Source organism: Antechinus flavipes, chromosome 6, assembly GCF_016432865.1.
Source record: "Antechinus flavipes isolate AdamAnt ecotype Samford, QLD, Australia chromosome 6, AdamAnt_v2, whole genome shotgun sequence".
NCBI lineage: Eukaryota > Metazoa > Chordata > Mammalia > Dasyuromorphia > Dasyuridae > Antechinus > Antechinus flavipes.
Window position 1 is genome coordinate 34,942,494 of NC_067403.1, and position 121,896 is coordinate 35,064,389.

Below are 121,896 nucleotides of genomic sequence, written 5' to 3' on the forward strand. Positions count from 1 at the left end.
ACGGAACACAACTAAGCCACAAAGGAAGAGAATCCAGCCCAATGGCCTTTCATGTTCCCAATATAAATCCATTATAAAATAAATTATCAATCATAAAATCTCAGAGTGCAAATTTTACTTCTCTGCAACCTACCTGGAAAGTGATTATCTCTCCAGTGGTTTCTGACCTCAATAGATGCCTTGTCTCCTTAGTGGAGTACTATCATACACACTATATATTATTTAAGTTCATAGCTAATCCCAATTTATGACATTATTTATAAAATTTGCCTTTTATTTAATCCAAGGGCTAAAATATCTCTGTCCTTTAAAGCCCTTCAAATATCTGACTCAATTATATCTTCATTTTTTAGACTTTTAAATTTTGGAAAATTTGAAAGTAAAATCCAAATATTTTACAGTGAGTACAATGCATGATTCAAAACTATATGCAAACAAATATGGAAAGAAAATACAGACAGAGAAATAATTTACATGTCTATTGTGTCTTCCTCCTAATCCCCCTCCTCTTCTTCTTCTTTTTCTTCTTCATCTTCTTTCTGTCTATATCTCTCTGTGTTTATCTCTCTCTCTCTCTCTCTCTCTCTCTCTCTATATATATATATATATATATACACATATACACACAGATATGGTTTTGTGTATATATATATATATATATATATATATATATATATTACACACACATACACACATATATATTCAAGATATATATTTGTTAATCAGTTATATATATATATATATATATATATATGTATATGATTAACAAATCTACACACATGTCCCTATGAGGCAAGGGAGTCAGGAATGATAATTAATAAAATATAGTCAGTTTAGAGCAATGTCCCGTGACTTTGATTTAACTGAATAAATAGTTTTGCATAATTATAATGCTTTCTTTTTGTTATACAAGACTTTATAGAAAAAGAGAAACAAATCAATAAGACTATAAAAGAAAACTTGGAAGCTTTGTTTTTTTTTAAAGTCTTGAAAAATGTTAGCTGCTTTTGTGACCGTCTATGTCCACTTTCCTACCATAGGGTAAGTATTTAATACATATCTGATGAAGTGAGTAGAATAATTCATTGAGAAGCCAAGTCTCCAGCAGACTACCCCCTAAAATCTCCCTAACTAATCTTCTCCTTTTTCCCATGTGCTAACTAATTCATTGATGTATCATGCTTAAGAAATATTCACTTGATCTGGCCATCCCCTCTAGCTAGCTTCTTATATCTTGCCTCTCTTTTCACAGTAAATTCCATGAGAAGTCCTATAATCAATGATTCCACTTTTTTAACTTTTTTCATAAGTGTATTATGGCATCTGATCTTATCATTCAATTGCAACTTCACTCGCGGAGTTACCATTGACCCTCTAATTACCAAACCTAATTGTCTTTTCTCAATCATTACTCATTTTTCTGCAATATCTGAGACTGTCAATCACCATCTCTTACTTGACTCTCTCTTCTGTCTAAGTTTTCATGACATATTTCATGCATGTATGCTTATAATATGATAAAAGCACTATCAGCAGCATGTGTTTGATAACAGGAGTGAATTATTTTCCTCCTGTAATATTACTCTATCTTGCTGCCGGATCCAGATGGCTCTGGGAGGAAAGTGAGGCAGGTGATCTTGCCAGCCCTCCCTCACTGAAATCCAATTCACTTGCATGTCATGGCATCTCTTCCCTGATGTCATGGTCTTCTTTGAGAACAAAGGACAAACAACTACAATAATGATTTAAAAGTAGTTAGAGAAAAACTATTGTATAATAAGCTAATGCTGCTAAAAAGAAATGGATTCATTTGTTATTTCATGTTGCTTTGTCACATTAACTCTTTGGCACTTAATAAATTAATCTAGAAACTATTACCTTTAGTTTTAAATTGGCAATGAGCAATACTATCTTTCTAAATAATATATCTCTATTACAGTCAAAATAGCTTTATAACTGTATTCATATAACTTCTGTGTATACCTTGGTAGATAGACTATATTATAGATAGACAAATACATTCTGTTGGCAGATAAAATGCATTCTGCCATTTCAAAAGGAATTTTTTCTATCTTTCTGCTGATTACTGCTGGTATCATATAGAAATGGTTAGAATTTATGTTATATCTTGCAATTTTCTGAAGTTGTTTTGATTTCTTGATTGATTCTCTTGTATTCTCTAAATAAGCCATTAAATCTACAAAAAAAATTTTATTTCTACTTTGACTATGCTTGTATCCTTTCTTATCTTATTTTCCTAACTAGAATTTCTTTGAAATAAGCAAATTGTCATTGTAAAGAAAGCATATATAAATAAAAGCCATTTTCTGAATGCTGACATAGGTTACATCTAAGACAATGACTAAAAATGACATCCTTCAAATAAAGGCTTTATTTATTGAAATTCTAGGAGTTTTATCTTATTAATGAAATCAGATATTAACAGAAAATCTGTATTGAATTGAAGATGTCATTTTTTAATACTAGATCTCAAAATGGGTAAGAAACTATAGATTTCTCGGCCTCTCTGGGCAATGCCAGTATTTAGACCTGATTTTCCAGACAATGTTTGAATCATTGAGTTAATGCTGACTCCAAAGGTCATTTCTTATTCTGCGCATGGCTTACTTCTGAAATGGCCAGGAGGTATTCTCCGTGCAGTCTGTCTTTATCAAAATGAAAGGCAAGAGTTTGTTTTTTTCTAGTTTGCTTTTTCTACCCAAGGAGATATTAGACCTGATCTTACTTGAGTGTGAAGAGTAGATTGTCTTCCTTGTGGAGATGCATTAAATCTCATAAAGCCATTGGGTATCAAGTGAATATGAGCAGTTACTTCTTGAGGAAATACATTCAGCTTCCCAACCTGGCCATTTTGATACAAATGGCAGAGCCAGGATTCTTGGCTTTGGAGAGCTTGCCATTCCATCCGGAGACTTGTTTTTATCTAATTTCTATTATTCTCCTCCTCTGAACTGTTTAAGGAGTCTTAGGAGCTTTTCCAATCATATACTTACCATTAGCAACCACAACAAAAGTATTAAATGAGCACATTTGTGTGTCCTCAATATAGAAATCAAGGCAAGGCACATGACTCAAAAAAGGAGAAGTTATACAAGAGAAATTTAGGTAGGGAAGACAGGAAAAGCCAAACAAGGTGTCAGAATTCTGTAGGAACTTATGTCTTCTCTTTGATTGTGCTTCTGTTACGGAAATGTCCCAATTTGTTTAGCTTTCCGCTGATTAATGCACAGAGGGGGCATCTTGACAATTACATTATTGTATTAGTGGTTTAATCAATTGTGACACAGATTAGCATCCATCATAAGGCTGATGGAGCCCTTTCAAGAATCTGCTTGTGACAAGGTGGCTATTGAATGTGACCTTGAAGAGAGATATGGATGTATATCTATGTAGGTATATGTACCAACATGTATGTGTGTAAATATTAATAGAATCCAAATCAATGGAAAAATCATGATGTCATTTTCCATGTGCCAGATGAAAATGAGTGAGTTAGTATTGTGTGAAATTGACAGGAAGACCCCCATTCCAGCCTTATCTTTGCCACATCCTCACAGCAAGACCCTAAGCAAGAAGTTCCTTGTGTCCTCACGTTGCCAATCATCCCTCAAGTAACATAAATTACAAAGAAGGTACTGCTCTTCTTTAATAGAGGAAGCTTCTTCTTGGCAGTTCTTCTATTGCTGAAATCACAGGACTGATCCAAAATAACTACATAAAGTGCTTAAGAACAGTTAGTGGAGAAATTTATTGACATCAGTAAACTACAATGGATGGTTATAGTCACAATTTGATATGGCCTTTCTTATCAGACAAGTTTCTTTTCAGAATGTGCAGATATTCATGATACAGAAAAATTAAATGTTAAATAAGTAGCCCCACAAGATCACAGCTTATTAAACCACTTCAAAATCTGTTAACATAAGCATTTTCTTCATTCCAATCAGTGGAAAATTCATTATATGTCATTTCTCCCATAAAGGTGCTCAAACAACAGAGGCAATGTGGTATAGTAGTGAGAGCTCTGAATTTGGAATCAGAGGGACTGGGTTCAAATACATCCTCTCCTTTGATATATTTTGAGCAAATGTACTTATCTTTCTGAGTCTAAAATTTAAAACGAGGGATTGAAATAAACATTCCTTTTAGCTCTGAATTGCATGAAGCTAAACAAGTTTAAGTTTCTAAAATAACCAGATTTTTGAATCTATTTCTCTTTCTCTTTGATACTTCTGTATGTGTATGCATGTATGTATATGAGTGAATTCATGAACAGGATGTTATTTTAACTGTAAGAGTTTTCTTCATTGCTATATTAGGTCAGAGTCTACAGTGAAGGGACTGGAGAGGAAGTTTCTGGTAGATTTTCTATTTAAGGAGAATTAGACAGCTGTAATAAGCAGACTCATAAAATCTTAGAATTAAAAGACCTCAGAGATCATTTCATCCACTCCTCACCCAAAAGTTTGACCAATGGCCTTCAAATATGGTCACTCAGTCTCCTTGGCTTCTGATCATTCTAATAATACAGTTTTCCTTTCTGATGACTAATTTGGGAAAAATTTGTGATAAATAAAAAAACTATTACTTTGTAATGGTCATCCCGTGGTCCAAGATCTGCCCTCTACAATCAGTGAGATGTCACTGAGGTTGCTGATGGTTTGAAAAAACAAACTTCAATGCTTTGTTCATTACAGAGTGGAACAGGCTTTACATTTTTAAAGATTGAAAAGAATAATATGGATTTTTAAGGTCAAAGCATAAAGCTATACTTCATCAAGCAATTTCATATGGTGTGAAATAGATTTAGTCAAATAATGCTCCATATACAATAGCATGAAGAATAAGCATCATCTCATACATTATAAAATTGTGCTACTAAAAATGTGTGCTTATTTTCTAAAAGGAGAAAATTATAGTCAGTTTTCTGTGGTCACTATTCTACTCAGGTATGAGTTCTTTAGAGAAAAAGGTCATATTTTAATCACTTCATATGCCAACGGAAAAGTTAGCTGTTTTAGCCACCAGAGATAAATATACATTTAAGATGTTTTATTTTATGTTTCTAAATGTAACAGAAAACTCCCCTACTGTCACAGGTCACAGTGTGCTTCGTCTCTTCAAAGAAATAATGGTTGAATTTCTAGATTGGCTATTAAATATGCTTCTTTTCCACTTTTCACCCTCTTTTTGTTATCAGAGCTTTCAGAAGGGCATTTTCATCTTCAGTTATAGCAATTCAGTTTTACTTTGAATCTCTACGCTCATCCCAGTCTTATTTCCTTGGATTTTGGTTGTCAAATTAGAAAATATAAGACAAACTTGATAGATGCTATCTGATTCTGATACTAAGTGACCCAAATCTCACTCTATAAGACCTCAGATCTAGTGGACCTTTGGCTCTAATTGGCCATATGTTCTTAACTTCCAATTTGGGACACACACATCTACCAGTGGCCATTCATTCTTTTAATAGGCCAACCTGGACAAACATAAGATTTGAGGCTGCAGAGAACTTGGAGGGAGTTGGATATAAATAAAAGCTGAGATTAATGATGACAAGGATGGAGTTTCAACAGTGAAATCAATGTCTGGTGGAAGAAAGATTAAATCTATTTTACTTGACTCCAAAGGGCAGAAGTGAGAATAATGGGTGGAAAGTAGAGAAGTGGATTTTAAGTGAACATAAAGAAACATTTTCTAATAATTACATATGACTAAAATTGAATGAACTATTTTAGAGTACTAATTTCTCTGTCATTGAAGGCCTGCAAGCGGAGATTGAATGACCACTTCTCTGGGATATTATTTTTCAAATTAAAATCCTTTTACTATGCACTCCTCCATGCAACATGCCAGGGTACAGAAATGCTTAATTATTTTGTGGCAATACTGAACTCCCTATAGAGTTCCAGATACCAATGTACTTATGTTTTAAACATCACACCCAAAGGACATACCTCTCATCTAAAGTGAACAAAAACAATGAAGCACAGGCTGTACCAAATGCATCTCTGCCTCAAAAATACATTATTCATTTTGACTTTGATGATGAGAAGATTAATAACATAACAAAAGCTTTTCAAGTTTGTGATTTACAAAGAAGAATGGAAGATTAATCTGAGGGGTGTTGAAGTTCATTTTAATTCCACAAATTAGGAAACACTTTGCATTTCATGCAGGTGAAGGTAAGCATTCTGAATTCCTGGAATGTTCACGCTGAATAATATGTCAAAAACTATCCTTATTACAGATAGATCAATGGGGCCTTTAACTTCTTTATTGGACCTACTGAACTTCAATGAGATGTTTACCAATCACATCCTATTTTCATGCTTCCTCGTAGTGAGGTGATTATCCCAGGTGCTTAAAAACTCTCTCAGTAAAAATCAAGTGCTGGAATATTTCTGCCATCTTAGCACTGACCCATCTAAGTTCCCAGGAATTCATGACCAGAGGGTTGTTCCTTAGGTTAACTTGAAAACAATTAAGACTAGCTATTACATTATGGAAGGGTTACAATCTGCATCAGTGAAAGAATTATTCCTCCAATAAAATAGTCTTTTGAAGATGAAAACAAATAATTAAATGTCATGAGTTCTATGGATGACTCATATGCTAGGATTTGAATCATATCTATGGTGAAACCCACCTGAAGTAGGTTTCCAAGATCATCAAATTCTCATAAAAATAGCCATAGAGCGTTACTCCCAAATGGAGAAGTTTGAAACAAAGTACAAAAACCAATGTTACTCAAATATATGCATTTATATGTGCCCCAGTTGCTTCTGAAAAAAAAAGTATTTTATGAATGTGTATGTGTGTATATATGTGTATACATACACACACTCATATATATGTACATATATATTTATATAGCACGTATATGTGTGTATTTAAATGTAGTCATGCTATTTGCCACCTGTGCTCCATTTAGTCTACTGTGCTCCGTGTACTTCTCCATCTCAATACTAGCACATGGCAATAGAAATCCCATATAAATTTCTAAAGGTAGTTTAGAACCTCAAAGTCATAGAATAATAGAGTTGTGCAGTTGAAAAGAACATTGTGAAATCCAGTCCTCAACATGATATAAAAATGTCCTCTACAACATTTTCAATGACATACGTAGTCATCTAATTCATACTGGAATATCTCCAGTGTTAGGAAACTCAAAATCATATAGGATATGATCTTCCATTTGACAGCTCTAATCATTAAAATCTCCAATGCTCTAGGGATTTACAGTTAGTCAAATTCTGTCTAGTAAGATCAGGTAAATCCAGTCAGACCTTTTTTGTTTGTTTGTTTTCCTTATGATTATTGTTCATAAGCTCAAATGTTTCTTATTTAACTTGATTTGGAGTATTCTTAACCTACTCTCATCCCCTCACCTTAAACTTGTTAATATCCTTTATTTTTTCATCATAACCATTATTTTCATCCTTTTCCATTTCAACATTATCCATTTTGAGCTGGGAAGAACTTGGAGAAATATTTACTACAATTCTCTCAGTAAACAAATGAATAAATAGAGGTCCTAGGAAGTTAAGTGAGTTTTCTCAGGATTCACCAGGTACTTTTAAATACGGTAACCGAAGCTGAACAGAATACATCAGATTGATCTAAATGGAGCAAAGTAGACTGATTTGGACACTAGAACTTCCATCATTGATTGCTACCTAAGGTTTTGTGGCTACTGGATTATAATGTACCTATGATCCATTAATCCCTAAAATTTATGGAAGAACAGCCAAAGTAAATTTTTTGACTAATGGATTTTACTGAGAAGAAATGATCTGTAAAGAATGGCTAAAATACAAAGGAAAATGATTTTTAAAAGAAAAAAGCTTACGGAATATTATTGTTCTATAAGAAATGACAAGCAGGATGAATATAGAGAGGACTGGCGAGACTTACATGAACTGATGCTGAGTGAAATGAGCAGGACCAGGAGATCATTATATATCTCAACAACAATACTGCATGAGGATGTATTCTGATGGAAGTGGATCTCTTCGAGAAAGAAAGATCTAACTCAGTTTCAATTGATCAAGGATGGACAGAAGCAGCTACACCCAAAGAAAGAACACTGGGAAATGAATGTAAACTGCATTTTTGTTTTTCTTCCCAGGTTATTTCTACCTTCTGAATCCAATTCTCCCTGTGCAACAAAAGAACTGTTCACTTCTACACACATATATTGTATCTAGGATATACAGTGACATATTTAACCTGTATAGGATGCTTGTCATCTGGGGGAGGGGGTGGAGGGAGGGAGGGGAAAAATCGGAACAGAAGCGAGTGCAAGGGATAATGTAAAAAATTACCCAGATATGGGTTCTGTCAATAAAAAATTATTTAAAAAAAAAAAAAAGAAAAAAGCTTAAGAGAAAAATAATATTAAGATAGTCATTCCATCTCTTTATATCTATAAAGTTAGAGTTAGAAAAGACCTTGAAAGCACCAAGTCCCCTCCATTCATTTTACAGATGAAGAAATAGACATAGAGAAGTTAAATGATGTGACCAAAGCCTCTCACCCAATAAATGATGGAAGCAGCATTTTAATCCAGATCTTTCTGATTCTACCTCTAGCCCCCTAGCTGTAACACTAAATTATCTCACAAGCTAATATGATGTTTTGTTTATGTACATTTTCCCTAAACATTTGCTATGTGTCTTTTTTTACAAGCAAAAAAAGTTTATCTACACTTTGGGGGCTTCCTTCCAATATGCTTTCTTGCTTATACCATCTATTAGATGCAAATAAGTGACAGCAAATGTCCTTCACTGAAAATTAGAAATACTGCATTAAGTATAATCTAGAGAATTACAAGCTGTTTATGAATGCAGAGTTGACTGTATTGTATAATTTATTAATCCTGACTTTCCCCTTAATCAAGAATGACCATGTCAGCAGTGTTATGAGCAATGGCAAAAAATTTGAAAAAAAGAACCACATAATGGATTCCTTCCAGTCAGGGAATATATTTCAAGGGGAGGAAACTTGAATTTATGAATGGATTCCTTTTACATAATTTTATTTCTCCATTTTGAAATTCAGATTCTAATGTTACAACTTCCTTTTCACCTGTCACTTCTATCAAAAATGTATACATTTTTGTTCTCAATTTGCCTTTCTCTCAAGGACTTCAGGGTCCTCATTCAGCTGTAACTAGAATAATCAGTGATGAACAGAGTCATGAAAAGTATGTGCATATGTATTCATCACTGAGCTGTCCTTATTATTATATTTCAATCTATTCTAGTTTCCTGAATGGCTGATTATTATTGAAACTTCAGCTTTAAATTTTTTTCCTTATAATTAAAGGTATTTGCCCTCATTAGAATGCTAATAAATTGAAGGACATGAGAATATAAATAGGAGACAAAAGAAATCTACAAATGAGAGAAAAAGAAGGAAAGGTGCTTTTAAGGAAATAATGAAAGGAAAAAGCTGCAGAGATTGGGCAGAGAGGAAGAATGTAGAAATGGTAAATCCTAGGAGAATAAGGTAAAAAAAATAAATGAGCTTCCTTCCTTCCTAACCATATTCACCCTCTGCTCTGGTTTTTCATCTTTGCTATCTGTGTGACCTGGAGTAAGACATTTAACTTCCCCAAACCTCAGTGTCCTCATCAGTAAAATAGTCTTTACATTTTCTGCTTTATTGGTTTGTTGTAAGGAAAGTGCTTTGTAAACCTTAAAATGCTAATGAAAAGTCAGTTATCACCAACCTCCAGAAGACTGTTGTGATAATCAAATTAAAGAAAGTATAGGGAGGTTTTTTTTTTTTTCAATTATAAAAGATTGTTGAATGTTTAGTGATATCATCAAGGAGATAGCTAGAAAATGAAATGGATCACTCACCAAGAATCAGAATCTGTTTAAATCAACTCTTATAGCAGCACTCTCAAGAAATAAAATAATTAAGAGAAGACCTCCAGTACACTTGATAGATCTGTTATGGAGAATTTTCATTAAAAGACAGATAAGAATGAGCAACAACAAAAAGAGTCACATAGGACCAGGGAAAAAATGGAGGGTTTATCCATGATGATGAAATTACAGCTAGTTTAATGTAGCAAGGTAGCCCCCCTAATCACTGAAATGTCACATTCAGGAATAATTATGATTTATATAAAACCTTAAGATTTATAAACAGAACTTTCTATATGTTGTGTCATCTGATTCCCAACAAGAATACAGTAAGAAAGTTGATCTTATTCTGTCAGGCAGGGAAACTGAGGCATAAAAAGATGTAAGTGCTAGCATGGGGCATTATGACACAATGGAAAGTCAGTTGTCCGTAAACTGGCATTTATTAAGAGCCTGCTCTGTGCCAGGCGCTGTTGCTGGGTTTGGGGTTATTGACAGATTCCATCTTTATTACTAACTTCTCATTTGACCTTTGGAAAATCCCTTAACACTTCTTTATTGGTTTCCCTTTCAAAGATACCTCTTAGCTCTAAATTTATGATTTTATGATCCTAAATGTCACAAGCAGAATGTGATCCCAAGGTCTGACTGACTCTAACATTAGATTACCGTGTCTGACTACAAGTATGTGCCTGCATCAGATGCACTCAGAACCCTGACCCACTAACAGATTTTGGAAAAAGCTTTGCCTAGAGTTTTAAGGCAAAATTTTCATTACATGCCTATTCAATTTAAACTCCACCTGATTTTTAATGGCTCCTTAGTTCATTCCAGCCTAATAGAAATTAGTTCTTTCTAATTATTGCCTATATTTTCTTTGTGGTTCTTTCCCTCTTCTTTTCTATCATTTTCTCTCTTTATAGCTTTTCTGCTTCTAGAGGATGGCTAGAAAAAGAGTCTTTGAAGATATTCTTCCCCTTGTTAATGAAAGCTAGAGGGAAAAGATTTGTTGCTACTTAATTGGAAAAGCAAAATGGAAAGCTCTCATTTTATGGATGAAAAAAAAAAAAAAAAAAAACTAATGGCCAAAGAAGTGATGGCTCAAAATCACAAAGCTATTAAGTGGCAAAATGGAACTAGAAACTGTTTTATGATTCTTAGTCTGGGTGTTTTTTGCTATTTTCATGGAGGGGGGCGGGTAATACAGTGCAAAAAATGCACTTGGCCACTGGGGGAGAACACATGATGATAAAGACAAGCCAGTCAGAACTTTGGCGAGCCTTGTTAACTTTGAAAGCTGCTGATGGCAACGTCCTCTTGACTAATGGAAAAGACTTTGTAAATCCTCTTTCAGCCCTATTTCTCAAATAAGATGAACATCTCAACTTTTCATTACTTTATATATCTTATGTTACACAGTCTTAACGAGAATATTATTTTATTCATTTGTAAAATGAGGATTTTGATACCTACAGAAAAATGAAGAGGATCAAATGAAATATGGTGTAGGAAATATTTTGATAACTTTAAACACTATAAAATGCAGAGGTTTAATCATTACTTCATTAGTGGGCAAATTTATGGTATCAAATTATAACACGATAGAAACAAAGACAACTTTTTAGATGACTTTTCCTCTAACATCCTCCCTTAAAAGATTAGGAAACTAAGCCTAAGTGACTTGGTAAATGACTAAATCAACTACTTGATCGACTAATCCTAAATTAACCATTTGGGTCAAGATTAGAACTCCACACTGATTCTAAATCCAGCACTCTCCCCAAAGTACCATCCTGATGACTAAGTAGGTAACATAGAGAATAGAATGCTAAATGAGGGCACTTGAGGACCTGAGTTCATGTCCAGCCTTAGACACACCTGTGTGATCCTGAGCAAATCATTTAATTTCTATTTGCCTCAGATTACCATAAATTGGAATAATAGTGCTTACCTCTGGAATCTTGGACAATTGAGTCCACAGGATTCAACATTCTACTTCTCTACCACCTAATGGATTCTGGAGAATTAGAACTTCATGCCCATCTCTGTGGAATACAACTTCCCTCACCTCTCTAACTGCTTTATTCCTTCATTAATAAAAAATAGATATAATAATATATTCAATGTCTACTTAATAAGGTTGCAAGGAGGGTAAAGTGAAATAGTATCATGCAAAGCACCTTATAAATTTCCAAGAATTACATAAATGTCAGCTATATTAGTAGCAGAGCTGGAACTAAATCTCCTATCTGTTGACTCCTAGTCATTCTGATTATAATCCAAAATTAATAATAACTCCCAATTGTGTATATACAACGTATAAGTACATTTTTGAGGGGGGTGGACAGAGAAGACATCTATAATCATAATTGCATTGGATAAGTATAGGAAATTCCCATTGTGGAAAAGCTTATCACCAATAAGAAAAACAAGGTCTTTGGAATTTATATTCTCAGAGCATTTTCTGGGACAATATAAAATGACTTCCATAGCTTTGTAGTTAGTACATATCAAAAGCAGGATACATGTGTCAGAGACTCAGAAATTTAAATCCCAGTTCACCCTATACAATATAGTGTGCCACCTCTTCATAGGTTTGTTAAATTTGAATTCTTCACCTCCCTCCACAATGGTCCCATAAAGATTTCTTAATGATCTTAATAGTCTTATTCCAATCCATGTATGATCTTTGATTTGGTTATGTTAAAACAAGAATTATGGTTTTGTACAGGATACAATATGAGTTCAATTGGATCCATTTATATCAATTCTGGCTTTTTGGGTAACCTAAAATCTGCCCAAGATTATAAGTGAGAGATAGGGAAAAATGGTGAGATGACATCATAAGAAGAAGGGCTTGAAAGTAAACAAAGAGAATCCATTCTTTACTAAAAAGTTAATAACTCCTATTTTTATATCACTTCAAGGTTTGCAAAACACTGTCTTAACAATAGCCTCAAAAGCTTGTTAGGTACATCAAGGGGTATTGTCCCTGTTTTACTCCATCGATTTTTCCACTGTATTATGTTGGGTCTTTCCTTATTTTTTTCATAATTAAATCCCCAAAAGTTATCTCTTTGCAACTATGAAGTTAAGCATTTTTTCACCACCAGAAATATCTCATATTTGTTCATTTATTTTGCTGAGGCAAACAGAATTTGAGTGACTAGCTCACAGTCACACAGCCAGTAAGTGTCTGAAGCTAGATTTGAACTCAAGTTTTCAAATCTCCAGATCCAGGAGTTTTGTCCCTTTATAAAAAGATGAACAATATGATAATTCAAGAAGATAATATTTGAGTATTTATTATATGTTCTTGCGGATGCTGAGAGAGAAACCTGTAGATTATTCACATTTCTCTAGTTGAATATATGTGTTGTGTAGGTATACATATGTATATATTTGTATAGCTATATATGATGTAGAAAAATGCTCTGGAATATATTCATTTTGATAACATCAAAAAGTAGAAGTTCCATATATGTCCTTTTCAGTAATGGCCAATATCAAGATCTTCTTGAAGCACAAGTGATAAGACTGACAATGCAATAGCAGTTTTATGCCAAGAAATTATCCATCTCATTTTTGTGGAGGATCCTATGAGCAGAACGTTCCTAAATACTGTGAGGAAAACTCTGCTCCTATGCCTGTGAGTGATTTTTTAGGAGAGAACAGGAGAGAAGTGAAAACATACCAAGGCAGACATAGATGCTCTGAGCCCCATGACTGTATAGAAGACATTCAATTAAATTGTCAAGGCTACCTTCTGGAAAAGAAAAAAAGATTTCCCTGCTAAAAAGTCTTTAAACTTCCTAAATATGTAAATTAAACCCTGCCCATGCCTTTGAATTGTTATTTCACCCACATTCCTTTGAAATTATTTTAAATTCAAAGACTTCATCAAAATTATCTAATCTCTCCAATAATACAGCCTTTTGCCAACCCACATAGTGAAATAGACCCAAGAGAAGACCATGAAACGGGTGACTCGAACCTATTTCAGCCATTTCTTTCTATTCGCTCACTCCTCATAAAATTCAGTCACCTTTTATAAGGCCTTGGGTGCAAAGAAAAATTAGTTGACTGAGTCCATGTCTGATTTGTCAAGGGCCAGAGTGTCCAGATTTGACATTCAGTATCATTGCTGAATATGGTAAATTTATACCAACAGTGCAACCCAGGGCGAGCTGTCTTTCCATGTTTTGCTATTTTTAGGTTCCAACTACAACAGCTATTCATATATTTGTACATCTTACCACCTATATAAGTGCACACTCTAAAATCAGTCTATCTTCTAGAAAGAGTCAGTGTGGTATAGTCAATGGAACCCTTGGAATCAGGAAACTCAGGATATAAGTTCTGTTTCTGACATATCCTAGCTGTGTGACCCTAGGAAAGTCAAGTCCGTTCTCTGTTTGCTTCTCTCTATGAAACTATATTAGACCTACTTGGAGATCTACACTGGTGGAAAGAATTTCCATCCTGGCACTTGTCCACGCTGATTGAAAAGAGATAGACTTGATCGCTTCCTGAGAATTCAACACTGGGGAAACCAGATGCTCAAGTCTTGCCGTAGTTAGGACATTCACTTCATTTGATAAATTCAAGTATTTCTCTGCTCAGAAAGCAATTCTTCACACTAATTGTCATAAGATGGTGATAGGGCAATACATTCATTGCCTGGATGAGTTTAAAGGTGTGCTCTTTTCAGAAGAAATACTTTTCCTGACAAATGTGCTGTATTTTTATTCATGGCAGGTATGAAGGGGCTGAGATCTACCTCAGTGGAGGGAATACCCACATCAGTGAGATCACAGATTCACTGGAGCACCAAAGAATTTCCTAGCTGATGCAATCACATCTTGGTTGCTCCAATGAGGAGTAAACGTGTTGTTTTTCCCCCATGTGCACTGGTGCATCAGGGAATTTTTTTTTCAGCTAGTCACTATATATGTTTATGTTTTTCCCTACATTGGTCTAACAGGAGAAATCCTTTTCTCACAGGCACTAAGAAGTTTCTGAAAGGTCACTGCATGTGATTTCACATATACGCATCTGGTTAAGGGGAATCCCACCAGAAACACTATGAATATTTCTAAAACGCCAATACCCATTTTCAGATTTCAGTGAATGACAGCCCGGTGCCCCTTGTCGAAACTTCCCAAGGGGGCTTTTGAACAATTAAGCTTTGATTTTCTTCTAAATTTAACATACGTTTCTTCTATATTGCCATTTGGGAAAGGGGAAGAAATCATTTTCTTTTCACTGAGGAGTTAATTCTCTCAGTAATTGGCATATATATATATGATGTATGCATAAATATATTACACGTATAGCATTAAAGAACATATACAAAGCTTTCATTTCAAGAGAAAGGAATGGTTTTGCTTTTTTAAAAAAGTTTAAAAGGTACCCTGCACTAAGTGCATTATTGTTAAGGAAACTACTACATAGCAGCAAAAAAAGAAAACAAAAACACTACATTAGACTTTCAGATTTCTTCATAGGGTCCTTAGATAAGTAGACCACCCAATAGACCATGTTGAATGCTCCAAATGTGACAGGGAAGAGAATACGGGCGTATTTGTCTATTTTACTCGTGCCAGAGCCTGAAGGTGGTGGAGCCGGGGAAGGTGTGACAGCCGGCGGTTTTGCAGAAGATCCAAAAGTATTGACCTTGGTTTGGACCTGTTTCAGTCTTGATCCAAATGCGGGACGCTTAGCTGGAGAGACGGTGGAGACCAGCTGGGACACATACCCAGTTAACGTGGGAGTGGATGGAGGAGCTGGAGGAGGAGCTCGAGCAGCAGAGATCGTCTCAGCTGCATTCACCCGACTGAATGGGTTGGGACTGGAAGCCAGATAGGATTGTGATGTGGTGCCAGAAGGCCCCTGAGCTTCTGCAGAAGTTCCCGTTGACACGCTTCCAGTCTCCGCTCTGTTGCCAACATCAGCATCAGATGGAGCTGGTACATTGGTTCTTTTTCTCACATTTGAATTGGCATCTGTATTCTGAAAGAGTAAATGGGGGGGAGGGAAAGAAAATCACCATTAGAAATATAATTATTTTAAGCATTTGGACTAATGTCTAGTGGGGTTAAAACTCCTTCAAGTATACCAGATCTTGAAAACAACTCAACTCTAAAACCATTTGCATGGTACTTTAGCTTCATCCAGAAGCTTAAAATATTATTCTAAATTCAAATGAATTTCCATGTACTTCAAGTTGTCAATCAAGGACCTTCTTCTCGATACATTAATTATTTCTATAAATAATTGGACAATGAATGTGAAAGGAACTGGATTAAGCAAGGAATGTGTTTGTTTTTATTTTGAGAGTTCATGCCTTTAGCTGTATAGATTCTGCTTTCATTGTTCTCTTCCATTGAAAAGCATCTCATGTCTGAAATTCTCCAATTAGGCATTGTAAACATTTCAATAATTTTTTTAAGCACAAGGAACATCTGTTTTTATGCACTGAATGACAAAACACTCTTGTGTACTTGTATAACTCCTTCCTTTTGAGAATTAAAAAAGCTTTAATTTTCAAGACCTTTGTATTTCCTTTCATAAGGAGAACATTAAGCTCTATGTTATACATGATACTGGTGCTTTTGGGTGTTTATAGGAGGAGGATTGCCTGGGAGTTAAGAATACTTGGGGTATTTGGATATAGCAGGGGCGTATTAGAGCCAGCTCCAACCAGGCTGGTAAGTACTTACAGGAAATTTTATGAGTGTTGATACCTGAAAGTGGTGGAAAAAATGCCAATAATGTCAATTGAACTTAAAAGTGTATCAAAAAAATGGTTGTTAAACATTCGCCAACATACTGCTGCTTTCCAAGTCTTCTGAAATGTGCCATCTCAGAGACCACTGGGGAATCACTTAATCTTTCAGATTAATGTTCACCTGAATTTCCTGAAGGAAATATGTATAAATGGCATTCCCCACCCGATATCTCAGGTTCATTGAGTAGAACCACAAACCCACAACTATACAAATGTGCACTAAAATTGTACTTGTGAATATATAAATTTTATGATACTTTTTAAAGTAACAAATCAAAATAAAATATTCTTGAGTTTTTGAGAGTATTCCCCCTTCTTACTACTGGAACTTGAGTAAGCGTTCATTCGTCAACCATGATATCAAATATTTGAATCATATCCCTTTATGACATTTCTTATTTGCATCATCAGACTTGGAGAGAATAATTTTAACAATCTGTTAATCAAGTAGAAGTTTTTAAATAAAGCAAGTTTATCTGTTTGGGAGGATTTCTCAGATGGTTTTTTTCTCTGTTGACATATCTTATATCTGCATAAAGTTTAATGATATACAAACTATTAAATTTAAGCTATATGATGTCAAGCACAATAAATTGATATAGAATCAATCAAGCCAATAATTACACATTTATTAAGTGTTTACCATGTGCAAGGTGTTATTCTGTGGACTGGGCATAGGAAAACAAACAAAGACTATCCGGTACCCTCAGAGTTTACATTGGCAGGATGACAACATGCATATAAGTAAATATGTATAAAGTCTATGTAAAATAAGTGCAAAACAACTTGGTGGGAAGGGATTACCAGCTAGAGGAATCAGGAAAGGACTCAAGCAGGGAGCCTTTCTTGAGCTGAACTTTGGAGGAAAGAAGGATTCTGATAAACCAAAAATTATTTCTATTGTAGAATGAATTGTGATTTTTGTCATCCTGATTATTATGCTGAAGTAATATTAAATCTCTATATATACATATATATATTTATACATGTACACATAATATACATATGTATATTATATATATAATATATGTATATATGTATAATATATAATAATATATGTATAAATATGTATATATGTATTTATCACTAAGACATAAAGGAGGAATGGAAAGAGCAGCTCAGAAGTGAGATAGACATATTAGAAAATAAAGAATGGACAAAATACTGATTACAAATAATTGACAACATAAATCATCTGCACTCAAATAATTAAGAGTTGGCTACACAAAGGTTTATTTTGCTTATGAAACTATTTTTGTACTGGGGCCCCCAACAGTCTTAAAGCCCCTTACCAAATTGTGCTACCCAAGTTCGATTTGTATCTCATAGACACAACGTGTTGTGATTCCAAGGTCACTGGGTGTAGAAAGGGAAAGTTCTAAATTTGGAACCAAATGAGACTCTGGGAGGGAGGAGAAACATTCTTCATGTCAGCCTACGGTAATTTTCCAAGCAGGTTGCAGTTGAACTAATGAGAAGACATAGTCTAACATATGGCAGGCACCTCGATTTGAATGAAGACAATTGAAGTAACAATTGACATCCACCTAAAAGTTGAAGAGCCCATTACTTACCCAGCATTTTTTTTTCCTGCAGAGCACTTACAAACATTGCTAATTAATCCTCACATCTTTAATCCTTCTGTGCCAAAGATATTATTGCTTCCAGTTTATCGAATAAGAAAATTAAGCAGAGAATGACTTGCCCAGGTTACAGCGAGATGATGAGAGTGTGAGGGGAAGGGAAATATGTTCTTTCTGAACCCCATTTAGAATCCCAATTTTTTAATAAAATCTGTTGGTTCCAATTCAGTTCAATACAGTTCAACATTTATTACTGAGTATCTACTTAAGGGCTCACTGTTATTAGGAAGCTTGAATGAAAAACAAGTAAAAAGATGTAGAAACCATACTCTAACCTCAAGGAGCTTATTTACAATTAATTTCTTTAAAATATTAATTAATACACATGATTAACATATATTGTATTACTTGCCATCTAGGAAAGGAGTTAGGGAGAGGAAAAAAACTGGAACACAAGGTTTTACAAGGGTGACTGTTGAAAACTGCACATATTTTGAAAATAAAAAGTTTTAATTAAAATATATTAATTTATAGATAAAGGTTGGGAGAATATGTCTAATCAGCAGTTTGTCTAAAACAAATGTAAAAAATCTTAATGAGCTATAGATTTTAATATCAGTTATCAGCATTATATGGCTGCCAAGAAGACTACTGCAATCTTAGGTGACATTGAGATAAATATAATGACCACAACTATAGGGAGGTAAATATTCTACCTTCATCAAATTATTTCAGAAATACTTTGTCACCACATTTTGCTGCTGCTGCTGTTTAGTCATGTTAGTAATCATGTCCGACAATTTGTAACCCTCCAAACCCCCTACAAGGGGGTTTTCTTGGTAAAGTTACTGCAGTAGTTTGTTATTTCCTTCTGCATTCCATTTTACAGATGAAGAAACTGAGGCAGACAGAATTAAGTTACATGATTAGGGTCCTCCAACTACTAAGTGTCTGAGGCTCGATTTGAACTTGGGAAGATGAACCTTCTTGATTTGGGTTTTGATACTCTATTATTCACTGCACTACCTAGATTCTTCTCACTACATTTTATAAATGAATTATGTCCAGAGAAGCGCAATGAGAATAGTGATGAAACTCAGGAGGCACACCATGGGAGTCAGTTGAAGGCACTGACAAGTTTAGCTAAGAGAAGAAAAGCTGTTTTCAAGTAGGTGAAGGTCTATTTTGTGTTTGGTCCCAGAGGATCAAACTAGTAGTAATGAGTAAAAGATAAAAAAGACACAAATTTACTAACAATTAGTATAAGCCAAGAAATGGGATTGGCTACTTTAAAATATAATATTTTTCCCTTCATCAGAGGTCTTCAAATAAAGTATAATGGCACTTTGTAGAGTAAGATACAAAAACATTTTTTGTGCAGGTGAAAGGATGGGACCCTCTGAGGTGAGATTCCATGAGAACTCCCCATCCTGGATACTTTTTTCATGTACCCTTTCCCTTTTCATCACTTGGTACTTAGATAAATTGTTACTTAAATAAATTTGTAATCTCATTGACACTGGTCTTTCTTAGAATCAAAATATCTAGAAATTAAGGAAAAGGACTTTGGGTAATATATTCCAAGCCCTTTCCTCCCATAGAGAATACTGAAATCCCTTCAAGCCTTTTCATCCTATATAAAATAAATCCACATCTGTCCATAAATTTTCCAAAGAGCTTTTACATAATACACCTGAACCATTCCTCCACCTCTTTTAATATCCACTGTACCAATGTAGCAGTTAAGCTATATCACAAGTACATTGGATTCTCACTACATGAGAATCTATTTATGGACCTCCTTGAAGATGTCTCTTCTACTACTTATCACACAGGGGTCTATGTGATATGGGATAAATGGTAACATAATTAATATCCATATATATATATACATATAGAAAGAGAGAGAGAGAAAGCAAGAGAGAGAGAGAGAGAGAGAGAAAGAGAGAGAGAGAGAGAATAAAGAAAAATAAACTACCTTTAAGCCCTACATATATACTATATCTGTATGCCATGGTGTGTAGGGGAGAATGTATTATGTTACTATTTATTTATATCCCCCATTTATTTTTCCATTTCTATGAAAAGTGGGTCTTTGAATCACCTGCAATATTAAGTCTTATGAGATAGTGATATTCTATGATACCCAGCCATATCATAGAAGTAGGGCTAAAGAAATGAACTTATTGAGCAAGGGAACTCTAGGGTGACTGAACACACTTTGAAATGTTATCTGCCTTAAGTTTTAGTTCCCTGAGGGAACTATCTATTTTAACTCTGATAAAAACATTTTTTGTTCAATTATTTTTCCTAAGGTCAATAGTAATAACATGACAACCCCTTAGTGATGGTTTTTGTGAATATATATGCTTTGACACGGGCTAGGTCTGTCTGCCGCTGCCTTTCCAAAGTCTGTGGCACTTTGTTAGAAGGTGAAGAAACCTTATATTCCTTCCACTCAGAAGTGACACAATATCAGCTTATAGCCATCAAGTGCTAGGATAGCAGTTTCTTTAACATTTCCAAACTACAGATTTCAAGAACCAGATCATTACATCTGGCGGTACACTGTTGTCATCCAAAATTCCACCCCCACACTCAACAGCCAGTCCACTATTCTCAGAGAACTGCTTGGCTCCTAGAAGAAGCTAAATTCTTATATAATTAAAATAACATTGCGCACTCTTCCAAATCTCAAACAGAAATTCTCATTTTAACCAATAACAGTAACTCATTTTTGTAAAGCATGTTAGAATTGACAAGGCATATTCAAAACAGCTATAGATGAGGAAACTGAGAGTAAGACAAATAAACTGAAAACTCAATAATGGGGAAGCTGGGACTTGAATCCATGTGGCCATTTCAGTGGTCTTTTCACTACACTGTTCTGCTTCAAATATAATTCTGCTGATTTGAAAAACAAATAGGCCTCAGAATTTTCAAAAGGATTTATTTCAAAGTCTATTCAACCCAACAAACCTAAGATATGCTTTATTCAACAAACCTATATGCTTTATTAAGGAACCATTCTAGGTGCCAGGGATAAAAAGATGAAAATTAAATAAACCTTGTCCTCAAAGGACTTGAATTATACTGAAGGAATTCCACATACTTATAAGCTATAATATTAAAGATTTGGAGCTGAAAAGAACTTTAGGGGTCATCTACCATAACCTCTTCCCTCAGCCCTACAAGAACAAATATAAAGTAACTTTATTGCTGAAAAAAATACTAATAACAGGGAAGACCAGGAAAATCTCCATACAGAAGTTTTAAGTGGATGTGAACAAAATAATTATGTCAGACATGAGAGACCATTTGTACAAATCTGGATAATTATGATACAGTTTAGAGAAATGATTATTTCCCTCGCATATTAATAATCAATTATTTTTATGATTTAGCCCGCCACCTTAGGAATTGCCCCAACCTTAAGCAGTATTTCTTTTCTCCTGGTTAATTTTAAGTTCCATTAGGGAACTTGCCCTTTCCATCATTAATTGTTAAAATCCCTTTCCTTACTATATACTCTCCCACTCTATTTCATATTTACCATTCCTGGAGTCTCTTTATTTTGTCTGTAAACTCTTCCCCTTAATAAACCTATATTTAGGTTTATTTTATGTTATGTTTATTTTATAAAATGGCCATTGTGAATTCTCCACATCACCAAACCCAACATTTGGTGCCTACCAACTATAACATCATTTGGCTCCCTCAATCACATCACTTATTATGTGCTAGGCACGATACTAAGCACCAGGAAGACAAATAGAAGCAAAAAGAAAGTCCCTCTCTTCAAAGATCTTATATTCTAATGAGAGAAGACAGCACATAAAATGGAAATTTGAATGTAGAGTAGAAAGGATATATTTTACATGGGTGCACGATGGAGAAGTCAGCTCTGATATTAAAAATAACCCCCCAAACTCTCAGACCCCCAGATGGCTTGTCAGGGAGGATATTGCTCTGAAACAAGACCATTCGGTTCTAAGGGATAACTCTTCTAGATCAGGTCATCACCAGGGACTTCAGGTCATGAACACTCAAGAAAATGAATTCGAAGTCACAATGAAATGAGTCTCGTCACTAGAATGACAGTGAATCAGTTTATCCCTCACAATCATCCTACAGTTCAAGATGAAGGAAAGAATTCTAGAGAAAAGGAAAGGCAAGAAATGTGGGTTCCCAGTAATTCTGAGTTTCAGTCAGAGTCAAAGCAGCAGGAATGCTCATTGTGACTGATGGAGAGTGACAAAACCTGTAGGAGCTGACAGTCTTAGTCAAGTCAATATTAAGCATTTATTACGCACTTACCATATACCAATTACTGAAATGAGCAAAAGAATGTTCCTGATCACAAGTTTTCATTCCAATCAGTGAAGATGATGCATAAAAAGAAAGTCACCTACTATCAGGATGGAGAGAGGGAGAGAAGATGTCAAGATGGGAGCTTTCAGATTATCATTGGGAACAATAAGCTGCTCCTTGGAATGGTGAATTTTTTATTTCATTATGTTGATTGTTCTAATAGAGAAAACAATCCTTAGCTTAATCTATGTAATTCTAGTCCATGTCTTTTCATAAATTCTGCATTAAGTATCTACTTTTTCCCATAAGGAAAGGTTTCTTAACCTGAGGTCTAGGTGTATGTGGAGAGATTGCAGTGGTTTTAGGAACTTGGAAAAATTATAACTTGGGAACTTGGGAAAAGTTACATCTTCATTTTTATTAATATATAACTGAAAGTGAGCATCTCCTTCTATTATGAATTAAGAAAAAGTAACATCTAAAGGGATGATAAGCTTGACCAGGCTGCCAAAGGGATCCATAAAAGTGATTAATAATTCCTGTTCTAAAGTCTTTCATTCTTTTCATTATATCAAGAGCACCAATGTCATACCTGGGCTACCTCTTAATCTAACCTCATTCTCATGATATCAACCTCTTCTGGTAATAATACATGTTCTTGCCGATGTCTTTTAGACTTTGTTAGTATGAATCATCATGGATGACACATTTTTGCCTAATTATACTCACTATGAACATTTCATTTGTCATATTTTCCCATCAACTATAGCCAACTAGCATCACATTTAAAAATAATATTACTGTTCTAAATCTTAGAGTCCAAGTTTTAATACAATTTATTAAGAATGGGCCCTCTACATGCAGGACCGTGGAGTAGCAGTTCCAGGAATATAAAAATAAAATTGAAACGGTCTCTGATCTCAAAAGCTTACACTATACTCAGGAAAAACAACACTTAGAGATAGATGAATTGAGAAGCAAGGAGGGAACATGAGAATTTACATTGGATTTGTATTTTGTGATTATGGAACAGAGTAGAGGTAACTTGCCAAAATGTTCATTGAAAAATGAAACTGAAAAAAGAATGATTCAACAAAACGAACTGGGCAGAAAATATAGATGAACTGAGGCAATGTAAAAGGACCTAAGGGGATTCTTAACCATTTACTTCTGGTGTTATAAGGATAAGATTTAGATTCCATTACCAGTTCCATTACCCCAAAGATACACAGGATGTATGAGGGGGTTCATAAATAGTCTTTTCTATGATCAGAGGCCAACCATATCAAAGATCTAGGACCTTCCTTGGGGGAAAAAAGAATCCCAGCTGCCTATGAATGTCCCCAGTAATAAGTACTTACTGACATATTTTACATTCACACTTGTTTGATTATTTCATAAAAAGAAGGAACAAAAATCATCTTATCAAAACAAAAGAGGAATTCTCCAACACTTCCTTGAACTTCACAGACTGCCGTTGCTTTGTTCAAACCTGAAAGAACTTGATTATTTGTCTGGCATGTTTCTAGACATCAGGATGTCAGTAGCTAAAAGCCAACATTACTTTGACCCATTGCGAAGTCTGGCAGAGACTGAGTGATGGAGACCCCAGAATTCAGATGTGAACATTAAAAAATGATCAGAATCTTATTTTTGGCCTAGTTTTCCATTTCTCACAAGGAAAAAAAAGGCAAATCATACTGAAGTTACATTTTGAAGGATGTCTCAAATCCCAAGCTCTGTTCCTGCTCTGGGGGAGATCTCATTTCCATTGCTGCCAAAAACCAAATAGAATTAGATGCCTGCTGACCTAGCTGATATACAGTCACCCGAAATAAGACACTTAAAAGATTTGAAAAGTTACAAAACATTTGGAGGAGCTAAGATTCCAATCAGACATCCCACGTTGGAAACCTTCCAGACCCCATCTCTGCACTCTTCAGCAGCTCAACTGGTAGAAATCTCCAACAGTAAATCCACCTAAAATTTCATGTTGTGTGTTGTTGTTATTGTTTTTGTTTTTAACACTACTCAATTTGAAACTATTTTGTCATCAGTCAAAATAGCCCGAAGCAAGAAAACTAGTAGGATGTGGATGTGCGGGAGCAGATTCAAACATTACCAACAAATTAAAGCAACAGCCAGACGAAAGCCCTTCCAGTTTATCAATCATAACAGCAAAATGACACGGTTTTAGCACCAGTATCTTGAGTAGCAGTAAGTGCTATTTGAAGCTTTCACTCTAACTGCATGGAGACACAGGGGCTAGACTAGGATTTCAGAAGGCAAAGCATCTGCATCCATCTTGCTCGCCTGCCTGCTTGGGAAACTAGCTAAGTTTAATAAAATGTAATTTACTCCACTCTAAATTAAAAACAAACAAGACTAATAATGATCATGTTTATCTTTTAGACAACCAATGAGTCAATGTCTACTAAAGAGAAGGAAAAAAAGGAAAATAATAATGCAAATACATTTATCCAAGGCATTCATTTCCCAACATCGCTCCAGGGGTTGTCCACAAAATATGCTTGGATAGAAGAGACCTGAGCTCAACTGGATACCCTGAGGCCTTTTTTGAACTGAGGAGCTAGCAGGGACTAGAGACAGAGAAATGGTGAAAAATGATAAACATTCTGACTGTTGCATAAATCATTAGCAAGGAATTTAATAATTTATTGACCCCAAAATCTTGGAGAAAGAAAACAAGTTCATTATGTATTTGGCCTCCTGCTTCCTGATGTTAACATTTAGTCACTAATTCATAGTACCATAACCTGTAGAGATACTGTCATTACTTTCTTGAAACTAAATGAGAAATGCATAGATTAAATTTGTCATTACCAGAAAACATTCTGGGCCTGAAGAATGAATTTACTTGGTGGCCACATCCTCAGAGGTTGAGGATATAATGATGTGAGGATGTCTTTCCTTAGACTTCCCACACAGCACACCCCCTACCAGCTTGCTGTTTCTGTGTATTGGTGACAACCTGAGATTTGTATTATTTTATATCAAGTGTCTCATGCTTTATGTTAGCTTCATGGAACCCTAAATCTCAGTAGAACTGTGCAATAGGCTGTTCTCTGGGAAAGATACAAATATGGATAACATCAAACAAAAGAGCTATAGAAAAAGAAAAGTGACATTTCTGCATAAGAACTCATTTGCTTCTTTCAAATATGCTTTTTTTTTTTTTACTTTTCAGCTTTTGTGACAGTGATCTGTCCATCCTAACCCTAGCATACTTTCAGATATACAGCGCTACTTACAATCACTTAATCACTTGCCCACTAATTATACTTGCACCAAGACCCAAGGTCAATGAGATTCCTTACAGCAGAGTAGTTATCCCTCCACATCATAACTTTCTCCATTGATATATTTTGATATATTGGGGGTTGGCATAAGAAATCAAATGGGAATTTTTGGGAAGATTTGCTGAAGCTTTAAGCAGCACATGAAGCCCAGCCGAGGACGCAGAGCCTAAAACAAAATACTTTAAAACCCATAAAAGAAAGAGAAAAAATCAGACTTCTCTTCTAAAGGGAAGATCAAAAAAATTTTACATAGATTTTCCAGATCCTGGAATCTCAATGATATGGAATGGACAACTTCATTCCCTTTTGCTGTGCAGATACAACTAGAGGTTTAGGATTATGCAAATCATATATCTACAGCTGGTCAGAAGTTGGTCACTGCAACTTCCAAAATACAGGTATTACTGCATAAAAATCAGAAAGGGGTCCAGAGTCAACCTCTCTAGACAGCTCCAAAGATAAATTGAGTCAATTGCCTATCTTTTCCTTGAGTTAATTTCTTCCAAACCCAATAAGATCATGGACTCACACTTCAGTACCCCTCTTTTCATTCATTCTGTAATCACAAATTCAGCTCTGAAAGTCTTGCTGTCTCAAAATTCACTGCTCAATATCCTCCTTTCATTTTGGATGAACTTGAATTGTTCCAAGCTCTGTTCTCTCCTTCTATTTTACTTTTTTAACACCTCAATGTTGCATCAGAGGCTAAATTTTCTTAACTCATACTCTATCAAATCTGCCTCTGGAAAAGGAGCTGAATAAAACAGTGGCTTGAGGGCTGGGCTTAAAGTCAAGAAGACCTGAGTTCAAATGTGACCCCTAACACTTACTAACTATGTGATCGGGGTAGGTAACTTTACATTTATAAAATGTAGATGATAATAATCTATTTTGCAGAACTGTTGTTAGGATTGATGAAAGTTGTTGGGATTTGTTAATTAAATTTGTTCATTTATTATTTATTAAAAATCTACCACAGTCCCCAGCACTTCCTAAAAGCTTGTTTCCTTCCTTGCTTCCTATCACTCTCATTGAAGCAACCTATGGGTACTCTTTAAAAAGTCCTAGAGGATATTCCTTCACAGCTACCTGCTTTCTCCAAGATTTTCCGAACATATTAACTGATACTATTTGTATAAAGTGCACTATGCTCCTCTCAAGGCCCATTTTAGCCACAACGGTACCCCAGAAAGATTTGGAGTCAGAGGACCTGAATTCAAATCTTTAAATTGCCCTTCACTTTCTGCATGGCATTAGGCAAATCACCCAATTTCCCTGGTTTTTATCCAATTTTCTTTTTTGTAAAAGGAAGCAATTCAGTTGGAAGGTCTGTCAACATTCTAAAGCTATGCTTTTGTGAACATCTCCAGGGCTTTAAGGGAATATGTCAGATTTTCATTTCTTCTAGGAACCTTTCAAATATCAATGAATTCTAGCAGGGGCCAACAGAGACCAAACTACTGAAAGTTCAGTTTAAGAAGAAATTGTTAAGTCTCTGTTGGGAGTGAGATATTCAGCCCAGATCTTTACTCTTAAGAATAGACTTTTTTAATAACCAATCTTCTTCATTTCGGGGGAACACTAGAATCGGAGTGAGGAAATCTTTAAATCTCACCTGTGAAATTTACTAGTTGTGTCACATTACTGACTCTCACTAATAACACCCCTCTCATTTCCAAAATCTGATGCATTGAGAGATCCTGACTTTCTTTCATTCCTATAATTTGTGTTTGGAACTGGTAAAAACTAAAGCTATGAAGGTTTGAATTTCCAAGCTTGAATTTTAAAATGAGATCAAGTGACCTGAATTATATTCTATAAGATTTGGAAATTGAATAGCATGAGGCTTTTTATGAGGGAGAGAAAACATTCACCTGGCTATATAATTATCTTGAGTTTCAACTGTTCAATTTATCTCAGGCTTGCATCTCTTCTCTACAAATATAACAATAACTAACAGTTACTGTTTATGATTTTTCAAAAGCATTTTTTCATATATTATCTCATTGATTCTCACAATAACCATGGGAAATAGGCATTAAAACTATTGTTTTAGCAATTTAATAAATGTTGCCTGGGGGCATTAAATGACTTCCAGTCCCCCATAATAAGTGTCAGGCAGGGGTTTGCTGGAACTAGCTCATGTTAATAATGCAGATTAAATTTAAAAGTATATCATGTGTACATTTTTTATTTGTTTGTTTGTTTTTTCTGGAGAGTTAGTCCTTAAACCAGAACACCTCATGGCAAAGGTCTTCCTTTCCACTATTCCACATCCTGAAATTTAATTAGTATGTATGCATGAGTTTTCAGAGCCTGAATATTGGGAAAATACAATTAAATTTTAAATTGTAGGTACTTGTTTTTTCTCTTCCTATAAAAATGAACACTTAGAGAAATCTTGAAGAAATGAAATAAATATATGTAGTTCTATAATAAAACATTGGGGAAGAAATATTATTAGAATTTAAGTCCTAAATTTGAAGGCCACATAATTTTTTTACATTTAAGGTATCCATATCACCCTCTGGGAATGAGTGACTTAAACCTAAAATATTAAAAAAAAACCTATACTCGGCTTGGAAATTACCTTCTCCTTAAATTGATTTGATTAGAATTACTCAAAATGAAAGTGGTTTCCAATAAAGAGCCAATCAGAGATATACAGATCCATAAAAATCCACTATCAGACTGGCATACCAAATATTCCCAGAGAAGCATGTTTGTCTGCATAAGCAAAATCAATAAGAGAACTGTCTAAACAGCAATCACTTATTGAGAACAGATCCTCCTAATAACATACTCCAACTGAAAAATCCATATTAGCTCATTAATGTTTGTGAAAGCCCTTTTCATATATATGAGTCTCTCATTAGTCTCACAACAATTTTTTTCATATATATCAAAACAAACAAACAAAAATATATATATATGTATATATATACATGTGTGTATATTGTGTGTATATATCTAAATGTGTGTCTCTTTACATATATATAATTCAGAAAGAATTAATTGAAATAACTTGTCACAATTATGTTTTAAATAGAATATATTCCATCAACCTACCTTGTGATCTGAGTGATAGATGACAGATGAATGATATAAAATGCTGACATCTTATTACTTACGATAACATCAATTATGTGTAACATATGAATATGTACATTTCAACATGTCTGTTGGAAACTAAGCTAATGAAGTCTCATGTAAAGCTCCTGAATTTTAGTATTTTTCAGTCACCAAAGAGGGCCTGGAGTAAGCATCTGACCATGGTGGTTGACTTAGTTCCTTGACCATTAAATTCTAGTTCCTTTCGATTGCTCTGTTTATCCTGTCAGACATGGAGATAGCTAGGTGGTGCAATGGATGGGGTGCAGGTTCTAAGGTGAGGAACACCTGACTTCACATCTGGCTTCATCCACTTTGCCAGCTTCTTCTCCTTGCCTTGGGTTCCTCAGCTATAAAATAGTAATAATCATAATTATAATAGCATCTACCTTGCAAGGATTGTTGTGAGGATCAAATGAGATATTTGCAAATCACTTAGCACAGTTGCTGGAACACAATAAACATTACATAAATGTTGATTCCCTCCCTCCCTCTTCTTGCTCAAACCCACCTTGTAAAAATGAAAATTTCCCTGTTTGAAATGGACAATATCATGAATAATTCTATACAAAGATTGATGCCTTGAACTTGGTCTCCTAACTCCTGTTCTTTCTTCCAACAACTTTCTCATCCTAGAAAAACTATTCTGAAGTTCCCTTCTCCTAATTGTTGATTTCCTATTATTAGGACTATTATTTTAGTAAGTGCCTTAGTCTTAATTCAATTTGCTCCAATTTCTCTCACTTTCTAGACTTCTCTTCCTCTCTGCCAGCTGCCTTGATCCCATTCGCACTTTTTACTCCCTTATATGTGAGTCTTCACTCATTAGAATACAAGTTACTTGAGTGTAGAGACCACTTGGTTTTACTTGTATCTTCAGAATTTAGCACAGTACCTCTCATAGGGAAATCACTTAATAACTGCTCAATCATTAAAAGGAAAGGCAGCTAGTTGACACTTTGAATACAGCATGAGTTCGAAGTCAGAAGAATCAGAGTTCAAATCTAGCTTCAGATACTTATTAGCCACGGGACCCTGAGTAAGCACTTAGTCTTAGTTTCCTCATATACAAAATGATCTGGAGAAGGAAATAGCAAATCACTTCAGTATCTTTGCTAAGAAAATCCCAAATGGGGTCACAAAAGAATTAGACATATATGAAATGACTCAAAAATCATTAAAAGATATATGTGTCTGTACAAAAAAAATGTTTGTAGCAACTCTTTTTGTGGTGGCAAAGAATTAAAAATTGAATGGATACCCATCAATTGGGTAATAGCTGAATAACTTATAGTATATGAAAGTAATGGAATTTTATTGATCTATAAGAAATGATAAGCAGCTGATTTCAGAAAAACCTGGAGAAACTTACATGAACTGATGCTAACTGAAAGGAACAGAACCACGAGAACATTGTATGTAATAACAACTAGATTATATGATAATCAACTGATTCTTCTCAGAAATACAGTAATCCTAGACAATTCCAATAAACTTGGGATGGAAAATGCCATCTGTACCCAGAGAAAGAACTATGGACATTGAATGTGGATCGAAGCATAATATTTCCACCTTTGTTTTCTTGGTTGTTTGCTTTTTCTTTCACATTTTTTTTTTCTTTTTTGGTCTGTTTTTTCTTGCACAATACAACAAATATGGAAATAAGTTTAAAAGGATCGTACATGTTTACCCTACATCAGATTGAAGAAAAAAGAGAAAAGGAGAAGGGGGAAAATTTTGGAACACAAAGTCTTACAAAAATGAATGCTGAAAGCTATATTTACACATGTTTGGAAAAATACAAAACTGTTAAGAAAAAAAGATTAATGTATCAACAATGATGGCGATGATGATGATGAAAATCCACTACAGAATAAACCAATGCTTTCCATTTACCTTAACAGCAAAATAGACATCATTGAAACAAGAAATTTTAGGATTTGACTTTTTAAAAGGCCACATCAAATTGGAGATTATGTTAGACAAGTGTCAACAAGACCACAAAAATGTGTGGTGACATTTATTTTTAGTTGCTTGGTATTTCAAAGAACAAATAGAAAAAAATGGTGTTTCTGATTTAATCCTAGAAAACAGTGTTCTAGAATTGTGCAGATATTTCTAGCACCCTTATTCCAGGGTTCATTCCTAATTTTTTAGAATTGGATTTATAGAAAGTGATAAATAAGTGCTATTTTCCATAGTATAGATCTCCTATTCTATAAAGGTCCACGTCACTTAGGCCTACATGGTGACTCCACTTCTCAGAAATAGTATTATTTATACAATTTATACCACTGGAAAGTCTATATTTTCTCAAACAGAATTTTCTGGTCAAAAAAAAATATATATATGGTTAGTCCATGTTATACATTAATATTATATAAATAATATTTAATATTATGATTAGCATATCAGTCTATATTATTATATTTATATAAACCACTCTTAAAACTTTAAAATGTTACCAAGTATTTTGGTTTGTCATGTATATATGTGTGTGTGTGTGTGTGTGTGTATATATATATATATATTATATATATATATGTATATATATAGATATATATATGTAAAAACACACACACACATACATCATAGGTATTATAAAATGTAGAATCAGAACCATGACCTCTTTCTCTAAGTGGAATTACTTGGTAATGAATTTGACTATAAATAATAAAGTACATTATTCTTTTAATTTAATTCAGCATGATTACATCATTTATTATAGCACTCTGGATCAAGTTAGTAAAATAAATTCATGTTTTTTATATTATTACAGGTTACAGCACTAACAACAATTGATGGTACTCGAATCTGTTGTAAAACCAATACTCTACTATCTGACATCTTTTCATTTTTTTTCTTTTCCTTATTAAATAATTTTGAAATTTTGGAGAATATGAACTCTTTTAGTGTTTTCTAATATGTATAATTCAAATGTTTTAAATATTGAATAAAGATTATATATTGTAACAGATATACATCTATAGCATAAATCTGCAAACTTCATCTGAGCCTAAATAATCTGAGTTGAGCCAGAAAATAAGGTATTAGACTATTTTGCATTTTCTATCAGTTTATGATAAGCAAGCCAATTTTGCACTTCAGTGAAGTCACATTGCAAATTTAGCATGAACTGAACTTAGTAGCTAAGTAGAGATTTATAGCAAATGGCTCATCAAAGCCATAATATACACTGCTGAGCAACAAACCTTTTCCAGGTAGGCTGAAGAACATGAAGGAGTATAGTTGAAGGCAGTAAGATAACTGATTAAATGAACTAATTAAGTTATCCGGAAAACAACTACAAAAACAAAAAATTACGTATGAGATTAATGAATATTCTAAGGTCAATTGCTTAGCTATTAAATTTACTTTATCCGTAGTATGACATTAAGCAATTTAATACCTCATTGAGTATAATACAACCTAGATTTGGATTCCAAAAGACTTAACTTGAACTCTTCTGAAAAGTTCTAGCTGTGAGATGATAAAAGTCACAGTTCTTTTGCTGACCCATATTTTCTTTTTTTGTAAAATAGAGTTGGATACCTGTAGTAGCTACATTGCAGGATTGTTGTGAGGCTTATGTCTGTTAAGGTAGATAAAATGCTATATAAAATTTAAAGTGCAGTATAAATGCCATCTCTTATTTGTCAAATGAAATGTTTTCATTTGAGCCAAATAATCTATAAAATGTCTTTCAGTTTTAGAAATACAAATTTCTACACAAGACAACTAATCAAATATTCTGTACAAATTAAAACAACTCAGATTTTACTTTACGTTCACTCAGTTGTGAACATAATCTTGTTCAGTTGACATAATTTTGTCAGTTGACAAAGATTAAAAATAAAATGGAAGAAGTTAATATTTTGGAAAACCATGAAAAAAAAGTTAAGTGAATGTACTGATGGTGAATCTGGGACTTTGTCCCAATATTTTTGGACAGAAGTATGGAATTGTACAATAAAGATATTCCATAATGTTTGTGCTCCTAACCTCCAATGAACCTATTCCTATTTTTATATACTGCAAAGGAAAAGTATGTATTAGTGTAAATATATTGATAATGGTAGCATTTGTAATATAAATTTTAAAATAAAAGCTATTATCTATGCAACAACTGGAGAATGAATGACTTGTGGTATATGAATGCAATGGAAATGTATTGTTCTATAACTATATTTCTTAACTAAGGTTCATGATCTTGTTTTTAAAATATTTTTTCATTAAATATATATATATTCATGTGATTAATTTTCATTGTACTTTTATGTATTAAATGTACGCATTTAAAATGTTATATTGAGAAGGATTAGCACCATACTGCCAAACACACACACACACAGCTTTATAAGGAACAGTGAATACAAGACTTTTAAGAAATATTAAAGACAAATAAAGAAAAATGAAGAGAAGCAGATCCCCCAAAAAGACTAAACTATGATGCATATATAACATATAGACAATAAGTAAATGTAGACAATATAATACAGCAGCAAAACTAGAGTTAAGTAAAATTGATGAGCTTTCTACTACTTTATCAAAATTAAATATATAGTTAGTTGCCTATTCTTTTAATATAGAATATGTTTTTAAAATATGCAGTCATATAGACTATGGGTTATAAACATTTTTGTTCTTTTGATGAAGTTATCAGGAAAAAGACATTACTTGTGGTTTGTTAAATAATTGTTTTTGTTCATCAGCTGTATTGAAAAATTTTAATCAATTTTTAAAAGACAAAATGTTAGAAAAATCTATTATGTTAGTGTCCATTTATATACTTTTATATTCTAAATTATCAATCATCTTATGGATGTAGGTGCTCCTTCCAAGTGGTCCAGATCATAATCTGTGTAAACCTTATTATGTAAACCTTCTATATTGCTGACCATGTCAATCCCATAGAATAGCTACATTAAAAGTGGAAGGGAGAAGGATTGTTCTTGATGTTTCATTATTCTATGAACATCAGCACACAATCTAGTTGAGCTCTTTGCCTGCTATCTCTTGCTCATCCTATAGGAAAAACATCCTCTTTTGCTGCTCATGTATATCCTTGATAATGTCTTTGATAAAATTTCTTGCATACAAATAATTATTGCTTATTTGCTTCCCCGATTTAGACATATAATGCATTCTTTTCATCTTTACACAATCGCTTATAATTAAGATATTTTTTGAGATCATGATGTTTCATAGTTTTTAGCCATATCACATTATTGAGAGATTTCTGGTACTAAAAATAATGTGTGCAAGAGCAGTTTGCAATAATTGCAAGTACCATACCCTTTCTGAAATGCAACTCAACCAGCTTTCTTCACTTCTTGGTGGCTTCAATCTCCAATTGCAGAGCATGCTGAGAAATGAACTCAATGGACTGTCTGCCCAACTTCATATTATAATCTGGTCAATATATATTCATTTTATGCTAATTCTCACCACCATCACCATCACTACCACTTCATTGCACATTATAATAATCACTTTAGGTCTCAAAAAGAAATTCCAATAACTTTCCAGGATTCAATGTAATTAATGTTTTCTATAAACTGGAGAACGTGGAGGATGCCATTTTTATGAAAGCATTTTCTTTCTATTGTATTTCCATAGGGGATAAGGATATCCTTCTTTTTCATATCTGGTCACATCTTGTTTGATATTGATGAAGAGTTATGGAAAAGGGAGTGTTGATATGACTGAAACAATCAATTTTACATAATCTTTAATACACCTGATTTGAGAAGATCCACGAGAACAGACTTTGCTGTACCAAGTAACATGCTTTTTTTTAAAGTAGGAGTTAATCCACAAAAAAAGGAAACTTATATTATCTATACTTCCTATTCAAATATGTGACTATGATAATAGTCTATAAATAAAAGCCTGTTTTCTTCCTTTGTTTTCATAACGGATACTCTTGTCATAACCATAGTACATTGAGAATGATTTTTTTTTTGAGATGGCAAAGTAAACAGACAATCCTTCATGGTATCTTGTCAGGCTTTCTTGTTGTAATGCCATTTATTTTCTTTGCCATTCCTTTGGAACTGTTCCCTCCTTGAGATATATTAATAATTGATCACTTAATGATTCTAGAATTGTTATCCAAATATGTTTTCTTGATTCCTATTTTCATCATTTTTAAAAAATTTCTTCATGCCATGTATTGATCTGGTAGAATCCAAATGTGTTGGATCTACAGAGATTGTTGGCAAAAACAGAAATGTTGGCAAATATTTTCTGTTTTATTACTTTGTAGTTATCAACAAATCCCATCGGGATAATGAGTCTTAAGTCTCAAACATTTTCTCCAAGTTTAGTTTGTCCTTCACAGCATTTCACTATTTTTTGAGGTTATGCTGTTCATCAGTTCCTATTATTCTTCCAAATGTTTCACAAATGAGCTTTTTAATTCTAAGCTAGTGCTGCCCTTGAATTCTATGTCTCTCCACTTGGCAGGTAAAGCCAGAGTTTTTTGGGTTGAGGCAGTTTTGAGGTTCTTTCAGCCAGCTCATCATGGCAATTATTTTATATATCTGAGTACTCTAAGAAATGCTGATAACCAAATTCCACATCCTTATAAAATTTTTACAGTTGGCACTTTGTTCGTATAGATTGGACTAGCATTTTCATGGCTGAATGTTATATATTCTTCTGTTTATCCTTTCTTACAATGGGACATTATTTGGCCATGGTTTGTGATGAAAGTATTTTGTAGCATCTCCTTCCAGTAAAACTGTTAATGGTTGAGTGCTAGAAATAGGGGTACTTTATATACGGTTTCACATAGTTTTGAAACCATCTATAAACATAAATTTCTCCCAGTTCTGTGAACTGGCCCTTTTGTTTTTGTTTAGTTCAGTGATTCCCCACTCTCTAGATGCTAACAAAGTAGCTTATTAGCAAAGTCGTGTGTGTGTGTGTGTGTGTGTGTGTGTGTGTGTGTGTGTGTGTGTGCTTAGATTTTGGATCCATGATTTTGCTAATGATGGAAATTCCCTCAATTAATAGATATAAGCAACTTTTCTGCAATTTGTAGACCTAGAGAGTCTTCTAAAACATTGAGAAGTTTTTTCTCTTGCCCAAGATCATGTGGACAGTATGTATCAGAGTGAGGACAGAAATCCAAATATTTCTGACTCTATTTGATTGATTACACCACCCTCATTCAATCAGGAATAATCAATTCAATTGTCACTATCCCATTATCTCATTATGGAAGTTACCTAGGTTTTCCAAGAATTGTAACCAATTGTATTTTGAACTTGGACAGAGTCTACTATTTGTTCAGTGATAGAATATTTTGAGACTAATTTACTTAGCTAACTTAAAAACAATTTATCACCAGGAACTTGGCCAGCAAGTGATGATTTTTTTTGGGGGGGAGGGAAAATATAGTAATTCATGAAACCATTGATTGATTCTATGAGTTACAGTTTGTATCAGAGCCCATATTTAAGAAATATCAGCTATTTTGAAGTATTCATGTCAGCATGTAGTCAATTGCATGTCATGTTACCTAACAGAAATGTCAGACAAAATACTGCCCCCCAAAATGTTGAGTATCAAAGAATAGGTTAAAGTTGAGTATTTGCTCACTAACAAATGGATTATACAAATTATAATTTCTCCATGTTGCTCAACATACTCACTATGTCAACTGATTCTTACTACTGGCCAACAAGGTTAAAGTTAAAGTTAAGGCGCTAACTCCAAAGGGGTGGTAGAGGATGTGGCAGTGATGCTGGCAGTTTTAAATAGTCTAAAACTAATTTATTAAGAATAAAATTGATATTTGGGGCATCTAAATGACTACTGAATTACTTATCCCAACATCATTTTTCTTCTAATTTCAAATGACTTGGAAGTTACCCTTAGAATTGATTCTTTACTTAAGGCAGCTTAGACATCGGATGCAGTTGTGAATTTGAGGGCAAGAAGACCTGAGTCTAAATCCTTTGTCAGGATTTATATATATATATATATATATATATATATATATATATATTATATATATATATATATGTGTGTGTGTGTGTGTGTGTGTGTGTGTGTGTGTGTGTGTATATGTATATATATGTATATATATATAATTCTATAACTATGAGAAAATTAAATTCTATTAACTGTTCTATTTGTTATCCATAAAGTGAAGATGATCATAATGGCTACGTCAAAGAATTGTGAGGAATGAAAAGATAATCTTTGTATATAAAGTTCTTTGCAAACCTCAAAGTCCCATAAAGATGAAAGCTGATATTATTGAAATTGAGCCTTGGTATATTTAATTTAACATAGTAGTCTAAAAATCACTTGTATTTAGCTTAGGAAGTATTTTAGTTTTCTTATCTGAGTAAATCTGAATTTTTTTCAAATAAATCAATGAAAATACATAATTATGTTGATTTTCCCTTCTTTATTTTATTTTTATTATTTAAAATATTATTTATATGGGTTAGTTTGTTGGGAAGGAGAGAGTGATAGATTACTTGGGTGAAACTATGGTGATGTAAAAAATAAAAGTCATCAATAAATGCTTATTTTAAACATATATAAAGATAATTCATAGAGTAGTGTAAAGTTTACTAAGTCCTCCACATTGTGTCCCTCTTCATAATTTTTCACTCTTCCCTACCTTAGCTTGGCTAAAATTAGCTTAATTTCCAAGAATGAAAGGCATCTTTCATTGGCTGAGTCAATGTGTATCCCAGTCTCACCTGTCCTAATATTTTCTTCAATTTAAAGCTAAATAAATTTTCGGTTAAAATAACATGTCTTTCCATGTTAAAAAATTCTTGCTAATCTCCATGGGAAGCAACAGTAGAAATGACGGCATGTGGGAATATATAAAATAACTATGAATTCTGTGAACACAGGAGTTTATCACCAATTTTGTTTAATTTTATTAGCAGATTTTTTAAAAATCCTATTTCTCTAGATAATTAAATGAGTATATTGCATTAGTTGAAATACGAAATCATTTCCACCGTAGTCCCAAACTGAATGTCTCCCGAGAAAATAAGTTGACTGAGCTATTGGCCAAGAGCGGTTCAATTAAATCTACACGAGAAGCAGATGACAGTGGTTTCTTCTATCCACATTACACTTCCTGGGCCACTACGGTAGTTAATGATCTGTTTAATGATCCAATCATGGAATATTAACTGATAACTAGAATGAAATGCTTTTTCTCTCTCTAGTCATACTTCTCATTTTGTGGTATGCCTGAATAATTGTTTATAAGCAGAGGAAGATAACTTTCTTCATTTTCCTTCCATTTGTCCCTCTGCTATGGAATTAGACAGGACAGGAATGCGGCCCATAGGGGTTAGGTCTGCCCACTGAGAAGCTGCAGATTTGCAAAAATTGCTCCTCTTTGCCATAATGATTAAAACACATAGCCAGCGGCTAAACAGTTTACTTAACAAGGCCTGTATTCTTCCTCTCCCTCACTGTCCTAAAGCTAAAAGTTATTGGAAAAACTTGTTTTCAAAGCACATATTAGAGGAACAGCTTTACAGTACAGCTGCAATGCTATTTAAATCCTCCATGAATATCGCACTCAAACCTCAAGAAAATACTAATGTGAAATTGTCCTTTCAGGAGGACCTCACCAAATCAACCCTGATGAAAACAGTCTGGGGAATGGGGAGTGATTGCTAATTGTATTAACATCATTTTAAAACAACCCCTCGGGGTTGCCGAAGACCACCTGGAGCAGCTACTCTGGAAGCAGGGCCCGGGGGCATTTATTTGTGCTTCTCTTGGCTGGGAATCAGTGGCCTGTACTGCAGTGTTCTACATGCCAGGGAAATATAAAAAGTCCCCTGATTCTGATCCTCCCGAGATTCAGAGATGAGCGGATGAGCTCCCACTGGAATAAAAAAAACAACATGGTAGCATTCGTGCTACAGCCCACTGAGAGACAAGAGCCTTCCTCCCTCTTGTAAATCTAGAGGAAGGGCCATCATCCAGGACATCCCAAAGTCCTCCTTGACCTCCTTGAGCTTCAGTAGCACATAATTCGTGTCATCACCCACCAGACAGGATCAGAGGGGCCCCAGAAACCTCCAGCTCTATTTTACAGCTTTTGTACCATCAGTAATCCCGAGATAAATAAGTTGATTGAACTGTTTGGTCCATAATGATTTTTCTAACCAAGAAGGGGGAAAGATGGTTGAATTTTGAGTCAGAATTCTCCTGCTGATCCTACTTCTACACAAGGCTACCAAGTCGTGTCCCTTACGAAACTTCAGTCTCCTCATCTCTAAATCAGGGGGTTAGATTTGATCTTCTCTGTAATCCATTTCAGCTCTAAAACCTATGAGGAAATATTCAAGGTTTCCACTGCTGTGCTACAAGGCAGATTTCCTTTTCTTTGTTTTTTTATTCTTTTTTCCTTTCTTTTTTCCCTTTTTCTATTTTTGGCTGTTCACTTCAGACTTGTATTGTCATCTCAGCGAGTACTTTCCTGGATAATGATCTGCCGGATTGGCATAGATAGAAATGGAGAGAGACAGAGAAAGAGAGAAATGCAGACACTGGGACAAAGAGAGACAAATGAGATAAGCTGCTACTCCATTTTGGGCATAACTTGTAGTCTTAGAGACGTATATGAGCATCAATGAGTTAAGTGACTTACTCTATGTCTTGAAGTTTGTGTGAGAAACAAAGGTTGATTCCAAATCCTACTATACCATAATGCTTTCCATTGAATTACGTATCTTTTTTATCTTGAATTTTGAATCAAAAAATGACATTTTTTTGATTTAATAATCTGCCACTTTGTTCTTCTGTAGAATTTTTTATAATAGCATTTTTAATGATCCATTAAATAAATCGCAAGATGGTTTGATCCGGTCTGGTTTGATTTGGTCGGGCTGGTTTGTTTCTCTTGACTAGAGAAAAGATGTCAGAAGAATAGAATGGTATACCTTAAGTATTGGGTCAGGCTTCAAGGAGAGCAACTGAAAGCGAGTTTTAACCTGACCCCAAATAAACAAACACAAAATCACCAGGACCGGACGGGAGGTTTGCAGGAAATGAATCAAAAGAGCAGGCTACGGTCTTTGGTACTTTTTAGCGACAGGTCAAGATCTATTAGCGATTGGGAATCCCACAATGACAAGTTGGCTGACCGTTTGGCCTTATTCTAAATCAAAGATATCTATCTGAAGCTCACCAGGCCAAAGAAAACAAGTCCCCAGGAGACTCTGATAAGAAATGAGCATCGTGGGGTTGTTAAAAGAGCAATTAGCCTGTCATTTTGTGGATTTTTACATTCCCTAAAGAAGTCTGCTATTCTCTTGGTTTTTCAGTGCTTTCCCAGAAGACTAAAAAAAGACCACATTTTTGTGCTGATGTTCTCTCCTTTGTTTCCAAAGGTTCCAGTGACTTCCAGTCATGCACGATGACACAACATAGATTGCCAAATTGCATGCCATCCGACAGTTGCCAAGGAGATAATGTATGTCATTCCTACAAATAACATGGGGCTTGTGTCTTCCTTTATCTACCTTTTTAAGATATTGCTCGCCTCGCTGCCAAATGCGGACGTGGCTAAATGTCAGCTCACAGTGATTTCTTGTCCTTTTACCCACAGTCCCCGTGAAAACTTCTCATATGTCATCTCTGGTGAACTCAGGAGTTTTGGGGTAGACTTTGGAGTTAGTGAATCGGCGCCTTTTACTGACAAAATGCAGCCCCTATTCCTGTCAGATCTGGCTTAAGAAGCAATCCTGTCAAACCCACATTTGGTACTTACAGATTCTACTTAGAAAAGCTATTGCTGTAAACAAAGTTGACCTTGGTACCATCCACATAGAAGAAATAGGACCAAAAAAAGCAGATGCAAAGACTTCCCTCTAAACTGATTCCATTATTTTGCTTTGAAGTATAATTACCTTACAGATTTAGATTTAAGAGATCTTAGAGGCAATGGTATCCAATCTCTTCATTTTATAGATGAGAAAACTGGAGTTTTGCTTGTCCAAAATCACAGTAGATGTGAGAACCAAGATTTGAAATCGGGTCCCCTGACAATCTAGCATTTCCTTCGTCACATTTTTATGCAGACATATTTGTAGATCTCATCTGCTTGTAATAAGCTAAAACTCATCAAAAATCTTATTTCCTACCAAGCTAAAGTAAAAAATAAACTGTCAAATTATTGTATTAATAATCAAAAGTCATACTTGCTGCTTCTTAATCCACAGAACTCTCTATAGAGGATGCACATTTTCAGATAAGAAGCAAGAGAAAATGCAAAGGGGAGTCTAGAAGAGAGAAAAGTCTCTTGGATTTTTTGTGTCTGTCTTCTATACATATTCCTTATTCTATCTTTCTTATTTTAAGCCCAAATGTCTTTCTCTGCATCCCCCCTACACCATACAAACACACACACACACACACACACACACACACACACACACACACACACAGTCAACACCCGTTAGGACTAAAATAGAGAAGAGTCATTTGTATATCTTCCACTACTTCATGAAACCAAATCTAAAGATACCATTTTAATCTTCTCCTGTTTTGGAAATAAAATTGATTTTTTTTTTGTTTTTAAATCACTTTCATTTCCATATCTATTCATTTACTTTCCATTTACCCAGAGAGCCATCCATTGGGGAAAAAAAAGAAAAAAGGAGCTCATCAAAATTAATTAACATATTAACAGCTTATGATAGTATATGCAGTATTATACACCCATTCCTCCCCCCTCCACTTGTCTGCAAAGAAGGGAGAGATAAATTTCATCATCTCTTTATCCTGGTCAAGTTTGGCCATTATAAATTCACTTATCTCTGTCTACTCAAAGCTAGCATTATTAGGATTAGTAAATAACAAACTCTACTAAACAGCAAAAAATGAGTGAGAAACATGAACAAAAATGACTGAAAAAAAGGAGGGTGCTAAATCTATCCACTAGTCAGCTGAAATCATCTCCAGGGATCTGGAAATACCCCTATAAATGATAACTTTAGCTCCAAGCACCATTTTTGGAACACATTTTGGAAAATAACAGAAGCCAACTATTTCAATTGCATTTTGGAAATATGTAGTTGAAACAATGGAGCCAATTTTCACTGTGTAAAACATTATTCCATTGCACATTAATCTGGAATTTTGAAATTCAGCAGGATTTTTTGATTGCCCTATAATTAAGATTTATTCATCCAAAGGGAAAATTGTTTCAGGTAACATCTGATATTTTCCACTCAGTTCTTCTAAGACTCTATGTCCTCATCTTTTAAAATCTAATATTTATGAAATAGACAAAGGAAGATTTTATATGTTTCACCCATAAAAAGGAAGAAAATTAGCAATTCTTGTGGGACTTTGATACATTTCGTCAGAATAATATTGAAAAGCAATAATAATAGCTGACATTTATATCTTGTTTTAAGTTTTTCACATATTTTATTTCATTTGAAGTAATTGCTTTAAAAATTATTATTCTCATTTTATAATGAGGAAACTGAGACTCAGAGTGATTTAATTACTAATCCACGATCACACAGTTAGTTAACTAGATACCACAGGACTTGAATCCGGATCTTAAGCAGAAAAATAAAATGAAAGTACATTCTGAAAATTGCCAGAGGGGTTAGAGAGATAATGTTTAAGGGTTTACAACAATAAAATGAATGGAAAAATCTGAATGTGTTTCTTTAAAACTGCTGAAGTCCTAAAATATCTTTCTGTTGGCACATAAGTCCCCATTGACTCATTCTATTTTGGTACCTGAATGTATTCTTGTTCTGTGGATAATAGATCACCTCCTGATACTATTTTTAGATTAGCCCATTGGCAAACTTCAGGTAAAAAGCAAATTACCATTTTTTCAGGATCAATCCAGATTTTAACAAAGTATGGGCTTTGGGGGTTTTTTCCCCCAGCAACAGCCATCCTGAGCTATTCCCAAAGGAGTCTTTCCTTTGAATATATTCTCTGTTTGCACAAGGCTTAGCTACTTTAAGCTGAAAATAAAAATAAATAAGCTAACAGGAAAAAATATCCTAGTGAAATCACTCAAATGCCTGCAGGGCCTTACACCACCCCCCCCAAGGCACACAGAGCAGATTCTAAGGAAGGTTGGGAGATTCATCTCAGAAGGCAAGTCTCTTTCTGTGGCTTAAAATGCTTATGTACATGTATATACACACACATACATACATATATATACACATATGTATACATACATATGTGTGTGTTTGTCTATGTATATACATATATACACACACATACACACACACTACATATATATATATATGTATGTATATATGTAAAAGCTAGTGACTGAAGTGGGGAGGGGGAAAGAGGGAGAAACTTCCTCTAGTTCATTTCACTGGAAATACAAAACTGAGAACTGAGGCAATTATCTTGAAAATTCAGCTCTTCACCCCACCAAACTTTTGTCATAAATACTTTATTTGCATTTTTCTCGGGACAGCTATAGCAATTCCCACTATACCTTGCCAATGACCTATCCCTTGCAAAGCAGTAATTAATTGCCTTTCCCAGTTAGCATTTGTATGAAATAACTAGGCTTTGGCCACTTGAAAGCACCATATTCATGTCAATGATCATCTTATTTTTCTCATCTTGTTTGATGGAGTTTAGGTAAAAATGGCCTGAAAACAAGTAGCTATCCTAACACGTATTCTGTGACAAATTTTTCAGATTTCTGAGCAAATGGATAAAATGGCTGCTAATTGTAATTTTAAAAATGATTGGAAAGAACCTTTAGAGATATATTGTCTTTGGGAGGGGGCTTTGCTGGCACCCTTCAAAGAATATGAAAAAGACAAGTGTGGATTGGTTTGCTCCTCACAGTGAATGCTGAGTTTTGCCCTTCTCCCATGAGAACATTCCATCAGGAGAAAGTGGACTAGACATGATACCCCAGATGCTATATCTTGCTTTTCTTTTTAAATTTTGACCTTAATAAACAAGATGCTACTTCTTTTACCTTCAGTATAATTACAGTCATTGAGAACTATAGACAGACTTTTTTATTGTTGAGTTGTTTAATTGTGTCCAACTCTTCGTGACCCCATTGGGAGTTTTCTTGGCAAAGATACTGGAATGCTTTGTCATGTTTTCTCTAGCTCCTTTTACAGAAAAGGAAACTGAGGCAACAAGGGTAGGTGACTTGCCCAAGGTTACACAACTAGTAAGTGTCTGAGGCCAGATTTGAATCCAGGTCTTCTGATCCCAACACTCTATCCATTGGGCCAATTACTGCCCTACGTAGGATTTATTGCTTGATTGATTTAAGTAGTTATTTGAAAGACATCACGACATAGTAGACACAGAATCAGCCTCCCAGGCAGAAAGTTAAAGTCTCATAACTGGCATATTCTGCTGAGTAACTCTTGGAAAGATGGTTAATCTCTCAGGGCTACAAGTCAAATTGTAAAGAAAAGAAGCTATCCAAATCACTTCCCCCCAACATCATCTGCTTATCACTTGCCACCAAGAAAACAGGCAAGCCATCCTGGCTACAGAAGCGAGGTGTTCTAAGGGAGAAAGAGGAAGGGGAATATTCCAGGTGGGGTGCATTTCCCATCACCTCCTCAGACCGACAGGGAGACGGGACAAGTTGCTTTCCCCAAGAGCTCCAGCTATAGAAATGCCCTCAACATCCCTGACTTTGCCCTCATTATGATCAAAGAAGGTATATCACTAAGAGGGACAGTCCTCTAGATAAAGAGTCCATTATTCCTTCCTCTATGCATCCCAACATCAACTGCCAACCAGAAAGCAACAGTCGGTCAAGAGCTCCCGGAACAGCAGTGCTGCCCCACCCCATTGGTCCAGCTTTTAGCCCACTTACTGCCGTGGGAATGAATCCTAGGGAAAATAGCCTGGCAAATGTACCCGGGGATGCTGCAGTTCTCTCCTCACCCCCATCATCAGTCGTTATCATCATCATCATCATCATCAATGAAACTGAATAAGGAAGTTTACCAGCTAAGAAAGTTCTTTCCACCCTAAAGTCCTTAGTACCTTTATTAAATGAGTAAGCAACAGAAATAGATATGCTTTTTTTCCAGAACAAATTCACTAAAGATGTATTTCCATCTGCTTTACTACTTCACCCTAGGGACCCTTGAGTTATTCTCTCTGACTTGCAGCTGAAATGTTGAAACCTTCTGTATGTATGACTTTCATTGACAAAAGGAACTGTTTGGCTTTTCTATTTGTATCTCCAGCACTTAGCACAGAGCTTGGCACTTACCAAGTGCTTAAAATGCTTTTAATTTTTGCATTTGTAACTTCATTCATAAACTGCTGAGGAGACATGTTGGTAGGAATTAATCAACAATCCATCCCTAACCTGATAAAGTCACAAATGGCAGAGGGAGAGAGACAGAAAAATAGAGAGAGAGAGGAGAAAGGAGTAAAAAGGAGAACAGAAGAGAGGAAAGACAGGATAGAACAGGATAGGAAAGAAAAGAAGAGAGGAGAGATTTTATGATATAAACCTTTGCAGTCAAGACAAAAGAAGAGGTCCAGTAACTTGCTACAACTTCCCTCCCTCCCTTGCCAGCAAGTATTCTATGAAAAGGTACTCTCTCTACAGATCCAACTCTCTCTGGAGAGACAGAGAGAGAGAGAGAGAGAGAGACAGAGACAGAGACAGATACAGAGATGTAAAGAAAGAGAGAAAAAGAGATATAGAGAGAGAGGCAATGATTGAGATTGAGATTTGCGGGGCAGCCGGGACTTCCGGTTAAGATGGCGGAGAGGAGGCTCACAGTTGCATAAGCTCCGCGCTTTCTCTCACTATCCACTTCATTACAAGCCTCTGAAGCAATGCTTGACTGAAAAAAACCCACATATAGTTACCAAGAGAAGCCATCCTTGAGATCCGCCAAGAAAGGTCTGTCTTTACTGGAGGGCTGGGGCGGTTTTAGATCGGGCGCAGGCGGCGGGCAGCGGCAGTGAGAGCACGGGAGCAGACTGGAGAGGGGGTGGGGAGTGATCGCAGCCGTCTCTGCGGGGAGAGCTTCGCTACAGGTTTGGAACCTGCAGCAAGTCAACAGCCCAGCAGAGAAGCTACAAACACCGGGGCTGAAGAATACAACCGCAAACAGCTGGAGTCTCTCAGGACCTGGCCGCCCCCCCCTTCCCCCCCCTCAGTGACTCAGCACGCTTTGGGATCTCAGAGCGCAGGCGCAGCACAGTCCTGCTAGTGCCTCACTGCTGCCCCCTGCAGTCTGTAGAGGAAGCTCGATAACACACCCAGCCCCCCCCCCCAAAGAAAGACTCCAGTTTTTTCTGTTTTTCTTTGGTAGTTTGTCTCTGATTAATAGACAGAATGAGCAAGAAGCTGAAGAGGACTTTAACCCTTGACAGCTTCTACACAGATAGAGAGCAGACTCTAAATCCTGAGGAGACTAAAAACAGGCAGTCCCCAGGTGATTCCCAAAGGAGGAGATCATCTGTTCCTCAGCACAGATGAACCTCATAGAAGTGATTAAAAAGGCTCTCACAAGGGAGCTAGAAGAAAAATGGGGAAAGCAGAGTGAGGCTTGGCAAAAGGAGAAGGAAGCTTGGGAAAAGGAGAGGGAGGCTTGGCAAAAGAGCCTGGAGAAAGTTAAAGAGAGAGCGGATAAAGAAGTAAAATCCTTGAAAAATAGGATTGGTGAACTGGAAAACAAAATTGGCGAAATGGAAAAAAATTCCACAGAACAAAAGAACTCAATGGGACAATTAGAGAAAGATTTTTAAAAAGTGAGTGAAGAGAATACTTCACTGAAAATCAGAATTGAACAAGTGGAATTGAATGACTCGAGGAGACAAGAAGAATCAGTCAAGCAAATCCAAAAAAATCAAACAATGGAGAAAAATGTGAAATACCTTCTGGGGAAGACAACAGACCTGGAAAACAGATCCAGGAGAGACAATCTGAGAATCATTGGACTCCCAGAAAAACATGATGAAAAAAAGAGCCTGGACACCGTCTTCCAGGAAATTATCAAAGAGAACTGCCCAGAAGTCATAGGAACAGAGGAAAAAATAAACATTGAAAGGATTCATCGATCACCCACTGAAAGGGATCCTAAAATCAAAACACCAAGGAATATAGTGGCCAAATGCCAGAACCCTCAGATGAAAGAAAAAATATTGCAAGCGGCTAGAAAAACCCAATTCAAGTATCAAGGAGCCACAATAAGGATCACCCAGGATCTGGCAGCATCCACATTAAAAGATCGAAGGGCCTGGAATATGATATTCCGAAAGGCTAAGGAACTTGGTATGCAACCAAAAATAACTTACCCAGCAAGAATGAGCATCTTTTTCCAGGGAAGAAGATGGACATTCAACGAAGTAAGCGAATTTCATCTATTTCTGATGAAAAAACCAGAACTTAACAAAAAGTTTGATCTACAAATATAGAACTCAAGAGAAATCTAAAAAGGTAAAGATTAATCTTGGGAACTATATTTTGACTATATAGATGTATAAAGAATACTTGTATACCTTGTTCTAGAAATTGATGTGGAAAGGACATTGTACCAGAAAAAGGGTAAAGTGGGGGTAGTACATCTCATGAAGAGGCATAGGAAACCTATTATATCTGAGAGAAAGAATGGAGGGGGATGAATATAGTGGGTATCTTACTGCCTTCAGAATTGGCTTTAAGTGAAAAATCTTAAGACATATTCAATCTATGGTGAAACTTCTCCCATCTCATTGAAAAGTGAGAAGGGAAAAGTGGAAAGGGAAGGAATAAGCTAAGGGGAAGGGAATACGGGAACTGGGAGGGAAAGGGGTAAGATAGGGGGAGGAACTCTAAGGCGGGGGGAGGGACACTAAAAAGGGAGGGCTGTGAGAAGCAAGGGGTGCTCACAAGCTTAATACTTGGAAGGGGGGGAAAGGGGAAAGAAGGGAGGAAAGCATAAACCGGGGTTAACAAGATGGCAAGTAATACAGAATTGGTCATTCTAACCATAAACGTGAACGGGGTAAACTCCCCCATAAAGAGGAAGCAGTTAGCAGAATGGATTAAAAGCCAGAATCCTACAATATGTTGTTTACAGGAAACACACCTGAAGCGGGGAGATACATGCAGGTTAAAGGTAAAAGGTTGGAGCAAAATCTACTATGCTTCAGGTGAAGTCAAAAAAGCAGGGGTAGCCATCCTGATCTCAGATCAAGCTAAAGCAAAAATTGACCTAATTAAAAGAGATAAGGAAGGACACTATATCTTGCTAAAGGGTAGCATGGATAATGAAGCACTATCTATATTAAACATATATGCACCAAGTGGGGTAGCATCTAAATTCTTAAAAGAGAAACTAAGAGAGCTGCAAGAAGAAATAGACAGTAAAACTATAATAGTGGGAGATCTTAACCTTGCACTCTCAGAATTAGATAAATCAAACCAGAAAATAAATAAGAAAGAAGTCAAAGAGGTAAACAGAATACTAGAAAAGCTAGATATGATAGATCTCTGGAGAAAATGTAATGGAGACAGAAAGGAATACACTTTCTTTTCAGCAGTTCATGGAACCTATACAAAAATTGACCATATATTAGGACATAAAAACCTCAAACTCAAATGTAGTAAGGCAGAAATAGTAAATGCATCCTTTTCAGACCACGATGCAATGAAAATTACATTCAACAAAAAAGCAGGGGGAAGTAGACCAAAAAATAATTGGAAACTAAATAATCTCATACTAAAGAATGATTGGGTAAAACAGCAAATCATAGACATAATTAATAACTTCACCCAAGAAAACGATAATAATGAGACATCATACCAAAATGTATGGGATGCAGCCAAAGCGGTAATAAGGGGAAATTTCATATCTCTAGAGGCCTATTTGTATAAAATAGAGAAAGAGAAGGTCAATGAAATGGGTTTGCAATTAAAAATGCTAGAAAAGGAACAAATTAAAAACCCCCAGTCAAACACTAAACTTGAAATTCTAAAAGTAAAAGGTGAGATCAATAAAATTGAAAGTAAAAAAACTATTGAATTGATTAATAAAACTAAGAGTTGGTTCTATGAAAAAACCAACAAAATAGACAAACCCTTAGTAAATCTGATTAAAAAAAGGAAAGAGGAAAATCAAATTGTTAGTCTTAAAAATGAAAAGGGAGAACTCACCACTAACGAAGAGGAAATTAGAGCAATAATTAGGAGTTACTTTGCCCAACTTTATGCCAATAAATTCGACAACTTAAATGAAATAGAAAAATACCTCCAAAAATACAGCTTGCCCAAACTAACAGAGGAAGAAGTAAATATCCTAAACAGTCCCATCTCAGAAAAAGAAATAGAACAAACTATCAATCAACTCCCTAAGAAAAAATCCCCAGGACCAGATGGATTTACATGTGAATTCTACCAAACATTTAAAGAACAATTAACTCCAATGTTATATAAACTATTTGAAAAAATAGGGATTGAAGGAGTCCTACCAAACTCCTTTTATGACACAGATATGGTACTGATACCTAAACCAGGTAGGCTGAAAACAGAGAAAGAAAATTATAGACCAATCTCCCTAATGAATATTGATGCTAAAATCTTAAATAAAATATTAGCAAAAAGATTACAGAAAATTGTCACCAGGATAATACACTATGACCAAGTAGGATTTATACCAGGAATGCAGGGCTGGTTCAATATTAGGAAAACTATTAGCATAATTGACTATATCAATAACCAAACAAACAAAAACCACATGATCATCTCAATAGATGCAGAAAAAGCATTTGATAAAATCCAACACCCATTCCTAATAAAAACACTTGAGAGCATAGGAATAAATGGACTTTTCCTTAAAATAGTCAGGAGCATATATTTAAAACCATCAGTAAGCATCATATGCAATGGGGAAAAACTGGAACCTTTCCCAGTAAGATCTGGAGTGAAGCAAGGTTGCCCACTATCACCATTATTATTTAATATCGTATTAGAAACACTAGCCTCGGCAATAAGAGTCGAGAAAGATATAAAAGGAATTAGAGTAGGCAATGAGGAAACCAAACTATCACTCTTTGCAGATGATATGATGGTATACCTAGAAAACCCCAGAGATTCTACCAAAAAGCTATTGGAAATAATTCATAATTTTAGCAAAGTAGCTGGCTACAAAATAAATCCCCATAAATCCTCAGCATTTTTATACATCACCAACAAAACTCAACAGCAAGAGATACAAAGAGAAATTCCATTCAGAATAACTGTTGATACCATAAAATACTTGGGAATCTATCTACCAAAGGAAAGTCAGGAATTATATGAGCAAAATTATAAAAAAGTCTCCACACAAATAAAGTCAGACTTAAATAATTGGAAAAATATTAAGTGCTCTTGGATCGGCCGAGCAAACATAATAAAGATGACAATACTCCCTAAACTAATCTATTTATTTAGTGCTATACCAATCAGACTTCCAAGAAAATATTTTATTGATCTAGAAAAAATAACAACAAAATTCATATGGAACAATAAAAAGTCGAGAATCTCAAGGGAATTAATGAAAAAAAAATCAAATGAAGGTGGCCTAGCTGTACCTGATCTAAAATTATATTATAAAGCAGCAGTCACCAAAACCATTTGGTATTGGCTAAGAAATAGATTAGTGGATCAGTGGAAAAGGCTAGGCTCACAAGACAGAATAGTCAATTATAGCAATCTAGTGTTTGACAAACCCAAAGCCCCTAACTTCTGGGAAAAGAATTCATTATTTGATAAAAACTGCTGGGATAATTGGAAATTAGTATGGCAGAAATTAGGCATGGACCCACACTTAACACCATATACCAAGATAAGATCAAAATGGGTCTATGACCTAGGCATAAAGAACGAGATTATAAATAAATTAGAGGAACATAGAATAGTTTATCTCTCAGACTTGTGGAGGAGAAAGAAATTTGTGACCAAAGATGAACTAGAGACCATTACTGATCACAGAATAGAAAATTTCGATTACATCAAATTAAAAAGCCTTTGTACAAATAAAACTAATGCAAACAAGATTAGAAGGGAAGCAACAAACTGGGAAAACATTTTCACAGTTAAAGGTTCTGATAAAGGCCTCATTTCCAAAATATATAGAGAACTGACTCAAATTTATAAGAAATCAAGCCATTCTCCAATTGATAAATGGTCAAAGGATATGAACAGACAATTTTCAGAGGATGAGATTGAAACTATTACCACTCATATGAAAGAGTGTTCCAAATCATTATTGATCAGAGAAATGCAAATTAAGACAACTCTGAGATACCACTACACACCTGTCAGATTGGCTAAGATGACAGGAAAAAATAATGATGAATGTTGGAGGGGATGCGGGAAAACTGGGACACTAATACATTGTTGGTGGAGTTGTGAACGAATCCAACCATTCTGGAGAGCAATCTGGAATTATGCCCAAAAAATTATCAAAATGTGCATATCCTTTGATCCAGCAGTGTTTCTATTGGGCTTATATCCCAAAGAAATACTAAAGAAGGGAAAGGGACCTGTATGTGCCAAAATGTTTGTGGCAGCCCTGTTTGTAGTGGCTAGAAACTGGAAAATGAATGGATGCCCATCAATTGGAGAATGGCTGGGTAAATTGTGGTATATGAATGTTATGGAATATTATTGTTCTGTAAGAAATGACCAGCAGGATGAATACAGAGAGGCTTGGAGAGACCTACATGAACTGATGCTAAGTGAAATGAGCAGAACCAGGAGATCATTATACACTTCGACAACGATATTGTATGAGGACATATTTTGATGGAAGTGGATTTCTTTGACAAAGAGACCTGAGTTTCATTTGATAAATGACGGACAAAAGCAGCTACACCCAAAGAAAGAACACTGGGAAACGAATGTGAACTATCTGCATTTTTGTTTTTCTTCCCGGATTATTTATACCTTCTGAATCCAATTCTCCCTACGCAACAAGAGAACTGTTCGGTTCTGCAAACATATATTGTATCTAGGATATACTGCAACATATCCAACATATAAAGGACTGCTTGCCATCTAGGGGAGGGGGTGGAGGGAGGGAGGGGAAAAAAAAAATCGGAACAGAAATGAGTGTCAATATAATGTAATTATTAAATAAAAAATTTAAAAAAAAAAAAAAAAAGAGATTTGCGGGTCATTGCTTAGGACTTGTTCAAATGTATCAATGAGTTTTATAAATATCAATGATGTTAACTAACAAAAATTATATTCTCTATACAAGTGTCTGTGTGGCTCATTTGTAATCCCTATGGACTTGAAGAATAAATTATTTCTTAATCAATATGCATAGGAGCCAATGGATTTGTTCTACAAAGAAGAAGGGACCTAATGTCAGAACTTCTGGAATCAAATATCTACACCAGTGCATCCAGATTATTAATCTGGATGTCCATATGATTGTGAGCAGATCACTTAACTCTTCTGAATTACAGTGCTTTTTCTAAAATCAGTAAAATAAGTGATGATACTTGTGTTATGTTGTACTCTGAAAATTGTAAAATGCTAGATAGAATCCATCATAGCCTTTTTCATTATAATTATTATCCTACACAGGTAAGAAGCGCTGAGAAGATAATCACCTAAATCAGGAAGATGAGAAAAATCTGTCTGTCTAGCCATAGAGGAACAGAACAAAGTCCTTAAGATTTTAAAATTTTAGATTTAGATTTTAAAGTTTTAGAATTTAAAATTAAAGTTGAGGTCACCCAAAGAACAATTTAGAGACACACAGAGAGTGTGCACGGTTTGTGAAGGATTACCAACCAGGAATTGTCCTAGAGAAGTGAAATGAAAAATGCTCTCAGACAGCTGAATGATGAGAAATGAAGGTACGCCAGTCATGTGGTAAGAGCCGATGGACAGCCCATATGCTCCACCGATAACCACAAACGTCAAGGGATCTAAACAAAGACACATTATATTTAGTAGATTCCCTCTGGATAGTTTATGAAAGGGCAAGGGAACGATTCACTCAGGATGAGAAATCATGAATGGACTGGATTGTATAATATGGGAGGAAGTACCTACATCGTACATGCATCGAAGTGTAAAAGAAATATTATTGTCATCATTTTCCCCTTCAAGACTGCCCTTGAAATTCATTGCAATTTCATTTCACCTGTTTAAAAATGGGAGGAAAAGAGAAGCACGATGTGATTTACCTGAAGCCCTTCAATCACTAGGGATCATCCTGCCTTTGTTTGTTTAGAGAACCTGCTATATTGTCCTCAAACTGTAATCAACTCAGCATTTCCTAGAAAAGAATTTGTAAACTAAGTAAACAATGATCAGAGCTGGCAGAAAGCAGAAAACTAGCAAAATCTCAGGAGAATATTTTGGGTTGAGCAACTTTAGGGTGTAGACAAGGGAAATTGTTAAACTAGGCAAGAAAGTGAATAAAACTGTGTTTATTAGTTATATAAATTAAAATGCTAAACAAACGAGGCCAATTTGAAATGTTACATATCAAAGGAGAAATACATGTAGAGATATCAGTGAAATTGGAAAATAAAGAGTAAGCATTACTAGAATGGACACCAATTTTTTAAAAAAGCTTTGAAGAACATATATAAAGAAAATATCATGAGTAAAACCCTGTAGAATAATAATTATATACATCTATGTATGTATATATATACATATATATATATATAATTTATACCTTATCAATTCAATTTCATTCTGTTTTTTAAAACTATTCCTTGAAAAATTAGAAAAGTAGTTGAAATAAAATGTAACTCATTTTAGATTGAGGGAAAGTCACCGTCCACAATGAGCTAATATAATACCTTGTTGGAAAATTGAGAGTTCAATGATATATATTATATAATACTGGTGGAAAACTTAGCCCTGCAAAATAGCAGAGAAACACTGGCAGCTGGGCCAGAAGAACCAGGAGGAAGTGTAAATAATTCCACTCCATGAAAAAAGGGGAAAGACTTGTTGGCAGGGCCATACAATCACTGAGAGAAGTCTCTTTAAAGGCTCTGCAGCTGTTCTTGCCATCTATATCCTAAAAGCCTGCTTCCACCATCATAAACAACATTCCCAGCAACCCATGCCTGCCTGTATTATAAAGATGCTCATATAAATCCATTTAGACAATTCTACATGTTTAATGTCTCATTTTCAACTTTGATAAGTTTGTTATACTTGGAATAATCCTATAATTTAAAAATATGAGAGATGTAATGTTAATTATCCAACCAATAAGTATTTGTTAAACATTCTTTTTTCAGCAATATGCCAGGAATTGGGTTATAAATGAACAAATATAAATTTCTGAGTAATATAAGTTTGATATTCATAAAATCCCTTAAAGCTACCTATTTGAAATTTACTCATATAAAGTAAAGTGAGAGCATCAAACCTGTTATACACTGCTGGAGCAGTTGTTGTTATTAGGATTTAGGATCATAAACCATAAGTTTACAGGAAAGTCATTAAGATGGTTCCTTAGAGACCATCTGCCCAGTCTAAAGCCCTCCCCCTTACTCCATACCACAAGTTTATTAGATGAAGATCTAGAGAAGTTGTTGCTTGTCCAAGGTCACATAAAGGAAAGATTTGAACTCTGGACTTTTGCCTGCAGAACCAGCATCTTTCCCCCATTACCGTACCACTTCAGAAGCCAAGTTCCAACCCTAGCTCAGGCACTTGTTGTTGACATAACCTTGCATAAGCCAGTTTCCCCATCTGAAAATGAGGGAATTGGTTCTAATAGTCTCTAACATTCTTTCCAACTTTCAACCTAGGATTCTATTTTCCTGTAAGGTGAGACATAGCAAATGAAGTGCTTTGTAAACCTTAAAGTGAGATATAAATAACAATTATTCTTATTTTATTTTTACTGAGATTTTAACTCACACAAATCAATTACAGTAGATGGAAGATTTATGGGAGGATAACACCAATAATTACATAATATAAATCTTAAAAAATTATATAAATACCACTTTCTGTTATTGTCGAGAGAAGCTAGATAGCCCAGTGGATAAAGGGCTGGTCTGGAGTCAGATCGACTCGTCTTCCTGATTTTATATCTGGCTCAGACACTTACTAGCTGTGTGACTCCAGGCAAGTCCCTTAACCCTGTTTGCCTCAGTTTCCTTATTTGTAAAATGAGCTGGAGAAGAAAATGACAAACCACTCCAGCATCTTTGCCAGGAATACCCTCAAATAGGATTACAAAGGACTGAAATAACTGAATCACAACCACAAATTGCTACTTTTAATAATATTTTTGGAATATTTTCATAATATTTTCATAAAGTTATGAACAAGAATCACACTGGATAGAAGCAATAGGAGAGTTGTGATTTGTATTAGGAACCAAAATTACCCATTGGGTTAATAACACTTAAGATACTACAGAAGACCACATATAAACAATGTGAAACAATCATTTCAACACTGTTGTCTCACCAAGTCAACTAAGTTTAGAGTTATATTGCAGGGAGGTGTCGTTGTCATGTAGGTTTATCCCGCAGTGATAGATGAACTCCAGAAAATTTACACACCTTGAGTTAGCCTTGAACTCTGCCCCCAATATATCCAGTTTCCATCACACCCCCATTCAGTGTAGCATTGAAGATAATGGAGTGCTCCTAAATATATCTCTCAGCTGAGCTTCAGCCCATCATTTTTGAGCCACCTAAATCCTGAACTACTGTGATATTTTTATCATATTTTCCCAGCTACAGCTTTGCCAAGGAATGCTTACCAAAATGAGCCACAGCTAATTGACTGTTTCTTCTGCATTGGGGATGGTGGCCCTTGCCCTTGGGTCATTTCTATGCTTGTGGAAATTAATAAATATGACAGATTTGACCCAACTTCAGGTGACATGGGGATAGGTTTCAGAAAAATCTGTTCAAGAGTCCACACGCACACACAACACACACACACACACACACACACACACACACACACACACACAAATACCCTGCTCCCACACACCATCAAAGATTAAACACCAGTCTGACTATCGTGCCATTAAAATCATGCACTGGAATAACAGCTCAATTAAACATTCACTCAGTAATGAAAGGGTACAGCTAATGACAGAATACTGTAGCATCAAACAGCACTGGCGCTGCATATTCCTTATTCCTACAAGATTTAAAGAATGTCACTAATTTTTTACAAATATACTGAAATGTCGTCCCACTGACAAGCACGAGAAGCAGCATGGAAGCCACTTGGCTTTGGAAATCAGTCACCTTCCCCAGATGCTTAAAGGTAGACCCCGACACAAAATCATTTAATTCCAGGGAAGACTTCCAAAGGAGAGCAGCTAAGTTCCAAGCACTGAGAATACCATTTTAAAGATAAGTTTTCATATGGATTGTTAACTGTTTGGATTTCATTTTACATCATCAGTTACTTCCGTATAGACCCCAAGAGGAGATTACTGATGACCATGGTTTCTATTGGGATACATGTAGATGAAAAGACCAATAATTACAAGCAATTTAGTAAACAAATTGCACAAAGCATCATTGGCATTTGGTTCAGGGTCACATCAACTCTCTGCAGAGCCAATCTCAGGCTTAAAGTTTAGACAATTTTAGTTGCTTCATTCTCAAACAGTTATTTGTAATATCTTTCAGTTATTGTCATCTCAGAGCAGACCATATCACAAGAATTCATCAACAATTTGATTCAATTAAATGAGAATTCACTAAATTTGTGTTATGTACAAGAAATTATATTCAAAGTATTTGGGATAAGAAGGGGGAAAAGAGAAGATTAATAAGTAATGAGATCTGGTATTAAATGAACTTACATTATTATTAGAAAAATGAGCTAGGTCTTAATTTTTGAAAAATGACTTTACTGGACATTTTGTTTCACCCTCACTCACCTAAGCCCTTTGCAACCTGGCTTGCACAATAACCACTCTAGAGAACTGTTTTGCTTTAATTTTTTAAAAAGTGTTATTGATATTTTTGTTTCTTTATTGTCAAAATTTCTCCCATTATCTTTTCTCACCTACCAAAGAATCAGCCCAAACAGAAGATATTTTTAAAACATCATTTTCCTTATGCGAAACTGAAAAAAACTACTGCTTAAACAAAATTAATGCATCCAGATAAAGAAAGAAAGCAATTAAAAAAGAAGAAAAATATATCTAATTTTTTAGATAAGGGTTTGGTTTCTAAGATATAGGAACAACTTTTAAAAAAGAGATATATATATCCCCAAAGTTTTAGTGCAGTTTTAGCTAATAACAAAGATCTCTTGAAAATGCACACACACACACACACACACACACACACACACACACAACACACACACACACACACACACACACACACACACATACAAATACCCTGCTCCCACACACCATCAAAGATTAAACACCAGTCTGACTATCATGCCATTAAAATCATGCACTGGAATAACAGCTCAATTAAACATTCACTCAGTAATGAAAGGGTACAGCTAATGACAGAATACTGTAGCATCAAGCAGCACTGGCTCTGCATATTCCTTATTCCTACAAGATTTAAAGAATGTCACTAATTTTTTACAAATATACTGAAATGTCGTCCCACTGACAAGCACGAGAAGCAGCATGGAAGCCATTTGGCTTTGGAAATCAGTCACCTTCCCCAGATGCTTAAAGGTAGACCCCGACACAAAATCATTTAACTCCAGGGAAGACTTCCAAAGGAGAGCAGCTTAAGTTCCAAGCACTGAGAATACCATTTTAAAGATAAGTTTTCATATGGATTGTTAACTGTTTGGATTTCATTTTACATCATCAGTTACTTCCATATAGACCCCAAGAAGAGATTACTGATGACCATGGTTTCTATTGGGATACATGTAGATGAAAAGACCAATAATTACAAGCAATTTAGTAAACAAATTGCACAAAGCATCATTGGCATTTGGTTCAGGGTCACATCAACTCTCTGCAGAGCCAATCACAGGCTTAAAGTTTAGACAATTTTAGTTACTTCATTCTCAAACAGTTATTTGTAATATCTTTCAGTTATTGTCATCTCAGAGCAGACCATATCACAAGAATTCATCAACAATTTGATTCAATTAAATGAGAATTCACTAAATTTGTGTTATGTACAAGAAATTATATTCAAAGTATTTGGGATAAGAAGGGGGAAAAGCAAAGATTAATAAGTAATGAGATCTGGTATTAAATGAACTTACATTATTATTAGAAAAATGAGCTAGGTCTTAATTTTTGAAAAATGACTTTACTGGACATTTTGTTTCACCCTCACTCACCTAAGCCCTTTGCAACCTGGCTTGCACAATAACCACTCTAGAGAACTGTTTTGCTTTAATTTTTTAAAAAGTGTTATTGATATTTTTGTTTCTTTATTGTCAAAATTTCTCCCATTATCTTTTCTCACCTACCAAAGAATCAGCCCAAACAGAAGATATTTTTAAAACATCATTTTCCTTATGCGAAACTGAAAAAAACTACTGCTTAAACAAAATTAATGCATCCAGATAAAGAAAGAAAGCAATCAAAAAAGAAGAAAAATATATCTAATTTTTTAGATAAGGGTTTGGTTTCTAAGATATAGGAACAACTTTTAAAAAAGAGATATATATCCCCAAAGTTTTAGTGCAGTTTTAGCTAATAACAAAGATCTCTTGAAAATGCACACACACACACACACACACACACACACACACACACACACACACATATATATATTTATATATGTATCCATGTATATGTGTGTGTATACATGTGTATATATACATATATATATGCAAATGGAGATATTATATCTTACATATATAGAGATCGAGATAGATAACCAAAAGCCATTTCCCAAAATATATGTCATCAAAGGATGAGAATACATAGTTCTCCAAAAAATTACAAAATATTGAGAAGCACGTTAAATAATGATTCAAGTCATTTATTATAAGAAAATGCCATCAAAACAATCCTTCGTTTTATCTCGTATCCTTCACTTTCAAAGGAGACAAAACATAGGAATAATTAACGTTGGAGGGAATTATGAGAAGATAGGCACACAATCAAATTGGTGGTGCTATAAATTGGTACATTTTGTAAAGCAATTTGGAATTATGCAAATAAAATGACTAAAAGGTCCATATTCTTTGACCCAAAGATTCTTTTCCTAGGAATATACCCCAAGGAAGCCATTAAGAAGAACAAAACACTCAGAGAAACCAAAATAATAACTTTTTTTGATAGCAAAGAAGTAGAAACAAAGCCAGTGCCCATTAGTTGGGAAATGGCTAAAGAAAACTGTGGCACTTCAATATAATGGAAGCATTAAATATAGGCAGTTTTTTTCTAAGACTATGGATGAAAAAGGCAGAAGAATTGTAGCTTAAGGTGATCTGGAGACTTACTCATGTTTCAAGAGAAGAGAGAATTTGATATTTAGAAGTGGTTGGAAATTCTTGAGAGAGGGGGGATGCTTTGAGATTGCAAAATGATTGAGGCTCTAGGATCAATTGTACATGTGGAGGGTTTGACCTTGGCAATGAGAAGAACTACCTTTTTGTCAAAAACAGTGGGAAAGAAAGACAGAAAGGGAAATCACATAAAAAGATTTTTGAAATGAAGAAAATGAGAGAAAGAAAAGATCACTTACAACAGCCTCAATTTTCTTAATATAAAGGAAAGTTCTCCACTATGAAAAAGGGAAACAGAAGATGTATGAAGTTCAAGAAAGGAAGAGGTGATATGAAATAGCTTGTATGGGGCATGAGAAAGGGAATAAACTGCAGAGGAATAAAGAGAATAACCTGCTATAGTAATGATCCAGTTGAGATTGAATTTTGTTGTTGTTGTTGAAATTGTTAGGTAGAGTTGTGAGACTTCCTCTCATTATTTTCAGTGGTTCAAATGTGGAAACAAAAGAAGAAATAATCCAGGGCTGAGGTTTAGCATTAAAGAGTTACAACTAGACAAGCAACAAGGGATTCAAGAGTAGTGGACTACACAGCTCAAGTGGCTCAGGCTTGAGACTGGAGAAGGAAGAAAATGAATCCAGAGAGGTTATACTTAGTCAAATCATTAAGAAGTAGAAAGATTGGAGGTCTTAATTAAAAAAAAAAACAAAAGAAGAGACTGTTAAAGAGGTAAAGGACAGGAGATGGGAGAAGGATATGAGGTGAGAATCAGATAATGAAATGACAGAGTTTCTAATTGAGGGAATTGGACATTTGTGGGTAAGTCCTGAGATCCAATGTGTACCCATCCCTATGATTACTGAAATATGTGCAAGAATAAGTGATGAGGTTTAGTGACTGAGCAATAGAAAGGGTAAGGATTTGAAGCAATATCTATATGAATATTTAAGTCCCCGAGTTGTAACAGTAAGAGGGGGAAAAGAAAAAATAAAAGAAAAACTAGAAGAAAAAAGAAGGTACAGTTGACACAAGCAAACAAAATTTGAACTAAAATTAACTATTTTTCATCTTAATGGAAAAAGAATAAATGTCTTTACTCCTTAGTCTGTGATGTATTTGAAAGGTAAAAAAATGTTATTGATGCCAGTTATTTGGGAATTAAATTGTCAACATTATAAAAATCATGACAAAAAAGCCAGACATGAAGTGAACAAGAATAAAAGTCACTGGATGCAAGCTGTATAAAAGCTTGGTCTCTGATTTGTTTTTCTAAGGGAAGTAGGAATCTAAAGACCTTGCCTTTTAATCATAGAATCAGAGGGACCTGGTCTACAAGTCATCTGATCAGGGACGTAAGTTGTGTGTATTTGTGTGTGTGTATTTGTGTGTGTGTGTGTGTGTGTGTGTGTGTGTGTTTTGCTGGACCTGTGGTTTCATCAGTTTTATGTCCTCCCGAATTAGAATTTCCCTTCTTCAAGACCTAGAACTTGTGCTTTAAGAAATTGAGCTGAGGATACATTCCATTCAAGGATTTATTTATTAAACACTGTACCAAGCATTGTGCTGTGCACTAATATAAGAAATGAATGACTCGCCTACTCTTGAGTCTAAGTCTTCTAGCTCAGTAGTTCTCAAAGTATGGTCTTTTTACTCCTCAGAGATCCTTATTTTCTGGTGGTCTGATAGGTCAGAACTATCTTTATAATAATATTAATTCAACACCCCCTCCCTTTTCCAACTACATATCTGTGTGAGACTGGATTTTCTTTATGTGCCTCAACAAATACAACAGATTGCAACACATTTAATGTAGACTCAGACAGGAAAACCCAGCTGTTTTCTATTAAGCTATTAAAGAGATTTGCAAAACATAAAACAATGCCACTCTTCTCACTAATTTTTGTTTTGAAAAGTACTTAATTTTTTTCATAAAAAGTATGCTGAAATGTAATCAGGGTATTATTGTTATTTTAAATGAATTAATAAATAAGCAATTTTAATTGGTGATGCAATATTAATAGATGAAATTCACATATGCAATAGCTCTTGTGTGTCCTCAATAATTTTTAAGAATGAAAAGAGTTCTCAGAGTCTTAAGCTCAAAAAGTTTGAGGTACTATTTCATTCTGCCTCTCCAGGGCTCCTAGAGAAATAATTAGAACCCTGAATTCTATGTTCTTAAGTCATTAAAGACATTCATCCATATTATCAGAGATGAAAAGAAATCAAGTCATGCCCAGAGGAAATCCAACAGCAGGCCTTTAGAAATTTTTATATATTCAATTTCTCCTGCATATCACATTTCATTTGGTTTTCATGAGACTTTACATTTGCAGTGAAAGGTCAGAGTATATTTACTATGGGCTTGTGTTTAATTAGCCTAATGTACGGACAATGGTAAAAAATAATGAGAATAGGAAGAAAAGGTGATAATGGTGATTGTGGTTGGAATTAATGCATGTGTGGTATGATTAATGGAATTATGGCAAGTCTCATAGAATCAATCAAAAACACATTTCTTTGACTCCTTTTCTTCCTGGTAAAGAAAAGGGTAGTGTTCGGTTATAGGATCCTAGGAAATTTCAATTTATCATTTAATGCAATTCTCTGACTTTAAGTAGGATTGAAACAAAACTATTAGAATTCTTTTAAAGGCCGTGTCAGATAAACTGATTTCATGAGGTAGAAAAGCCAGCTGTAAAGCAAAGAGACAATGAAGCAAGGTTGATCAGTCCCCTAATTTGGACTCACAAAAACCAGGGTTTAAGTCCTGTTTCAAATATTCCATCACTATGTGACCTGTGCAAGTTAGCATCGCCCCTCCAGGGCCCAGTTGTGTCAGCTGCAAAATGAACAAGTTGGACATGATGTCTAAGGCCCTTTCCAATTCTAAATCATGACACTACAATATGAAAATTTATATTCCCATTACTATACAACCTAAACTCAGGGGATTTTTATACTAAAAATTTATTAAAGGAATATTTTAAAATTTTCTCCTCTTTGATTTTCATTCTACCAATTAAGCTAAGTGTCCTGAACCATTTGGGTTGTAGATAAAGAGAGATATGGACAGAGAAGGAGCAAGAAAAGACTCCAGTTGAGACAAAATATAGACAGGGAACATATTAGCTTATGGAAACCTATGAGTTTCTCAAGAGATCCCTGCTGCTTGCAATCTACCACTTCCCAATGCCTCTTAAATATGCCATCGCTATATTTATATTCAAATATATTTCTAAGGGGTAAAAATGATCACCAAAAGTCTATGCGAATGGATCCTAAACATCAATGCAGAGAATGTCAATCCAAAGCACTGAAAAAAGGTGGTTTTTATACTTCCCTAAATGACCATAGTATTTTAGAATTAAAATGGGCCTTTTCTCCCCATCTTCCCACTATCACTCCTCATCCTCACCTCCTTAGGAAACTAAGACACAAAGATAGCAAATGGCCAACCCAGAATTCCAGCTTAATTCTTCTCAATCCTGATGATCTTAGACTGTCTCTAACAAAAGCCAATCAAGAAGACTGGTAATAAAATACTGATTCCTTCCTAGAAGAAAATACAAAAATAATTTTATGTTTTTGTGACAGAATGCTTTTCTTTTCTTATATACTGTTTAAAAACATCCATAGTCAGCTAACCCAGCTATTCCACTTCAAAAAATATACCCCAAAGAAAGCAAACAATGTGTTTGTTATATGTTCCGATGTATTTATAGCAGCTCTTTCCACGATAGCCAAGAATTGTAAACTATAAGAATGCCTTCCTAAAGGGGAATGGCAAAACAACATTGTGATTTGTAGATGTAATGGAATAGTTTTATGCCATAGGAAAAAATGGACAATTTCAAGGCAAATTGGGAAGAGTTTTGTGATCTAATGCAGAGCAATGTGAAAAGAACTAGGCAAACAATTTATGCATTGATAACAACATTAAAAAGAATAACAATTTTAAACTATGACTCCAAAAGAGTAATGATGAAAATTGTCACGGATAGGGAGATGGTGAATTTAAATTACATAGAGAGATAGATGTACATTTTAGGGCATAGTCAAAATGGAACTTTGTTTTGCAGAATTATGCAGTTATATGTTGCTTATTTTCCCTTCTTTTTAAAATGAATTTAATGAAGCAGTGGGAAAAGTTATGAGGAAGAGGTTAAATTAATTAAGATTTTAAAAATTAGCAAAAACAGAACACCTGAACATGGTCACCAAACTGGTCTTTGTTATTGATAGAAAGGATGGAAAGTTGTAAACCAGAGAGTATTTCGGATAATGTTATGACTTGAGAATTAACAATCCTTCCTGGGCTTTTAGATTTTTGTTTTAAGCTCACCTTTAGATGAATAATACCTCAAAACTGATGTGTTGTTTCCTGTGTGCAGTCCTGAACATTTAGTCTGAGCTGTGTCTTTGCAGGCCCAGGATGGCCTGGAAAAGCAGCCTGCAGTCTTTGAAATATGAATATTTCCTATTCTATGCCACATTTAGGTGTTGGAAAATCTGTGAGACTGGAAATAAATCAATAATTTTCCTTTAAATAAACCACAACCCATTTTTTCACATGATCAAGATTAAAAAGAAAATGTAGAGGCAACAGAATGAAGCAGCAGCTCCAGAACAATTCTCTTCCAAAAGGTGTGACCTTCTCTATCAAACTGGAAGTTAGCCTTCAAACTCTCACCTTGGGAGAGAGCTGATGCAGTTCAGTTAACTTCAAAGCCATTTGTATGACAAAGAAACAAAAAATGAGTCACATTACTTCGCAATCACAGCCCATTTTTAAACCAAATAAAATATTACACATTTTAATTACACACCTTATTCCTCATTCTTGTCTCTGAATGACTTTGGTCGTTTTCCAAAAATCCAATCAATGCCTAAAAGATTTACCACAATTGAGGCTGTTCAAAAAAGGTTCTGCAATTCCAAAATGGGAAATCTAGTTCTAAAATTATAATGAGCAAGAGTAGCACCACAGGAATAAATACATATCAAAACAAAATTATATATATACATATATGTATGTGTGTTTATATAACTGAATCATTTTTAAAATACACATAAGATAAGAAAGTCCAGAAGCAAATACAAACTGGATAGCTTTGAAAATAACATGCTGAAATTTCTAACTTAATTTTCTTTTTTAAAAATAGCTAGTAGTATGAAAAGAGTGCTTTAATATAGGATTTTTTTCACTATTCTTTCTGGGTGACAATATTCATTTTGAGTGGTTTATTTCATACTCAAATAATTAAAAAATAATTTTAAAGATATAAGTGCATAGTCATTCCTGGAAAGGGGGTGACACACGTTGAATGTATTACTTCTGATGTGTTTGTAAAAGTCAGTCCAATTATTTTATAGGTTACATTTCCCATGTAGGATTCCTAGAGCATTCTTTCCAGCAACCCTTCCTATTATTCTCAATCTGTTTTTCTGTGTGTTTTTTCTGCCCTTTTTTCTCTTTTCTTCTTTTGTTATTATTCCCAGCCTATCTCACAGTTACATTCAAAACCTTTTTCACCAATCAAAGTTGCCATTTCATTGCCAACTGTATTCCAACAGGCTATCTGGAGGAAGTTGAGATGGGTGGGTTTCATCCATTCATCACTATCTTTAGATTAACAAAGATGCCCATCACGCAATGTGTTGTCAGGCAGTTCACTTTCCTTTATGACACACATGGCATTTTCCCTTTACCAACTCATTTTCTCAGTTTCCCCACAAGCACACAAAAGCTTTCTTATTGCTGCCAAGAGGAATCACTGTGGAGAAATGGACTTCATCTATTAGGCACACTAACTGATCAGTGATTTAGGGGAGTGAGCAAGACTGTTAGTTAATACTGTAGCTCAGTGCTACATTTCAAAGAACAAAAAGTGAGCTACTAGTTTTGCCCAAGGTGATCTGGAGAAATCTGTCATCACTTTAAAAAAATAAAGCTGAAAACTAGTACCATTACTCTTATATACGCAAGGAAAGCTGACAAATGTCTGTCTCTATTTCCAGAAGGAATGTCTCTAGGGAATGAATAAAAGCTCAGTGAGCAAAGAACTTCAGATTTCCATTTTTCTCTAAGACTCAAAGATCCCTAGTTATGCTAGACTTTCTCTTAGCCATCCACGATGAGAAAATAAGTGGTCAGAAAATAAGTGTTTTGGCCAGAAGACAACAGACATAGTACAGGAAAGAAACTGCCAATGGATTAGATTCTTTCTATTGTCACTAGCATTTACACCCAAAAAAAAAAGACCTGATAAAGACCCTAGAAAAGCATCATGTGGCCTCTCCTTCAAGCCAAAGTGATTCCTAAGGCTTCGGGATACTTGCCTTTCTTCCCACAAGCAAAATCACTTCATCATTGTCTGTCCAAGACTTGTGTAATTCTCCAACTGAAACCTCTCCATGTTGAATTTGAAAACTATCCAGGACCAATATTTTGGAACAGTGTTCATTCACTCTTCCATGTCCCCTTTTTGTCCCTGCGCAGTCCCTACAGGCTCACAATTACCTGTGCTTTCTCCTGATCAATGTTTCTTGCCCTCTCCACAGCCTTTCTCATAACAACAAAAACAGAAAGCAGTGTTATTTGGCCATTCCATTTCCTCCATGGCACTTAAGGGCCAGCTAGGAATGATAAATGGAAAGGTTTCGTGATGTCACCCTCATGTCAACAATATGGCAAGTTTAATCCCAAGGTCACAGAACAGACCGATCCTTCTCAGAAACCATCATTTCCATTTCCATTTCCTCTCCTTCTTTTGGGCCGTTTGGTTGCTGGTACAATATAAAAACAATCAGAACTGTGGATGGGGTGGAAATGGAAGGCAAGCCACTGACCTCCTTTATCTTTTTCCCTTTCAATGGTAGCCAGAAAAAAATAACAAGAAGCATTCAAGTTACCTGGGAGCTCATAAGATAGGAAAGAAGCTCCAAGGAACAGAGCAGGGAGTAATGAAATCACATGTTAATTATGATTCAAATTACCAAAAAAGTTACATTTTAGATAAATCACAAATAAATGGCATTGGTCTCAAAAGACTCAGGGAAAAGGGTCCTATAAATGCCTCTCTATTAATAGATAAAGTGAGGATACAAATTCTACTGGAAGTTAATTAGAAGTATCATGTTTGCATATAAAAAAGCATGATACATATAAATCCACTATAACACTAATAGCTAACATTTCTATAATACCCACTATATACTGTGCTAAACATTTTACAATTATTCGCTGATTTGATCTTCAAAACAACCATGTAAGGTAGACGCTGTCACTTTATTGATGAGAAAATGGAGTCAAAGAGAAGTGACTTACATAGCTAGTAGATAATTACGGCAATATTCAAACTCAGATTTTACTGACTCTACACCCACAAGCTCTAGCCACCATCACTCTCTAGCTGCCCCTAACTCTACCATACTGTATATTAAGGAATCCATCTACTTGCAGAATCAACAAATGGTTAATAGGCAATGATGCAGTAACTCAAACATATTGATTATTTTATTTTATCAGTGGAGTGATGGTTTAATGATTTTTTAAAAAAATTTCATTGGTGTAGGCACCATTTCTACCAATGAAGATTACAGCCATGGTTAGAATCTTGTGCTTTCTTGTTCAATAAAATTTATGTCCATGCTTCACCATAAATCCTCCAAGGATACATTCACTTCTAGAACTGGTAAGGTCCTCAGAGGACAGCTAATCTAATGCTGAACCACAAAAACTATTAAAAAAAACCTAAAAACAATCTTGTTCTTTTATATCATAATGATACCATTTGGGCTATAAATCTCTATCGCAGTGCTCTTTCAAAAGTCCTTATCTTTATCCTCCATTATCCCTTGCACACAATTTTTCACATGCAAGCCCTTATGGTAACATAGTAAAGTCTTTTTATACTCAAGATGCATTTTTACCATGAATCAACACAGGCTTCTTTTTGTAATCTATTGAGGGATCACCCTATTTCAGATAATAAAAACTGGTCTAAGATCACAGAAAAAAAAATAGATTTACACAATCTCAGTGTTGGAAGGAAACACAATAACCTTAGCTCAACTTGCTCCTGACCAAGAATTCTTTCCATTACATTACCAACAAATGAGTATATAGACTGCTTGAAGATACGAAATGAAAGGCAGTCAGATATTACAGTGGATAGAGTGTGCTGGGCCAGGAGTCAGTAAAACCCAACTTCTTATTTCAAATCTGGCCTTGGACATTTTCTAGCTGTGTGTCCATGGGCAAGTCACAGTTTCCTTATCTGAGTAATGAAGAGGGAAAGAGCAAAATCACTCCAGGATCTTTGCCAAGAAAACCCCAAATGGTGTCATGAAGCATCAAGCACAGTTGAAATGACCAAACAACAAGAAATGAAGGAGAAACCTACCACACTCAAAAGCAAGCAGTTGTATTTTTGGAGAGTGCTAATTTTTAGGAAGATTTTGCCATTCCTTCAAGCTTTGCACATAGTGGATATTTAATAAATATTTTGCTGAATTAAATTGAACATAATTTGTCTATCTCTAATATTCATCTATTGTTTCTAGTTCTGCTCCCAAGAGAAAATCAGAAAAAGGCTAATCTTTCCACTACATCACCAAAAAATTGAAGATTGCCATCAAAAATAGAAATAATACAGCTACCTATCTATACCTATCTCAATATATGTATATATATATATATATATATATATATATACATATATATGTGCACACATATAACCAATATGTATATATTTATAAATATCATAATTGTATATCTTTCTTGATAAATCAATATAGCGCTGAATAAGAAACTACAAAATGATCAAGTGGAACAAGGACACAATAAATCATATAAAGAAAATATGTACCATAATTAACTACTATTGCTCTCCCCTCTCCCACGCAGAGGAATATAATTGTCAATTACATGTCAGTATTTATAGTGCAACCATTTCTTCTTCAAAAAAAGATAATCACAATCAGAAATTCTGTGTGCTAAAAAGGATGAAAAACATATGAGTGGCCCTCAAGTCACAGGACTACTTACTTTGGACCTTCTGTCTCATAAAGTAAATATGCTTCAGTAACTCTCAATAGCCTCTCTACTTTGTTTCCTTCTTCCCCATCAGTGCAAATTGATGTGGCCAAAATTAGAGAGGCGTATAAAATGATAAAAGAGTACTAAGCCCTGGGTCCTACTCTATGCTCAGATATGGACTAATGGGGAAACTCTACAGTCATTCATTTTTTGGTCCTCAGTTTCACCTATAAATAGAGAAAGGATTTGTACTAAGACATAGTATCTTAGCGAGTGAAAAGGAACTCGTTTTGGAGTCAGGAAAACCTTGGTTAAAACCCAGTAACATCCTAATGGTGTATAACCCTGGCAAAGCTTACCTCTAAGGGCTCTGAGCAACCCTCTATGAATATATTGTAAGGAAACATTATCATTGATCCGAGCTGAGAGTTTCCATAGCAATTGTTCCCTATATTGATGAGATCTCAGCAGTCACCCGAAAATAAATATTGGTGCTTCCTAATTCACTGGGTCACTGTGAAGAACAAAGCTTATGAACTATGGAACACGAAGTAAATACCAACTATTGTATTTTTGAATACTAAAATAAAAATAATTGTATTTCACTTATCAATTTATTGCTGCCTTTATTGATCATATTCTATGTGACTTTACACATCAATTTTTGACTACATTCAACCTAAGTAGCTCACTCCAGACTTCATCCTGTTTTCCATCAGTTTGCATAGAGATTTTAGAAATCTCTACTATTCATTAGTCAAATCAACTTAATCTTCTATTTCAAAAAAAAGTTTCCAGACTAGTTAAGAATTTCATCTCTGCCAAATCTCTATTTATTAATTGTCCTGGGACTCAGTTCACTTTTCCTAAACACACCAAGCAAGTGGAAAATAAAATCAGGGACCAAAAGAAAAAACAAAATACTTAATAACACCAAAGTTTTTAATCTGCATTGCAAAGAAGTGTCTCATCTGTGCAATATTCCTTCTGAAAAAAATGAAAATCTTAGAAAACAGATACCATTTTGTATCTGAAAACATAAAATACTGGAGAGAGTCCATCAACAGACATCAAGACTGCATATAAAACTATGGACATGTATACAAGTCCACAAGAGACAGAGAAAGACTTAAAAGTTCCACAAAGGTGTAATAAAATTCTATGCAGAAAGTCAATAACAAACACACAGAACTTTCAATATTAAACCTTTTAGAGTGTACCTAACTTTTCAAGAGGGCAGCCAGATGCCATAGTAGATAGAGCACTGACTTTGGAGTCAAGAAAACCTGAGTTCAAATCTGTCCTGAGACACTAGCTGGCCAAGTCAACTAACTTGTTTTCCTCAATTCCTCACCTATAAAATGAGCCAAAGAAGGAAATAACAAACCACTCCAGTATCTTTGCCAAAAATAAATACAAATTAGAGTGACCAAGAGTTGGGCACAATTGAAACAATTCAACAACAAACCTTTAAAGATCACATATATTCTAGTACATGCATCTCAATTTCCCATGGACATTTGTTTCCTAACATTTTTTTCACATTCCTTTTATTTCCTTGTAATGAAATTCAGTTTTGTGCCATTTCATTTCATCATGTAATAGCATAGTATTAGAAACATATTGAGCTTATTTTTTTTAATGAGACTATTTCACAGTAACCCACTAAATTGTAAACTCCTTGGGACAGCATTGATTTGTTTCATATTTGTCTCTCCTATGCCCATTTTAGCACATCACAATTGGTGGTTTCTTGGTACAGACTTCTTAAATTGAATTAACCCTGAATTGACTTATAAAAACAGATATTCTATCTACTAGAGCATAGGATAGAACTAATTTCTCTCCTAAGCTTGCAAAGAATAGTCATTACTTCCATTTGCATCCCTAGCAATTCTCTACTCCATCAAAATTTCTGCTTGGCTGGAGAGAGAAATTGCCCACAGGTGCCCTACAGTGATGAAGTGATGACTGAAAGCACCCAAGGCAATGTGATCATGCAGTTCATCTTTAGTGGAACCCCCTTGAGACCCAGATAGCAATAACCCTATCTATTGACTTTTCCTATATCATCAGCTTCAGTTCCATCATGCAAATGCAAAGGATAATCTAGTCTTGTCCTTAGGATGATTTCCTCATTTCTTTGTACTGCTTTGAAGTTACTTTTAATTTCCTGCATATCTATTTTGTTTCTTTTTATCTCTATATATGTTGCATCCCACTGAGGAATATAAGCTTCTTCAGGGAAGGAACTGTTTTGGGGTTTTTGGTGTTTGGGGTTTTTTGTTTGATTTTTTGGTTTTTGTAGCCTTGTACCTGGTACATAATTAACAGTAAATATGGCTGAGTTGAATTGAACATTCCATTGTATAGCTGTTAAGTTCCTTTGGTTTTCCATCATGGACCATCATTTGTCAATCTTCTCAACTTGGACAGATTTTTGTTTGATTTTCTAGGGTTAGAAACAACACACTGGTAGACATTGGATAAGCCCTTATCAATTGTATCCTTAGTACTAGGGACCAGACCACAGAGAAAATACATCAAATACCTGAAGTGGTTCATCGGAACACTTTTCTCTCTGAACCGAAGGGGCAGAAAGTTCTTGCTGGGGTTTTGATGGCTTCTTTTTGGCTTTTTCCATTTGGACATTCGTAAAATAGTTAACCGCAGCAAACTCAATGAGGGCAGAGAACACAAAAGCAAAGCACACAGCTATGAACCAATCCATGGCAGTAGCATAGGACACTTTGGGCAAGGAATGCCTGGCACTGATGCTCAGAGTTGTCATTGTCAGAACAGTAGTTATTCCTTCAAAACAAAGAAACAGAAAAATTTAGCTTTATTTTAAAAAAACAAATGGAGATAAGGATACATGATAAAATGTTAAAAGAACTATTCAAATTGTAAAAATGTACAACAATTGGGGTGGGAGGGGAAGGATTATATAATTAATTGAGTGATTTTTAAAACATGATACCAATGAGTAATAAAGAGAAAGCAATTCAAGGGCAAATTTGTGTAAAAATAAAGTCTACTTAGACAATTATATTTCTGCAATGATTACAAGATAAAAACATATTTGTTAGAAGTTACAAATTTCTCTCAGGTTATGACTGACCGGAAGATTTCACAGCTACACTAAGATCCTTTCAATTAGTTCCTGAAATCCTACCTCCTCTGCCATACTATTCCTTAGAAATTAGAAAACATGATATTCCCTAGAAAAGGTCCCACAATTCAGTCCAGTCTCAATTCCACATCATAACACAACATTTCCCAGGGGGCATATACACAAAAACCCTGAATTTTATTATCCATTGATTTTGCATAGTTATATGTGTCTATATATCTTTTTTATGGCCACTGTTTCAGTGTTACTTCAAATTATAAAGTCCTGAGGGAATTGGCCCATTTAAATTTCTTCTATACATGACCCAGAAGAAAGCCAACCAAGCAATTAGATAGTAAAATGCTTTTTCAGTGACAATGAGAAGTTATTATAGAAGTTCAAAGCCAAAAGTAGCTGGCCCAAGAAAATATAGACAATATTTAAGAAGATGATAGATTCAAGCTATCTCTAAAGGAGCACTACATATTGACTTTACTACTGATAGCAATCTCGAGAAAAACTCACTACTTAAAACTAAATTCTGGGATAGAGAGAATCCAATCCAACAAGGATTTATTAAGTACCTTTTACATGAATATACTATGGTAAGTATTAGAGATACAAAGATAAAATGAAAGAAAATTAATTTTCCCTAAAGGGTTTAATATTCCCTTGGGGAGTTAAAATATATAAATAAGTTTATTTATAATTAGTTGAGGATGCAGAGAGACCTAAGATCTGTGCCAGTTAATCAGTGCAAAGGCAGAGGCAGAAGATGGATAGTTTAGGTTCACAGAATGACAAATAGGTCTTTTGGGCTTTCACATAAATATAGTATATGAAGAGAAAAAATGTAAAATAGGTCTGGAATAATGGGCTACAGTTGTAGATGAAGTATTTTAAATGTTAAACTGAGAAAAAACAACAGTGAACCCTTGAACAAAAGAGTTAGTTAGATTCACAATTAGATAAGAAGAAAGAATATAAGAACAGGGGAATATTCACCCTCTCTTAGAGAAGAGATTATTTAACATAGATCAGAAAAAGAATAGCAAGATCTTGAAAATTCTTCAATGAAAATCATTTGAAGTAGGATGAAAAGCCCCCAGGAATTAAATTCCCAAAGAAAAACAATATTAAAAAAAAAGATTTATTGAAAGCATTTTTAAAAAAATGCTTTGTCTGTGGATGCACAGAAAATTTATCAACAAAGATTTTTTTAAAGGCAGATATAGATTATGAAAGCAAGGTTAATGAAAGATGACAGAAAAATCTAGTATACTCCTCTAAGAATAGTAGCTGAAACTCAAAATGAGCTGATAAAGAAGAATAAAGATAACTTTTTTCTATATTGAAAAGTATCGAAGAAGAGAGAAGAATGCTACTTGGAGTGGAAGAGATGAACATAATTAATGTTTAAGAAAAAGACAAAGCTCTTAAACTTTGTTTATAGTTTCCCCCTACCAAAGAGATTGTACTATATACTGAAAAGGACAAAACAATGATTAACAGGAAGTGAATATTGAAGACAAATAAAGAGATTATTAAAAAAAAAAAAAAAAAAAACAAATGGCTAGCCTTGATGACTTCAAATCACCTCATTTTTATATTCTAAGGTACCTGCTAAAAGAAATGGCAAATTAGTTTCCAGTTTCACTTGTTCTTTGTTGTTCCAATGGATGGAAGTAGGAGCCATGTCTAAAAGTTACAAAGAGGTGAAATTATGTTCAATGTAAGAAAAACATTTTTTAAAAAGTCATGTCCAAAAGTAGACTGGTCTGTCTCAGGAGTCAGTATGTTCTACCTCCTTAAAGATCTTACAGAAAATGGTGTCTGATGACTTATATGGTATGCTAAAGAGGAATACTTATTTAAAAATAAGTTTTGCAAAATATGTACTAAAGCTTCTTCCCCAACTCCGGACTCTAACCCTAACCCTGAATAGAGATTATTATAAATAATCATCAATACATTAGTGATTAAAACAATTTATCTCTTCAGGATGAAACAACTGTCTTCTGAATTTCATAGTCTCTTTACTTTAACAATTTTCCAGTGCACAAATCATAAATTCATAGAATTTAATATTTTTCCTATTTAACTACAAACTGACAAAACCATAAAACTTTCGAGTTGAAAGGAAATTAAGATGTATTTCTCGGTTCAGAAATGAACTGTTGTCATGCTGACAACTTTGTTAATTAACAATGTCCTGCCATAGCTTTTAAATCTTCCAGCTACATAATGTGGAGATGAAGCCTAATTAGTCTTTTATCTTGTGAAAGACCATCACTTTAATTAAAATTTAGGCAGTAAGGTTTTCGGTGACCTCCACAACTATTACCCACTAACTAGGAACAATTAAGCGTTCTACCTAGATTAGACATTTGCATCCTCAGTGTGAAGGAGTCAGCTCAGAAAGCCCTTCCAGTTGTCAAATTCCTACTTCATTTATTAAAACTATTCTGTTCCTGAAACATCATGGGGGAAAAATTCTTTACTTTAATGTGATATAATGAAACTCATAGAGTAAGAAAACAAACAAAAAAACTAGTATTTCAGTGAGCTTCATTGCTTTGAAAGCCTGTTAAAAGTAGAGTATACCACCCTAAGGACTATTTCTCCCACAGGCAAAACGGCCCTCAATTTCTTTTACTGTTTTTTTGGGGACATTTCTGCCTTTTGGATTTTTCTACAGAGACAAGGTAAAATAAAGAGGGAGTGTGTAATTCCAGCAATAATTGAGAAAGAGATGGTAGAAGATGACATGACTGAGCGAGGCAGATTATATACACTAACTCAAAACCTTTAGACACTACTCTCCGGTGTCTTTAGTAAATGTAAACCTGGCATTAACACATGAGTGTGGAAAAAAGAGGGAATGAGATGAGGAGAAAAACAGAAGGGAATCCTCCAACTAATATGGCCTTTGTCTTCTGCGATGAACAAAGGGCATGGCATTTTTAACACCGCTTGAGATGTTTAAATCATTCCCCTTTCAGCCAGGGAAAAACACTTCTTTTTCTAATATTATTCTATTAAGGGTGACACAGAGCATGTCCTTGGGCATATGTATTACACACTGATTTAGTGCAGCATTTGCCCGATCACACAATGAAGTAAACGTTGCACAGGGCAGCAGGCAGAAGCAGCAACTCGGATTAGAATCAAACCGTGTCTCCTTGGGTACCAGAAAGACCGATGTCGGGGTACATCTGTCTGAAGACATTTCTTGCCTTGTGTCTACCCTACAGATATCTCAATACAATGTTTTTTTTTTTTGCTTGTTTGTTTTTCCTTTTGTCACATTTAAATATCAATACCAATCCCTGAGCTAGAATACAGAACATGATCATTTTTGCCCATAATGTGAATACAAGCTGTAAGTACACAGAGGTGAATATGGGCTGACCAATCACAAGGGAAATAAGTAACATTAACTTAACAGTGTGATAACACATTTCTGCCCGCCAGCTGACATTTACTCACATGTTTAAAGTTCCCCTCTCTAGGCCTATTTTTAAATCTTAGAATCATAGAATGTTAGAGCTCAAAGGGAGCTTAGAGGTCATTTACACTAAATGTTCTTTTTACTGAAGGGAAAACGAGGACCAGAGAAATGACACACAAGGTCAAGTGCTTGTACTTTTTTACTTTTTGACACTCTCTTGGACTGTATGTGATAACAACTATCCTCTAAAATGAACTGGTTTAGACTAGAGGACATCCCATTAAGTTCCCTTTCAGGGATAATTTTATAATCCTGCAGTAGAGGTAGAAATTGGTGTGAATAAAGAGCATGATTTAGACACTAAAGAAAAACAAATTGTTGGAAAAAGAAATAATATTTTAAAAGTGTTTCTACAAAAAGCAAATTCCATTTACAGTGGTTTGACTGGTCCTTATGGCTACATAGAAAAGCAGCTTTCCAATAAGTTAATTTTATCTACTTAAGTTCTTTAGAATCCCAGAGCTATGGGCACTATGGAAACTTGTAACTCACTTCTCTAATTGGGCGTTCTATCAGTAAACTCTCCTCAAACAAATGGGACAAGATACCTAAAACAACCTCAGATATTCTGAGATGCTCCAGCATACAGAATGAGTTGATGAACTGAAACTTTTTTTTTCTAGATATCTACCTACTTTTGACTTCCTAAAGTTAAAATTTCATTATTGCTGCCAAGAGGTTGGCAAAAGGTTGCAAAGTGACAATCATCTGAGTCATCGACAGAAGGCGGGTGACTGCCAGCTATAGTTCCCCTTCCTCTCTAAGAATATCTAAAAATCATTGTGGAAGAAAGTATATGGCAATAGCCAGCAGAGAGACTGAGTTTTTAATATAAACTAATAATTGATCACTAATGATTACTACTCTTTGTGTTCCTCAGGGTCCTATTAAAAACATGATAATGTATTTGGAAGCATTTTCAAAGATTCTAGTTATTATAAATATTATTTCTAGGTGGAGGCTTTAATGGTAAAAGACCCGAGGTTCTTATTTTACCCTTATCACAACAGTTTGTGATCAAAAAGAAGCTCCAAAACTTTCCAAGAAAGTATTTGATGATGTAACAGCAGCAGACTTCCAAGGTTCTTTTTCCTCCAGGCAGAATATATCAATCTCCTAGAAGTTTCCTGACCAGACATCTGACCCAGAACTAGATTAGCACTTGTAAGTATTCTCTATGAACTACCTATATCATACTACACTGACTATTTCAAAAAGCTAATTCAGGGTTTATAGGTTCACATGAAGATTTTTGTGTATTCATAATTTCCACAGATAGGATTTGTATCATATCATAGAGGTGCTTCACAAAAAATAGATAGATAGATAGAGATAGATAGATCATTGTCCTGCCCCTACAATAATGATGAATGGTCAGGAGCTCGAAGAGCCATCCAACTTATTACCTACTCTCATTCTAAGATACATCCCCTGAAAGCTTTCTTCCATACTCCCACTTCTATCAGCTCTGCTACCGTAATGCACAATTATCAGAGTGAAAAGTCAGAAGCTTTATAATTTAAAATCCCTTTAAAATCTAACTTCCAATCTAATAAGAAGTATATGGCAGGATTTTAATCCAAGTCCTATCCTTGGACTATATAGTCAGAACTATTTCAATTGCACAGTTCAATTACAATCCTCCTTCATATGGAGAAAATAGTTTTTAAAATTTGCTAAATCTCTCAAATTCAAGCAATTCAAGGCATTATATGTTGCAGAAAACCAAAACATAAACCAGTATAAAACATAGAATATATGTGGTCTTTAATAATGAACTAATAGACTGCAAATGTATGAAATAGCTTATTTTATTGCATTTAAATCATTTAAAGGTTAGGTTATTTTTTTCCCTTTCATTAAAAGCAAAATTATTGTAGGCCTTCACATAACCAATCAGCCATGAATTGTATTTGTTTTATTTTAAGCTTTTCTTTGCAAATTGCTTCCCAGTGTATTTCATTTTAACATCTAGATACAATTTCAATTAAATTACACAGCATTAGGCTTTGAATCCAAGAGTATCACTAAAAGGGAAATTATGTTCAGAGGTACATTTAGTCTTCATACTCATGGTCCCCATTGAGGCTAACTTAATATGATTTCAACAGGAGGGCTTCCAATAGTATTTTTATATAACCACCTAAAGGTAACATGAGTCCCAAGGACTGCACATACACATAACTTTAATATTTCTTTCTGGTTGGCAAGTTGTAAATATAAACTAGATTCTGTACACTACTCAACCTGACATAAAAATGCTAACACAACTCTTAAGGGAAGGTTTCATTCCAAAGGCAAAATTCTAAAGGAGGGCAGGTAACATTAAGGACCAATAAATAAATTGTAATTACCAAACACAGTTCTAGCTGGAACAGATTCTTTATTTATCCAGAAGGAAACTTGAGAAAGAATCACAGTCATGATGCACGGAATATAAGTCTGAATCATGAAATAACCCATTTTCCTTCTGAGATGGAAGTAAACTGTCATAACAATGTATTCACCTACAAAATAAAACAGGAGGAAAATGTGTTACTGGCTCTGCATGCTACTTTTTCCATATACATATGTCAGACTACCAACTCATATCTGAAATAATAATAGCATCCAAGCTTCCCAACACAAGCCAGAGGCTGTGTGTGTTTCAGAAAGAGATGCTGAAAGGAAAATGAACATCACCACTTTTTTTTTTTCCAGTGTGATTATCTGTTAAGTTAATATATAGGGCTAATAATGATAATGTTTTTTTGGGTAAGTGATTATGGTATAATGAGTTCTTAGTTAAGCTCATTTAGCATGTAAGGTACAGCCTATGGGCTCTTAATTCTTTGTCTAGAAAATTACAGATTAAACCTCTCCGATTTAGATGTATATATTGATAGCAATGGGGATTTGTGTTTGTTTTGTTTGCTTTGTTTTATTTGATTGGAGAGGGAAGGCCTGATATTTCACATGAGTAAAGAACTCCTTGCATGAAAACTTCCTCCATTAATAAAGACTGGCAATTTTGTGATTAAACGTCTTAGAAAGTTTCAGGGAGTTACAGGGAATCTGTAAGTTACTTGCTATGGTCATTGGATAAATTGGGGGCAGTAGTGGAAGGTGTTTCTCTTACTCTTACTCCAAGGCCGATTCTCTCTCTAATAATTCTAATAATAATTCTAATTCTTCTAAGAATTTAGATAAACAATTTCAGCAAAGACTTTATTTCTGTATGTTATAACATTTGAAATGAATTTGATATAGTTTATATGTAACCATATCTGAATATTTACATGTTCTACAGTTATAATTCTGCCTTGACTTTTTCTTTTTTAAAAAAAAATGGACCTAAGAAAAATAAACATTTGAATTACTACTATCTGTCCAAAAAAAGCATTAATAAGGTAATCTAAAAACTACAAAACCCACATAAAAGTTTTTTGGGGAAACTGTGGTTCCCATTACCTGACTATATGATCTAAGATTTCAGACGTTATCCACATGTTTTTAAGGTGATATTGTCCAAGAGAAAACTGGATAATTCATTTTTAGAAATGCAAATGAGATAAGCAAACTTAAAAAGTCTGAAAATTAAGGGAAAATCATTTTTAAATAATCAGTTGGTATTTTCCTTTTAAATAAACTAAAATCAAATCTTTTATTTGTTTTCACATAAATTCTAAGAGCACAAATAACACCTTTTATACTTGTTAACTACATCTTCTGTAGGGAGAACTTTAAAGCACTACATTAAAGTTCTTTGTGCATGGCTTTTTTTCTTTTTGCTCTTCTAAATCACAATAGAAATACAGATTGAGCAAGACAAAGATGGCTCTGTAAAAACACCAGCAACCTCAATGACCTGCAGAATAACTTTTATCCTAGCCATCTGAAAAAATAAAAAATCCCCTGTACCATGGATGTTTCAATGATCACGATACACCCTTTTCTAACTCTTCTGACTGTAACATTATCTGGTTTCCTTGGAGGACTTATGACTCAAAGATCTACAGATCTTTCAGTGAGATCAGGAATACAATTCTAAGCTATACTTTTTATGCCATTTTGCTTCTGTGGGCTCTACCAAACCCTCTGAAACAATGGGTAAGATAAAACAGCATTATAAATGCCATATCTCAAATTCATTCTGATTGGTCGTCATCTTACCTGTAATAGATTTGATGGTTTCACTGGACACTGTCTGCCCAACAAGGTCATATTGAACTAAGCTGGAAGACTCCTTGGGAACTTCCACAGACTTCTCAGGACCTTTTGTCCAGGTATAGATCATCTCGCTCTTTGGATAAGCATCTGGACGCCAATGCAAAGTAAGGGATTAGCTTTAAGGTTTCACTCTTTATCAATTTCACAATGGACATGCCGGAGTAGCAAAAATTGTTGGAAAACAAGAGCCTTTTAACTTATATGGGCTCAGCTTTGAGCCTCAGAGAAGTTTAATATCTAAATAAGCCTTGCAATTCAGCAGGATTTCTTTTGTTCAGGTCAAAGGAAAATAAACTAAAATGCTGTGTCTGCATCACTGCACCTGGAAATGTGCTGGGAAAAATACCAGGCAGTCCATCTAAAATCTTTTCTATTAAAGTTAAATAAACCCATTCCTTCCTCTCTCTCATCTCTGACTTCTCTCCTGTATTGGACCATAACTTACTTCTTCCACCTTAAGGCAAAATTACCAATAAGAAGAATACCAGAAGCTATTTATAACAAAGGATGCTATTGTTGGAAGAGATCTCCAGGGGTCACCTAGTCCAGCCCACTGCCTCTGGGCAAAGCACACTGCATCTAAACCACTCTACACAGATGACTGCCTATGCTTTTTTTTAAAGCTCTCCAGGGAATGAGATTATATAAAGTTGCACTGCCTTTGAACCTTTACAATCAGGATATTTTACCTAACCTCTATTGTAAATCCCAGTAACTGTAATTTAAATCCATTTCTGCTTGTATTGTTATCAGTGTAAACAGATAACAATACACCTTCTCCCAAGAGAATTCCCTAATTTAGCCACAAGCCAATACAACATAATGAACCTGGGGCATTCTCATGGCTGAGACCAAACAAAAGCTTCTCCTTGACTCTACATAAGACTGAATGTTCTAAAAAAAAAAAAAAAAAAAAAAAAACCTACCAAGATTCATCCATGACCCTCTTATCTCTTCCCTTGGAATTCTTATTTGCTTCTATGGTTTAATTATGTATGAAGAATAAATGAATGAAAAAGCAAATCACAATATTGCTCTTAGATCTTAATCTTCTAGACCTTCCTTCTAAATTCCAGACATGAATTTCCAAATTCCTTCCTAAATGTATCACTAATACCTCATATTCGCTATGTCGAAAAATAGAGTTCATCACCTTTCTCCTTAAATCTGTTTCTCGTTCTGAATCTCATTCTTCTTATCTCTGGTACCAACTGGTCCCCAATTTTTTCCTAATGTCTATATTTTTCACACTTCCTTTTCCTTAGCCTCTCACAGCCAATCAGTTCAAAAAAGTATCCTAGATTCTAACTCTACAGCATGTCTCAAATTCATATCCTTCTTTCGATTCCCACTACTGCTAACTTATTTTTTGTATACATATTTTGATAACTGCATTTAAATATAATTGGTTTTCTTTATAATCTTATATATTTTATTTTATACTTTTAAAAACCTTACTTTGAGGAGTCCTTAGACTTTGTCAGAATTTTAAAGGGAGTCTATGATATATGCAAAAAAGCCTTCTTTGGCACTTCAGAGTTTCTTGCCTACACTCTTTTCCCTTTTAATCTGTCCTTCATACTAACGATAGAATAAGCTTTCTTGAAATAGGTCTGGATGTATCCCTTTTCTTTGTCAAACACTAGGGTTCTTGTCTCTTTTCTCTTTCTTCTCACAAGTTCAAGATATTAGAAGCCATCCACGACCTGGTTTCCTTTCCAACAATATCTCCTTCTTACTCACCTTTACCTGCCATTCAAAGCCATCTGCAAACTGTGCTACAATTTCATCACTTCAATGTAATTCCCCATCACACATTCTATAGTCCAATCAAAAGCTACAGTTCTTCAGCTCCCAGGGAGGTCTCTTCTTTCTGAATATCCATTATATTACCATGTTTCTCTACTCCTGCCAACATTTTTTCCTCTGTCAGAAGGTACTCCTTCCCTCTCTTTTCCTACTGAATTCCTAGCGAGTTTAAAAATAAACTCAAATTCTGCTTCCCCAAGGTAGTCTTCCCCAATACCCAATAGGTTGCAAGTTTGTTTTTTTTTTTCCTCAAGGTTCTTCTAGCCATTCTTTTTGCGTTTGAATTCTGTTATTAAATATAATTATTTACTGTAACTATTTGCATCTGTATTATATCTCTCTTAAAAGAATGTAAGCTTCATTGTTTTAAACATTCGTTCTCATTCTTTCTCTCTCTCTCTCTCTCTCTCTCTCTCTCTCTCTCTCTCTCTCTCTCTCTCTCCCCACCTTTCCCTCCCTCCTCCCTTCCTCTTTCTCCTCTCTCTATCTCTCTGTCCTTCTTTCTCTCCCTCTCCCACCCTCCTTCTCTTCTCTCTGTCTGTCTCTCCCTCTGTCTCTTTGTCTCTATCTCTGCCTCTCTGTTTTTCTGTTTCTCTCTGTCTATCCTTCTCTTAAGCAAATTATTTCCTCTCTCTTAAGCAAATTATGAAAACCACCAGGAGTTTTTTTTTGCGTGTGTATGTGTCCTTAGATGCAAAAATAGACAGGTACCTTTAAATAAGTACATAGATACTTACTTTACAAATGCTTATTTAATGAATGGAAAAATAAGTGCTAATAAATAAGCACCGTGCTCTTTATTTCAATCTTACAATAACAACAAAAATTTTAGATTTAAAATAGAGGCCGATGAGTTGTTTTCCCAATGCTATCTAAGAACAATTGCATAAAAATGGAAATACTACCTGGATCTTAAGGTTAAGTTTATACAATGAAGTCAGCCAAGTGCTGACTTCCATAGGCAAAAGCTTCTTCCAAACTCTGAAAAACATTGACATGTTCTACATTGATACTAAATCATAAATTAAAGTCATGGACAGCAGGGAGTCTCCTGTGGATCCCAGGACTGAAAACTAGATTTTGAATTACTCAAACTCATGATAAAACACTCCATTTGCGTATTATTCTAATGAAAATGATAACTATATCATTCTACTTCCCGTTTTTCTCCTAAAGTACTTACGTGGAGGAATGATCACTGAGTAACCCTAACCCCATCCCATTCATCCCTTGTGCTTATAGAGAAAAACTGAACAGCCAAACTGAGATGTCATATGACAGAATTTTGTCATTTCTTCCACCGAAATTATTAACAGACATGTGTCAAGGATCCTTCAAATAGATTTGTGTCTCTTTATTTGAAGATTATCAGCTTGTGTATGAGTAATAAACTGAAAACCCAGTCTTTCACAACTTGTGTTACTTTTGCTTCCCCCCAAAATTGAAAACTTTTCTGTGATAAATCACATGAATCTATAAATATGACATTTTATCCATTCCGCCAAACAACAAGGCTTACAATCTTGGAGTGAGTCTTGACCTTCCTCTCTCATACAATCTGTGGAATGCCTTACAAATAATAGGTACTTTATAAATCTTATTACTGAATTAATTGAATTGTTCATGAAAAGAAGTTTTACAATTTTAACTTACAACTCCCAAATTTCAAGGGACATGCATGACCATCCATGGGGAAATCCACTAATCTCATGGGGCACTCTGCACTTATGGTAAGCCTACAATGAAACAAATAGAATAAAAAAGATTTAGTCATTTTCATAATCAACTTTATTTCTTAATATGCATAATTTGTTTTTAAGTTAATCACCTCATTGTATATAAAATGGTGCCATTTCTCATAATTCTAAAGAGCTTGTTTGGGGCTGTCATGTTATGGGAGACAGATTTTTTCCCATTCCTGAAGAAAGTATCAGGTGTCCATACTTTAGTTACCATCATATTGTTCAGTCTTAAAATTTCAATGGGGCCATCATACTTTAATCTTTTGTCAATCCATGTTTGCCGGAAGAAGACATCCATTGTGTATTCCTAGATGGGCAAACCACAGCAATCCCAAATATAAGTTATTATGCAAAAATGAACAATTGAATACAAAGGTACATATGCACCCAAAACCACACTAGTAAAATAAAATCAATAGAAACAGACATTTACAAAATGTACTATCACAGAGTTCCAGCAATTAAAGCATGTTGTATATGTCTTGATACTTCAATTTCTCACATTAGTCAGATAAATATATCACCATACATATTTAATCATTCAAGAATAATTACTATAATTCAATAAAATTGCAGGAAGGTGGAAATTACACTTTCACTCTAATATATCAGGGAAGAAAATGAGATAATGCAGTAACAATTGCCACTGAATTTTTTAGAAGAGTAAATTAAAAGAATAAAAGCAAATCAACAACTCAAAACGGTTTGTGTCCAACAAATTACTTAAAATTAGAAAGTAGATATTCAATATTTTAGATCGTGTATATATGATTTAAAGATACCACTAACCATCCACTATACAAGCCAAAGATTTTATATAACCTTAAGATTGCACGCTTAAATGGATGAATTCATTTTGACAGCTACCAGAGTTTAGCATACTAAGCTCTTCAAGCATTAAGGGGGAAAAACACTATACAATGGGTGAAAATGAAATGCTAAAATATGGTCCCTCAGGACTGGGAGATAGTTTTGTGCCAGAAATAATTTCAGTTGTTATAATCTCTAATTTTCTCCATCTCAGTGGTTCTCACAGGGGAAAAAAATCAGTTCATAAGATTGCCATATGGGAGTTGTAACTATTGTTTTTTTTGTTTCCTTTATTGTTTCCTTATTGTTGTTCCTTTTGTTTAAAAAAAAAAAGAATCCAGGAAAAAATGTCCTCAAATGTTAGGGTTGAAGCGCAAATGCTGTGACTCCTCTTGACAAATGTATGGGTCTAATTACTCATACTAGAAACAGAGCTTCTCTAACTCTTCTGATTGACACTGAAATAAACATCCATTTCCTTCTGTTGTGTACGGTTTCTCCTAACTACAGAAAGCTATTTTAAATATTTTTCTCCAACACCTACCATTTCCACATCAGAAACAGGCCCAAAGCTGGTGACATATATGTCAGTTTTCACTTCTGTAACAGGACCTAGTAGATAGGAAATAGATAAGTGTGAAAAAGTAATCATTAATTTTACAAAATAACTGTGAGAGGAAATAATAGAAAAATACACAAAGCTATTTTAATTATTGCCTTTAAGTTTCCAGGAGATAAACATTACTGAAAGAAAAAGAAAGACTTGTTTTTTTACAAATACACATACGTGCTGGTAATAATACTCAGTTAAAGTGAGAAGTAAAATTCCAATCACTTACCAAAAACTATTGATGTCCTAAATCAAAAAATTTAGAGGTAAAAGAGCCTTCAGAGATCATCAGGCCAACCTTTTCATTTTACAGATGGGGAAACTGAGGTTCAGAAAAGTCAGTCACATGAAATACTCAAGATAACACAAAATATTTGAACACAAATCTTCCTTTTCAAAATGTAGCCTTTTGTCCACTACTGCACACTGTCTCTCAAGAATTTAATACTAATAGAGCCTCAGAAATAGTTATATTTATCTATCTAGAAACACAATCTTTTTTTAGAAGAAAAAATTTAAAGAATAAAGTAAAGCAACAACCAAAAAAGTTTTATGCGCAAATTATTTTTTAGGAATTAGAGGTAATTAAATAAATAAATTCCTTTAGGAAGGAAGGAAGGAAGGAAGAAGGAAGGAAGGAAGGAAGGAAGGAAGGAAGGAAGGAAGGAAGGAAGGAAGGAAGGAAGGAAAGAAGGAAAGAAAAGAAGGAAGGAAGGAAGGAAGGAAGGAAGGAAGGAAGGAAGGAAGGAAGGAAGGAAGGAAGAAGGAAGGAAGGAAGGAAAGAAGGAAGGAAGGAAGAAAGGAAGAAAGGAAGAAAGGAAGAAAGGAAGAAAGAAAGGAAGAAAGAAAGAAAGAAAGAAAGAAAGAAAGAAAGAAAGAAAGAAAGAAAGAAAGAAAGAAAGAAAGAAAGAAAACGAGAAAAAGGGAGGAAGGAGGAAAGGAGAAAAAGGGAGGAAGAAGGAAGGAGAGAAAGGGAGGAAGAAGGAAAGGAGAGAAAGGGAGGAAGAAGGAAGGAAAGGAGAGAAAGGGAGGAAGAAGGAAGGAAAGGAGAGAAAGGGAGGAAGAAGGAAGGAAAGGAGAGAAAGGGAGGAAGAAAGGAAGAAAGGAAGAAAGGAAGAAGGAAGAAAGGAAGAAAGGAAGAAAGGAAGAAAGGAAGAAAGGAAGAAAGGAAGAAGGAAGGAAGAAGAAGGAAGAAAGGAAGGAAGGAAGAAGAAAGAAAGAAAGAAAGAAAGAAAGAAAGAAAGAAAGAAAGAAAGAAAGAAAGAAAAGAAAGAAAGAAAGAAAGAAAGAAAGAAAGAAAAGGAGAAAAAGGGAGGAAGGAGGAAAGGAGAAAAAGGGAGGAAGAAGGAAAGGAGAGAAATGGAGGAAGAAGGAAGGGAGAGAAAGGGAGGAAGAAGGAAGGAAAGGAGAGAAAGGGAGGAAGAAGGAAGGAAAGGAGAGAAAGGGAGGAAGAAGGAAGGAAAGGAGAGAAAGGGAGGAAGAAAGGAAAGAAGGAAGGAAGGAAGGGGAAAAAAAAAACCTAAGGCCTGAAGGTGCCATTCTGAACATCTCACAAAGAAAGCAGTATCCATAAACATCTTAGTGTTGACACTATCTTGGTAAGTGTATTTCTACAAATAGAATACAAATAGAAATAGTTGTCTGTGACAACTTCTGTATTAGCTAAGATCTTTCCGGTTAAACAGACATTAAACAAAAGACTTATTTGTCCTGATAGACAGCAATTATCCCATGATTTCAGAAGAGCCTCTAGCCTTTGAGTGCCATGGGGAATGCCAGATGCTTCTGAGCGATCTTCAATAGACCTAGGTCCCCTATGGCAAGGAGGCAAATCATTAAAGGGTGGTTAACATGGAACTTGCTAATGTGGAAGGGGAAAGAAATCCATAACAGCTGCCAGAAGTCATACATCTTCACAGAAATATGAATATTATTAAATTGCTCTGAGAAGGAAACCAGGATGGCAAATACATGAGCTATGAGGATCAGTTGAAAGCACTGGGAAGGTATCGCTTGGAGAAGAGGAACAATGGATGGAGTGATGGAACCAGATTCAATAAGAGAGGAATTTGAATCTTGCCACATAGAGTCTCTGTCCCTATTACTAAGGGCAAGTCATTTAGAATCTCTCAGACTGGAGACAATAACAGCACCTCCTTGATAATGTTAATATGAGGATCAAATAAGATAATATGTGGAAATCATTTGTCACACTTTAAAGCATTAGATAAGTACTAGCTATCTGAAGAAAAGATTTAAGGGGACCTCGACAACTATCTTCACATTTTTGAAGGACCACTTTCTGAAAAAAAGGAATCTACTTGTTCAGCTCCTTAGAGATCAGAACTAGCAGTAATGGGCAGAATTTCAGAGATGAATTTCATCTTGAAGTGAAGAAAAGTCTTTTGACAGCTATAGTTATCCAAAAGAATGGACTGCTTGGGGAAGTATTAAGTTCTTCCTCAATTAAGGTTTTTACAAAAGGCCAAATGAGCTCTAGTTAATGTTTAAGTAAGTTTTTATTTATTAAAAAAAAAAAAACTTTTATAGAAAGTCCTTTGACAGATACAGGAAAAAAAAGTCATTTTAGATCATTTCCACCTCTGAAATTCAATGATTCTACCTGATATGAAAAAAAAAAATCATCAGCTGGTAATACTAATACCTATTTAAATGGGTCACAAGGATATAGCCAGAAAGTTTAAAAATATAATCATTCAGGTCGGATAATATGTTGCTATTTTTCAACAGAGAATATTATAAAATAATCAATGAATGCCAGACCTAGAAGGGACTTCATATATCACCTCTAGTCCATATATGACCTAAAAATTCATTTGTAGTGTCATACATATATATATATAATATATATATATATATATATATATATATATATATATATATTCCTATCCAAGCCTTTACACAAAAATCTCAAGTGAGAAGGCACTGTCTTATAAGATCTTTTGAACATCCAAAGTGGGGAGGGGCCCAGGGAGCTTTTCCAGCAGATTTTAGAGAGGAATATATTGGGAAGTCCTGGTCATCCCATTTCCTATTGATCTGTAATTTTGGAAAGCAGAAGAGATAGTTCATTATGAAATCACCCATAATACTCTCAATAAGACTATAATCTACTTAAGGGCAAAGGCCATGTCTTTTTTATTTGGATCTAATATAATTCTTCAAATAGAGTATTTAATACTTAATTTAATACACTTAATGAAAAATTTTTTTAATTTATTTAAAAACAAAAAAAGTTAAAAAAAAAAAAGCTTATTGGACTTATACCAGAGAAGTTTAAGATTATTGCATGTTGTATAATGTCTTTAAGCTTTATATAGATATAGATATAGATCGAGTGGAGAATAATACTCCTAGGTTGGAAAGGTTAAGAGAAAAGATGTCTTTCTTACTTTTTATGCCACTTTTGAAAAGAATTAAAAGGGACATTGAAAATCACTTGTCATTTAAAACTTTTATAGAGAACACAAATATATGTTTGTATGTGTATATCTGTAGAAATATATATATATACCTATATATATATATATATATATATATGTGTGTGTATATATATATATATATATATTATTTATTTATATATCTATAACTATATGTGGGTATGTTTTTCTAATGGACTGCTGTTTAGTCAAACCTCCTGCATACTGTCCTTGTGAGAATAAGCTTTTATTTTAATCACAATTACATTTTATTTTACTGGTTTTTACTCAGAAGTCTAGCCTGTTGGAACCTTTGGAATCCTGATTTTTTCACTGGGTGATCCCATTAGCTCCATGGATTTGATTATAATCTCTATACAGATAAATTCCCAAATCTATATATCCAGGACTAGTCTCTCTCCTGAGTTACAGCCATTTGTCTCTAACTGTCTCTTATATAGCACAAATTTGAATTCATCATAGGTATCTTAAAATCAACATGTCCAAAACAGGACTCATTATTTCCTTCCAAACCCCACTCTAGTCTGAACTTCACTATTACTATCAAGAGTATCACCATCGTCTCAGAGACATAGGCTTACAATCTTTACACATACTCTCTGAAATAGTGAGCTCCTCAAACATGTCACCCACTCCATTGTCTATGGCTGTGCTTTGGCAATCCCTGTCCTATACCTGGAGTATTCTGTCCTTTTACCTCTACCTCTGTGTTTCCCTGGCTTCTTTATTTAAGAATAAATTCAAAACCCATCTTCTGAAGGAGGATCCCATCCCATATACTAATGACTCCCTTTCACATTACCTTCCTTCTAGCTTATATCTTATGTGTAGTTAGGTATCTATGTTTTCTCTTCCATTAGAACACGAACTCTTTGAGGGTGAAGGCTATGTTGTAGCTCCAATTCTTGACATGTGGCTGGTACATATTAATTGATTAATCAATATGGTTAACTTTCATACCATAGATCAGCTAGCTATCCTTAAGAGCCTTTAATTATCTACAAATCTGGTAAGCATGCCATCAGTGCTATCATAGTAGGGTCAAGGAATAGGGGATTTAACTAGAGATATTCCTCCCTGGACAAAGTATTAATATTTGCCCTTATATCTCAGAGGAATGTTCATCCCTATGTCATCTCTTCTCTGGAGAAGTGCTAGGATGTAGGGTTAAGAAATCTCATTTCTTAGATATTATTGTTCCCATCAAATTCATGAATAGATTTGGGTTGGATCTAGACGGCTACCCCTTGCATCTTGAAGCATCAAGATCCTATGGATCTTTTCATCGGGAATAGGAAAAACAAATCAAAACAGAATAAATCACAGAGATCAGGGACTACAGACCAATTCTTGGGCCGTATGGTCTTTTAAAAAAGAAGAAAGCCTTAAGATCTTTTCCCATAGAGCATCAAGTCTCAACAGATACAATAACATAAGGAGTGACTGAATGAAACAGGGAAGCAAAAAGAAGGTGACTAAAGTCAACAGACCTCTTGGAGTGTTTCTGTAGCCAATCAAAGAGCCTCCTCTGCACCAAGTGATTAGCCAACTGGAACTAGTAATGGAATACCTACTCAAACTCTACAGTCTCTCCAAGGCACTTCCCACCTACATAAGTCTCCCACAAGGATTCTTTTCAATTTATCCACATTGTAAGTTGAGAAAGCTGCTAGGATATGCACATGCATGAGAATTTGATTATTTAAAGAAAAAAACTTTAAGGCTTCTTATTTTTGTCCAAAAAAACTACAAAATGCACAAAAACATCAAGAAATGCATCTAGCAAAGTACACTTAAAACTTATATAAAAGACTTTTTATAGAAATGATTACAAGGCATTTTAAGAATAACTCAAATAACAGCACTTAGCACAGTTCTTGGCACATAACAGGATGGTTGATAGATATCTGACTGGCTGGAGGGTTATTCATTGTTCAGGGGTGGGCCACACAATACAATGAAATTTATGATCCTTCTAAATTAAGTTACAGATTTAATGCCATGCATTAAATTACCAAGATAATTAAAACACCAAATTCTATTTTATAGAGTTAAAGCTTAAAAATCATATGAAAAGACAAAAGATCTAAATTCACAACTGAAATAATCAAAGAGGTAGCAATGAAAAGGAAATAGCACTTCCAGACTTCACATGACACTACAAATCAGCTAGAATCAAAACTATTTGGTACTGAGTATAATAATATAAAAGTAAATCAGTGAAACACAATCTATAAAAAAGAATCAGAAGTAATTTAATTCAATAACAACCTAGGATTTGCTAAATCAGTGAATAAATTATTTGGGAAACAATTCCCTACTTGAAAAAGAACCAATGGAATAACTATTTGTTTAGCACAAATTACATAAGTACCTGATACCATATATAATTGTACCATAATGCATTCACAATGAGTATACAATATGAATGTTAAATGCAGCACCATTAAAAAACTTTTTTGAGAGAATCAGAACAGGTACCATTTACATTTAGGGATATGGGGAGAATTCTTAATCAAAGAAAAGATCAAATTTATCTCAAAAGGAAAAAAAAATCATTTTAATTATGTGAGGTTGAAAGGATTTTTCATGAAAACAGTAACATGAAAATTTATAAGATAAGTTAGTCATTTGGGAAAAATTCTTCACATTCGATATTTTTGACAAGGTAATAATATCCAAAATATATATAGAACTAACACAAATCCATGATTAAAAATCCATTCCCCAATGAAAGCATATAAACAAATAGTCTCAAAGGCAGAATCACAAACGATACAACCCCATAAAAGATTGTTCCAAAAGATTGCTTTTTGTTTTGTTTTTAATCTGAGGTTTCATCTCCCACTCAGCAAATTGTCAAAGATAACAACAGCTAGGAATAAATGGTGAGGGGGTTGTGAAAAGACAGTAACACAAATATAGTGTTGGTAGAACTATGAATTGATTGAACCATTCTAGAAAGCAATTTGCAATAATATTAAAAGAATAACTAGAATGTCAACACCTTTTGACTTAAAACTCTCACTGCTAGACATATAGTCCAAGGAAGTCAAAGGTAGGTTTTTTTTTTTTTTTAAATTCAATAGTTTTTTTTTAATCCACAAAATCTTTATAATAGCACTTGTGAAACTAGCAAAGAACTATGAACAATGTAAATGCTTATTAATTGGAAAGGGCTAATTAAAACTCCCGTGCATTGAAATGAAGTGTCACTGCACTATAAAAAGCTAAATGTAAAGAATAAAGCATCAAGGATTCTGGAGAGAGAAACAGGAGGTAGCATGGGCCAGGTAAGTCAGGACACCCCCATCATGCTGAAAAACATCTCTCGACACTGATGGAGGTAACCCAGGCCCTTGAACCCAAGAACTCTGGGAATAGAAATGTCACCATGCTCTTTTCTATGCCATTATTCTGTGGAGGTGCCTGGTGATTGCTCCTGCAAGTGCCATAGCCACAACTACGAAGGACCCAGGACAGAAGATCCTTGCCACCAATGTCCTTGGCATTCAAAAATATTTCAACATCAGTAACTGTTATGATCCTTATCAAAGAAAAAGAATCACTGCTTTCTGCTTTGCTGCTGTACCCTAGACACATGGGACCTTCCTGTATGATTTGCAGCTGAAATCTTCCAGGTGTGTCAACTCTCTTGTTGTAAAATATGAGCACTTTGAGAGCAAAAACTGGTTTGCTTTGAAATGGACAGCCTCAGTACTTAGAAGAGTGCTCTGGATATAGCAAGAATTTAATAAATGATTAATTTATCCATTAGTCAACACTGAGTAATATAGAAATATTTGTAGTAAGGGGTATGAAGTAAAGTAAGAAGAACCAGGAAAATAATATATGCAACAACTACTACCCTGTAAATATATAAAATAAAATTTAAAAGTACATAGGGACTGAGGTGGGTCACAGAGAAAGAGGGGTAATTGTGTAATTACCATGATCAAGCTCAGTATTGAAAAAGAGAAAAGACATGGATTTTTCTATCTTCTTTGCATAAGTGGGCGATCATGAGTGTAAATATTCTGTATATCAGACCCAACTGATAGAATGTTTAGTTTTGAGAAGCTAGATGATAGAATGGACATAGTGCTGGATTAATGCTCAGGAAGACCTAATTTCAAATCATATCTCATATACTTATTAGCTATATGGTACTAGACAAGCCCCTTAACCTCAACCTGCCTCAATTCCTTCATCTTTAAAATGGAGATAAGACTATTTCCCAGGACTATTAAAAGGACACAAGGAAATCACATTTTTAAAGTACTATGCAAAAGCTAGCTTTATTATTCTGCTGAAATGCTTTCTTTTTTTTTTTTTCTTCTTTTTAAATTCTTTGTTATAAGAAATGGCTTCTGGGGAGTCAAGGTAGCACATATTTGCAAATAAAATTGAGATTTCAAAATTGCCTTGTTTCATACATAGCATATTCAAGCTATAAATTACATGAATGTTCTAATCAGCTACATAATTTGTCAAATATCCCCACATCTAAGTTATCAAAGATAACAATCCATGTTTACCTTTTCACAGGGAAGTTTGTAAAACTGACAAAGCAACTTTCTCGCATCCTTTATAACAAATACATAACTCTGAAAATATGACTAACATCAACACAAAATTCCTATTTTCATAAGAAAAATCAGGTTTTCCAGTGATCAAAAGCAGGTTAAAAGGCCCTTGGTATCCTTCATCTCACCACCTTTGGCCTTTAGTTATAACCTCTCTCCTCTCCAGACTTCCTGTATGTTCCCACCTGGGCCTCTACCTTCACATCAGTCTTGAAGTTGAAAGGAGTTTTTCTCTCTTCAAAATGACTAACTTTCAAAAGGAAACCAAATATGACCTAAAGATAATTTCAAATATAGTCTAGCAGCTTGAAGCAAGACTGAGACCAAAATATCATAACCTATTCTTTTAGAAAATCAGGCTAGTGACGAGCTGCCTAAGTGATGATATAACCATGTCTTTTATTTGTATTAAATTTTATCATTTTCAAAACATTTCCACCTACATCATCTCACATGATCCTCACAATGACCCTGTTGAAGCTGGATCATAGGACCTTAGATCTCCCTGAGCAAGGGAAGTTTGCTTATCCTATTCTTCCAGCAAGAAAATTATAATTTAGGGATGCAAACATTTTGCCCAAGATTGCACATGTAGGACAGGGGAGAATTGAGAACAGAACAAGGATTCTGACTCCTTAGCCTTTATTCCTAGTGTTACATGGGTAACACCTCTTGAGATAGGAGGAAAAAAAAAGCACTTAGTGTGTGCTAACCCTACACTAAGCGCTCTACAAATATCATTTCATTTGATCCAAATAAATGAGACCTGTAATAAGCACAGTATAAAATCAAGCCTTTCTGCTCCTTGTTGCTAGCTGAGTCACAGTAAGAGACAACTCAAAAAGCTATGTTTAGCCACATATAATTCACTCCAAAGGCTTTATGTAGCTATCAGAGCATTATTGAAATCAGTTTGAGGATTTTGATGAATATCAGTACTGGGACATGAGGTCAGTTTTGTACAGAAAATGAAATATAAGATTGCAACTATCCAGTGACTAGGGAACTTTATGTTGTGCATTAATTTATTAGCTGGTATACAAAGATGTTTACTCGATGATTATATGATTTTATTAATTCACATCTGGTTGTATGACTAGATCAAAGAGCTATTAATGGTTCAGTGTTAACATGATTGGGGGGGGGTGTTTAAAATGGAGACCGCCAAGGATCTCTGCGTGACCCTCAGCTATTTAGCATTTTATTTATGATTTGAATAAAAGCATCCAATCAAATCTGCAAGTGTCATAAAGCTGGAAAAGATAGCTAATATCATTTATAGCAAGGTTGGTTTTTGGATCCAAAAAGATCTTGACGAGAAAGAGCTTTGGAACTAAGAATCAATCCATCACATCATCAAAATGTATTTATTAAATAAAGGTATACTACATGACAGATACTGTGCTCATGTATAAAGCTATAATAATACAAAGAATGAAATTTTGTTTAAACTCTCACATGTGGATTCAAAAAGTCAGTTTCACAAGTACACATCTGAAATCCTTCCCCACTTTTGATGCTTACTATCTGCGTGACTTCAGGCAAGTCACTTAACTTTCCTGTGCCTCAATTTCCTCATCTGCAAAATGGAGGGATTGGACTAAATAATCTCACTTTTTATTTAAATCCATGATTTTATGATCTAGAACAAAGTTTAGCGCAATTCAGCAGGATGATATTGTGACAACCATCACAAAAATTGATGTGACAAATTCCACATGTCACCATATCATTTTCTAGTAACAACTAGTTTCCTTCCTAAGCTGGGATTGCATTCAGTGGATCATATAAACAAATCTGGTCTTAGAGGTTTATCTTATGAGTTATTAAAAACAATCTACTACAGCCCACTTTTTAAGCTTCTCAAAAATTTTATGTAATCCAAAAAGTAATGGAAAGTGCTGATTTTCATGTGAGCAGTCTTTTTTATAAAACTTAGCTGTTCACAGATGTCATGAAATACTCCTGAAATTGTACATATCAAAGAGACTGTCTTTTGATGTAAAAGTGGGGGGTGTCCTACTAAGTATAGCAAACAAAAGCCTTCAAAATACACTATAAATGCACTGTTAAAAACAAACAAAACACAAAGATCAAATACGATCCCCAACTTTTGAATGCCAAAAGAAAAAGTGCTATGGTTGAGTCTCCCTATATGCCCTCACTGCATGAAAGCTTAACTTATATAACTATGGGTAGAAATGAAGCTGAAGCAATTGAGTCATTGAGCTACATCAGTAACTCCACCCACTGAATTCCAAGTCTATCTAAAAAATACATTTTTCAGCAGTAATTGCTTCAGTGTGAACCAGGATGAAGCTCAGAAAGATTTAGTTAAGGCTGCTTGTAGTTCAAATTAGCTACCAGAATGCTGAGTTCTTCATCTTTTTAATGAAATTCTCTTAATGGTAAAAATTTGCTCTGTGATATATCACAGGAGAGAAATATACATGTATATACATATATAAGTTTATATAGAGAGAGAGAGACACAGATATGTATGCATATGTGTGTATATATATATAGTATGTATATATATGTGTATATATATATATATACATATATATATATAATGAATTTATCTCATGAAATTTTGTTTTCATATAATTCTAAGCAAACATGATTGGGTGGGAGGCAGATCAAGTATATTTGTGTTTATAGAAGAAAGGGACCTAAGTTCTCCCTGCTGCTCACCCATCCCCCCAATAAATGATAGCTTAAACCTATGATCTCTCTAAATTATCTTCCAGTTCAAATAATATAGACGATATTATCCATTAAACATTTCAAGGAAGCATGGGAGTTTCTAAATCTGCCTAATGATAAATACCAAACTCTCAAACTTTTATCATTTTTATTCTTTCTAAGGATTCTAAAATGATTTTGTAACCATCAGATCATTTTATTTATAATTAACTATTAAGTATGAATTAAATAGTAATAATAATTTACATATTTATAGTTTTAAATTTTGTAAGAAGATACAAGATTCCATTAGTATTGAAAATTCTTCTGCCAATAGAAACCTTGAATTATCTTTAACTTATGTCAATCCTAAAGAGATACCTGAGTCATAAAAAGGTTAAAGGTCTTGTCCTAGGTCAGATAGTTTTGTCAAAGGCAGATTTCTAATTCATGTCTTTTTGACTCCAACATCAGAAAAGAATCCACTATGTTCCTTTTCATCCCATAGATACAAGTTATGAATTAATTAATTGTCCCAATAGAGTTAAGAATAATAGTCTCCTGATACATTATAATTTTTTTTAAGAAAAGGGACTATGTCTTTTACTTAATACCTCTCAAAATGGTTTGGCACAGTACCTTAAACACATAACCACTTAATTAAGTTGAATGGTGTGAAAAAAATATTCATCATGTAATGGTTCTTACATGATGTCACTCTGTTTATAATTTAAGATCTTCTAGGACTCATTTTTGAGTTGCAGAAAATAGAAACGTGAATCCAATCAATTCATATTGAATATGATTAATAAAAGTTGACATTTAATGTAATCCCCACAATTTTCTGTACCAGAACATTAAAAGAGCCTTCTTTACAGCATATTGCATCAGGAAGGCACATATTCTACAAAGAAACAATGTTTTTACTCCAAAATGGGATGAAAATTTAGTGGGGTATGGCTTAGTCTCCAAAGGACTCTGGTTTTTCCACTCCTACTCTTTCTCAGATAGCCTTTCTCTCAGCTAGGCTTCTTCCAACTAGAGCTATCTTCTTTTTTTGGAATCTTTCAGTCTAGAAACCTCCATCTGCCATACAACCTTATAGATTGGGATTTCCATTTCCATGAAATCAGAATTGGAAGAACAAGTATTCTTGACATAGTGGGACTTGGCACTGTTCTGTACAAGAACTATTCCTCTTCTGGCTTTTTCAACATCTCAATGTATACAGTGAAGAAAAGATGAGTGATCTAGTTTGATGTAATGATAAATACAAAGTCCTAGGTGTGGTCTCTCTCAGAGGCTTAAATTCAGTAACTCATCCAGTCATAACAAACAATTGGTGGAACTCAGATTGAACTTACATTTTCTGATTTCATAAGCCATTGATCTTTCCATTTTACCATATTAGCCATTAAAAAAAGGTGGGGTAGGGAAGGTTGCTTCCAAGAGCAATCAATCATAAATTACAATAGGAAGTAGAAACCTGTACCCTTACAGGTAAATATGAACAGAGTAAGCCAAAGGCTTCACACTCAAGAGGGCCAGCTCCCTGACTGGGCCAGATTAAAATGTAATGAAAAAAAATTTAACAAAATAAATACAAATATAAGACTGAAAAAATTGTTAATTTGTGGTTTTGCCCATTCATTTCTATTTGATTTTTTATATAAACAATGGAGATGTATCCATTTCTGACAACTTGCTATTTTATTTTGGCCCTTAGAAGTGGCAAAATGTTGTCTTTTTGATAGTCTTTCTCCAGTTTGGTGTCTGAAGCCCTTATCATTGTAAATTGAATAACAGAAATCTCTCAACTGATGCTATAGAACTAGAATGAATGGCTTTCTTCCAATTTTGAAAAATGAAATAAAAATTCACAAAGCACATATTATATTTCAGGCCCCTAGAAATTCCTTTCCACAGCCAGGGCACCTAGACCCTTAGATTTGTCTCAAAAATATAAATGTCCCACAATTCAAAGGGTCACCTATTAATATTGGTTCAAAGAGCGAACTCCTAAGTAGACCAGCAAAAATTTCAAGGAAAGGCTCCTTATCTTTTGTTAGTTGCAAATGAACACACTTACAATCCTGAAATATAAAGTCTATTTGGGTAGAATTAAACCAAAGCTAACAAATTTTTATGGAGTTCTTGTATGTAAATGTAACATTTTCGGAGGGCTTTGTTTGGGTGTCAAGACTGGGTAGAATGTAAGATTAGGTAACAATAATAAATTCACTCTTTTTATTCCTTAGGAACACAAATTCGCTTTAAATTGTCAAGCCCCCTAAACCAAATAAAATAACCATTAGGTTTAATGGCACATGAATTCAGATTGAAGAGTTTAATAGGCCCAGTAAGAAAGTATCTCATTTAGTAAAAGTGTCTAATAATGAAACTATCAATACTATTTAACAGCATTTTCGAGGGTATTTCCATGATGGACAAAATATACATATCCTTTATCTCTAAGTAATTTACTAAATATTTAAAATGTTCTAAATGTACCAATATAAGGGTATTACCAGGTCCAACGTTTTTTAACACACACACACACACACACACACACACACACACACACAATCCACACCTAAAAATTGTAGTGGATAGAGAATTGAACCTGGAGTCAGTAAAAGCTAAGTTTAAATCCACCACCAGACATTAAATATCTGTGTCACCCTAAGCAAGTCATTTGATGTCAGTTTACCTCAATTTTCTCATCTTTAAAATGACATAATAATCCCATCTACCTCCCAAGGTTGTTAAGAGCAAAAAGTCATAATATTTACACAGAGCTCTGTAAACCTTAAAGCACTATGTAAATGATAAGCTATTATGATTAGAAATAATATACTGAAATAATTATTTTTCTCAATCAAATTGTGTGTAGTAAAGATTTGGGGGATTAGGGGATGGAGAATGTATGGAAGCTAAGCTCTTGATACATTTGAAAAATAATACCAACAATTTTCACCTTTTAAAGTTTTGTGATTGGTTTCTGGATCTCTAATTTTACAGAACTGAGCAATCATATTACATACATCATGATTCATTTTGATGAAATTTGCAAATTTTTGCCATTTTAAATGGGCAACTTCAATAAGGTTTGTTCAAATGAGTTTGGCAATTCATATAAACTGCCTTGGAAATTAATGTGAAGTTAAATTTTCTCTCTCCATCTGCAGGAGCTTAGAATCTAAGCTAATGTCTGCTTGAAAATGTGACTCGTGTCATCTCCTTCCCTAATTCAAAGGACCCGTAAAAAAATTGTCCAGGGAGATGAAATTACGGGATCATGAAATCAGAGAATTGAAAGGGACCTTATGGGTCATCTAGTACAACATGCTCATTTTTAGAGATGAAGCTGATTTTAGAGAGGAAAAGTAATTTGGCCAGGATAAATGTAAGGAGCAGAGATGAAATTCGAATGCAGAGCCTCTGCTACCAGATCCAACATTCTTTCCACAATAATATTCATAATGATTTCCTATATCCCAGTCACATCTGGTCCCAAAGGATCCAGATATTTTAGGTTGTGTTTCATTTACTGTATCATCTAATAAGTGATTGGATAATTATAAGCCAAGCTTCCTTCAGGCACACAAGTAGTTTCTAAATCAGGGCTTGTGGTATATAGGTGGAAAAAGGTACAGAGTCATTCTAAATTTCTTTTTTAGAAGGCTTTAATTTTATTCTACTGTGGAACAGATGAAAATCTGTTCGGAATACTCACCAAGGTCCCTTCCATATTTCCCTCTGAATTTTTTTTCCTTAATTTCCCTTCCCTCCCCCCCAAAAAAATCTTAGGGGTAATAACTGGGATAAGGAGAAAAAGATGGAAACAGGGAAGGTTAGGGAGTAAGGCAGGAGGCAGGAGGTAGCAAAAAAAAAAAAATTATTTCCTTTCCCCTCCACAAACAAAAAAAACAGTCTATTTAGGTTCCAAATCTATTCAAACCCCTGCCTAGTCTAATGAGCATGCTGTCAACCAAGATCCAAATTAAATGCTTGCTGATTGATTAAGCTTCCATTTTAACTTTTATTTTAAAAAGAACATAAAAAAATGTTTAAGCAAAGGCATAAAAATGATTTATCTCTTAGTGAGTTAGCAGAACCAGAAAGTAAATCTTTCCTTATTCATTTTTGTGTATTAGCAAAAAAACAAGTATTTTATATTTCATCTTTAAAAAGTCAAAATATCCCTTAAAGTGGTGCATTTGAGAGAAGGAAACAAACTTGAAGACTTGTCTTTAATACTGAATTTTCTCTTGACTTTTAGGGGAACACAACATTAACATGTTGTTGAAAGCCCACATGTTTTCTTTTGGTATGAATTACCCTCTGTGATACCTAGAGTACTCTCCATATACCAATGGGCAGCTGACTTCCAAATTATGAATCACTTTATACAATAAATATTTATTAGCATGAACTAGAAGACAAAGGGGAAAGTTTGATTTGTATGGTAACTATTTTAATGATTAATCAACTGCTAATGTTCAAAGTAATGGGAAGGAAATTCCATCCTGTAAATATTTTCCAAATATGGATACTAAATTATATTGAGTTAAAATCAAAAGTATCATCCCCTTTTGAATTACAATATTGCAGTTAGCCACATTTTCCATGCCCAGAATGACTTGAGAGTTTAAAGTTCATTGCTTATTTAAATTACTAACAGTTTACTGACACGAGAGAGAGAATTACTCAGGAAATTAGGAAAACTTAATAGAGCAAATGGTATTTTTTAAAAAATATTTCTAGTTAATTATCAAATTATTATTGCAGTTTGGTGGAAAAAGTACAGAACTTGAGTTTGAGTGGCTGCCCTCAATTCCTAACTATGCTGCTTTCTACCTACATGGCATTTGGCAAGTCAGTTAACCTCCAAGGATTTCAGCTTCTTCATTTATAAAACGAGGGGGTTGGAAGAGATTATTTCAAAGATTCCTTCCCACTCCAACATTCTATGATTGTACATAAAATCAAGGTACTCACTGTTCAGGGAATTATATCTCTGTTGAAAAGTCATAGCACTCAAATACACTTGGATTTGTTTCTTTGTTTCTCTAGGGGAACCAACTGGTATAAATCATTTGCATCGAAAATAACACAAGCTCTGGAGTCAGAAAAGGTAGATTCACATTGATGCTGTCTACCTTGGACAAAGGTAGAAGTAGTTCCTCATTGATAAAATGCAATTCGACTATATGATTTCTTAGGTTCCTTTAATGAGGTTAACAGCCTTTGGACTTGATCAAATGGAAGAGAAAAAAAAAACCTATATAACAAATATTCAGTGGTTGCCTGTTGCCTATGAGAGAAAAATTCAAACTCCTAATCCCATTACTCCCAAATATGAATAAATCTGAACTAAAGTTCTAGCAATACAGATTACTTTCTGACCCTGCTATTGTTATTTTCACTGCCTAGGACCATCTTCTTCTCAATGTTCTGCTTTCTCTAAGCTTCACCTCTCAAAAGTCTATCTTTAAAGTCAGCTCAAAGGCCACCTTCAACCTGCTTTTCTAGCATTATTTCGTATCCCTCTCCATCATGAATTCTATGTCTCAACCCAGCTGTACTATTAGCAGTTCCTGAAAGCATTCACAAAGCCCTACTTGATTTGCCAATTGAATCCTCCCAGGATCCCAAAAGAAGTGAATGTTAGATTGAATTGAATTAGAATTTAAAAGGGACTAAATGGAAAGTGTCACTATAGGTTCAAAAAATCAATGTCACAAATACAAGATAGTTACATTCTAATTCAGGTGAAAATGAACTACAAACTTAGTAAGTCAATAATGTGATATGACAACCTTCAAAGCTAATGTGCAGAACTACTGTAGTCAGACCTGATCGAATCCTATCTGGAGATTTGTGTTTAGTTCTAGAGACCACATTTAGGAAAGATAAGCTTTGGAGCATCCAGAGTAAGGTAACTAGTGTGAAGATCCTTAATATAAGGTTAAAAAATTTCAGAGTTTAGTGTAGAAAAAAAAGGTCTAGTGGGATATGATAAGGTATCCCCAATAGTTGAAGGCCTATCATATAGAAACAGAATTAGACATGCTGTTTGACTTTGGCAGACAAAATTAGGAGCAAAGGAAAAATTTTTTTTTTAAAAAGATGCAAATTTGGGTTTGATAAAAGAAAGGATTTCCTTACAATTAGAGTTAAGCAGAAGTTAAATGGGACATCTCAGTGTTTTTTCTTCACTAGAGGACTTCCAGAAAAGGCTAGATGACCACTTGTTGAGTATATTATAATAGGGAATCCTGATCCTTATCTTGATGGGGTAAGAGCTGAACAATGTGATTTCTAAAGTACCTCTCAATACTGAGATTCTATAGTTGTGCTATAATAACCTCTCTGATCATCCTATGTAGAAGTACTCTCTCCCTACTCTTAAATTCTTAAAGTACTTACATTTCCATGTTCTTATCAAACCTTTTTTTTCTCCTACTAAAAATTCAAAAGTCCTTGAAAGTATAGAAACCGTCTTAGCCAATTTCACATCTCCCATAGAATCTAGCCAAGTGCACAGCTCAAGTGCTCAATAAATATTTGGTGAACAGATTAATGATGGAGCTCAGAAGACTCCTAAAATGTAGAAGAGAACCAGATACACCCAGAAGAAAGACCACCGAAGTGGCTGAAGAACTGAAAAGAATACATGCTTGTGCTTCCCTTCACATCTGACCAGTGTGGAACACACCTACTAATTATGTACTAATGAAAGGACAGCAGGTGAAGCTTTTGGTGAAACACCCAAAGTGTTCAGGTAGAGGAATAAGACAGAGAGGACCTCCGAACCCTTTACCTTAGTGGATTTAGAACTGAGATATTGTGATCCTCTTCTTCTTTTTGCAATTCCCTAGTCTCTCACCCACATAGACTAAGGGATCCTGGGTGCTATGAAAGAAAGAGAAGGCAACTGGGGAGAAGTGAGGCGGGAGAGGGCAGGAAAGGGAGAGGGGGTGGTATTTATAGCATAATTATCATAGAGACACAGAAACTGAAGACAGACGACAGGGACAGGACAGAGACAGATTTATATTTGCATAAGAAGCATACCTCCTGATATCCCCAAAGACAGACAGACAGGCAGACGTAGAGAGTGACAGACAGGGGGGACAGGACACACTTGCGTGTTTGAAATCATTCATACCCCCAAATCCAGGACGCAGTCTGTTGTCATAACCATCGAGCAAACTGTCCAGGATGCGGGTGAAATTCTCTGGACGCAATTTCTCCTCCTTTTTGATATCTCCTGGGGGTTCGTTTAAACTGCACCACAAAATCAACAAAAAAACAACCAAAATGTAGGAAAGACAGAAAATCAGAATTGAGAGAGGGAGAGGGAGAGGGAATGCTCAATTGATTTTCAAGGGTCAAAACCCTTCACCTGAAGCATCACTGGGAGAGGCTGGGGGTGGAGGAGGGAGAGGGAGCGGGGAGGAGGGAAATTGATCCAGGGAGGGACGGAGAGAAAAGGCAACGGTCAGCCAAGGCGCTCTCCCTCCCTCTCCCCACCTGCACACCCAGGCTCTGTCCTCCCCAGCCCCTTCCCCAGTCCCAAGGCTGGCTCGGGCCGGAGTCCGCCGCGCACGGTGGGCGCTGCGAAGTCCCCGGGGCGCAGGCCCCTCGGGCCACCCTGCACCCCACGCCCCCGGGCCTCTGGGGAGTACTCACCAAGCCGCCAGGCACAGGAAGTGCAAGAGGGTAAAACTGACCCCGGAGGACATCGTAGTTCCTGGCTCCTTCTTGGTAGAAACCATCTTTGCAACATGCCATACTTTAAGCCTGTTCACGTTTTCCGTCTCGCAGATGCCTAGTCCGGGGAGCGGAGAGATCACCCAGCGGTTGGCACCCGCGCGGGCACACACGCACACTCGCGCTCACACTCACTCTCTGCCACACTCACCCAGCGCGCTCATCACAGGAGGAGCAAGTGTGCCGGCGGGGGGCTGGGGTGCGGGTGGGAGGGGAGGCAGGACCCGATTCTAATCCAAGCCTTCGCGAAGAAAAGCTGACATGGGCAGAGCCGGGGGCCCACCTCGGCACCCCTCCCACTCCTTCCCCCCACGGTCCAGCCTGCGCAAGTTTGTCTGAACCTTCAACTCCGGGCAGGAAAAAGGGGAACGTCCTCCACCCCCACCCCTATTCTAAGCTCTTCTCTCATCCCACCCCCATCCCACCCCCACACACACCTCCATTAATCCTCTTCCCCCAAGAGCTCGATTTTGATTTGGCCAAGGAAACGTAGGGTATTTGAGGACTCCTCTTTTTTTCTCAGGGCAAAAAAAAAGGGGGACGGGGGGCGGGGTCCTTCTGTTTCCCCCAATTCCCCCCTCCTCCGCTTCATCCCCCCCCCCCGAAACCAAATCAACGGAGAAGATTCAGGGACCGAAACTACGGATCTCCCGTCTTCAAAAATTTGGGGAGAGGGGCGAGGAGCCAGCTGTTGGTAAGGGGTTAAATCCCACGGAACGGACCCCAACCTCTGACTAGAAAACAACCTCCAGCTGCACTCTCTCCGGCTAAGACAAGTGCTTTCTTAAAACTTAATTCCTTCGCTAATACTCCTCCCCTCCCCAGCTGTCCCCTTCCATCCTTTACGTCCCTCCCCCACCATGACTTTCACCATCACCACCCCCCCAGTCCAACCCCCGGGCCCGGGGGCCTCCGGAGGCACATGAAAGGGGACGCCTACTGAAAATTACTTTGACTTCTTTGCAACCCTCTTCCAGAATGACGCACGGTCGCTTTCAGACCTCCCCTTCAGTTTTATTCTCTAAAAAAGAAGGGGGAAAAAAAAGACGAAGGTTCTTTGGCTAGATTCTAACTGCTCTCGAAAGTTTAAAAATAAAGTGGAAATAAAACGAATACCTGTTCTGCTACTGTGTGAGTTCTGTTTGCTCTCGGATTTAAAACTAGGTAAGGGAAACCGTGGAGCCGGAAGAGCAGGTCATAGACAAATCAGGATGGTTTCAATGGCCCTGTGGCTGCTGGGCTAAAAATAAAGTACACAGCCACCCAAATCTATATAAAATAGTTAATTGCTCTGATTTGCTGGAAACATCAAAAACAGAAAGAAAAAAAGGGGAAGAGGAAGAGGTCCTGTGGCTTCCTCCTTTGCTTATGCATGTGTTGCTTTTCCTAAGGTGAAGCCTGATTTGATGACCCAAATAATTTTCATGATGCAAGGTCTGTGGGATCATGCCCCAATTAATGTGCCCTGTTTAAGGGGCTTTTGTAGGTAGATGTAGAAACATACTCAGTTAGAGCCTGTTTTTTCTTCTCATTGGGAAGGAGAGCATGAAGTGCAAACAATCCCTCCCAATCAGCATTTCCCACTCCCCCCCCCTACCTTCAGATTTTACTAGAAATCATATTTTAATCGGAACAGAAGTGAGTGCAAGGGATAATGTTGTAAAAAATGATCCTGGCATGGATTCTGTCAATAAAAAGTTATTTAAAAATTAAAAAAAAAATCTTCAATGTGAAGTCCATTAAAAAAAAGAAAAAGAAATCATATTTTACAGATTCTCCAAGATAATAGGCAATCTATAAATGTTTATTTAATAGAAGCGATGAATTTTAATGTGAAAATTCAAACCCAGTCTAATGAAGAAGTTGACAGACTGTCTTGAAAAGAATTGTATATTGGATAGTTTCTTCAGAGTCTTCCTTCCATGGCTAAAATGTTCCGAATTGCCATCTGCTTGAAATTTGATTATATTTTACTTATTTTCTCAAAATATTATTCAATATTTTCTTTTATAACAAGCCAAATGTCAATGTATTTTTGCTAAACCCCTGTATCGAGAAAGCTAAGGAAATGAAAAATAAACTAGAAAAATTACGAAATGGTCTCTGAGGATAGAGTTCTAGTTTTTTATAGTTAAAGCAACCTATCAGATGTCCTTTTAAGAAGCCATTTCCATTCTTTCACTTAATTTCTATACTCCTTTTTGTTCTATTGAATCTTTATCACAAAGTACCAAATCTGAGCTCTGGAAGGAACCTTAAACAACAATTTCAACCAACTCATATGCAAAAGAACTCTAATATACCTGACAAATGGGTGGCTCCCACCTCTCTAAGCTACCCTCTCCACTTTAAGGGGACTTTAATTGTTAGCAAGGTGTTCCTTTGTTTGTTTGTTTGTTTTCCCTGACATCAGGTCTAAATTGGCTTCTTTGCAATTTTCACTAATTGCTGCAGGTTCTGCTCTCTAGAGCCAAAACAGAATAAATAAAAGGTCTTTCCCCTTCACATAAAAGAAACTCTCATACATGAAGAAGTCGTTACATCCTTCATGAGTCTTCCCCAGACCATACATGCTCAATTTCTTCAATCAATACTCATTTGACTAAAGACCATTCATTATCCTGATTGCCTGTGGAATCAAATCCCTTAAATCAAGCCAAGAATTGAACATAATATCCCAGACAAAGTTTGTCAAGGGACACTATCACCTCCCTATTCCTGGAAGCTATTTCACTTTTAATACAGTCCAATATCTAATTACTTGTTTTTTGTTTGTTTGTTTTAGCTTCTATATCACAAGACAGACTCTTACATAGTTTACACTCCAATAAAACCTCCATTTGTTTTCCCCTGGAATAATTGGTTTCCAATTATGTATTTCCCATCTTATGCACAGGGGAGTTGATTTTTTGTACTCAAGTAGAAAACTTTACATTTATCCCCAAATAATTCTATCTTCTTGGATTACCTAATGCTCTAACCTGTCAAAAATCCTATTTAATTCTGTCATCCAATGTTTAAGCTATATCTCACAATTTTATCATCTATAAACTGACTGAGCTTTCTGTGTTTCCAAGTCATTGATCAAAAAAGCAAATAGCACAGAATCAAAACCAAAATCCTTTGGGATTCTACTAGAAGTTTCCTGATAAATTGACATTGAACAATTAATTATTTTTTTAAGTCCAACCACCAAAGTAGTACTGAATTCATTTAATTATATTTTAACCTCATCTATATTTCTATACCTTTGCCATAAGAAAACCATGAGATATTTTACCAGAAGTTTTGGTAAAATCTAAGTAAATTAAATCCACAGGATAAATGTTTAACAAGATACAGTGAAAATGTGTTTGCATTAACAATGAAAGTGATTTTTTAAAAAGAAAGATAAATGCTACATGGATAATCAAGATGATATAGATTCGTTCTTGCAATTTATTTTTTTATAAGCATTCCTAGGTTGACACCGATCTATTGGCATTGTCCTTCCACAAACAGCATGAATTTCTGAGTTAACTACATAGGGATTGATATGAGATAAATATTGTATCCTTAAAACTGAACCATCATTGAATTCTGGTACATTGGGGCAAATCCAGTTGAGTTAATAATTATAGCCCAGAGTACCATTTTCCTTCTTTCCTACAATTCAGCTGAAGTGAAAACAAATAAAAATATTCAGAGAAATAACACTCCCGCTTTCAGAGAATTAAGGTCCCTGAAGGGCCTTACCTAATAATAGCAAGTGGGTGAAACAATGCATTTCAGGCTGCTACCCATCCCTGATGGTACTCTTCTGCCTGAGACTACATCTGACTTGGAATAACAAATTTCAATGAATTCCATTCATGCTTGTTTCTCCTCCACGAACTGTTGTACCTGTCATTCCCCACTTCTTTCCTTCTCCCTCCTTTTATAAAGGACAACCTCAGAAAGGAAGGAGCCTCAACCCCCTCCCATGTTCACATGTTGAATAAAAGTACCAGTCATTTCACCTTGGCTACAGAACTGCCTAGTAACTGATGGATTTGAACTAACATCCATGATTTGGACCTAATTACTACCATATTCTAACTAATGAAGATAATTCAAACAAATATTTTGAACTATGTATAATACAAAGTTACAGAGTCATAAAAACAATTCTGCATCTCTCAATTCACTATTATCTGGTTGATCTTGTTATTCTTTTTAGTAAAATTAGATTATAACCCCTCCATATCTTCTTATTTCATGTGAAACTTGCCCTGTTAATTGTCCATTGAGGAATAGCCCAAATGCACTGCCTTCCTGTAAGTTTAAGTTCCTATTAGTTAGAAAACAGACCAATCATTCAAGCTGCCATCAGTTATTTGCCACTTGTTACATGACTAGTCTATTTCTTCCATCTAATCCTCCTTCCCTTACATGCATTTTCTAAAATTCCTAGGAGGAAAAAAGGGAACAAGTCTTTATTAAGTGAATTATTTTCTAAGCACTGGGCTGAGCAATTCAAAATATTAAATCATTTGATCCTTAAAACAATCCTGGGAGGTAGGTGTTATTATTGTTTCCATTCTACAGATAAGGAAACTGAGGTAAACTAAGCTTACATGCTTGCCCAGAATCATACAGCTAGTAAGTGTCTGAGATTATCTGTGAACTCAGGAGTTCCTGACTCTAAACCCTGATCACTATCCACTGTGTCACTCGAGTCAGTACAAATACCTTGGACAGCATTCAAGTGTCAGTTTCCCCTCTTAAGAAACATTCAGTCAAGAAATAAACCCCTTTAAAACAATTTATTAGTACTTTATTTTCCCCAATTACCTCTAAAGACAATTTTAACATTGTTAAATAAACTGTATAGCTCCACATTTTATTTCTTCCTTCTTTCTCCCTAAGACAGTAAGCAATTTAACATAGGTTATATATGAAGCAATTTTTCAAGAGAGAAGCATTTGATTTTCACAACTATGTGAGGAAGGTGCTTATTCTCATTTAGAAATTATCCTAAATTTAAAGACAAGGAATTCAAGATAGAGAAAGATTAAGTGGCATTCCCAGAGTCACCAAACAATGTCTGTACGAAGATCTGAACTAAAGTTTCCTGAATCTAAATTCAGTGTTTTCTCCACAACCATCAATAATCAACCAAACAAGAAGCATTTATTAAACGCCTACTCTTTGTCAGGGATTATGCTACATGACACAGATGCAAAGAGAAAAATATAATATATATTCAATGAGAATAAGCACTATATCCTCAAGGGGTTTACATTCTATCAGAGGAGACATATAGATAGATAAATAATAAATAGATGGATATATATATATACTATATATAACATATATTGCAATCTTCTTCTCATCCCCAGTTGTGCTTTCTCCATCTCATTACCTGCACAAATCATTTTGCATTTATTTTTATATTGCCTATATTAACACATATCAATATATAATATACTAATATATTATATATCATAACATATACTACATATCTCTATAAATCTATATTATTTATCTCTTTATATGTCTCCTTTTATAAGTTTTTACAGATTCTTTCACCTTAAATTCCATCCCATAATTATGAATTTGCCTCTCTCCAATTCTCCTTGTCACTGCTTCCTCTCCCAATTTCTCCAATCGTGAGACTAATAATTTTTAATCTGAAATTTTACATAGACTCAGTTGATTTAGATTTATGATGCCAAAAGATTGATCACTAATTCAGGAATCTTTGATGTTTTCAAATAGTTCCATTTGGAGTTTGGAATAAAAAACATGGCAATTTAGATCAACAACTCAGAAAATGTTTTTAAGGGTTTTATACCATCAGAGGATGGTACAGGATATATCTCTTTGTGTGTGAATAGCAAGAATATTTTTCTTGTTATTTATATTGTAACATGATTTAATTTAATGTTTTTGTTATTCAACTTATTTGTTTCTCATCTAGTTTTGGCTAAAGAATGCACTGGCTGGAGTTCATACTTTTGCCTACATAACTGGTTACTCACAAAATTCTATCTGAGACCTGGGAATTGCAACCGGTGCCACAAATATGAACTATTTCATAACCCTGAAATATTAGTCTAATGAAAATTATGCACGTTATGCTTTATTTCTTGTTATCAATTTTTATCAGTTATTTTAATGCCTCAAGAACTTCTTCAATTCAATCTGGCTTATAGTTACTACACTAAAACTCTGGGCTTTAAAGCCCATGTACTTCATGCCCAAAACAGTCAAAAAAAAGACCATTTTCATAATTTCTATCTTTAAATAATATACACAATTGTTTTAATAGTTTTTTTTTCTTGGTTAACCTGGAGATCAGTCAATCAGTTTGCTAGTGGTCTGGTTAGAAATAGGATAGAATCTTACTAATCAGTAAATAAGGTCCGGCGTTCAAATCCTGACTCAACTACATATCAAGAGACCTCTTGAGGTCTCAGTATCCTTATTTGTAAAATGAAAAGATCATATTAAAGGATCTCAAAGGTCTTCAGCTTTCAATTCAGATATATTAAAATAATTCATCTATAACATTCTTCTACTATCACACACCATATAACCTGATCATAATTCTTCCTCAGCCCTAACTCCAGAGTTTGAGAATCTATTGAACTATAGAATTATCATCAGCAATAGAGTTGTTACGAGAACTCAAACCCTCTGGCTCCCAGTCAGGAATACTAATATTTCTGCACTGGAATAAAAGATTCCAATGGAAATCTTCTACATTTCTCCCGTATTTTGGATTTTTTTCTACCTTCCATATATACAAAGAGAGAGAGGGAATTCACTTTATGAATCTCTGAATTTCCTAACTTTCATTAATTCCTTAAGAGAAAGAGCCCAGTACTCAGATTCCAGAAACCAAGGTTTGAGTCCAAACTCCATCTCTTATTAATTGTGTTATTTTGAGTAAATTATTTAACTTCTATGAATCTCAGTTTTCCTCATTTCTTAGATAGAAATATCTGTATTAGTTATCTACACTATAACTTGACAGAGTTGTTGTGAAGATCAAATAACATGATGCATGTAAATCATTTGTTATCAATAAGGTATAATATAAATTTAATTTGGCATTACTCATTTAATTCTTTCATTCAATAGATTGGGTTTTTTTAAACACAATTTTGTGTAAAAGATTATGTTGGAAACACACTAAAAATCACATTTGGTGGTAAACTAACATGAGATTTTGTGTTACTTCTATATTAAAAAGGAATCATTATTCCATTGACTGAAAAGGCAGAAAAGACACCCATTTGGGGGTAAAGTCTAGGCAGAAAGGAAGATTTAACATCACAGTTTCGTGGACAAGTAATTGAAAAAAGGAAACTCAGTTTATGTGGCATAAATATATGAAAAAAAAGCAGCTTGTGTAATGGCTAATGTGCTAGAGAGAAAGCTAGGAAAGCTTTTTTTTTTCCCCCAAATCCTACTTCTAGCACTTCTCATTTGTGGGTAGTCATTAACCTCTACATCCCAGGAAGTGAACTTCTTAAATGAAGCAATAATGCCTTCATTTTTGTCATCATATTCTCATGACTTAACACAAAACTTAATATGCAGGAAAGGCTTAATAAATAAATAAAAATTTGGTAGTTAAGACAAATTTCCTTCTAAATTGGTGGTATTCCCATGTGCTCATTGATGTAAAATATATTAATTGATAAATTTATCTTATTGTAAATTTAGTTACTATTTTGGTCAAATTGCCTAAATTGTTTAAATCAAAATTATTATTTTTCTAAGATTTTTTTCTAATTAGAATCATTATTTTTCTAGTAAATAAATTTTATTTTTTATTATTTTAAAACTATTTTTTCTAATAAATAAAGGTGCGTACACACACATACACACTAATCTGCAAAACCAGATTTGGTCTGTAATCTTCTACACTAGGATGTTTCTTTTATTTTTCTGTAGCCTTTCATATATTTATTGAATATTAGCCTTCAGAAAAAACATGGGAGAAGTGCAGGGAAAGACTTTATATTGCTTTGTAATGTTGTTGAAAGTTTAGATAGGTAGCCAAGGCAGTTTATAAATATATATATAGGATTAATCAGGATGCTTCAACTGCACATTCATTTGCCATGTAACTGAACAGTCTAGTTTTTAGAGTTGAACTTGAATTTCTGGTCAGCAAGGCTAAATATGTCAAGATGTTAATATACTTAATTCTCAGAAGATGGAGAGCCAAATTGCTCTTCGTTACCATCTGGTGGTTACTGCACAGATAGACAATACTACCACTCTGAAAAGAAGTTAAAGACATTTGGAATTATTTCTAACAAGAAGATGAACTTCTGGATGCCGCGAGTGACCAATGAACTGGAAATATTGGAAGGCAAAGAGAATTAAGAGCAGAGAAAGACCAATTCAGTTTACCAGGCGGGGTTTTCAGGTACTGCAAGGAAAGATATCAATGCTTATTTGAAGCAATTTAAAATTGCAATAATTACAATTTATAATCCTGTAACTTGCAAAATAGCAACTGATCTCTTGTTATCTTTCACCAGGATTTAACTACCCAAAAAAAGTGTTTTGCATTTAAAATGGGCATTGATTGGTGGAATTTCTGGTTAATTTTATGAATCCCCCTGGTATTTTTGATGAGACCATAAGATTAGATATTTGTCTTTTGGGCATCTCCTGCAGATGTTGACATATGTGTTAGTACTTTTCTGAGAGGAAGGAAGGAACTTGTCTAATTTATTCCCAGTCACTGGATTGCCCCCAACAGGATTGTCAGTTTAGTACTGGGGGAAGAATTCTTGTTGAAAGAGCTAAATCTCTCTTTATCTCATAGTCTGTAGCAATGAATGATGAAATATCTCAGCTTGCCTCTCCTTGTTGCATATTTTTCTTGGATTTCCAGAATGTAGGGAAGCAAGAAGGGATGAAGGATTTCTTCCTTCCCTTCTCACCCAGGAGATTTATAGCTGTGCACGGGAAATGGTTTTTGTATTTCCATTTCCTTGTCACCTCCTTTTGCATTTTTTTCTTTTTTTTAAACACAAACCCAAGGTTAGGGTTCCTGAAAAAAATGTCCATGTCCAGTGTATATAGCAGCAATCACAAAATTAATAGAATTCTTTCTGAGGAATATGGCACTAATAAATATGTACTTAGCCTAAGAAGAGAGATCCTGAGAGCAGATTTTCCTAGCATTAAGAGTTCAGTGTGCATTCCCAAGGTATTGAATGTCAATAGTTCTTGAGTTCAATCATATGGGAAGTGACTTCCTAGAGAAAGAATATTTCCACAATATCCTTCTCAGAAGGAAAAGGTTCAGCAGTGGTTTGACCTATATCTGAAGGACTAAAACCATGTAGTCTTTGCAAACTCCTCACTTGCCACGAGTTGCTTGGACATTTCAATTTTAATTTGAAGGTGGATTATTTCTTTGGCATCCTCCCCTTGTCCCCAACTTATTCCTTTCTCCCAAGTGTACTTATCTTCCAGGAAGAATTTAATGAACTAATTTGAGTGCTTCATGTTTCTGTATTTAATAAACTCGTAGGAATCATTTGTGCCTTATGCATTTTCTGTGGTGAACGAAATAAAATTTATACCATACTTGACATAAATATTGCATAATGAATATCTATATTGGACTTAGAGACCCACATTTGAGGAAACTTAGACATAAGCTATGCTTTATTTTGGAGATTTACCCAGAATAAAACTTGGAGATGGAGACAAAAAGGCCCAAAAAGAAATCATCGATTCCTTTAGTGTCAGAGCCCAAAATCAAAATCTGATATGATCATAGAAAAATATTATGTCAGATTTGCCTAAGTTTTTATTATTTGATATATGTAGGTTATAATCCAGTATCCAATTCAGTTCTGCAAACTGATTTTAAATTATATAGCATCCTGTTTTTCAAGCATAAGATACAGACATATAATCTATAGGGTCATCTTTGTATGCTGAAAATATGTGTACTAAATTGGTTCTTATCCAGACTTTAGACACAATTCCAGTCAAAAAAAAAAATCTCGAGATAATAAGAACTAATGGTCCCTTAATAACTCTAGATAATTTCTTAGCCTGCAAGAATCACTTATTGATTGCATAGATAGATGCATAAATGAATTAAATTCATATGTTAAATTGGCAAAATGAACATATAAATTAATATCTTAGAAAATAATACAATAAATATATTTGAATAATCTAGTTTATTTGCATAAAATAATCTAAATTAGGGTTCATTTATTATTAACCTTTTCATTCAACCAAAGAAGCCATAGTTTAATTTTTCATTTTGTATTTACTTAAGGATTATATCTTCATTTCTTCCTGACTGCATTCCTCCTAACTTCTCAATTCAACTCAATAAACACTTATTAAGTGTTCACTATGTGCCAGCACCGTGCAATGTTCTGGGGATGCAAATAAGAAAAAAAACAACATACACAATGAGGCTGGAAAGGGGGATACCAGAAGATACCCCAAAACAAAGGCATCATATTTCATGAATCTGAAAACAAAGACTGCTACAAAGAGAAGGTGAAATGAGCTCAAAATCAAAAGTCTGCTCTCTATAAAGGGAAACTTTGGAAGGAGTTTAGTGCTTTCCTCTCCAGAGAAGAAAAGATGATGAAGGAAGTGGGACAATGTTTACTGAGACTGAAAAACAACATGATTATGAAATCTGAAGTGATCATCTACCATCAAGATCTCCATCCAAGGCTCTCCTTAACTCTCTACAATATGACATATAACTACACCATTCATCAGAAATAATTTTCTAGATAATGATAAATGTTGGAGGGAATGAAAGAACATTAGGACTCTAATGTATTGCTGATGGAAGCTCTAAAATAATCCAACCATTCCGGAGAGCAATCTGGAACTGGAACTATGTCCAAATGGATGTCAAACTGTAAATAATCTTTGATCCAGCAGTGCCGTTACTGGGTCTGTATCCCAAAGACATTATAAAGGGGGGTGGGGAAGGACCCACATGTGCAAAAATATTTATAGCAGCTCTTTTTGTGGTAGCAAAGAACTGGAAACTGAGTAGGTGCCCATCAATTGGGGAATGGCCGAAGTTGTGGTATATGAAGGCAATGGAATATTATTGTTCTTTAAAAAATGATGAACAAGCTAATTTTAGAAAGGCCTGGGAAAATTTACATGAACTGATGCTGAGAGAATCATGCAAAATCAGGAACACATTGTATACAATGACAGCAAGAATGTGTGATGATCAACTATGAAAGACTTGGTTCTTAGTGGTTCAGTGATCCAAGGCAATCCTAATAGACTTTGGACAGAAAAGACCATCTGCACCCAGAAAAAGAACTAGGGAGACTGAATGTAAATCAATACATGCTATGTTCACTTCTTTTTTCTGTTTTTTTTAATATCTCCCATAGTTTTTTCCTTTTGCTCGGATTTTTTTTTCTCCCAACATGATTCATAAAGCAATGTGTCTTAAAAATAAACAAATTTACAATTAAAAAAAAAGGAATTTTTTTTAAAAAGTTAACAAAAAACTCTTGATTGTCAAAGCCACTGGCCTTTTCTTATTGCCCTTTTTTTGACCTCCTTATAGGTTTGGACCTTGTTAGTCATTTTCTCCTCGACGCTCTCTTCCCTCTCTGTTTTTTGGATACTGTTCTCTTCTGGTCCTCCTCCTATGTACCTGGCTGCTCCTTCTTGGTCTTTTCTATTGGCGTTTCACTTAGGTATTCTCACTAGTGATGGGCTCTTTCCTGGGCCTTCTTTTCTTTATTATTTATTTTTTTATTTCACTTGGTTCAACAAACACTTGTTTACTCTCCCTATCCCCTTTCTATGTACTATATCTCTGGCAGTTCAATAGTCACTTTGACATTGTGTCTTGTTCTAGCACATATCTTCCTTCCTTCTTCTTAGAAAGGAACCAGTAGGAATATCCGACTTGATGCCCCATTAGGGGAATCAATATGGGAATGATGTCTCTTAGGGAATTATAATTATTATTTCACTTGATGATCTCATCAGTTCCCATGGAGTCAGTTATTATCTCAATACTGATGATTCTCAAATTTACTTATCCAGCTTTCTGCCAGCTTACACTGTCCTGTTATAGGCTAGAACTCTGAACTTGAAACAAGGTGTTAAGCCAGTGGAATTGATAAAGATAATAGTAGTTTAGTACATGTACTTAGTAGAGTTCTACAAGATTCATACCTATGATCAGAGAGCATATAAGCTTGAACAAACTCAGCCAGAATCAGAACTAGGGAAGACAGAGACTGCGGTGGTGGTCCCCTCCCAACTCCAGTGTTTTATTGTATAAATTCTTTCACTAGTTACAGTCATTTCATTTTAACTCACTTTATAAGAATCTTCAAAATTGTTCACTTACATAATGTTGATGAAAGGGAATAAACTTTTTTTTCCAATTCTACTTATTTCTCTCTACATTAATTTAAGAAATTCTTTCCTTTTAAACAATAATAATTTTTATTGATTCTTTCTGTTTCTTATATGACCATAGTCTCCCATGTATGGTATCCCCACCCCACCTACAACTCTCCTCCAGAGTCATTCCATAAAACAAATAGTGGTTTGTTTGGGTTTTGGAGAGGGGGGAAATCAGCATAATTGATCAATAGATTGAGAAATCCCCAAAACATATGTAACATAAAACATCTGTGGATCTCCCACTGCCACCAAGTTGTAGATTGGAAATGTCTTCTTGTATGTCTTCACTTGAGTCTTGCTTGATATTTATAATTTTGTTGTGTTTACTTTTGATTCTTTGGTGGGTCATGGTCCTTTCCATCTGTCTTTTGGAAATAAACTTCCTCATTCTTGAATTTTCTAAACTCACATAGTTTATGGAGCAAATGCTGTCTCTCACGTAGGACCTTCCATCTATCTTATACTGACGTCCCTCTTGTATGCAGTTCATTGCATGAATGTTACAAAATAAGAAAACTCCCTGCTCCCAAAATGAAATTCATCACAATACAGGAGGGAAAAGTCATATATAGTGGTCACAGGCTCTCTGAAGGAAGTTTCCAAGCAAATGTCATACTCATCCTCTAGGTTTCTTCAGACTCATCTGATACTGGGTCTGTAGACAAAATATTTTCATTATTGGATTTGAACCCAATAGAAAATATAGGGGAAAGAGGCTCTAAAAAGGAGCTGGTGAATGTATAGACATGGCATCTCCTGTCTACATCATAAAACACTATATCTCCCATCTCATAATCTAGAAAAACCCCCACTTTGTAGAGTTTCCCTGTTAAGGGAATTCTGGTCCTAGGTATGTTACCAACTAGATAATAACTTTGTCTCAGACTCAAAAGCCAGTATCCAGTAGAAGAACATGGTGGAACTTTTCCCTTCCTTTTCACAGAGTTCTCACAAAGACCAACATCCCAAGCAGAACTGTTCCCACTGTCACCTCCCAACAATGTCTCCCAGACTTGAAGCTCTGAGTTGCTACAACAGGACCACATGCATCAGATTGTTCCACATCACAACGCAACTTCTTCCATGCATCGCTTCCTCTCATTGTTTTCCTATCTGTGGATAAGATAATTCCAGGATGAGCAATTTTAGGATCCAGAGTGATTTCCTCATAGAATTTTGTCTTCATTGGTTTTCTCTGATTCAGGCTCAAGGGAGATTAAAGCAATCTGAAGGACTGACTACTTTGCACAGTTGTCGATTAGGCCAGAGATTCTTCAGCTCAGAAACTGTCCGGCACTCAGGACATGAAAAGTTATAGTCCCCAGATATTTGAATGTGCTTGAGGATACAGTCTTCGCAGAAATTGTGACTACAGGCTATTGCCATGGAATGTGTGAGCAACTCTAGGCGGATAGAGCACTTGAGCTCTTCTGAAATACTTGAAATAAGACATCAGGCCATGATTCTCCTGCTCTTTCTGGTCTTCTCCTTCATCTGGAGCTCCAGGTCAGTTTTATACAATAAAACACTGGAGTTGCGGGGGGGGGGGGGGGGGGTCCTAGTTCTGATTCTGCCTGAATTTGTCGGAGCTTATATGCTCTTTGATCATAGGTGTGAATCTTGTAGAACTACAGTAAGCACTAAGTACTAACTACCATTGTCTATCAATTCCACTGAATTAACACCTTGTTTCAATTCAGAGTTCTAGCCTATAACACTGTCCTCTCTTCAATCATCCACTAGATATCTCAAACTGAGTGTTCCATAAAAGTCTTAAACTCAACATGTCCAAAATGAACTAATTGAAGGTAACATTTGGTCTTTCCCAATCTGACGCCAGACTAACCTTCAGACTTATTGTATGTTATTCTCCCTCTCGCATTCTCATCCTCTACATTCTAGACAACCTAATTTCTCTGTTCTTCTCTTAACTTGGAATTTCACTTTTTTATTCTTGTACTTCACTCCCTCCGCACCTCTGCCTTTTAGAATCCAAAACTATAAAGTTAAATGCTACCTTCTACAGACGGCCTTTTTTATCTCTATTTTTAATCCTCTTCATATCCTCAAATTAAATTGAAATCATTTATATTTTAAATATTGTATGCTGCAGTAGGAAGTACACACCTAAAGGGCAGGTGTATTCTTAGTTATGGTTCTATTAGCTACTACTTTACCTGCCTATCGGAATAATTTGTGGAAAGGGAACATAACTTTATTATATCAAACTGAAAAAGTTGGCATGATCCTTAAAAACACATTAAATTCTTTCTGAAATTCTATCTTCATTACTTCAATAAATAAAGATCTGTGATATTATTGATATAAAAACACCTGCTAATTTCAACTCTATCCCCTGTGTCTTAGAATATGATCTTGGTAAAAAAAATTAGATGAAATTTTAATCATATCATCAACATGATGATGAGCTTCCAGAGAAGCTGATCCTTACGTCTTATACTCATTTCTCCCCACTTGGCAGGATCTGTCAGCACGTATATTTCTCTGATATAGTATTTAAAAATACCAGGGTCCCCTCCATGTCAGTATGCAGTGGAGTTTAGAACAACCATTCATTAATTTTGCTAATATCCTTTGGAACTTATTTGTATTTTCATTCTGTGAAAATTGAAAAAATCCACTATTCCTAAATTAGCTACTAACTGTGTAACAGAAACAGTTCTTTTTTAGATCTTAAGTTTAATTCTTTTTAAACTTCAAGGGATATTCCTATTTGTAATTTTGTTGGAATTGGCAAATAAATCCATGACCTCTTTAGCTTGATCTTCAAGGCTACACTCAAATTATATCCTTTTCAGCCTTATTATCTGAGATTGGAAAGTCCTAATGTTTTTACTCTATTTAGATAGGAAATACTTCTATCCCTTTGGCCCCCTTAATTTGTTTTTGAATTGTTTCCAGCTTGATTATATCTCCCTTAAACAAAATATACTGTAATAAGTCTGACTGTGCTAAGATTTTGCGTTAGAAGAGAATGTCAAAATATGAGTGACCTTTCTTGACCACAAAAGCAGAGGGAGCCGTGGATTTCAACATATAATTTATGGTGATTCTTAAATCCTTTCCTTTGGTTATAACCAAAAGCTCAGCCCTCATCCTGTAAACATTATTTGAATTAATAATTCTCTATTTGTATACTATACTCCCTGCCTACTCCATTTATTTTTTCCCTGAGGTATCATTCCATATTGTATCTCCTGTTAATAATGTGTCATCAAGTTAGATATTCCTACTCGTTCCTTTCTAAGGAGGAGGAAGGAAGATCTGTGCGAGAACAAGACACAAATGAGTTCATGAAGAGACTGTTGTACCTAAAGACATAGAATTTTCAGTCTTCAAAGTTGTGTCAAAGTGACTATTGAACTGCCAGAGGTATAGTACATAGAAAGGGGGTAGAGGGAGTAAGGGAGTGTTTATTCCTGTGTCAATAGATATAACTGGAGTTTCTTATTGTGTCAGCTTGCACAGAAATCACTGTCATGTATATATTTTTTAATAATAGCTTTTTATTTACAAGTTATATGCACGGGTAATTTTGCAGTATTGACAATTGCCAAACCTTTTATTCCAATTTTCCTCTCCTTCCCCCCATCCCCTCCCGTAGATGGCAGGATGACCAATACATGTTAAATATATTAGAGTATAAATTAAATACAAAATAAATATACATGTCATGTATATTTGATTGAATCAGTTTGGTATATGTATCTAAAAACATGGAGAAAATGTTTAGCATAGGACACTGCATATGATAAATAGAGGCTTAATAAATGCTTGTTTTTAATTTATTTTTGTCATTAATGATTTTACCACTTTATTTACTTATTGGCATGCTCTTTAGTTGCTGAGAAAGAAACTGAGAGAGAAATACACTCTATTTTTTTCTATTTACAGAGTATCCAATTCTTCCTTAAAATCCCTGAAAATTTCCATGCAAATTGTCTTACCAAAATCCAATTAAAAGCCAGAATGAATTTAGAGAATAAGTAAAGTTAGTTATGCTAGGATTCTTTATTAAGGAAATTGATATTTTCTGGTCCAGAGAGTGACAGAGGAAGTTGTTACTATTATTCCCTTTTTGATTCTTGTCATTTATCCTTTCTTTAACTGTTTTAAGCAGCCCTCAAAGAAGAATTAGAAAAATGTCACGATTTGGACCAAAACATGAATGAAGTTTTGGTAAAAATAACTGTGTTGAAATATTGAATTACAATATTAATTTTAAATTCAATAAATAATTTTATGAAAGAAAAAACTAAGATTAAAAATAAGTTATGAAGGAATTTTAAGCAGTAGCATTTTGCTCTGTTTGGTTGCTTCACACTGCAATTAAAGACAAAGAATTGAACAGCACCTCAAAAACCATCTAGCCAAACTTGAACAAAATCCCCACTAAATTATTTCATTTTTTTACTCACTTGCCTTTTGCAGAAGCTACCCTATTCCCCGTGCTGCACTTTACCTTCTTTTGACTTCTGCCATTTAGAATCCATAACTATAAACTTTATATGCTACCTCTACAGAAGACTTTTCTTTATATCTATTTTTTTTACTGTTCTTCCCATTCTCAAATTAAATTGATTAGTCTCTATTTGAAGACATTGGTGCTGGAAATGTTGGGATTTTCTAACCCCAAATTTTGCCATTCTATTTCTGTGTGGCTTTAAGTTCTAGGAACTTGGTTTTTAGTCATTGTTGTTGATGTTGAAACAAAATATTTCTCTCTACAAATTCTACTTTTTTATTTTAAGCATAAATGGGATGCTGACAGTTCTTTCCTGTGTTCATATGGCAAATATTTTACTACCTTTATTGGCCCATCTACAGCTCTAGACTTGGACTTAAAATCATTGTCCGCAAAGATTAGTGATAGGTATTATGTGGGTCTTAACTCTCTGAGGCCCACTTTCCTCATCAGTTGGGCTAGAGTAGTTTAAGGTGACCTCAACATGAGAAATGTCTCTCTTCTCCTGTTAGAAGTCACAAGATTTGTTCCCAAGTTAGAGAAGTTTCGGATCCATATTGTTATCCTTTGTAGTAATTATAATTCTTTACTGACTATAGGTCAGTGGGAAAGTTTGAAGGATCTACTGAGCAAAAGTCAAAACTGATTTGGGAAACAGGGGTATTACCCCCCCCCAGAGGCCCCAAAAAGTTAGAGGAGAAAGCAAACCTTCTCTGGTTTACAGGGATTACGTTCTAATTCGTAGAGTAGTCCACAATGTACAATCGTTCCGCTGAACATGAAATTCAAATTATGTTTTCTCGACAGATATAAAAATACATGAGATCTTTGAATTTCAGGGTTAGCAATCAATCAACAACTATTTATTAATTATCTATTATCTGTGAAGTAAAATTCTAGGTGCCTCAAGAACCTAAACATTCTACGGCGGGAATACGTTTCCATATATAGGGTTGAATATATCTATATATGATGATTTAGAGAAGGGGAGGGAGTTAGAGGGTTAAGAAAAGGCAGGTGTAGAAGGCAGTACTTATTTGAGCTTAGGATTCTAGTGAAGTATTCTAAAAGGGATAGGTAAGGAAGGAATGGCTTGAGGTGAACCTAGTTTAATAGAAATGAACTAGTAATGGAGTTCTAATCTGCTGCCCTACCTGGTTTCAATAGGAACAAGTCAGTCCCAGGAGAAACTCATCAATACTGCCAGTTCAAGCCTTCCTTGACCTTTCTCTCAGTCTCTTTTCTTCCTCTAGCAAAGGTGGATCTGATCTCAAAGCTTTTATTTATGGAAGATAGAAGCCGAAAATTGCTCTTCCTAGTTTCGATTCCACAGAACAAGGTACCCCATAGTGTCCTGCTGCCCTCCACCACCATCGCCAGCCCCCTGCTATCCTGCTTCCTACTATGTAATACCTCCCACTTAAGACTGTAGGTTCCTTGAGGGCAGGGACATCTTCCTTTTTATTACTTATATCCCAATAGTTTAATTAGCACATTGCCTGGCACATTATAGATAAATAACCAGTGTTTATTGGATTGGATGTATGAGGAACAGTACAGGAAGGGAATAAGCATTTACATAACTACATTAAGCTACATTTAGGTATCAGGTACTGGGTTGAGGTTTATTTAGAAATGTTTACTCTCTTTTAGTTACTTTATTTTAATTTTATTTATTTAATTAATTTAATTTATTTTACTTTAGAAACAGATTATGTGAAAGAAAATAATATTTGTTGAGGTCAGATTGTGAAGAGTTTAAACACTATACTAAAGAGATCTTATTTGATTCTACAGGTTAAAGAAATCCCCTGGAGTTTGGAGGGAAACAGACTAACATGATCAGCCCTATGCTTGAGGAAAATCACTTTAGCTACAGTATGAAAGTATATATTGGAATGGAATTAGATTTGAGGTAGGGAAGCAAATTAAAAGGGCTTTTTTCTCTGAGGCAATTGGGGTTAAGTGACTTGCCCAGGGTCACACAGCTAGGAAGTGTTAAGTGTCCCAGAACAGATTTGAACCCAGGTCCTCCTGACTTCAGGGCTGGTGCTCTATCTACTGTACCATCTCATTGCCCCTTGCAGGGGTCCTCAAACTATAGCCCATGGGCCAGATGCAGCAGCTGAGGACGTTTACTCCCTCACTCAGGTCTATGAAGTTTCTTTATTTAAAGGCCCACAAAACAAAGTTTTGGTTTTTACTATAGTCCAGCCCTC

At 35.0% G+C, this 121,896-nt stretch overlaps 1 protein-coding gene and 1 pseudogene across 1 annotated transcript; both read right to left on the reverse strand.

Annotated features, from left to right (window-relative positions):
- Window positions 1-3,750: 3,750 nt before the first annotated feature.
- Window positions 3,751-103,783, reverse strand: GABRA4 (gamma-aminobutyric acid type A receptor subunit alpha4). The gene is made up of 10 exons (XM_051964173.1): window positions 102,914-103,783; window positions 102,682-102,820; window positions 102,158-102,276; window positions 84,186-84,253; window positions 82,918-83,138; window positions 82,743-82,825; window positions 79,224-79,367; window positions 77,426-77,578; window positions 71,000-71,259; window positions 3,751-15,914 (listed from the first exon to the last, which is right to left on the reverse strand). Exons 1-10 carry the CDS (start codon window positions 102,924-102,926, stop codon window positions 15,381-15,383), a joined length of 1,734 nt encoding a protein of 577 aa, XP_051820133.1. The 5' UTR covers window positions 102,927-103,783; the 3' UTR covers window positions 3,751-15,380.
- A 12,031-nt stretch (window positions 103,784-115,814) lies between these two features.
- Window positions 115,815-116,652, reverse strand: LOC127541003 (E3 ubiquitin-protein ligase TRIM39-like; annotated as a pseudogene).
- Between the last annotated feature and the right edge of the window lie 5,244 nt (window positions 116,653-121,896).

Excerpts from the sequence above, each read along its gene's own strand:
- GABRA4 (XM_051964173.1), bottom strand. Across the intron at positions 71,260-77,425 it reads TCCAGCTAGAACTGTGTTTG|GAATAACTACTGTTCTGACA; the intron begins GTAATTACAATT and ends TTTGTTTTGAAG. Across the intron at positions 15,915-70,999 it reads GTTCCGATGAACCACTTCAG|AATACAGATGCCAATTCAAA; the intron begins GTATTTGATGTA and ends TTACTCTTTCAG.